The sequence below is a fragment of the Eretmochelys imbricata genome, chromosome 9 (assembly GCF_965152235.1).
Source record: "Eretmochelys imbricata isolate rEreImb1 chromosome 9, rEreImb1.hap1, whole genome shotgun sequence".
In the NCBI taxonomy this organism is placed as follows: Eukaryota; Metazoa; Chordata; order Testudines; family Cheloniidae; genus Eretmochelys; species Eretmochelys imbricata.
Window position 1 is genome coordinate 60,990,114 of NC_135580.1, and position 142,137 is coordinate 61,132,250.

General features: G+C 50.9%; 3 protein-coding genes across 5 annotated transcripts; 2 read left to right on the forward strand and 1 right to left on the reverse strand.

Annotated features, from left to right (window-relative positions):
- The first annotated feature begins 17,837 nt into the window (after positions 1-17,837).
- On the forward strand, positions 17,838-47,702 carry SASH3 (SAM and SH3 domain containing 3). The gene is made up of 8 exons (XM_077825953.1): positions 17,838-17,968; positions 30,346-30,441; positions 31,131-31,280; positions 33,066-33,207; positions 35,177-35,340; positions 37,102-37,308; positions 44,810-44,960; positions 45,600-47,702. The coding sequence occupies exons 1-8, from the start codon at positions 17,912-17,914 to the stop codon at positions 45,776-45,778; spliced, it is 1,146 nt and encodes a 381-aa protein (XP_077682079.1). The 5' UTR covers positions 17,838-17,911; the 3' UTR covers positions 45,779-47,702.
- Positions 47,703-48,264: 562 nt separating this feature from the next.
- Positions 48,265-86,610, reverse strand: ZDHHC9 (zDHHC palmitoyltransferase 9). 3 transcript variants are annotated; one of them, XM_077825950.1, is made up of 10 exons: positions 86,511-86,610; positions 83,282-83,547; positions 59,632-59,792; positions 58,855-59,013; positions 54,203-54,340; positions 53,998-54,046; positions 53,613-53,715; positions 52,924-53,027; positions 52,081-52,279; positions 48,265-50,866 (listed from the first exon to the last, which is right to left on the reverse strand). In XM_077825950.1, exons 2-10 carry the CDS (start codon positions 83,446-83,448, stop codon positions 50,762-50,764), a joined length of 1,185 nt encoding a protein of 394 aa, XP_077682076.1. In that variant the 5' UTR covers positions 83,449-83,547; positions 86,511-86,610; the 3' UTR covers positions 48,265-50,761. The 3 variants fall into 3 exon arrangements, with proteins under 3 accessions (XP_077682076.1, XP_077682078.1, XP_077682077.1); XM_077825952.1 differs by lacking the exon at positions 52,081-52,279; XM_077825951.1 differs by lacking the exons at positions 83,282-83,547; positions 86,511-86,610 and adding an exon at positions 82,951-82,967.
- Positions 86,611-116,142: 29,532 nt separating this feature from the next.
- Positions 116,143-125,786, forward strand: UTP14A (UTP14A small subunit processome component). Its single transcript, XM_077826649.1, has 15 exons — positions 116,143-116,319; positions 116,558-116,769; positions 117,338-117,408; positions 118,673-118,737; positions 118,990-119,132; positions 119,443-119,598; positions 122,220-122,339; positions 122,427-122,521; positions 122,718-122,841; positions 122,933-123,010; positions 123,105-123,459; positions 123,737-124,092; positions 124,346-124,536; positions 124,619-124,718; positions 125,275-125,786. The coding sequence occupies exons 2-15, from the start codon at positions 116,713-116,715 to the stop codon at positions 125,542-125,544; spliced, it is 2,181 nt and encodes a 726-aa protein (XP_077682775.1). The 5' UTR covers positions 116,143-116,319; positions 116,558-116,712; the 3' UTR covers positions 125,545-125,786.
- The last annotated feature ends 16,351 nt before the right edge of the window (positions 125,787-142,137 follow it).

Consider the following 142,137-nt stretch of genomic DNA (forward strand, 5'->3'; position numbering starts at 1 on the left):
CTTATTTTACTGGCCATTAAACAAAAGGAAATCTAACGCATTTTCTAGCTAGATTACTTACTAACTTAACAGGAGTTGGAAGGCTTGCATTTCTGATCTGTTCCTGGCAAAAGCATCGCACAGACAGACAGAACCCTTTGTCCCCTCCACCCCCTCCAGATTTGAAAGTATCTTGTCCCCTCATTGGTCATTTTGGGTCAGGTGGAGGCAAGGTTACCTTAGCTTCTTAACCCTTTACAGGTGAAAGGGTTTTGCCTCTGGCCAGGAGGGATTTTATAGCACTGTATACAGAAAGGTGGTTACCCTTCCCTTTATATTTATGACACCCCCAAACTCCTTCCGAGAGCCTGCACTGCCTCACTCTGCACCCCCTCCCATCCCCAAACTCCCTCCCAGAGGCTGTAGCTCCAGCCCAGATCCTGCACCCCTCACCCCCTCCTGCACCCCCAGCCCCTGCCCCAGCCCAGAGCCTGCACCCAGCACCCAAACTCCATCCCATATCCTGCACCCCAAACCCTCTCCCTCACCCAAATCCCCTCCCAGAGCCCAACCTCTCACCCTTTCTGCACCCAAACTCCCTCCCAGAGCCTGCACCCCTCCTACACCCCAATCCCCTGCCCCAGCCCAGGGCCTGCACCCCAGACCTCCTTCCCGCACCCAAACTCCCTCCCAGAGCCTTAGGCAGGTGGGGGGGTGGAGTTTGTGGGGGGCAGGCTCTGGGCATTCTGGGCACCACCAAAATTTCTACAGACCTGCCACCCCTGGGTGGGTGAGATTCTTTGGCCTGAGACGTGCCCAGGATAATCATGATGGTCCCTTTTGACCTTAAAGTCTGTGAAATTTGTTCACAGGACTGGGAAGTAATTCAACTAGACTGACAATATTCTCAGCTAGCAGATGGAGTTCCTAGGCAAAGGGAGATGCAAACCAGAAAACAGCCCCACCGTACCCCCACCAGAAAACCTTGCCCCTGTGCCTGCCTAACAACAGTGACACATATAGGGAAAGAAAGAGACACATCACAACTTCATTTCATTCAGTCCCACAAGCCCCTCATCTGTCCACTGCATGGGTGTCCATGACACCTATAACACAGGCAGGCAGGCAGGCATATTAGCCTTGTGTCCGACCATCTTCACAGTATTTTACCACAGGGGCCGCCTGAGATTTGTGCCGAAAGCTACGAAGTAACTGATTGTCATGGTTATTGTGAGATGTTTGTATGTGAAACAAGTTAAGAGCTATGTAACATGTAGGATATTCTGTTCCTCATCTATTGGGAGGGAAACCTGAGGAGGGAGAGTTGAGAGCTGACCCAATCAACATAAGAACAATGAACATCCTCAGAGACAACCTAAGTTTACTGTTTGGACTAGATGCAGACTGGAGATTTACAAAGACAAACAAACCCCAGCAGAGTTCTCAGAAGAGGGGGCCCCCTGGGCTAAGAGACAGTCGCTTGTGACTGCATAAGAGGAGAAGAAATAGCCCAAATGGTTATCCATTACAGAGGAGTGACTGCCAGTGGGGGTGTCTCATGAACAGTGGATCCCAGCTCTCTAAACTGGACAAGAGCTGCAAGAACTAACCAGGGGGTGAGAAATGCCTTATTCGACTTGTTAATAAGTACAGGCCATAGAGAACATTTTATGCTTTTCTTTTACCTCTAACCTTAGGTCTCCAAATCCTTTTACTTGAATCTTTATCTCAAGCTCCTGCTGTGTCTACATTGCCACATTCAGTGCTAAAACTTTAGTCATTCAGGGGTGTGAAAAAACACCCCCCAAGCGACAAAAGTTTTAGCACTGAAAAGCACCAATATAGACTACCACCACTCATTCGGGGTGGTTATTTTTTAATCGCTGGGAGAGCTCTCCCCCAGTGACAAAGTGTGACTACATAGCCCACGTCACAGTGCAGCCACGCTATAATGTGGGCAATTCGGTTTTACTATAAACCCACCTAAGGTCATGTCTACACTGGCAGAGTTACAGCACTGGGAGTCACAGCGCCGCTGAGAGGGCGCTGAAGGGAAACACTGTGTGTTCACACTATCAGCTGCCTGCGCAATAGCATGTTCACACTTGTGGCACTTGCAGCTCTATTCGGAGTGTTGCACTCTGGGCAGCTATCCCACCGAGCCCCTCTTTCTCTTCTGCCACTAAGAGTTGTGGGAAGAGGGAGGGAGTCGTGGGACATCCTGGGTCCTGTCCCAATGCCCTGTGATGCATTGCTTCGCATACCAGAAATCCCTGTGCTTCTGTCCGCATTTGGCGCCATCTTTCAATGGTTTGTGTCCTGCGCACCCTGCCTTGCCTCTTCGGGCTGCAGGAACGGATCCCGAGCTGCTGACCAGAATGCTGCTCACTCTGACTAACATCACAGGTGGCAGTGGAGTTATTCCTTAAACTACAAAGGCAAGAGGAGTGAGACATTGATCTTGCCACGCGTACTAGCTATAACACGAGATTGCTTGTGGCATTCACGGAGGTGCTGACCACAGTGGAACACCGCTTTTGGGCTCAGGAAACAAGCACTGAGTGGTGGGATCACATCATGATGCACGTCTGGGATGACAAGAAGTGGCTGCAGAACTTTCGGATGAGGAAAGCCACAATCTTGGAACTGTGTGATGAGCTCGCCCCAGCCCTGCGGCGCAAGGACACGAGAATGAGAGCTGCCCTGCCGTTGGAGAAGCGTGTGGCGATTGCATCATGGAAGCTGGCTACTCCAGACTTCTACAGATCGGTCACTAACCAGTTCGGAGTGGGAAAGTCAGCTGTTGGACTCGCGTTAATGGAAGTCTGTTCTTCCCGGAACAGAAGATTACTATAGGAGAAGTCAAAATGTCTGTCATAAATATAAAGGGAAGGGTAAACCCCTTTGAAATCCCTCCTAGCCAGGGGAAAGCTCCTCTCACCTGTAAAGGGTTAAGAAGCTAAAGGTAACCTCGCTGGCACCTGACCAAAATGACCAATGAGGAGACAAGATACTTTCAAAAGCTGGGAGGAGGGAGAGAAACAAAGGGTCTGTGTGTCTGTCTGTTGCTGGGTCTTGGCCGGGGATAGACCAGGAATGGAGTCTGAGAACTTTTAGTAAGTAATCTAGCTAGGTATGTGTTAGATTATGATTTCTTTAAATGGCTGAGAAAAGAATTGTGCTGAATAGAATAACTATTTCTGTCTGTGTATCTTTTTTGTAACTTAAGGTTTTGCCTAGAGGGGTTCTCTATGTTTTTGAATCTAATTACCCTGTAAGATATCTACCATCCTGATTTTACAGGGGGGATTTCTTCATTTCTATTTACTTCTATTTTTATTAAAAGTCTTCTTGTAAGAAATTGAATGCTTTTTCATTGTTCTCAGATCCAAGGGTTTGGGTCTGTGGTCACCTATGCAAATTGGTGAGGCTTTTTATCCAACATTTCCCAGGAAAGGGGGGGTGCAAGTGTTGGGAGGATTGTTCATTGTTCTTAAGATCCAAGGGTCTGGGTCTGTAGTCACCTAGGCAAATTGGTGAGGCTTTTTACCAAACCTTGTCCAGGAAGTGAGGTGCAAGGTTTTGGGAAGTATTTTGGGGGGAAGGACGCATCCAAACAGCTCTTCCCCAGTAACCAGTATTAGTTTGGTGGTGGTAGCGGCCAGTCCAAGGACAACGAGTGGAATATTTTGTACCTTGGGGAAGTTTTGACCTAAGCTGGTAAAGATAAGCTTAGGAGGTTTTTCATGCAGGTCCCCACATCTGTACCCTAGAGTTCAGAGTGGGGGAGGAACCTTGACAATGTCCATTGTGATCCTGTGATCCGCCTACCCTTTAATGCCGTGGCTTATGAAGCCATACACAGGGCAACTTGACAGCAGCAAGGAGCAGTTCAACAACAGGCTGAACAAGTGCAGAATGACTGTTGCATGTACTTTTGGCCGTTTAAAGGCCCGCTGGTGATGCCTTGATGGGAAGCTGGACCTGGTCGATGACAATATTCCTATGCTTATAGCTGTGTGCTGTACACTCCATAATATTTGTGAAGGGAAGGGTGAAAGCTTCACTCAGGGCTGGACCGCAGAGGCTCAGTGCCTGGAGGCTGAGTTTGAACAACCAGAGACCAGGGCTATTAGAGGGACGTAGCGCGGGGCCATAAGGATCAGGGATGCCTTGAGGCAGGAATTTTAAACTGAAGGCCATGAATATTTGTTGCTATGCTCAGGAGTGCAGTGCTTGTAATGCTAGGAGGTGATTGATGCAGACAGTGCAATATGAATGCTTAACAATTGTCTGTTACTTTTCAGGGCTCTGTTTGCTTTCAATTAATAGAATAAAGATTGCTTTCAAACCAGCACAATTCTTTTATTAAAAAACAACAACCAGAGGAGAGAGTCTGCTTTGCACTCCATAATGTTTAAGAGCCACTCTGGCTTCATTCTGGTGTGCCATGTTCTCCTTTTGGTCCCTCTTCTCGCTGTTCCACTGATAAAGAGGGAGGCTGGGCTCCCAAGGTCTTCTCTGTGAAGTTTAAATGCAACATTTTACAGAAGCAGTATTGTTTGCAACACACAGAACACTGATTCAGTGATTTAAAACACAGCCAGTACTCAGACACCTGTCACTAACTGGCTGAACCCACATGAGCCACAAGCCCCCCAAAATGGTGAGTAGCCACAGAGGCAGGGTAAATCAGTCTTCCCGAACCCTGCTGTACACTGGGCATGTGGCTCTTGGGGAGAGCCAGCACTGTAGGGGGCCTGATAATCATTCCTGTCCCCACACTTTCCACAGGATGTGATCATTATGGAAGATCTCGCTGCTGAGGGTGAGCAGGAATCAAGGGAGGGTCTTCTCCAAGCCTGCAGCTTCCGCCCTGGCTTCTGTGTGGCTCACCTGTGTGCACCAATGATTCCTCCCATGCCTCCGTGATGGCACAGTGGTGCGGGAAAGTTATTGTTAATGGGGCAAGAAACAAAGCTGCTCTGCCAAAGAATCTGCAGCAGTGGATTGCCCAGTATCTCCATGACAGTTTCCTGGAGATCTGAGGCAGATTCCCGTGAAGTGAGGGAGTCAATCAACAGCCTGTTCCGCTGCTCAGACTCGGCATGCGGTGGGACACAAGCCTGCTTTCTGCAACCCTCCTGCCCCCAACAACTTGCTTCAGCAATTCCCCAAATCAAATCCACTTATCGGCGCCTCCTCCCCTGTTTGCACTTTGCCAACATCCGACAGCTGTGACTGGCTAGCCTCCTCCGGGGTAGAAAAGAGGTCCTAGCTGAATGCATCTCTGACCTCCGAGTCATCCTCTGCCTCTGGGTCCCCCTCCCCCTCCACATCCTCGTCCAAGTTTTGCTCCTCCTGGCTCGGTCCACTCTCAACTGGCACGCAAGCCACAAAGTATCCACAGTGGTCTTTGCAGTGGAGGTGGGGTTGCCTCTGAGTATCACGTCCAGCTCTTTGTAGAACCAGCAGCTCATGGGTGCAGCACCGGAGTGGCAATTTGCCTTGTGGTAAGCGTTCCACAGCTCCTTCACTTTGACCCTGCACTGCAATGTGTCCTGGTCATGGCCCCCTTCTGTCATGCATCGTGAAATCTGTCCGTAGATATCATAATTCCTATGGCTGGAGCGCAGCTGGGACTGGACAGCCTCCTCTCCCCAAATGCCGATGAGGTCCAGCAGCTCAGCATTGCTCCAAGCGGGGGATCGCCTGGTGTGTGGAGCAGGCATGGCCACCTGGAAGGATGTGCTGAGACCACTGCATGCATCACTGAGCAAACAAGAAGGGGACTTTCAAAATTCCAAAGGAATGTATGGGGTGGGGATGATGGTTGGTCACCTGAGGGCAGGGCAATAGAGTTCAAGCCAATTACCAGAGAGGCGAGAACAGGCATTGTGGGACACCTCCCGGAGGCCAATCACAGCGCTGTAATCAACCAGGGTGTCTACACTGAGCTGCACACCTCTTGTCAGGGTGATTTTTTTTTTTACAGCGCTGCAACTGCACAGTTTCTGCGCACTAAGTGCCTTGGCAGCGTGTGCAGCTTGGGAGTCACAGCGCAGACAGCGGCTTTACTGTGCAGAAACTTGCCAGTGTAGACAGGGCCTAAGTGTCGTGCTGTCATAAATATAAAGGGAAGGGTAAACACCTTTAAAATCCCTCCTGGCCAGAGGAAAAACCCTTTCACCTGTAAAGGGTTAAGAAGCTAGGATAACCTCGCTGGCATCTGACCACAATGACCAATGAGGAGACAAGAGACTTTCAAAGCTGGAGGAGGGGAGAAACAAAGGGTCTGGGTCTGTCTGTGTGATGCTTTTGCCGGAGACAGAACAGGAATGGAGTCTTAGAACTTAGTAAGTAATCTAGCTAGAAATGTGTTAGATTCTGTTTGTTTAAATGGCTGAGAAAATAAGCTGTGCTGAATGGAATGGATATTCCTGTTTTTGTGTCTTTTTGTAACTTAAGGTTTTTCCTAGAGGGATTCTCTATGTTTTGAATCTAATTACCCTGTAAGGTATTTACCATCCTGATTTTACAGAGGTGATTCTTTTTTACTTTTTCTTCTATTAAAATTCTTCTTTTAAGAAACTGAATGCTTTTTTCATTGTTCTTAAGATCCAAGGGTTTGGGTCTGTGGTCACCTATGCAAATTGATGAGGATTTTTATCAAATCTTCCCCAGAAAAAAGGGGGTAAGATTTGGGGGGGAAAGACGTTTCCAAACAAACTCTTTCCTAATAATAATAATAATACCAGTGTTAGACGTTTGGTGGTGGCAGCGAAAGTCCAAGGGCAAAGGATAAAATAGTTTGTACCTTGGGGAAGTTTTAACCTAAGCTGGTAAAAGTAAGCTTAGGAGGTTTTCATGCAGGTCCCCACATCTGTACCCAAGCGTTCAGAGTGGGGAAGGAACCTTGACACGTGCTATGGAGAGCGTTGGAATGAGGGGAAACCAGTGAATTGATGCAGTGGCTCAGTGGACACAGCAGGTGTCCAGAAGACAGAGGCCTGGGTGCTTGGAGTGTAACCACATGAGGTGTGTACATTGCTAGCCTGCAAAGGCAAACTGTGGTGGCTTGAAGCTGAGCACCTCTGTGGCCAGTAGCTGGTGGCATGGGAGAGTTTCCCCTGCAGGGGCATAGACAGGGCTCTCTTGCTGTAAGCAGCTGGTAATAATTCACTCCAGACACCTCCGGTAACCCCCAAAACAATGTCACAACACTACACTGTGTTTATCCAACTGCCAGACTGGATCCTTTTCCAACCCCCACTTGCCACAGCTTGTGCAACATGGCTCAATGTGGGGGAGAGGCCAGACAGCAGGGAAAGGGACAGTAACAATTTTTTAATCTTCCAAGGGAGAAAGGACAGATGTGACTAACTTTTCCTCAGAACTGAATGTTCCCTTCCCCTTCCCCCCTCCCCTCTTCCTGGACCTAAATTCCTCTTCTCTCCCCCTCCCATCCCTCCTCTCCTCTCAGTAAGATCGCTGGGGTGGGGAGAGGGAAAGAATCACTGAATTGTATAACCTTCCAAGGAACAAGAGACAGCTATTACTAACTTTAGACAAAACTATAAAAAACTTTTCTTCAGCTGTGCCATACCCAGCTGGGGCCTTTCTAAACCCATCCCCTCCCTTCCTCCAGTTTGCGTGGCCATAGGACCATCACTGCCAGCCGGACAACAAATGCAAACAGAGGGGCAGAGATTGCTTGGTGATCTGTTTTATAGCCTCTGCCAGATGCATAATAGTGGCTCATCAGAAATTAATAAAAAACATTGATTTATAGCCATGCCTTGCTCAGAAGCCATTTAAGGGCTGAAATGGAGCAGGGGCTGGCTGAAAACCAGGGATGTGGCACTGGAGGAGTGAGATTGTCAGGTAGGGTGGGGTTTCATTGTAATTTACCATCCTGGAGTTCCGGTTCCTGCTGAGGCTCAGGGTCCTCGGGTTTGTCAAGGAGGCTTCTGCAACCACTGCTCTGGGCAGAGGTGCAGAATTACATGCTTCTCATTCTCTGGGTCTTCTGGGGCATCCTCCACGGTCCCTGCTGCATTCTCACACTGGTCTTCATTGGCCTCCCATTGGACAATCAGGCCAGTCGGGTTGAGGAGGAGGATATGAACCACTCCAGGCTCTGTGCTGGGAGCACTTGGCAGCACCCAATCCAGCTCACCACAGAATGGGCATGTACAACGAGCCCTCCTGGAGCAACTGTTTGAGTCTTTGGCCTTCTTGTGCAGGAGCCTCAAGTGCTTGATGCATTTCCAGCATTGGATTGGAGTCTGCTCCAAGCTTGCCTGCTCCAGCTTCCATGACATTTCCCAATAGAGGTGAATGGTCCTGTGACCCCAGGCAAAGTCCTGTAGAACAGTTTACCCAACCACACACTGATCAGCACCTGGCTGTGGTCAGTGGGCCAAGCAGCTGGCCTGCCTCATCTGGCTCCTGCAGCAGCCTCACATCTTAAACTGGGGGAAATGACCAAAGAGAGCAAATAGATCAGGTTCTGCCCTTCGTAGTGTAACTCCCAAGGAGCTCACCTAGTTCCTGGGGCTTTGTGTGGGTGTAACTCAGGGAGGGGCGCTGTCCCTGGGATGAAGGGGCCAAGGGCAGACTCAGAGTCTGCTGGGCAGCCAAGCTCCCCTCACCCCCCATACCACCTCCACCTCCTCCCCCTCCCCTGAACAGGCCACGTCCCCACTCCTCCACCTACCTCCCAAGCGTATCCCGCCCAGCCGCCGCCAAACAGCTGTTTGGCAGCATTAGCACGCTCTGGGAGGGAATGGGGGAGGAGCGGGAACCTGGCATGCTTGGGGGAGGAAGTGGGGAACAGGCAGGGCCGGGGCAGGGATTTGTTGAAGGAGTTGGAATAGGGTCAGGGAGGGGGTGGAGTTGGGGCAGGGACTTTGGGGAAGGGGTGGAGTGGGGGCGGGGCCGGGGCAGAGGTGGGCGTCAAGCACCCACTGGAAAGAGGGGAAGTCAGCACCTATGCTTAGGACGGAAGAATCCCACGCACTGCTACAGGCTGTGGACCAACTGGCTAAGCGGCAGTTCTGTAGAAAAGCACCTGGGGATTACAGTGGATAAGAAGCTGGATATGAGTCAGCAGTGTGCCCTGGTTGCCAAGAAGGCTAATGGCATATTGGGCTGTATTAGTAGGAGCATTGCCAGCAGATCGAGGGAAGTGATTATTCCCCTCTATTTGGCACTGGTGAGGCCACATCTGGAGTATTGCGTCCAGTTTTGGGCCCCCCACTACAGAAAGGATGTGGACAAATTGGAGAGAGTCCAGTGGAGGGCCACGAAAATTATTAGGGGGCTGGAGCACATGATTTATGAGGAGAGGCGGAGGGAACTGGGCTTATTTAATCTGCAGAAGAGAAGAGTGAGGGGGGATTTGATAGCAGCCTTCAACTACCTGAAGGGGCTTCCAAAGAGGATGGAGCTGAGCTGTTCTCAGTGGTGGCAGATGACAGAACAAGAAGCAATGGTCTCAAGTTGCAGTGGGGGAGGTCTAGCTTGGATATTAGGAAAAACTATTTCACTAGGAGGGTGGTGACGCACTGGAATGGGTTATCTAAGGAGGTGGTGGAATCTCCATCCTTAGAGGTTTTTAAAGCCCTGAGGTATCTTCCAATCCTAATCTTCTATGATCTAGGAGAGACACTGTTCAGAGAATCAGGGTCCCCTTGGCATGGGGAGGATCGCAGGGCACCCGTTCCAGGGAGGGGCAGTGCCTGAGAGAAAGGAGGGGACAGAGTCTAATGACTGACAAGGGAAAGCCTGAGAAGAAGAGCTAGTCTGACCAATAGGGAGTGAGATGCCTGCCTTGGGAGCTCCGGAGAGGGGAGAAGTCAGTCTGGAGGAGCTGGAGCCAGGCCCAGAAAGCGCACGGACAGAGCTGGCTGTGGGGGCTGGTGAGGCCCAGGCTTGCCTGCAGGGTCCCCCTGGGAACCAGCCTCTGGGGCCCGGCAGCAACATCCCTCAGCTTGGACCCTTCCCTCTCCAAGGTGACTCCCAGTTTGTGAAGCTTTGTTGGGAAAACTTCCCCTGCCCACCCCGGCTAGGTTAGCCCTGCAGCTCCCTAGGCGAGACCAGTCACCACATGGCGAGCTCTGCTCTGGCTGCGAGTGTCTGAGCGCTGGGGTAGGAGACTAATGCTAGGATTTTAGTAGAGTTTTGTAACCTGCACCCTGAGCCCTGCACCGCTTTGTGGGGAGGGGAAATCCTGACACCAGAAGCAGCCTGACTCCTGCCAGCAGAGATCAGCCCCTCTGCAGTGACTGAGGAGCCCAGAGCCATCTCTGAACCTGAGGATCGTTCGCTGAGTTGTGACCCACCATCCTTCAGCTAGATAGTCCGAGAGATTGTTCGGGAGACCCCCACACCTTGAACTTTGTCCTCAAGCCAGGGGTGCGGGTTTGGGGATTTTGTTACCTGCTGCTTATTAAACTTGTGGAGGGACTGACCACCTTATCCCCCGTTTGAGTCTATTGTGCTGTACTGAACCCTGTCAGCCATATCGTTAACTGCTGCACATGTAAGGGGACTGTTGGCCCCTTACTAAAACTCAGTGGAGGTGTTTTGTTTGGCTAGCTCCCAGTACCAAAAGAAAGGGGAAGGGTCGATGGGAAACCAGGACCCTGAGACTGACAGTCCCCAGGAACAATGGGGAGAGGCCAATGCTCTGGGTCAGCCTGATTGACAGGGTGGGCAGGCTAATGAGGGAGTCAGGAGGTCGGGGAGGGGGGCGTGTCCCATCCTCGGTAGAAGCTGGAATTGCCTGGGTCAGACAAAGTGGGGCCAAGCTAAGGAGACAGCAGGGGTCTGGAGCTGAGCTGGGGGGCAGGGCCGTGCCAGCCAGAGAGAGCCAGAGAAGCAGCCTAGGGAGCAGGTCAGTGCTGGGAGCAGAGTTAGAGGCAGCCCAGAGAGCAGACCTGTGCTGGGAGCAGAGCTGCAGCAACCAGAGCCAGAGGGGCCAGAGAAGAAGCCCAGGGAGCTGGGGGCAGAGCAGCAGCCATGCTGAGCCAGAATGGAGCTGGAGCTGAGGCACAGTGGCGTGGGCCCAGCACAGGGAGACGGCCCAGCCAAGACGCCTGGCAGGCCAGACATGGAGGGGGATCGTAACCCCGACACAGGGGGCTGATGCTGGGAAGAAGTCACTCCATGCCACCTAGAACCTGAGGGCATGTGGCCACCGCCAGAGCAAGTGTTCAACCCGCAGCATCCCTGCAGCACAGCCAGGGCCTGAGAAGGAGGCCTGGGACTTGTGAGGAACAGACTGAACTTCCCTTACATTCCAGAGACGCTGGTTGTGATGTCCCCATGCTGCAAAGCAGGGTTATGTGTTTTCCTTTAACCTTTCCCATTTTTTCCTTTTTTTAATTGATTGCTGTTTTATATATTGTATTTGCTTTGAATTGTCCGTAATGATCAGTGGGTCAGGGAAGTGTCCAGTGCAGAGAGAGCACCCTGGTGTGGCGACACCCTAGCCCAGCCTCGTTGGGGTTACGAGGACTCTGCCACACAGGAGAGTGGAAGGGGAGCCCTTGAGGTCAGGCGGGCCTCTGGGTAAAGGAAGTGGGAGTGAGGACTCAGATCCTTTCGCTAGCCCATTTCACCAGGGTAGTGTATAAGCCAGAAGAGTTCCCCACAATAGCGGGACCATTCCCCCGCTTACACACAAAAGATTCATGGCCACAGACCATCAAAGGGCCCCCTACAAAGTGAATGTACCAGCAGGACACTAATGGTATGTTTGCTATATCAGGTCATGTGACTGGGGAACTTCACAGGTATTATCAGCGTGGGCACCGGTAACCCTGAGAGTAGTGTTTTACCCAGTTATATTTATCTCCTGTTTAATATAATGACTGTGTTTAATATATTGTGTGTGTCGGTTATTTCTTGGGAGTCTTCAACTATCCAGCAAGTTAAGTGGGGGTTACCCTATGGTCAGAATTTTCCTCCCCAGCTGCCCTGGTGACACTGCCAGGAAGGAGCAAGGGGGGTGGAGGTACCGCCACATAAATTCATATGGGAGGAAAATAAGGAAGATACACCTTGCGGAGAGGGAGGCAGGATCCAGAAGAACCCGTAAGGAGATTGGCGCTAAAGGAGGTAATTCAGTGGATAGCGGGTGCTACAATGGCCATCCAATCCCTCATTCAGGTGTGTCCCTAGGAGCCTCAACACATACAGGAGTCCTACCAAGTGACTCCATTGCTAGGCAACCTCTCCCCTGCTAAGCAAGGGTCCTTTGGGAAGAGACCAGAAGGGACCTTTTTTCTGGAGTGATTACATTCCAGTGGCCAGACACTTAAGCTAACACCCCTCCATCACTAACCCTTTGCCACCCACCTCTGGATTCCAGTCCAACCGGGAGGCACACAGACAATGCAGAAGGCAAAGGGGCTGCACATTTGAAATGGAGGTTGCATCTTAGTAAAGATACATACAGAGAACTCATAATCTCATCCAAGATTCATGGATTGTCCAAGCAGATTCCCCAAGCATTCACATGTGGCCACAAGGAACTGTACAAGGTGCTCTCCTGTGCCCTTCACAAGCCCATGCAGTCTTTGGCCCTGTGGTGTCTTACCCCTTGAGCCCAGCCATCACTAACTATGCAACACAAAAGGACAGTGATATGAAATGCCTGCCTTGCTTTGTGATTGTTCCATCCCAGGTGTCAAGATCCCAACAAGGGCAGTCAGGGCCAAAGGTCAGACTAGGGACAAACCTGATTCTGGGAGTAGCAGAGGAGTTCATAATCAGGCTTGATGCCAAGGTCCAAGTCAGATTTCATGGTCTGGGTCAGGAGGCAAGGTCAAAGCCAGGAGTTCAAGAGCAGGCATAGTCATGGCTGCTACAGGATAGTCACACAGTTGCCCAGACACTTCCTGGAATACTTCTGGGATTTATATAGGGAGGGGAGCCAATCAGGAGCTAGGAGGCTGCTACCTGTAAGACCCCTTGAAGCGGGACTTCCCCTGGTTAGTATCCACAGCAGATCATAAGCAGTGGAGCACAAACAGCTCCTTCTGGATGGCAGCCTGCTGATGTCAGATGTCTAGCAGCTCTGCAGGCCTGGGTTCTAGACCTGCAGGGCCTTACATTACACCCTTCCCCAGGAGTGCCCCCTGCCAGCCTGGGTTTGTTTGGATGGATTGCATAGAAGGCTACCATGAGATTAGGTGCATAGACTTGGGACACAGGCTCCCATGTTTACTCTTCGTAGCCCTCCCAGTCAATGAGGTACAAGAGGGAGTCACATCTGATTTTTGAGTCCAGTATCTCATGGACCTCATACTCATCCTTGGATCCACACCAGAAGAGGCAGTGGTTGAGCCCAGTGAGTGAAGGGGCCATTGATGTAGGGTTTTAGCAAGGGTACGTGAAACACTGGGTGTATTTTGAGAGATCTGGTTAACCAAAGCTTTCTGGTCACTGGGTTGATTACCGAGCTGATGGAATACGGCCAAGGTATAAGTAGTCCAGTTTACAATACGGGCAGTTGGTGTAAAGGTTTTGGGCTGAAAGCCACACTTTTTCCCAGATGGTGAATGCCAGGCCTTCCTGGCACCAGCAGTTGGCACACCATGTGTAGTCCTCCTTATCCTTGTCCAAATGGGGCTTGAGTTCTTCTTGGACTTCGTGGATCTGCTGCTCCCAATTAGCAGCCATGGGATTGGTGGAGATGACAAGTATGGCTGGGTGGAAGCCACAGGTTTCATAGAACAGACTGCCCAGTGAGGATGTGGCCAGTGTTGTTGTAAGCAAACTCTGCTTGGGGTAGGAGGCTCGACCAGTTGTCCTGGTGGAAATTCTTGAAGCAGCACAAGTGCTGTTGTAACACTTGATTTGCTCGTTCTGACCAACCGTCAGTTTGTGGGTGATGTGCGATGGATGTGTAAGTCCGGACCCCAAACAATCATAGGGGTTCATGCCAAAACTGCAACACAAACTGTGGACCCCAATCAGTTGTGACTTGCTGTGGGAGTCCATGGAGATAGGTGACATGAGTCACCAGGAGCTGGGCCGTTTCTTCTGCACAGGGCAGGTGTGCAATGGGGATGAGTTGGGCCATTTTTGTCTACTGGTCAACCACAGTGAGCACTAGAATGTGCCAGTTAGAGATGGGAAGCTTGTCTATGGAGTCTAGGGTAATGGCCATTCAGGGTCTAGATTGGGTTTTGGAATGCATTAGGGTGCTCAGGGGTTTCGAGCACAGTCTATTGGTGTAGGTGCATGTCTTACAGGAATCAGCATCTGAGTGCATGGTCATGCGCATTCGGGGCCACCAGAAGGAGCAGATGGCCAAACAGAAGGTCTTGAGGTGCCCAGATGGCCTGCTAATGGTGAGTCATGACAGAGCTGTAGTATCTCTAACTGTGGGAATCCTGGCAGAACATACAAGGGGCCTTTGACACAGAGCAAGCCATCCTGGACCTCCAGATAGTGGCATCACTCTTTAAAGGCCACTTTGATGGCTAGAAGCTCCTTATTTAGAATTTCATAATTCTGTTCAACTGGAGTGAACGTCTGTGAATAGTAGGCACAAGGGTGGAGGTGCTGTTGAGAACCATGCCTTTGAGAGAGTATGGCCGCAATTGCCACATTGGCAGCATCGGTCTCGACAATGAAAGGTCGTGCTGGGTCAAGATGGACCAGGATTTGGGCATAGGTAAAGGTCATCTTGAGCTGGCTGAATGTTTATTGGGTCTCCGGAGACCAGGTGAAGGTGGCGTTTTTTCAGAGAAGCTCTGTAAATGGGGAGATTTGGCCTGACAACCCTGAGATGAAGTGTCTATAAAAATTAGCAAACCCCAGGAAGCATTGTAGCTCCTTGATGTTTTGGGGGGACACCGAGGTCAGTATCGCTTCCACCTTCTTGGGGTCCATTCAGAGGCCATCGGGGGACAGGATATAGCCCAGGAACATGATGGACACTGGTCAAAGCTGTACTTTTCCAGCTTTGCCTATAGGCCATGTTGACAGAGCCATTCCAAGACCAACTGGACATGCTGAGTATGTTGTTTGGGATCCTCAGAAAAGATGAGGATATTACAGGTAGATTGTACTGGTCTAGGATGCTATGGAAGACCTCATTCGCAAAATGCTGGAATGTTGCAGGTATCATTGTAAGGCCTAATGGCATTACCAGGTATTGGTTGTGACTGTACCAGGTTTGAAAAGCCATCTTCCACTTGTCCCCAGCTCAGATCTGAACCAGATTGTAGGGCCCCTGCATGTCGAGTTTTGTGAATACCTAGGCCAATCATACACAGTCCAGTAGCTCCAGGATTAGTGGAAATGGGTGTTGATTCCTGATGCTAACCTCATTGAGGGCCCAGTAATCCATGCATATAGGCACAAGATTCCATCTTTCTATTTTAATTAACAGAACTGGGGCCCCAGCAGGAGAGGCAGATGGCCGTATGAAACCCTTGGGCAGATTCTCCTGGGATAGGAACGCAGGGCTACCAGCTCTGGTTCTAACTTTGCCAAATATGGCCAAACAACACATATGGCCAAACAACACCCTGGCCCCTTGTTGCAGCTCAGTTGGGCAGTCATAATCATGGTGTGGTGATCGAGTCTCAGCATTCTTCTTTTTAACAATATCACTGTACTCTCTGTACTGGAGGGAGAAGTGCTGGAGTCAAGTCTAGTGACTGCCCACCTGACCCATGGCCAGGACCACGGGGGCATGTCTTGGTTCTCGGGTTCATCAGACAGTGCAGGTAGGCAGACTTGCTGGCAGAACTTGGAGCAGAAGCTAACCTCATGCTCATGCCAAAGGATGTGTGGATCATCAGTCACCAGTCATGAAATGCCAATGATTTTGGGGAAGTGTGGTGAGCAGATCATTCCGAACTGAAGGACCTCCTGATGGTCCTGAACAGCAACTCCCAGAGGAACCATTTCCTGTGTCACTGGCATTGATGACAGGAGAGAGCTATCTACAGTCTCCATTAGTTTGGGGACAATCTTTGGTTGAACCAGAATACCAGGGCTTGGGCAGTATCGGCATCTATGAAGTTGTCCACTGCCCCAGAATCTACCAGTGCCCGCTGTGGGGCAATTCAGCAAGGCTCCCCGGAACATGGAGTCAGACCAGGACCTGAAGGTGCAGGAAGTGCTCATCATACATGGCATGCCTTGGTGAGGATTAGGGGGGCATTATCTTGGGGCTCACCCAGGCCAACCTCCTGTACCAGGCCTGGGCATGGTGATTTCCTGTGCCAGAGCTCCTGTGCTAGAGGTGGCCAGTTGGCAAGAGTATGGCTGGACCCTACACAGTAGAAACACAGCCCATGAGGCCACATGGCGGCAGGCTCTATCTGGCTACATGGGTTTGAGGTCTGGGTTGAAGACAAGTATTGAGGGGCACCGGCCAGGTGGTAACACAGACCCCTTACTTTCCTCGCATTGTTCACTAAGCCTATTGTCAAATGCATATGACAAGGTAGACAAAGGCATCTAGGTTGGTCAGGGCCTCCACACGAGCTTAATCTCCTTGTGTAGTCCCCACTGGAACTGGTAGAGCTGGGCTGCTTCAGTGCACTGTGTCGGAGACTAGTCACTAAAAGTAGGCAGCGTAAGAGGAGATCCACACCACAGATGCCAACTTTCATTTTTCCGGTGGGTGCTCCACCCCTGCTCCACCCTGAGGCCCCGCCTCCACTCCCCCCTCCCCCCCAGAGCCCACCCTTGCTCCGCCTCTTCCCACCCCTACTCCACCCCTTCTCTCCCACACGTTCCGCCCACTGCCAAACAACTGATCCTCAGGGCCCTCCGAACAGCTGATTGGCGGGTGGCTGGTAGGTGCTGAGCACCCACTATTTTATTTCTGTGGGTGCTCCAGCCCCAGAGCACCCATGGAGTGGGCACCTATGAGCCACACAGTTTCCTGGGACACTTTCTGGATTGCCCCTGGGATTTATATAGGGCAGGGAGCCAATCAGGAGCCATGAGGCTGCTGCCTGTCAGACTCCTGGAGGCGGGATTTCCCATGTCTATGTCCACAGCAGTGGAATGCAAATTGGCTACAGCTGCTGCTGAGTGTCTGCTGCCTGGCAGCTCTGCAGGCCTGGGTGCTAGACCTTACACCAGCTGCCCCACTCTTGGCATGGACGAGACCACTGCAGGAGTCCTGAGGGCAGGATGACTGCAAGGCAGGACACGTGCTCTGAATCACTGCCCCTTCCATGCACAGTGGCCCTACAGGAGTGTGTGCAGGAGGCACTCCAACTGTGCAAGGACCAGAGCCGCACACTGGGGATGGCCAAAACGGCACTGTGCAGAACACGGGGGGGATTATCTGCATTCATGTCTATGAATGTTCTATAGCTGTGAGGCAGGTGGCTATTGTTTCACAGGCTGAAAGGTGACTAAGGTTAAACCCTGCAAGAACCCAAGCAATGGTTGTGGACAGAATTCAACTGCCTGGTGCTCATGTGGACAATACCAGGAATCCACTGCGTGAAGGCTACCTCCAGCCCCTCTGGAGAAATGTATAAACCAGTTTGGAGCCAGTGCAGGGGAGGCACCCCCCAGAGGGATCTGTGCAGCCAGTGGTGGGGAATGCACTGGTCGTGAATATCTGTAGCAGTGTCTGCTGAGAGGGCACGCAAAGGATCCTCTGTGTCCAGGCACGTGGGCTGTGCCCTCCCTGGCACACAGGATACCGGGTTCCATGGCAGGGAGACCGTTCCCCAGCTACTTCCTTCTTCCTCCCCCAGCACCAGCTGCCCTGGAGCAGCAATTGCCGTAAGTGCAACTCATGTGACGCCACGGCTTCCTGTGTATTTCCCAGTGTCTACCTCGGCTGCGGGTGCAGTAAGCGACACGCCGGGTGCTGTGCTCCTCGGCTCAGCCTTCCCCTTGCTTGTCGTGTGCCAGCCTTTCTGGAGAGAGCACCATGCTGCGCCGCAAGCCGTCCAATGCCAGCGACAAGGAGCAGGCGCAGAAGAAGAAGGTGAGTGTGAGAAGCGCCCTTGCCCACTCCAGCAAAGGGCGGCCCACAGCTCAGCTGTGACGAGCCCACCAGGTGCAGGCTCTCTCAGTCTCTCCCCTCCCCCAGGTCCCAGCTCTGAGCAGCTCCGTGCTGCCTTCTGGTTCATGGCCCAGACACTAGACGCTGGCAGAGCTGACTGATCCAGCCAGTTCCACAGAAGGATGGTCTCTCATCAGGCCCTGCTAGGGTGGACAGCGCCAGCCTGCGCCCCCCCAGAAGGACTGTGCTGAGAGCAGACCCCCCCATGATGGTGGGTGGGAGGGTGACTAGTCTGGACAGAGACCCTGTGCCATGTCTGGGGCTGGCAGCGTATTGTGGAGCTACAGGAATTAGAAATGGCAAAGTCCTCTTGGCCCTTGGTGCCACTCATCCCACTCCCTGGGCGCTGCAGGAATGTCGCAAGTTTGGTCCAGCCTAGACTGCTTAGTGGTAAGCCATGGCCCCCATCACCTCTCTGGGGGAACAACACTATTCCAATGCCAGCAAAATGTTCCTGATATTCAGCCTACATTTCCTCTGCTTGTGTCTCTCCATTGCATCTACTTAGCTGCTCTCTGCGCATCTCCCTAGATCCCCCTCCCCCACCCTTCCCTTCCCCATCAGGTAGCACTTAGCTGCCCTGTGTGTCTCCTTGGCCACCACTCCCGATTTCCCAACCCCACCTGATCACTGGGGTTGCTCTTCTCTGAGCTCACTTTCATTTTCCAAGACCTGCATGGGACTGAAGAGCTCAGAACTGACAACGGTGCAGGGTGAAAATCCGACGCTTGGCTTCTTGCTCCAGGGGCCAGTGACCTGGCATTGGAATCCCACAGTGACAGTGATGCAGGAGGATGAATCCTGCTGCTGGGGCCCTAGATTGTGGAGTTTGCCTTCCCTTGCTGGTTGGAGGTGGCCACTGGCACCAGATGAGCTGGGAGGGTGAATCGTACGACGAGTTGGAGCTGGGAGTTAGCAGATCCCAGCACTAGTGCATTGTGCTGTAGGCACTGCCACATTTCAAGGCTGGGGGGGGCCCAACTTCAGCTGCCTAATGTCGCTGATGTCCACGGAGATCCCCTGGGTGAGTGAGAGCAGAGTCCAATCCTGGAACGATCCTGGCAAGAGTGCATTGGAATGTGGCTCCGGCCCAGCACTGAGTACAGGGGTGTAAAACCCCCTGCTTGTGCATTTGTGGGTGGGGGTGATGGCACTTGTCATTTCCTTCCTGTGAGGGTGCTGAAAGGCTGGGCTGCGTCTGCAGAGAGCAGTAGCTGCTCCGCTCTCAGGCTGGTGAGAAACTTGTACAGAAACATCACCAGGGTTTTAGCTCATGGATCAAAGCCCTTCAAGGTGTTTGTGGTTCACGCAATTCTAGGCTGAGCTGATCACGTGCTGATAACCACTTCCTCTGGCAGCCTGCAAGGACTGGCTCCAGCGAGCACTCAACACCAGCTACTTGCACTGAGCAACCTTAGGCAAGAGGAGGCTGAAGGAGACCGGACTCCTGGGTCTGGCCATTGATAGGCACCTGGACCCCTCCCCCAACACTTCAGGGTCAAGCAGCAGAGTCCCATGGGATGCAGTAGCCATGCTAGGCCGGTCATGAGGACAGGCCAGGGGGCCTGTTGTGCAGCCAGCACAGGCCTTTCAGATTGGCTCCAGGGCCTGCCTAGAGCACATACACAGCACCAGACCCATCTCCATAAGGGCGGCTACAAGCATCGCCACAAGCCATTAGAGTGATACAAAGGATTTTCCCCAGTACACACCTCCCCAGTGTTGTTCATGACCTACACACAGAGAAGTTAGATAAAGACATTAAATACTCCTGCTGGAAGGGTGCAGTGTAGCACTACTTTTACTCTTAGATGCCAGAAGGATCACACACGGTAATCAAAACCAGAAAGAAAGAAACCAGGATGCTCCCTAAGGCAGGAGGCACTACTTACCCCACCTTGTTCTAAGCTGGCTTTTTCCAGAGTGACTCTGAGCACAGGCTTCCCTAGAGAGCCCGTTAGACTACAAGCAATAGCAAGAAAACCTCCACTCTTAAAGTGATCATTTGAAATTCCAACACAGTCCTCAATACACCACAGCTAACTCCAGGATTAACCTCCCCAGGAACCTGACCCCGATTAACTTCCCCAGGAACCTGTCCCCTACCTAATCTCCCCAGACACACTGCCCCAAACTGCACTTCCCAGGAACCCCAAACCCCGACTAACCTCCCCAGAAACCCTCCCCCAATTAACTTCCCCAGGAACCTGTCCTCTATCTAACCTCCACAGCAGTGGTTCTCAAACTATTGTATTGGTGACCCCTTTCACACAGCAAGCCTCTGAGTGCAACCCCCCCCCCTTATAAATTAAAAACACTTGTTTATATATTTAACAGCATTATAAATACTGGAGGCAAAGCGGGGTTTGGAGTGGAGGCTGACCGCTCGCGACCCCCCATGTAATAACCTCGTAACCCCCTGAGGGGTCCTGACCCCCAGTTTGAGAACCCCTGCTCCACAGGAACCTGGCCCTGATAAACTTCTCCAGGAACCCAGCACATATCTAATTGCCCTAGGCACCCACCCCCTAAGTAACTTCCCCAGGAACCCAACCCGCCAATTAACCTCCCCAGGAACCCCACCTGTATCTAATCTCCCCAGGAACCCTGAGTCCGACTATGCTTCCCAGGAACCCCAAACCCCAACCAACCTCCCCAGGAACTGCACCCCCACCAAGGTGTAATCTCCCTCAGTCTTCCTCCTACTTCCCACACCTCCAATTTCTTAATGCATTCCCCCTTCCTGGCTGCAATCACAGGCTTATTCCTGGCACCTCCATATTTTTATGTCTCCTGTCTGGCCCTCGTTGAGGGTCTACCATTTTCTCTGAGGGCAGCCTGGCTTCAGCTCCATTGGAAACAATGGGGGATAGTGGCCATCTTTACTAGGGGAAGTCCAGGGCTAGCATTAGGCTGGTTCCTGGTACTGCAGTGTGTCCATCTTCCCCAGTCTTCCCTCTTGTTCTTCAGAGTCTCAGCTTTCAATTTAAACAACAGTGCCTCTCTAGCAATTATGGTTGTGACATAAAAATTGACCTGAACATACCCAATGCAGCATGTCTGCCGGAGTCTGCGAAGAGCCTGAGACAGTAGCTCTGAAGTATGATCTGCCCCACTTATTTCAGCGGGTGCTAAGGCAGATGTCAGCGTCAACACTGAACTATTTCAGTGCCCATGCAAGGAGAGCAGCCAGTCCAGTATGGAGACTTGTGCAGCGTGATAGCTCATTCTGGCGCTAGGAGCAGGTGTGGTTCATAGATCATAGAATATCAGGGTTGGAAGGGACCTCAGGAGATCATCTAGTCCAACCCCCTGCTCAAAGCAGAACCAATCCCTAATTTTTGCCCCAGATCCCTAAATGGTCCCCTTAAGGATTGGGCTCACAACCCTGGGTTTAGCAGGCCAATGCTCAAACCACTGAGTTTTCCCTCCCCCACTTGGGTTGGGAGATACCACCACTTCTTGTTTCCTTCTGCCACCAGGGAGCCCAGCACAAGGGTCCCATGGAGTGCAGAGAGCTCACATTATCATCTTTTGGTAGCTTCTGAGAGCAGCGTCTCATTCTGGCATCGTGAGTGGGTGGGGCTTATTGTTTGGGCGGAGCTTGGTAGAATACCCACTACATCCACCTCCTCCCTGTAACCCCTGTAGGAGCCTCTCTGTCATCGGCAAAGACGGTAAGGAAACGGCAGCTATCTTGGCTGAGGGGAGCTTGGCTTCAGTCCCATTGAGAGGAATAGAAGAAGGCGGCCATTTTGGATAAGGGCAACATTTCACAAGTTTGAAGACAACAAATCAGGAGCTAATGAGAACCCAAATCTGTCCTCCCCCAACACTGTGAGAGTGGGCAGCTCTACCAGGGAGAGGATGAGGAAGAGGAAGCCACTAACCGTGGTGACCTCAGCCAGCTGAATGTGGGCATCGCCCCACTTTGGAGGTGATATATTGAGGATATGCGGTGGGCTCAGGGGTGTCTGTGAAGGGCTGAATGAGGGTTTGGTTTCCACATGGCATGGGAGGTTACAAGCCTCGTGCAATCAGCAGCCCTTGGAAATATGTGTCCCCCCACTGCTGTCCTGGCCCAGGAATGGCAACCCACCCCTGCATGTGCTAGACTCCCCTGCTACCTCTGGGGCGCTCTGTTCCTCCAGTCTGATGCAGCAGGCCCTTGCAACAGTTCTGCACAGAGTGAATGAGACATTGGGAAGTACCACATCCTTCCTCCTCTCACCATGGAAACAGGCCGTCTCTGAGGAAGGCAGGGCAGGCCAAGGCAGCATTATAGCAGCAGACATCGTTGGGCATCCCCTCCCTTCTCACTGCCCCACCCTCCACTCTCACTTCCCCTCCTCTCTGGGGCCTGGGCTCTTAGTCCTCCGGCCCTACTTTCCTTCTCTAGCTCTTGACACCCTGCGTTCCACCACCCCCGCCCAGCCTCTCACTGACGCTAGTCAGTCACTTTCCATTTCCCCATTGCTACTGGCATTGAAACTCCTGCCTGACCTGTCTTTACTTCCAGTGAGCACCAACCCCTGCCAAGGCTTTCTCCCGCTGCTCTTCCGGGCACTTGATATTTCCAGCACCCGCCCCCACACCTCACTCACGGACGGGTAGCCTAGTGCCAGCACCATGTGTCCCCTCCAACTCACTAACAGACTCATTGACCGACGGGTCACCTAGTGCCGGCTCCACACGCGTCGCCTCCGACTCAGCGATAGATGGGTTGCCTACCACTGCCCCTGTGCTTGTCCTCTCTGACTCACCAACGGATGGGCTGCCTAACTACTGGTCTACACGTGTCTGCTCTGCCTCACTGACAGACACCATCTCCTAGCGCTGTCCTCCTATGTGTCTCCTCCAACTCATTGACAGACACCACCCTTTAGTGCCAGCCCTGCACGCATCCCCTCCAATTCAACAATGGCCCCCTAGTGCCACCCCAGGCACGTCCCATCTGACTCCCTGACAGATGCTGACCCCTAGCGCCGACCCCGTGCGTGTCCTCTTTGACTTGCTGACAGGTATGTCACCTGGTGCTGGCCCCACATAGTGCCCAGCTTATAGGGAGCTGCTCAGCCCAGGAGGCTAGACCTTAAACTCTTGTCACCATAATCAAACTGTGGCCTGACCCAACCCTACTCACTCACCACATCCCACAAACAAAGCCAGATGAGGCTGCAGGGCCATGAATTCCCAGGAAGTGCTGGTTGCTGGAGGAAGTGCATTCAAAGGAAAATACAGCTACTCACTACGCTGGTTTTCACTTTCTAAGGCTCAGGTTGTTTAGTCCAGTGTGTAAAATGCCTCCAGTGCTCTCGGCACACACAGACTCCTTCCAGCAATGATGGAGCGGCACATTAGCTTGATACTTTTGCTAAAAAGAGGGCTGTAAAATAGCCAATGTGATTGAAATTGTTATCTTCTAGCCTCAGTATTAAAACCCCATTGAGATGAATGGGGCGATTCCCTCCTCTCAGAGCTCTCATTTAAGACTATCCACAAACTCCAGGAGGCAGCTGTGTGTTAGGGTAACACAGGGATGGTTTTTTTGCAAGCAGATAAACTGGAAATGCTATTTGCTGGTCCCCCCCATCACCCATTAGATGCTTAAATTCTACAGAAATGATGGGCTTGCTCCTGGGCTGCAGGGTGGGCCCGACCACCATGCACCACCACTGTCCCCTTCCCTTTTTTTGGGGGGCGCCGGTGTTAAAAGCAAGTCTCTAGCCTTTATGGTTGCGCTGATCGGGCATGTACCCCACACTGCCCCTGAAAGGGTTAATGAAGGCATGCTAGGCCAGTTATCTGGCTGCACCTGGAGCTGGCCTAGGCTCACACAGGCAGGAAGGTGAGAGTGGAAAGGGGCTGGGGCAGTAGAGAGTGAGGAACTCTGCAGTCATTCCATGGGGCCAGTGGGGTGACCTTGGGCTCCTCCCCTGAGGGGGTGAAGCCTGGCAGGAGGCCAGAAGAGAGAGAAAGCAGCCCCAGCAGCAGGATTTGGACAACTAGGGAGAGAGCCCTGGGAGGTGCCCAGTGGAGGAATGGCGCAGCAGAGAGGGAGACAAGGCCCAGGAGGGCTGAAATTGGTTTGTGTCTGTATGCTTAGTTTGGGATTTTCATTAGGCGACCCAGAGGAGAGCCTGGGGAGTCCTGAGAAGGGATAAACCGTGGCGAAGGTTGTGAGCACCACGCAACCCAGAGTAAGCCAAAGACCCTTCGGTGAGGACATTAGACTGTTGGACTTTCTGTTACTCTAGGAGAGGACTGATTGTGACCTGGCCGAAGAGCTGCGTGGCAGGAAGAGGCAGAGTATCAGAGGACCAGGGCAGCTGTCTGCAGGGGGGCGTTAGGTAGGGAGAGAACTGCTACACAATGCCCTGCCATGAAGAGGCACTGTAGTGGTGAGAGATCTGAAACCCATGGCCTCCAGGCTGTCTTCACTACCTCCCTGCAGGAGCAAAGTTCAGCGAGAACTGCTGGGTATGCTCAATGGGCTGAGCAAACCCAGGGGTTACAGCATAGCTGTCACCCAGGAGGCTCACTATACAGCCAGGATCGTCACTCCAGGCTCACCTCCAGCCCCTCATACATGCTGGCAAAGTCTTGTTTTCCAGTACATACACATTACAGAAGGGAACAAGGACCTTTGCTCACACCTGCCGGGGACCGAAGCCCTTTATTGCCAGCTGCCAGGATTGTGGGCTTTTTGATCGCAGCAGCCAGCCATTGGAGGGGACAGCCCAGCAGATTGGCTTTCCCAGGTGCTCCCAAACAGGCAGGATCTCGGAACATCAGGACAGATCAGGCAGCTTTGGGCATTGTAGATCACCAATGCAGATATTGTCCAAGGGGTGAGACCAGTAAGTGCGGGCTTACAGCAACCAACTGACTGACTGCGCTGGCATCACACGAACCTGTGGTTTGTGAAGGCAACCACCCTGCGGCCAGGATTTCCACGGGGTCCCCTCAATGCCTGCGGAAGTGACAGCAAGTGGGACGGGCCTAAGGCAGCAGCTGTTGCACCAGCCTCTTTGGAAGTGCTTGCGTTTGTGACCAGCCCTTTCCCTGTGCTGAATCTGAACAAAATCACTGTGTTCCCCGGCGGACAGCCTTCCATACTCTGTTGTCGTGCAGAGACGTGGCCTGACACCTGAGTCAGCCCAGCCCTCCCTTTCTCCCCATGGATGTGCCTTCCCCTGCCATTCCCACAGTCTGTTCTGCCAGGTGGGTTCAGTACAGTGCGGGGCTCGCATACAATGCGCTAGAGAACAAGAACTCCCTTGGCAATCCAGTGTCACTTTGCAGGTATAGCCGCTGCAGTGCTGCCAACCCCACGCATTCCAAATCAGGGAGCAAGACCCCAAAATCATGAGACAGGCTTAAAAATTCTGACACTTTTAAAAAATTATGACGTGTATGTCTGTGGTTTTCCCTTTCTGGTTTTTGGGCCTTTGGGAATCATGTTTTCAAGCTTTTCTCTATAACCAAGAAGGCTAATGGAGCATATGGGAATAGGGTCATACCCCTTTAAATAGTTTTTGCTCTCTACTGTTGCTGTCTATGTTCTTGAAACTGCCAGTCACCAGCCAGAGCTGCGAGGTGTGTGTAGGGAGGCCTGGCATGGTGTGGCCATTTGGAGCCCACCATGCCCAGCTGGCTCGTTCTTATGACCGATGTTGTATAAGGAGCACAACTCGCAATGACTGGTGGTGAGGATGGGACCCTAATCCAGGAACACAGGGCACTAGGGGCTGAGTGACAGTGAAATTGCAGCTACTGTGACTGTGAGTGACCGGCTCATTTAGGGGTTAAAGGCTATTTGGGGAAAATTGACTTGTTTGGGAGCTCAGCAAAGTCCTGGTCCACCTATAATGAGAGATTGGAACAGCCTAGCATAGCTCATGGGATAACTGATGAAACAAGGTGGGGGTTTCACTGAGTGCAATGGGGCCAAAACATATCACATGCTGCATAGCCTAAGAGCTCCGCTTAAGCCTGCAGCCAAAGCAGTGGTTGAGATTCTACAAGATCCCCCTTTCCCCAAAGCCACTGGGCATTGCAGAGTGTCTCTGCTTTTATTAACAGAATCAAAAGGGGAAGGAAATGATTCCAGATTCCATGGCTGAATAAAGGCTATTAACAGCATTGCTGCTTTGGAGCGAGTTTCAGTGATGCATTAAGGGGCTGGCTAGTGTGTGGGATGCACAATGAAGCAATCTGAGAACAGCTATTGACGGAGACTGAATTGATCCTAAAACCTGCAGTAAAAGTTACTGTATGAATGGGCACAGCTACAAGGATTTGATGATTTAACTGGGAATTGGTCCTGCTTTGAGCAGGGGGTTGGACTAGATGACCTTCAGGGGTCCCTTCCAACCCTGATATTCTATGATTCTATGATTCTAAGGATGCCAAGGAGCTGCGACAGCCTCATATCATCTATGCAGCAACTAAAGTGGGGGACAAGGAGGAAGTACAACCTGAAGAGCACCCAGACCCATTATTTCTTTGTGTGAAAGAGTCTTTCAGTGACTGTTGGGTCAAGAACAAATCTTGCAAAAACTGCAACAAATTGGGCTCCTCAGAGAAAATATGCAGGTCAACACAACAGCCCCCTCCTGAGGGCAATGCCAGAGATTTGAACATTCATCAGTTTGCAAATGACAGCCTGGAGTCCAGTGAGGACGCTATAGCATCACTACAACTGTTAAATGTGGAAGACCATAAAGGATGGATTCCTTTACAAGTGGAAGGAATAGGACTCGAAATGGAGCTTGGTACAGGGGTCCGCGGTGTCTAATTTTAGAGCAGGATTATTAGTGACAATTTAAAGAGGTGAAGTTGTAGGAAATCTCGGTGCTACTAAAAACACACAGGGGGAAATCCTCATTTCTTGGATGTTATTAAAGTGAAGGTAACAGCTTACTGTAAACAGCATCCGCGAAACTGCCGAGTTTAGGAGGAGGTCCTGCGCTGTATGCCTGACAGAGCAACAACCCCTAAGTGCACTCTGACACAATGGACAGAGAAGGTGCTGGTCCCCAGACTGCCCCACAGCTTTTGATGAGGCCATAAAGCTTTTAGTATCCAAAGGGCCCTTCCATAGTGGTGTGCATCGTTGCCTGTAAAATCAGCTGGTGACGCTTCCCTACGCGAAAGAGGAGAAGGGATTTCTCATTTGAGAGAAGATCAGAGGGGGCGGAGCAGGGGCGGGAAGAAGCAGAGCGAGGGCAGGGCCTCAGTGGAGGGGGCGGAGCGGGGTCTCGGGTTGGCGAGGGGGCGCAGCATCCACTGGTGAAAAAAAACTCAGCGACTGTGGTTCACACTGGCCATTGGAAGTTGCAGGTAGGGATAACGAACTGAACCAGACAGTTGGTATGTTCTATTAAACATACCAAAAGTGAAACCTTGCCTGCGACAAATGCCAGGGTACAGCAGGAAAGTGTCTGACATTACAATGGGTAGATGGACTCATGCACAGAAACATCTGTGTCCAACTTTCTTTGCTTGCAGGGAACAGTTACGGGTATCTCAAGGTTGCCTAATGTGTGGCACCAGAGTGTTATTCCTACAAAGCTCAGGGCCTGTGTATTCCAAGAATTACACGAGGCCATTTAGGACTGTAAAGGAGAGTCTTGGCCAGGAGTGTGTGGTGGCTGGGGACTGATGCACAGAAAGAGGAAATGGCAACACGGCGAGATGTCTAAACATGCCCCACTGCATCCTTGGAAGTCGTCAGCTACGCCATGGCAGTGATTCCATGTTGACTATGCTGGATCACTTATAGGGCATACGTCTGTGATTGCAGTAAATCATGTCATCTTCTAACCTTAGTTCTTTCTATATGGGGTCAGTTATTTGATCCTTCTTCTCTATTTCAGCCTGCCTTGAAGCAGTTCCTCGGAAACTCCACTGTTAATCAAATCATTTTGTAGAATGTTCATCCATCTAGTCTTGGGTCTTTCAATCCTTCTCCAACCTCCAGTTCTCAGTTTAATACCCTGTTTCCTGTATTTTCTTCTATTCTTCTTGTCACATGCCCAAACCACCTAAGTCTGGATTCCCTCAGCTTTTCTATAACTGGGATCACCTTCACACTTCCCCTAATTACATAAGAACAGCCATACTGTGTCAGACCAAAGGACTATCTAGTCCAGTATCCTGTCTTCTGACAATGGCCAATGCCAAGTGCCCCAGAGGGAATGAACTGAACAGGTAATCATCAAGTGATCACCCCTGTCACCCATTCCCAGCTTCTGGTAAACAGGCTAAGGACACCATCTCTGCCCATCCTGGCTAATAGCCATTGATAGACCTATCTTCCATGAATTTATCTAGTTCTTTTTTGAACCCTGTTATAGTCTTGGCCTTCACAATATTCACTGGCAATGAGTTCCAGAGGTTGACAGTGTGTTGCGTGAAAAAATACTTCCTTTTGTTTGTTTTAAACCTGCTGCCTATTAATTTCATTTGGTGACCCCTAATTCTTGTATTATAAGGAGTAAATAACACTTCCTTATTTACTTTCTCCACACCACTCATGATTTTATAGACCTCTATCATATCCCCCCTTAGTCATCTTTTTTCAAGCTAAAAAGTCCCAGTCTTATTAATCTCTCCTCATATGGCAGATGCTCCATACCCCTAAATATTTTGTTGCTCTTTTCCAATTCCAATATATCTTTTTTGAGATAGGGCGACCACATCTGCACACAGTATTCAAGGTGTGGGCGTACCATGGATTTATATAGAGGCAATATGATATTTTCTGTCTTATTATCTATCCCTTTCTTAATGATTCCCAACATTATGTTCGCCTTTTTGACTGCCACTGCACATTGAGTGCAGTAATTAGTTTATTCCAAACACACCATCCTTGTAAATTCCAAGCATCCATCTTAACATTTTCATTCCCACTGTCTCAAGATCCTTTTGCAGTGATTGCAGTAAAGATGCCCATCCTAAATGGCCAGACATATCCTGTATGAATCCAAGTAGTTCAGCACAGATGGTGGACGTGTTAAAACTCTTGTTTTCAGTTACAGGAGTTCCAAGCAGTTTGTAACTGACAACAGAACTCAGTTCATAGCCAAAGAGTTTGGGTTTTTTCCCCCAAAGAAATGGTATCAGACTTGTCACATCAATTCATCACCATCCTGCCATAAACGGGTTAGTGGGAAGGTTTATCCAGACACTCAAATAACTGCGTCATGCTATGCCCCTGTATAAAGGTCGCTGACAAAACAAAGATTATGAATTTCCTGTTGTCCTGTAGGAACGCAGCTGATGCTATTAAAATCAGACATCAGCAATGTTGTTTATGGGGCATAATTTATGCCCTAGCCTGGACTTCTTAAAGTCCAATCTACAGACAAACATTCCTAAGGAATAGGGTGATCAAATGGGCACACATAGTCACACCCTACTGCTCAGTTTTCACATGGGAGAAAAAAGTCTCCATAAAGAAACACCTATAATAATTGATGGAGACTTGAAGTTACACATCACAGATTGATCCTCTGCCTTGTCTGGTAGATGTGACTCAGAGCAATCCCTGGAGTTGACATGTAAACCAGCTCTTGAGCACACATTCTGCAGGACATACTACACCAGTGACACCTGTTGAAAACACAGAGCTACAACACAGCTCCAGTAACTTGTGACTGCCCCAGTGTGTAAGGGACCAGGTATAAGCAGTCTGGCCTAGCGGTCACAGCTGGGAAGCAGTGATCAGCCAGGGGAGGGAGGCTGAGGCTGGAGGGACAGCAGAATTGACATTAACTGTATTGTACTGCGCAGCCACGAGGTGGCACCATGGCACATGCCGTATCTGAGCACACTACCACTGCACCTGGCCGCGCCTTGCGGGCTGGCCTGGAAGACCGTGCCTCTGCCCTCCGATAAAGGGAGCGCTGAGGCCAGGTTGTATCTGGTACCAGTCAGACCAGCCAATTATGGCCCTGCTACCCCCATGTCTGAGCAGTTCCTGCGGGAAGGGAAAGCCCTCCAGCCAGGGTGGGGCCAGGAAGGGGAGGGACGACATGCCAGAGGTGGGAAAGGGCCTTGCATGATGGGGACAGATCTGCTGAGCTCTGGTCTGTTCCCGCTCTGTGCTGGGGGCCAGGCTCCAGAGAAAGGGCAGAGTGTAAAGGAGGGGGAGGCCCCTGCCGAGTGTCATGCCAGGGCAGGCGGGCCCTGGCCACCAGGCGGCGCTCAGCGGGAGGGGGCAGGCCCTAGCCAGCAGGCGGCTCTCAGCGGGATGGGGCTTGCTGGCTCATGCTGTCCCTGCTTCCCCACAGCTCTCCCTGCAGCGCTCCAGCAGCTTTAAGGATTTCGCCAAGTCCAAGCCCAGCTCCCCCGTGGTGAGCGAGAAGGAGTTTAACCTGGAGGAGAACGTGAGTATCTGCACACTGCACCGCAGGGAGCAACTGACTGCACTCACAGGCTGCCGCTCCCACCCTAGCCATACGGCGTGCCCGCTCCCCGCCCTCAGGGAAACCCCTCTAGCCCCACTCACACAGGGAGACTAGCTCCTGCCCAGTCCCAGCTCCACACCAGTCTGTGCCTGACCCAGGCCCATATAGCCCCAGCCCGGCCTCACCCCACCTACAACCCACTCGCCCCTTGGGCTCCTACAGCCCCAGCTCCACCCACCGCTCCACACTCAGATGTGTATGGTCCATACACTGCACCCCTGTTCTAGGTAGACAGCTTCTCAGAAGAGTCGGAGGTGCCCACGACACTGACTGCTCTCTGCATGGCACTGTTCCCCAGGCTGGCACTCACCTGCCGGCGCACCCCCATCATCTCTCAGCTCAACACAGGGACAGTGTGTGGCACAGGTGGACTCCTGGTGCTCACCGAAGACATGCCTCTTCCCCACAATCAAGTGCTTGGGCTCGCCCGTGTGGGGCACTGCGGTTTCCCTGTAGAGAGTTCTGCTCAGGGCATCCTCCCTACCCCCATGCGGCAGCCCAGCTGGCTCGTCCTCCCTTGGTTTGAGGGGCAGAGAGAAGTGCAGGGCACTTGCTTCTCTGGCTCTGTCCCCCCCTACACTTCCAACTGGCTGTGACTGTCCCTGCAGATTCCTGAGGATGACCCAGCCAATGCACCTCCCGATGACACTGGGAAGAGCAGTGGCATGAAGCTGGGCAAGAAGTGGAGAGCCGTCATCTCCCGCACCATGAACAGGAAGATGGGCAAGATGGTGGTGAAGGCGCTGGCCGAGGGGAAGGTAAGGAGCAGGGTTCCAAGTCTCTGTGCTCAGATCCCAGGGTGTCAGCACAGGACAAAGGCCTGGAACTCAGAGAATCCACAGAACAGAAAGGACCAGTGCCCAGAGCGAGCTAAGATGGAGCTGGTGCCAGCTTGGCTGCCAGCCCAGCTCTTCCCTGGTGGCTCCTGTACAATCGAGGTTTTCATTTCCCAAAGCAGAGTTCCCAGCCCTTCTGATTGCAAAGAAAATCTTGTGAACATGACCTGATGCGCTAGGGCCTGCCTGAGCCTGCAGGGGGCAGCCCACCCAGCAACTCCCTCCCCAAGGGTACTTAAATCTGGTGCCTACCGATGACAGTGTGATGGCAACACTTTCTCTGCTGCTCCTTTTAGGAATTGTGGGATCCTGAGCGAGACTTGGGTATGAACATTCTTGCCTGTCTGACCTCTAAACCCCTGCGGGTGGGGTTCCTCTCTTAGTTATGCCTCTAGTGCAGGCATGTGGAAATAAACGCCTGCCCTGCCCTGGTGCATGAGAACAGATAGCACCCGCATGCAGGTGGTGGTGGGCGGGGGACTCCCCGCTGGCTCAGGCTACATAGTTATCCTGTAGTTGGGGCAGAGGGTGCTCCAGCCAGCCTGTATCTCACCATTCCTGAACCAGTGTCCCATTCATTCACCCCACCAGCTCCTCTGAGGCAGGGCACGGGCTGGTGGCTGCATGGCAACAGGGTAGCTGTTCCCGGGGTCTGACTCTCCCCTTCCAGAGAGAGTGCAACAGTTTATTTGATCACTCAGGTTCTGCTGCTTGCCACCCTTCACTGGACAAGCACCCGTCAGATGAGCTGGCTTTCCCCCCTCCCCTCCTCGGGCTCGCCTGACTGGCTTAGGGTTAGCAGGTTCCCCATGTGGGGTCAGAACCTCTGCCCTCACCTCTGGAGCTTGTTTCATGCCAGCCCCTTTTCACCTTTGTCCTCTGCCCTGGGCTGGCTTCCTGCAGCTCTGTGCCTAGCTTTCGATCAGGTTGGGGTTCCGCTCGCTAAGCCATTCTTCCAACTCTGAGAGCAGTCTCTACATCCTGGAGTGTGCACTCCCCATACCAGCCATCCCCTCCCTGAGATACTCGCCCGGCTCATTGCAACTTTAGACTAGTTCTTATCAGGCCTTCTCTGAGCCCCTCGCTGTCCCTTTCCATAAGCAACAAGGGTGAGCTCAAACTTCTGTAGCAAAGTGATTTTAAACTTACCCCAGCACTCTTCATCTCCCGCATGACTAGCCCGTGTCCACTGAAGGCTGGGTGGACAGTGTGAAGCAGCCAGGCCACAGCAATCCAAACAAAGGCAGAGGAAATGGAATGACTAGACGAGAAGGCGGGGAAGGGGGGCTGACAGCTCTAGGTGGACACTTCCCATCCACTGACCTAGACCCCCCCCCTCCAAGCAACTGAAACAGGAAAGTGAGCCCCTGGCTCCTCTTTACTCCACCACTCAGCATCACTTGCTGCCAGGAGAACCCCCCTCTGATATACCTGGACCCAGTTTTCAGACCCAGGAGTCCCAGGTCTGTGGATTCCAGATGGTGATCATTCTCGGAGCTCTCCCATTGCTCCTTTCTGTAGCAGCTAGCCCATGTGCTCAAGGCGGCACCCAGCATCTGTGCCCGCTGGACACAGAGAGCCAAGCTCGGGCCCTTGTTACATTGCTTTTGTGACGGTCTGAGTACCAGCCCCTCTGACACAGCCATGCTGCAGCCTTGCAGCCCCTCTGCCCCAGCCTACACTAATTGCCTTGGCCTCTGCCTGCAGGGAGAAGTGGGGGAGGAGGGGTCGATGTCCCCCATGTTTCTGGACAGCAGCCTGGAGGAGCCAAGCCTCGAGAAGATGCCCTTGTCGTACATGGAGCTGGAAGAGGACGTGCACACGCCGCTCAGCCGCCAGACATCCAGTGGTGAGCGCAGGGGCCGTGCTGCTCAGTGGGAGCGGGCGGGGAGGGGCATTTTCACATGCCACCATCCTCCCAGCTCCCCTCCCAGGGCCAGCTCTCTCCAAGCACCTCTGGAGACAGGAGAGGGCCCACCCCCAGCAGGAAGGGCAGAGGCTGGAGCAGTCTCAGCCTAGCCCACATGGACACAGCACCCTGTCGCCCTCTGGCATTGCCACTTGACTGTGCTCCCAACCCAGGAGGGGTGAATCCTCTTGACCGTTCTTCCCCCCTTTCCCTGCCAGCTCAGAGGGCAGCCCCAGGCCCCTGCTGCTAGGATGACCAGATGTCCTGATTTTATAGGGACAGTCCCGATTTTTGGGTCTTTTTCTTATATAGGCTCCTATTACCCCTCACCCTCTGTCCCGATTTTTCACATTTTGCTGTCTGGTCACGCTACATGCTGCCTGCCCCAGGGACAGTGCGGCACAAGGGCCGACAGGGCTTCAGTGATTGCCAGCACCTCTGCCACACTTTGGCCTCAGCCTCCTTGCGGCAGAGCCCTAGGCGAAGGTGGGAGAAGCCACCTTCACACTACCATGGCTGCAGGGGCTCGGGGCTGGCTCAGTTCATCTGGACAGAGTGCATCTCCCATGCGTTTAACCTGCTGTAACCAGGCTCAGGCTCGCATTTAGACCTTGCGGCTCCCTCACTACCCCCAGACTGCAGCGCCCTGGCTGCAGCCGGCACCCGTCCATGCACACAGGTGGCCTTAGAGCTGTGTGCAGAGCCGGGCTCAGACTTGGTGGCAAGGGTTTGTAAATGCAGCGCGCGTACATGCCCTTTGGGTTGCCAGGTGTCTGGTTTCAACCAGAACGCCTGGTTGAAAAGGGACTCTTGTGGCTCCAGTTGGAGCTGTGGGGGATGGCGCCTGCAGGAGCGAAGGCAAAGCTGTCTGGCTGCCCATGCGCCTAGAGGCTGCAGGGACCTGGTGAGCATTTCCTCGGAGCCGCAGTAAGCGCTGCCGGGATCCCGCATCCCTTCCTGTACCCCAACCCCCTGCCCCAGCCCAGAGTCCCCTCCCACACTCCAAACCCCTCATCCCCCACCCCACCCCACCCCAGAGCCCACATCCCCAGCTGGAGCCCTCACCCTCCTCTGCATTCCAAACCCCTGGCCCAGCATGGAGCCCGGAGCCCCCTCCCGCACCCCAAACCCCTCATCCCCGGCCCCACCTCCAGGCAAAGCCCTCACCCCCACCCCAACCCCCTGCCCCAGCCTGAAGCCCCCTCCCCCACCCCAAACCCTTCATCCCTAGCCCCACCCCAGAGCCCACCCCCCAGCTCAAAGCCCTTACCCCATCCTGCACCTCAACCCCCTACCCCAGCCTGGTGAAAGTGAGTGAGGGTGGGGAAGATCGAGCAACCGAAGGAGGGGGATGGAGCTAGCGGGGGGTGGGGCCTCAGAGAAGGGGCGGGGCTTCAGAGAAGGGGCAGGGTGTTCGGTTTTGTGTGATTAGAAAGTTGGCAACCCTACGTGCCCTACACACTGTTCATGGGGTTGTGGGGGTGATGTCGGGCAGCAGAACCTCACCTCAGGCCCTCAGCAGCCTCGTCCTGCCTCCTGACCCGGTGTGGCGAGAAGTAGCTGCGCGTTCCTTCACAGTGCAGAGAAGAGGCAGCAGCAGTGCCCCGGCGGTGACGGTCCCTTGCGGAGCAGGGGGAACCAGCTCTGCCCACCGTGTGGGAGGGGCACCCCTGAGCCTGTGTTAGGTGCGGATCTCACACGTGTCACTGGGGCTCTTGCTCGTTGGCAGCTGGAGGGTTGTGGCAGGCGCAGCGGAAACAAACTCCTCAGCCCAGTGCAAAGGACAGAGGCACAGTCACTTACCTAGTCACAGGCTGCCCTTGGGTGGGGCCAGCTCTCAGGAAAGGGAAGCAAAACCCCTGGCCTGGCCGGCACAGCGGGAGAGGCTGACATCTTGCCCCTGCTGCAGGAAGTGAATTGGGCTGCACCAGCCCCTGCACCACAGGCAGCAACCGCGACAGCATGAGGCTGGAGGAGCCCAGCCTGCCCTACAGTGGCCCTTTCTGCGGGAGAGCCCGGGTCCATACCGACTTCACACCCAGCCCCTACGACAGGGACTCGTTGAAGCTGCGGGTGAGTAAGGCCCGACCGGCTGGGGCAGGAGGAAGGCGGGTGCAGAGAGAACGATCTATTACTGAACACACACCACCGGGTCCACACGCGCTTGGCCTCAGCTCTCCCCCCGCTCTCCCTGGCTCAGCTGGATGAGCTGCTGGCTTTGCTGGCAGCTCAGCTGAGTGGGTGGGGGCTGGGCCTTTACCATAGCTGCCCATTCTCCTGGTGCGAATGGAAACAGAGTACAGGAAGGGCCCAAGTGCCCACTTTGGCAGTGCCAAGGGCCCAAGTGCCCACTTTGGCAGTGCTTCGTGTGTCATTCCCGCGAGACATGACTCCCATGCTGCACAGGTGTAGGTCATGCCACAAGGCACCAGGCGGCGTGAACTGGGACTAACACCCCCTTCCCGGCACAGCTGCTCTCCGGGGCCTGGCCCAGTGCATAGACACCCCATGGCTCAGGGGCTGGACAGGCCCAGCTGCTAGGAGAGCCCTCTCCAGCCTCACCGGGGCCTGCATTGCAGCAAGCAGGATCACCCCCCAGGCCCACTGTAGCCATCACAAAGGCACAAGCCCAGGCTGTGCCCCGTGGCAGGCCCCTCCTGGCAGCTCCCTGGGCAGAGCAGAACTCCACTGCTGGGAGGCTGGCTCTGGTGCTGGCTCTGCTGCCCCCACCAGCCCAGAGCCCCACCAGCCACCCCCACTGGCTAACAGGCTATAGAAAGCTCAGCCTTGTAGACTGGGCCAGCAGCCCCAGCACCCAGCCCTGTGCCCTGCAGCCAGGCCCCGCTATATCAATCCTGCAGCACAACGGAGTCAGAGAACAGCTGGCTCCCCAGGCACAAAGAGCTGCTGAAATTACCCTAGCCTCTCCCCGTCCTCCCAGTGCCCAGAATAAGGGGGGAGGGGCTGGGTCAGGGGCACACCTTACTCTGCCCCCCTTCATCACAGCACCTGAGCATCATGGGTTTAGGCCTCATGGGTTTCTCCTCCCACCCTCCAGGCAGCAGGGCCATAGCCCCAGTGTACATGGGGGGATCAAAGCCCAGAGAGGCTAATGGGCCTGTCCAAGGTCACACAGGGCCTCTATGGCAGATCAGGGAATTGAACCAGGGGCTCCCAGTTCCTAGGCCAGTCTAGTCCAGGGTGCTGCATGGACTCTTGGGAACACTGCAGCCTTGGCATCAGGGCAAGCAGCCCCAAACCAGTCTCTCACTCCCAAAGGCAGAGAGGAGGCTTAGAGCCACCTCCCACCCACAGATACCGGGCCTCAGCAAGGCTCTTCTGCTTCAGTCTCTGCTGTGTGCTCCCACTGGCTTAGCTCCTCAGGTCTCCCCTGGCGCTTCCACCCCCCTGAGCAGCTGGCTGGTAGGGTACTAAAACGCCAGCACCTGGCTGAGCCCCATCCGGCACTAGAGGAGCTGACCCAGCAGGTGCCAGTAGGGAAAATGTGGGGCAAAAAAGCTTGGCAAAGGCAGCCCCAGCCCTCACCTTCCTCACTGCAGGGGTACGAGAGAGGATGACACCCACCCCCAACCGTGGGAATGGCTACAGACGGGCTCCAGGGAACAAATGCCAGTGCCTTTGCCTGGCTGTCCCCTGCAGCACATCAGCTGTCCTGTGGGGGGCCAGGCCCCACCCGGTTCCTACCAGTGCCACTGCTAGGGGAGCCCGTGGGCACAGACCCAGCAACAACAGCACAGGTGGGACAAGCGCAGCCCTGTCCCACCTGCCAGGGGTAGAGGTTCTCAAAGGGATTCCTCTTTGTGTCTGGCCCAGAAAGGGGACATCATCGGGATCATAGAGAAGCCCCCCGTGGGTACCTGGACGGGGGTGCTAAACAACAGAGTGGGCTCCTTCAAGTTCATCTACGTGGACATCATCCCCGAAGAGCCAATGCCAGCTCGCAAAAGCCGGGGGCAGAGCAAGAGCAAGCGGCCCAAGCCCAAGACCTTACACGAGCTGCTGGAGCGCATAAACCTGGAGGTGAGAGCCTGGCCACGGGCTCTGGGGAAGGGGAGGACAGGCGACCTGCACAGACAGACACCAGCGGTAGGGTGACCATACTCATAGACAGACTCATAGATATTAAGGTCAGAAGGAACCGTTATGATCATCTAGTCTGACCTCCTGCATAATGCAGGCCAGAAAGTCTCACCCACCCATTCCTGCAATAAACCTCTCACCTATGTCTGAGCTATTGAAGTCCTCAAATCATGGTTTAAAGACTTCAAGGTGCAGAGAATCCTCCAGCAAGTGACCCATGCCCCATGCTACAGAGGAAGGCGAAAAACCCCCAGGGCCTCTTCCAATCTGCCCTGGAGGAAAATTCCTTCCTGACCCCAAATATGGCGATCAGCTGAACCCTGAGCATGTGGGCAAAATTCACCAGCCAGATACCCAGGAAAGAATTCTCTGTAGTAACTCAGATCCCACCCCATCTAACATCCCATCACAGGCCATTGGGCCTATTTACCATGAATAGTTAAAGATCAATTAATTGCCAAAATCATGTTATTCCATCATACCATCTCCTCCATAAACCTATAAAGTTTAATCTTGAAGCCAGATAGGTCTTTTTTTTCCCCACTGCTTCCCTTGGAAGGCTATTCCAGAACTTCACTCCTCTGATGGTTAGAAACCTTCGTCTAATTTCAAGTCTAAACTTCCTGATGGCCGGTTTATATCCATTTGTTCCTGTGTCCACATTGGTACGGAGCTTAAATAATTCCTCTCCTCTGGTATTTATCCCCCTGATATATTTATAGAGAGCAATCATATCTCCCCTGAGCCTTCTTTGGTTAGGCTAAACAAGCCAAGATCCTTGAGTCTCCTTTCATAAGACAAGTTTTCCATTCCTCGGATCATCCTAGTAGCCCTTCTCTGTACCTGTTCCAGTTTGAATTCATCCTTCTTAAACATGGGAGACCAGAACTGCACACAGTATTCCAGGTGAGGTCTCACCAGTGCCTTGTATAACGGTACTAACACCTCTTTATCTCTACTGGAAATACCTTGCCTGATGCATCCCAAGACCGCATTAGCTTTTTTCACGGCCATATCATATTGGCGGCTCATAGTCATCCTGTGGTCAACCAATACTCCAAGGTCCTTCTCCTCCTCCATTACTTCTAATTGATGCGTCCCCAGCTTAGAACTAAAATTCTTGTTATTAATCCCTAAATGCATAACCTTACACTTCTCACTATTAAATTTCATCCTATTACTATTACTCCAGTTTACAAGGTCATCCAGATCCTTTTGTAGGATATCCCGGTCCTTCTCTAAATTGGCAATACTCCCAGCTTTGTATCATCCGCAAACTTTATTAGCATGCTCCCACTTTTTTTATTAGCATGCTCCCACTGCTGAGGTCAGTAATAAAAAGATTAAATAAGATTGGTCCCAAAACCGATCCCTGAGGAACTCCACTGGTAACCTCCCTCCCGCCTGACAGTTCATCTTTCAGTATGACCCGCTGTAGTCTCCCCTTTAACCAATTCCTTATCCACCTTTCAATTTTCATATTGATCCCCATCTTTTCCAATTTAACTAATTCCCCATGTGGCACCATATCAAACGCCTTACTGAAATCTAGGTAAGTTAGATCCACTGCCTTTCCTTTGTTTAAAAATTCTGTTACCTTCTCAAAGAAGGAGATCAGGTTGGTTTGGCACAATATCTACCTTTTGTAAAACCATGTTGTATTTTGTCCCATTTACCATTGACCTCAATGTCCTTAACTACTTTTTCCTTCAAATTTTTTTCCAAGACCTTGCATACTACAGATGTCAAACTAACAGGCCTGTAGTTACCCGGATCACTTTTTTCCCCCTTTCTTAAAAATAGGAACTATGTTAGCAATTCTCTAGTCATACAGTACAACCCCTGAGTTTACAGTTTCATTACAAATTCTTGCTAATGGACTTGCAATTTCATGTGCCAATTCCTTTATATTCTTGGATGAAGATTATCTGGGCCCCCCGATTTAGTCCCATTAAGCTGTTAGAGTTTCGCTTCTACCTCAGATATGGTAATATCTACCTCCATATCCTCATTCCTATTTGTCATGCTACCATTATCCCTAAGATCCTCATTAAAGACTGAGGCAAAATATTTGTTTAGATATTGGGCCATGCTGAGATTATCCTTAACCTCCACTCCATCCTCAGTGTTTAGCGGTCCCACTTCTTCTTTCTTTGTTTTCTTCTTATTTATATGGCTGTAGAACCTTTTACTATTGGTTTTAATTCCCTTTGCAAGGTCCAATTCTACTTGACTTTTAGCCTTTCTCACTTTACCCCTGCATGTTCTGACCTCAATAAGGTAGCTTTCCTTGCTGATTCCTCCCATCTTCCACTCCCTGTAGGCTTTCTGCTTTTTCTTAATCACCTCTCTGAGATGCTTGCTCAGCCAGCTTGGTCTACAACTCCTGCTTATGAGATTTTTCCCCTTTCTTGGGATGCAGGCTTCCGATAGCTTCTGCAGCTTTGACTTGAAGTAATCCCAGGCCTCCTCTGCCTTTAGATCCATAAGTTCTTCGGTCCAATCCACTTCCCTAATTAATTTCCTTACTTTTTGAAAGTCAGCCCTTTTGAAATCAAAAACTCTAGTCGCCAATTTATTTTTGTTAATCCTTCCGTTCAGTTTGAACTGAATTAGCTCATGATCACTTGAACCAAGGTTGTCACCTACAACCATTTCTTCTATGAGGTCCTCACTATTCACCAAAACCAAATCTCAAATGGCATCCTCTCTAGTCGGTTCAGCAACTACTTGATGAAGGAATCCATCAGCTATCGCATCTAGGAAAATCTGAGCCCTATTATTATTACTAGCACTTGTCCTCCAGTCTATATCTGGGAAGTTAAAGTCTCCCATGATCACGCAGTTCCCATTAGTATTTACTTCATTAAACACATTAAAGAGGGCTCTATCCATATCCAAATTAGATCCCGGCGGTCTACAGCACACCCCAAGCACTATCCCAGGGGAGGCTCTAGTAGTTTTCTTCCCCATTGTGATTTTTGCCCAGACGGACTCGGTCTTATCCATTCCATCGCCTCTTATTTCTTTACATTCTACCTCATCATTGATATACAATGCTACTCCACCACCTTTGCCTTTATTTCTGTCTTTCCTAAACAGCACATACCCTTCAATACCTGTAGTCCAGTCATGACAACTATTCCACCATGGTTCTGTTATCCCTATAATATCTGGTTTCACTTCCTGCACCAGTAGCTCTAGTTCCTCCATTTTGTTACCGAAGCTCCTCGCACTGGGGTACAAACATCTTAATTTTTGCTGTTTGGCCTCGCTCACATTCTTTACCCAATTAGGCACGGACATTCTACAGCCAGTATGACCTATTAGACTGGTATCCACACTGCCCTTCCTCCTTATGTCCATTCTCCTACCCACGGCTGTATCCTTTCTTACTTTGTTTTCTTCCCTCTCAGTGCTAAAATCCAGCATGGAGATTACGTCCTGTTTTGGCTGGGACAGTCTCTTTTTTTAAGCCCTGTCCCGGCCACCCTGACTTTTTTTGGCAGAAGCGGGGTGCGCAGGAACAGGGCGGGCAAGCGGGTATGCCAGCCCCGCCCAGGGAGGGAGGCAGGGCTCAAGCAGCGGTACTGACACCAGCCCCAGCCTCGTTCATCTCTCATACCAGTGACAGCTCTGCCAACCTGCTCCATAGGATCCCTGCACCATTCAGTGCAGCCACACCAAACACGGGGAATGAAGCTGCAGTGCAAGGCGTCAGAATGCTGCAGTTCTTATCTATAGACCACAACACAAACTATGGCACGTCTGCTTAATCATTTGTTCCTCATTATTATCATCACACACACCCCATTACTAAACCCTCCCCAGTGGATATTGCCAGCTCCAGGGGGCAGAGTTAAGGTGGCCTGGGGTGGGGGGCGGTGTACCTTTAACTTTGTATTTCCTGATTTTCAGAGGTTTAAGTTTGTGTTACCTTAACTCTTCATTTGCTGGTTTATAGAGGTTTCAATTTAACCATTCTTGATATACTGCGGGGGACACTAGGCAGCCTCATCTCTGCATTAACTGATTAAGTAGTTTACTTAGTTTTTAGATTAAATTCAGTTTTCACCTGCCCCCACATTTTCAGCTCTAAAGCTGCCACCAGCAATTAGATTGATAGTGAGTAACAATGCAGTAGAAACTGCTAGGAGGTAGCTGGAGGTTTGGGTAGCCAGGCAGAGACAGCTGGAAATTCTGGCACCTGAGAAAGAATGGGAGGCAGTTGGGATTGTGGAATAAACACATCAGCTTGATCTATAATGTATAACTAATGGAAGAAAGGGGAAGTTGATAGAAATGAATTTAAATAAGAAGTTACGCGTTGTAGAAAACTGATAAGGGAAGCAAAGGGACACAAGGTGAACTCAATTGCCTTCAGAATTAAGGACAATAAGGAATTTTTCAAATACATTAGGAACAAAAAGAATCCCGATAATAGTATTGGTCCATACTAGATGGAAATGGTAGAATTATCAATAATAATGTATAAAAGGCAAAAGGTTTCATTATCTAAGGAAAAATAATGATATAGTCTCATCATATTATGACAATAGCACTCTTTCCATTTCAGTAGTATCTCTGGAGGATATTAAATAGAAGCTATTAAAGTCAGACATTTTTAAATCAGCACGTACAGATAACTTGCATCCAAGAGTTTTAAAATAACTGGCTGCGGAGCTCACTGGATGTTAATGTTGATTGTAATAAGTCTTAGAGCACTGGGGAAATTCTAGAAGACTGGAAGAAAGCTAATGTTCCAATTTTTAAAAAGGGAAAATGGAATGACCTGGGTAATTATAGGCCTATCAGCCTGACATCGATCCCACCAAGATAATGGAGTGGCTGATACAGGACTTGATTAATAGAAATTTAAAGTAGGGTAATGCAAATCAACATGGCTTTTATGGAAAATAGATCCTGTCAAACTAACTTGATATCTTTTTTTGATGAGATTATTATCTTGATCAACAAACTTGTAGTGTTGATGTAATAGACTTCTGTAAGGGATTTGACTTGGTACCACACATTTTTATTTAAAAAAAGCCCTAGAATATCATCAAATTAACATGGCACACATTAAATGGATTAAAAATTGTCTAACTGATAGGCCTCAAAATGTAACTGTAAACAGGGAATCGTCATTGAGCAGGTGTGTTTCCTATCTGACCTTTTTATCAATGACATGGAAAAAAGTATAAAAATCACTGAAAAAGTTTACAGATGACACAAAAATAGGGGTAGTAGTAAATAATGAAGAGGAAGGGTCACTGATTCAGAGTGACCTGAATTGCTTGGTAAACTGCGCACAAGCAAACAATACATGTTATATTCATCTGGGAACAGAGTGTGTTGGCCATATTTACCGGATGGGGGACTCTGGCCTGGGAAGCATGGATTCTGAAGGAGATTTGGAGTTGTGGCAGCTAATCAGCTAAACACAAGCTCCCATGATGATGCTGTGGCCAAAGGAGCGAATGTGATCTTGGGATGTATGAACAGGGAATCTCAAGTAGGAGCAGAGAGGTGATTTTTCCTCTGTATTTGGCACTAGTGCGACCGCTGCTAGAATCCTGTGTGCAGTTTTAGTGTCCACAGTTCAGGAAGGCTGTTGGAAAACTGGAGAAGGTTTAGAGAAGAGCCACAAGAATGACTAAGGATATAGCTACACTGCGCTAAAAGACCCATGGCACCACGTCTCAGAGCCCCGCCAATTGACTGGAGCTGTGGGGCTAAAAAGAGGAATGTAGATGCCTCTCCACCTCCCAAGTCTACTCTGCTATTTTTAGCCCTGTGCACCCGAATCAATTGAGCCAGGCTCTGGGATTCAGTGCCATGGGGTATTTTACTGCAGTGTAGACATACCCTAAAAGCTTAGAAAACTTGCCTTAGAGTCACAGATTCAGAGAGCTCCATCTGTTTAGCTTAACAAAGAGACGGTTAAGGAGTAACTTGATCCCAGTCTGAGTATCTACATGGGGAACAAATCTTTAATAATGGGCTCTTCAGTCTTACAGAGAAAGGTCTAACATGATCCAATGGCTAGAAGTTGAAGCTAAACAAATTCAAGCTAGAAATAAGTTGTAAATTTTAACTGTGAGAGTAATTAACCACTGGAACAATGTAGCAAGGGTCATGGTGGATTCTCCATCATTGACCATTTTTAAATCAAGACTGGATGTTTTTCTAAAAGATCTGCCCTAGGAATTATTCTGGGGCAGTTCTCTGGTCTGTGCTGTACAGGAAGACAGACTAGATGATCACTGTCAGGGTTCCCTCCCCACTCTGAACTCTGGGGTACAGACGTGGGGACCCGCATGAAAGACCCCCAAGCTTAATTCTACCAGCTTAGGTTAAAAACTTCCCCAAGGCACAAATCCTTTCCTTGTCCGTGGACGGTATTGCTGCCACCACCAAGTGATTTAGACAAAGATTCAGGAAAAGGGCCACTTGGAGTTCCTATTTCCCCAAAATATCCCCCCAAGCCCCTTCACCCCCTTTCCTGGGGAGGCTTGAGAATAATATACCAACCAATAGGTTAACAAAGTGAGCACAGACCAGACCCTTGGGTTTTTAGGACACTAAAAACCAATCAGGTTCTTAAAAGAAGAACTTTATTATAAAGAAAAAAGTAAAAGAAGCACCTCTGTAAAATCAGGATGGAAAGTAATTTTACAGGATGATAAAAAGATTTAAAATACAGAGGATTCCCCTCTAGGCTCAACTTCAAAGTTACAAGAACAGGAATAAACCTCCCTCTTAGCATAGGAAAAATTCACAAGCTAAAACAAAAGATAATCTAACGCATTTCCTTGCTATTACTTACAATTTCTGTAATTTTAGATGTATCATTTCAGTAGGAGCTGGGTTACCTGCTTGGTCTCTCTCTTTGTCCCGAGGGGGAACAACAAAGAGAGCACAAACAAAACCTCGCCCCCCCCCAGATTTGAAAGTATCTTCTTTTCTTATTGGTCCTTTTGGTCAGGTGCCAACCAGGTGATTTGAGCTTCTTACCCCCTTTCAGGTAAAGGAGGGATTTTATGCTACCCTTAGCTGTATGTTTATGACAATCACAGTGGGCCCCTCTGGCCTTGGAACCTACATCTGTTCCTGTTAATCAAATTGGCAACAAAATAGTTAATACTGACAAGGGTTAAAGGCCATGATAAGACTAGCATCGGCCCTTGGAGTAAGAGGGCCATTCAACACCCAGCTGGCAGATCTCACTGCAGTGGTCACACTGTTCCTCTTTGCACGGGGATTTTTGCAACCTCATGTGCTAGGAACAGGGTTTTTAAATGAAAGTTGAGATTCTGGAGTCCAAGTCTGCCCAGGGTGAAGCTCTCAGCTGAGGGATACAAAGGCTAGATGAGTGTCTCCAAGGATATACGCTCTACAGGCTTAGCTGTTGTGTGAGGTTGATTGTCTCTGTCCCCAGGAGCACATCTCCACCTTGCTACTGAATGGCTACCAGACCCTGGATGACTTCAAGGAGCTGCGGGAGACCCACCTGAATGAGCTAAACATCATGGACCCCCAGCATCGTGCCAAGTTGCTCACAGCTGCTGACCTGCTGCTGGACTATGACGGTAAGAGGCAAACACCCGCTCTGCTACCTTCCTGCACCCAGAGACCTCTCCCTTCTGGGCAGTTACTCTATAACAGCCAGTAAGCTCCAGGCCAGGTCTGGCCCTTCCCTGGAATCCACCTGCTGCTATGGGCACAGACATCCACCGTTCAAGGACATGGGAAGCAGAGGAGTCTGCAGGCGGGCTGTATCCACTGACTCTTAGCCACTAGGACAGACTTCCCCTACAGGGCCCCAGCTGGCAGCCAGAGCCAGGAGTGCCCTGCATTTTACCACAGCCAGTGTTCAAATTACATCCTACATGGCAACTGCTCTGCCAAGGAGCCACCCCAGTGCCAAGCAAGGGCGAGCCACCAGGAGACATCCTAGCTGCAAGCTGCTCTGTGCACCTGGGGGAGAAGCAGCACAAGTGACAGAATAAGCCAGGGGGCCTCACCCAGTGCAGCTGGCTAGATTTAGAGCAAGTCATATCTCATTACCCAGAATGCCTCTGCACAGCCCCTAAGCATGCGGGGAGCAGCCTCACCCTCCCACCCCCAGCTTGGCCCAGCCAAGGGCAGGCTGGGCCCTGCTCAGAGCTCCCTGGGAAGCAGCCCATGCCCTTTAGCCTCTAACGCTTTGGCTTCTCTCCCCCCTGCAGCGGCCAGTGAGGCTGAGGAAGGAGAGAGCTCGGAGCCGCAACCTTCAACCTCAGACCCCAAAGGGGACATTCCCCGCGACTCGGGCTGCTTCGAAGGATCTGAGACACTGGAGAGTGGCCGGGATGAGATGGAGCTGAACAGCACAGAGGAGCAACTTCAGACCCTCTCTCTAGAATAGTCCTCCTGAGCCTGCCCCCTCCCTGCCCCAGCACTGTCCTCCCAGCACTACACCACATCAGGGACTGAGCCTGCAGAGCAGGGAGGACAGGACATGACACCCCAGGGGCACACTCTACCCTGACCAACATCTGGGGAGATTCCTGGACCACAGATGACCACCCCCATGCTGGGAACACTCATGTGAGCCCTGCAGGGGAAGACACTGGGGCTGTTTTATGGTTCCATGGGGCAGCTGCCTAGGTCCCCACCCCAGGATACATCTCCCCTTTGGGAGCTGCACGGGACCCCTCTCTGCGCTCCTATCAAAGACAAAGGACCTGCTTCTGCAAATAGCTCAGCCTCCAGCCTCAGAGCCTGTGCATTAGCCATGAACAGGTGTTTTCCTGCCCCTCTGCCTGGCACCCACTGTGGTCTGCTCACACCCTCTGCCTGGCCTTACCAAATGGCCGAGGCCTCAGGTCAGCAGGACACCCTTCGAATGGGAAGGATCCAGGAAGCTCCTGGGCAATGCAAACCCACACAGTTTATCCAAGAGGGTGTCTGAGGCTATGCAATGGGAGATGCCCACTTGCAGCTGAAGCTCCCTGGCATCAAAGGCTCTTTGTAAGGGAGGCTACAGGTAACTTAGGAGCTGGTGCTAACAGGGTGAGGGACCCGGGAACTGAACAAGAAGTGAGACCATTGTGTTTCTAATGCAACTCTCAGGGTGGTGGAGGGGGACAGACAGCAGAGCAGGGCGATGGGTGCCACACAGGATCCTCGCCATCAAGACTCAGCAAGCGCTGGGAGCCGAAGTCTGTAACCTCCCAAGCTGGCATTCCTCAGAAAGGGGCGAGTCCCTTGCAAGGCAGAGCCTAGCCATGTGGCGACCAGCTTGGCCAGAAAGCAGAGGGTTTGGCTCCAGGGGCTTTGCCATTCCTCGTCACAGGACATTGAGTTATTAGAAATACGGCCAGGCTGCAGCAGCTCCCCCAGCCAAAGGCGCGGGCCAGCTCACTACAGCAACAGACCAGGCCATCACTCCAGCCTGCCACACATGCCCACTGAGGCCAACCTGGCTCAGGCCAGCAGAGACTTGTTTGGGAAGCTGGTAGGAAAGACAGCACCTTGTGTTGGAAAGGCCCTGCATTGTGCTCGCAACATTCCCCAGTGTGTGGCCATTCTGCCTTCGTGTGGGCAGAGTCCTCGCTTTGCAGCGGGCGCTGTGCGTCGGAACAGCTGCCTTGGGAAGGCACACACTGCGTGTGCACCGAGGAAGCCGATACTGACTTGGTTTGTTTGAAGTGATCCTTGGTGCTCAGTCCCCGGGCCCACAACTGCTCAAGAGCCCCCTGTGCAACAGAGAATGGGGGCACCCCCAATGTGAATTCATGTGTTCCCTACAGAGCTCACACCCCTGTTCAGGGCTGTCCCTGACAGACTAATACTGCAGCGTTGGGGCACGTCGATTACGGATGCAGCTGATGGATGCAAGAGGGTGCTGCATTAAGAGCAGCAAGAGCCCACCTAGCTTTAGACAGCAAGCAGGTTGGGTTCTATTGGGGCTTGTCCCAGGGCAAAAGGGCTGGACCAGCTTTGGCACAATGTGGCTGCACCAAGAGTTCTTCGGTTAGCTTATGTTAAAAGGGCAGGAAATAGTCTTGCACTGGAGCTGCACCCATATGCTGTTACCACAGAATATGCTGAGTGACTGGGTAATGGGCCAATTCCAGTCCTGGAGTAAAAGGCTACAACACCCACTAATGCTGATGGGAGATACATCTGCTTACAGCAGAGTCACCTTTGGCACCATGTCTGTAGCAAGCTTAGCCCTGAATTCCAGGACTCCTGTGCCCATAAAATCTCTGCCTTTCTGTTGCAGTAATGTAGGTTTGGGTGTTGAATTCACTCCCTTGTGCTTGACCCCAATAAAACATGCTCTAACCTGCAACTCTGTGTGTTGGCCTCCTGCCTGCACCACAGGCTTAGTGAAAGGGCTTGGGACCCTTGGGATCTCCCCTCTCTCAGGGGGAAGTTAGTACAAGGCCATTTTTCCTTGTGCTTCAGCCAGTTGGAAGACAGACCCCAGGTGGAGAGGATGCTGCCTCCCTCCTATCCCCCAGCATGCAAGATTTTCTTGGCAAAAGGGCTCCCCACTTCTACAGCAGGTCCAGGAGCCTTTGTTCTTCCTCTCTTCAGAACAGGTTTTTTTTTTTAAACCTGCTCCATTTTCTCCCCCACAATCCCACCGTGTGCAGCTAGCACAAGATCATTCTCAATCCCCACCCCACAAGCTCACCCAACCAGTCGACTTTCCCTTCAGCCACGTATTGCCAAGAGCTCCCCACAAGGGTGCGGAGCTGCCCCAGTGACATTAAAACATACTGAGTAAAATCTGAAAATATGGTTCTTTACAAACAGGGCCCAGTCCCTCTGGCTCTCCGGAGTAAGGGATGCCTCAGGAAAGAGAGTTGACAGACATACACAGGAAGAGACCACAGCTCAGAGGCTTTCGAACTGATTAGGATTCCTTCATTTGTTTAAAAAATCCAAAAAACAAAAAAAACTTCCTTCATTGAGAAACTTAACGGATCAGACAAGGAGCCACCGTGCAAGAGGTACCAGAGGGCCCCTCCAGTAGGCAGAGTTTGACACAGTACATCAGAAAATAGATTAGTAAAAACAAAAATACATTTTTTGCAACAAGTTTGAGATTTGGTCGGTAGCATGTTGGGGGCAGGTGGAAAAGTTTGGCTGTAGCCTCCAACACAGTCCCCAGCAGGCAGGGGGCACTAGCATGGGCAGGGAGTGGAGCACCACTGGAGTGGCAGAGTGCTGAGCCTATGCAGCCGGGACAAGTCCCACCCACAGGACTAAGGCTTCCGTGGGGAGGGATGTGGAGAGCCCAGAACCTGGCACAGGGTGGGTGAACTCAGAGGGGCCAGCCAGACTCAAGGCTCCTCCTCTGTGCTCTCCCAGCAGGGGAAGAGGGGACAGTTCTCGAGGGGACAACACACTCCAGCTGGAGCTAAGGGAGGCAGCAATTTTGAACTGTGCTCAACTATAGAGATGGGGGGGTAAGTGGGAATGCCTCTGTGCCTTCTACCCTGGCCATCCCACTTGCATCAAGCCAGCATAGAGTGGGAGCTTTAAGGCTGAATGGGACAAGAAGCCAGGCCACACAGCCAAGGGAGGAACAGGAAGGATCCTGCCCCCAGATCTCAACAGTGCTGCCCTCAAGCCAGAGAGGTAGGGCAGCTCCAACCTCCCCTCTACTCTGCAGAGCACTGCCCTTCAGGACTCTCAGCACACACCTGCTGTACGGGGAGTGCTGGGAGACAGGGCACAGTGCAGGTCTCTCATGCTAGGATCACCTCCAATGCCAGCTGAGACAGACCGTTCTGAGAACTAGTTAATAACAGGCCAGTAAATGTGGGTCAAGATGGGGGGGCTCCTGCCTCAAGCTTGGGGGGAAGCAGGTCAGACGCCTCAGTGACCCCAATTCCTCCCTCCCTCCACGCCAGGGTCTCACCCTAGGACATACCACAAGTGGCGCGGAATAAGAGAATAAGAGTGCCCTCTTGAGCAGAATCAGGCATTTCCCCTAAGCAGAGACTGGGAATTACAACAGACAGACGGGAAGGGGACACCCCTCCCCCAGGGGCGCACGGGGGGTGCCACAGAAGGGCTCCTCCTTTTAGCCACACGCAACATCTCTTGGTGGCAGACGGGAGGGAAGATGGCACAAAGGAGATGGCTAAGCTGCCTCACAGCAGCCCTCGAGCTGAGACTGGGAGCCCCCAGGAGCCTCGCTCATGCAGACAGGAGGAGAAAGGAGTCAGACTCCATAGAGTTCCTTCTCCCAAGGCAACAGCCCCCGTGAAAGGCCCGCCTGTCCCCTGCCCCAGCTGGCGGAACCCTCTGCAACCAGAGCTGCTCCAGGTGGAAAAGCACGTGGGGGCCCTGGAGTGCTGCAGTGAGGCCTAGGCTCCTCCTGACAAAGGGAGTTCAGAGCCAACCGGGGCAGAGAGAGGGAAAGAGCTTTTCACCATTTACTTCAATGGGGGCACAGCCTCCCCAGCCAAGGGGTGGAAGCCCCACTGCCTGGGGCAGCAAACACAAGAGTTGACAAGGCACTAGGGAACAAATCCTGCCCTGGCCCCAGGAACAGAGTGCAAATGACCCAAGAGGGCTCTTCCCTCGTGATTCCCTGGTGCAACTGCTCTGCAGCTGGTGCAGGGTCCAGAGAGTAGCGAGCTCTGCCCCGGCATTGCTCTCCCCTGACACTCCTGCAGTGAAAGGTGCACTCCCCAAAGGGCAAAGGAGGCTGCCCACTCCATGATTGTTCAAGGACCTCTAATGCCTGCTAGTCACTAATGGGGAAGTTTGGGAAGGAAGCTACAGAAAACCATCTCCAGGTGGATTGCCTGCCCAGGTGTTTCTGGCCCTGTTGGCACCAAGACAGTATTTCCTGGCCACCCCACCACCTTACACAATAAAATAATGCCAGAGACGGAGGGAGAAGGGGGAGGGAGAGAGACGAACACTGCCATGGTCACAGTCACCTTCCCATCATGATTCCTCAATCCTGCCACTCCACTGCAGGGCAGCTGCCGACGTCAGAGATGACTGCTGGGGCAGAAAGAGAGGGCCATGGCCAGGCTAGCATTTAGCACTAAGGACCAACTGCAGAGTGAGAAGTCCTACTTCAGCCTGTTCCGAGACCAGCTTCAAGGGTAAAGGTCTGTACCAATGACTGACATGCTCTGCTCACTCTTTGAATCCATTGGCAATGACCTGGGCCAGGCGCACTCCTGTCCACAATCAAGGTGAATAAAGACTAAAGCAAAATGGCCATGAGGAATTGCCTGCCAGCCAGCCCATCTGCTCCCCTCAGTGAGGGGTGGTCTGCTTGCCTGCCAGCCAGCCGGCCTTCTCTGCCTGGCAATCACTTCTGGCATTGATTGGACAGAACAAACAATGTTCTCCTGTTGAGCAGAGGTTAGTGCTCAGTTGGCCCATCGTCCCGGGTCTGTGCTGGGAGCTCCACAGCAGAAGGTTGAGTCTCCTCTGGCATCCCAGTGGGGCTCAGCGGCAGCATGGGGACCTGGGAAGAGGAGAGAGTAATGGGATGGAGCAGACACTCCCAAACCCACAGTGTGTCTTTCCCTCCAAAACCACAGGCAACAGCAGTCTGCCTTCGACAACCCCGCCCATTGAGGTCAAGCAGGGATGGGAACAGGGGACGGGAAGGGCCCTCCTGCATCACTCAGTTCAGTCCCAGCTATTGCAGGCCATCCTGTCATGTAATCCTATTTATCAGGCTAGGTTGTTTGCCCCACTGCTCCTACTGAGAGACTGTTGCAGAGCCTCCTTCCTCTGCTTGTTAAACTCAGTTTGTTCGAGGACAATTTATCCCTATTTGTTCCTGCCCCAACATTGTCCTATAGCTTCAACACCTCTTCTCTCTCCCTGCTGCTTCCGCCATGGCCAGCAATGGCTTCAGGCTCCTGCTTGCCTTTCTTCACCTGCAGGCCAAGGTTAGAGGGGCCGAGTGAAGAGTGGAAGAGGGAACTCTCTATTTGCCCCTGCCTACCCCCCTCCTTCCAACGAGCCCAGCAGCCCCCTCAGCCACTGTTCTCTCTCATGAGGTTACACTCCCAGTTCAGGTTTGGCACCACCGAGTGCTGCTGTAGGGCGAGTGGAGGAGCCAGATCAGAGAGGGGGAAAGGGGCCCAGGGAACTGGGAACAAGTGGATTATTCAGGCTTCCAAGAGATAGAGCTGCCCTGCAGAAACAGGTGCTGCCATAACACCCTCACCCAGAGATGGAAACATGGGGAGGAAAAAGGGCTCCACAGCGAGTGATAAATCAGGCCGGGGCCCAGGCTTCTGGGCCCCCTGCTCACTCACCACGGCTTCCTCCTACTGCAGTGAGTGCCCAGACCTGGGCCAGCTACTGCCAACACTGGCAGGCGGTGATTCCCAGGATAATAGCCCCCAGCTGACCACACCTGCCTTCAGGGTGCCACAAGAGAGTGCAAAGGAGCCCAAACTGCTTGGAAGATGCTTTGCAGCTGCCCTGCTCTCCCCCACTCACGGACACCCCCTTGCCAGCATCATCTCTGCAGCAAGACTCCTTCCAGGAGATCCTTCAGCTAAGGACCTAGCATTACTCCAAGGACAACTGCCTCACTCTCCCTATTGCAGGTTGTTCTCAGCCCCTGTCTGTCCTCCTGACTAGAGCTGGAGCTTATGGCTACCATCACCAGCCGGAGCGGAGTACAGGGCATCTGGCTGCATGGGGAAGAGGGTCACTTACTGCACTTTGACGCGTGGGGCTGCTGCTGCCCTCCCGAGTGCTGCCCACTGCCTGCGTACTGAGCACCTGAGCAGCACCGGGCTCCTGAGTGCTGCTCTTCTCCAGTGCGCCGGGCTCCTGAGTGCTGGGCCCCCGCGTGCTGCTGTCCCCCTGCGCACCGCTCTCCTCCTGCTGCAAGATGCCCCGTCTGTCCAGCACACTGCAAGGAACAGAGTGGGGAGGCTGAGGGCACAGCCCTCCCTCACCCGAGGCAGGCCTGGGGAGGGGGTGGCGGGGGAGGGCCTGAGAGCACAGCCCGGCCTCGCCCAAGGCAATCCCTGCTGCGAGGACAGGAACAAGGCGACTGCCGGGGAGGGGCACTAATGTGGCAAACGCCACAGGCACGTGTCTGTTCTGGCTGCATGGCTCACAGAAACAGAAGCTCCTCTGCTCTCCGGTCAGCACCAGAGCCCCATGTGAGACAGTGCACCGAACTCCTGAGCAAAGGCCTGAAACCTCGAGGTAAGGCTGGGAGGCCAGGAGCAAAGGCCAGTTCCCCGGGACAAAGTCTCTTGCCAGGCCGAAGCCCCTAGGGAGAGGAGCTGCCCCTTGGCTAAGGAAGGATGAAGGGCAGCACAAGCTTGCCTCGCTACAAGCGCATACAGAAGGCCCCCTCTCCCTCAGGTTTTGAGTACAGACACCACTCCCCTTTCCCCTAGAGGAAGCCATGCATGGCTGAACAGCCCCCCACTGTGTAATGGGCTGGCAAGGCAAGGGCTTATGCCACAGACACCTGCATCTGTGACCCAGTGCCCCTCCAGCCCCAAGTGGCATGCAAGCCTGCAATTGCTCCCCAGCTCTTACCTGGGGGGCAGTGGCCCACACAGCACTTCACAGCAGTTCTTCACAATGTTCCCATGGCTATAGGGATTCTGCACCCGGTTCTTCCCAGTCCACGCCCCCTTAATCTGCAAGCAGAGAATACCCCAAAGACACTGGGTATGAGCTCCCTGCCAGATCACGGCTCTCGAGCATTCAGCTCCGCTGACTGATGCACTGGGGCACTGCACAGGTGCCCCTCATCACGGTTACACACCGCATGGGCTCTGGCTGCCTCTCAGAGCAGGGCTTGGACCCTGTTATTTCCATTGCTGACACATGGAGACCATCAGTCCTAGCACGAACCTAGCCCCCTGGGGACTGAAAGTGGGGTCCCAGACTCCTTGTGCATCCACTGGCTGGGCAGTGGCTGAAGAGATGGGATTTGGGCCCTCCCCATTCTTGAGCAGCAGGCCTAAGGAGGCCTCAGAATAAGCTTGGGTTGACCTAAATTGCATTTCTGGGGCCTGTGGCAGCATTGAACCCGTGTGCTGCCCTGGATGTATGCCCTCCCTCCACCCCAGCCTGTGCCTGGGGTTTGGCCTTGCTGTGTGTGAGGGGAATTCACGCAGTGATGAACTGATGAGAAGTGGGGGGCGGGGAGGAGATGGCTCTGAAGAGGAGCTGGGGAGGGGCAAGCACACAGATAGGAGAGAGTGGGGAACATCACTCACGTCTTCGTTGGTCGTCTGGTTCAGAGCCACCAAGAAGGTGTGGAATCCGGTTAACCCCACCACTGACCAGAGGGTGAAGAAACAGATAAGCACCTCCAGGACCGTGAGCAGCTGGTTAAGGATTCAGAACCCCATGGCACAGCACCTATCTTCCACTGACCCTGCTTCATGACACACTGTGTCGCTCCCCTCTGCTCCCCCTAAACACATGGACCGTCTCCTCTCCCATCGCCCCACAGCCTATAGCCACTCCCACCCCCCAATTAAAAAGAAAGCCTCCAGAAAGCCTGTGGGGAGACGCTACACACAAGTCACACACCTCCCTCCCCCACCAGGGCAGAGGGGTCGGAAAGGCAGGTATGCTCCATGCGGCGGGGAAAGATATGTTCCAGGGGTCTCTTTCAACGTGTTCAGGAAGCCAATCTTCAGGGACTCTGGGCAACACAAATGAGAGAGGTTAATGTACAGCGCTGTCCAAGAAGACAGGTCTCGTGCCTCCTCCAATCTATTGATTTCTGTGCTGATCTTGACCCAACCCCCACCCCGACAGCACAGCTCCCCACGCTGTTCCCCCCACCGGCAGGACTCACTGAGCGCCACGTAGACGATGTTGAAGGTGAATATGTAGATGGTGAGGAGTGAGAGCGAGAGGATGAAGAGGTAGAAGTAGCGGTAGTTCCTCTTCCCCACGCAGTTCCCAACCCAGGGGCAGTGATGGTCAAAGCGCTCTGGGGGAGCAAGAGAAGGATGTCAGCACACCTGCAGTGTGGGGCGAGGCGGGGCACCCAAGCCCTGCCAACACATCCCACCAGCACAGCTGGGGAAGCCCAAGCCCAAGCCCAAGGCAAGGGGCTTCCATTTCCTGTGCCTCCATCAGCAGAAAGCGCTCCCAGATTGTACCAGGCTAAGTCTCCAGGGGGAAGGATCTTGTGGGAAGAACACTTCCTACCCTGCTCCTCTGCACAGGAAACACTCCACCATGCTGCAGCCCTGGAATAGGAAGGCCTCTAGCGTGGAGATACCTGGCCTTTTCCAGACCAACACCCCATGCCACAACTGAAGAGTTTGAGGACCCCCTCCATCTACCACAAAGACAGAGAGCGTGGTTGATACGTGGGCCTGAGCGTGTCCCCAGGTAGAGACCCCATCCTCCTACAGAACCAGGCAAAGGGGCTAGCAAAGCTCCTCCATTGAGCAGAGTGCTCCTGAAGCACTGAGGTCACTTCTAGTGGGGTATTCAGCTCTATGGGAAGTATACTGAGCACTGCTGTTCCTGCTCCCAGAGTGCACTGCTATTTGTTTCTGGTATTAGATATAACCCACTCAGCCCCATTAACCGAATGTCTATTTCAGTTACAAAAATCAGCAACTGCTCCCCTTCATCCTGTTAGCTTCCCACAGTGTGCAGCTCACAGCTGTTGCAGATAAAGGTGGAGGATATATTTATTAATTACACACACACACAACTTTAGAAGAATGTTATTAAGGTTGCAAAGTCAAACACTCAAAAGATAGGAAATGCCAGAATTAAGCTTTCCCATGCAACCTTAATTTGCCTCCTGTATGCCACATATTATGACAGTCTTTAATTCCATGATCACATACTATTTCTTCCCCCAAGAGAACATCCGCTTCATTTTAAAGAGTCGTTATTAAGGGCACAAGAGCAAACCATCTCAATGCATAGGAAAGATGGGAAATATGTAGGGGATGACTTTGGCTTAACCAGGAGATCTTCGAACCCAAAAAACAGTGATACAAGTAGAAACTAAGTCAAATTATTAAATTATTATGAATATTAAAAAAAGCATGTCAGGTCAAAATTAGAAAGGCCAAGACAAAAAACAAGATAAAACTAGGTAGGGACACAAAAGGTAACAAGAAAACATTTTACAAATATGTGAGAAGCAAGAGGAAGACCAAAGACAGGGTAGGTCCATTACTCAATGAGGAAAGAAAGACAGTAATGGCTTAAGCATTAAATGCCTTTTTTGTTTCAATTTTCACCAAAAAAGTTAACAGTGACTGGATAACAAACAGTGAACATCAGTGTAAATGGGGTAGGATCTGAGGCAGATCAAATCCACCTGGATTTCAGTAAGGCATTTGATACAGTTCCACATGGAAATAATTAGTTAAATTGGAGAAGATGGGGATTAATATGAGAATTTAAATGTGGACAAGGAATTGGTTAGTGGGGAGACTGCATACTGAAAGGTGAACTGTCAGGCCAGAGGGAGGTTACTACTGGAGTTCCTCAGGGACTGGTCTTCAAATCGATTGTATTTAACATTTTTATTAATGGCCTTCACACAAAAAGTGGGTGTGTGCTAATAAAATTTGCAGATGACACAAAGTTGAGAGGTGTTGCTAATAGAGAGGAGGACCAGAATACCACACAAGAAGATTTGGACGACCTTGAAAACTGGAGTAATAGAAATGGGATGGAATTTAATAGTACAAGGGCATGCACTTAGGGACTAAGAACAAGATTCTTTGCTACAAACTGGGGACTTATCAATTGGAAGGGACAGAGGAGGAGAAGAAAGAAATGGTGCACTGATTGATCACAGAATGACTATGAGTTGCCAGCGTGACGTGGCCATGAAAAAGGCTAATGCAGTCCTAGGATGCATCAGCTGAGGTATTTCCAGTGAAGACAAGGAGGTGTTAGTAACGTTATACAAGGCACTGGTGAGACCTCATCTGGAACAGTGTGTGCAGTGCTGGTATCCTATGATTAAGAAAGATTAATTCAAACTGGAACAAGTTCAGAAAAGGGCTATCAAGATGATCTGAGGAATAGAGAACCTACCTTATGAGAGGAGACAAAGAGCTTGGCTTGTTTAGCCTAACCGAAAGAAGGCCAAGGGGCGATATGATTGCTCTCTACAAATATATCAAAGGAATAAATACCATGGAGGGAGAGAAGTTAAGTGCCAATATGGACACAAGAACAAATGGATATAAACTGGTCATCAACAAGTTTAGGCTTGAAATAAGACCAAGGTTTCTAACCATCAGAGGACTGAAGTTCTGCGACAGCCTTCCAAGGGGAGCAGTGGGGAATAAAAAAAACCTAACTGGCTTCAGGACTGAGCATAAGTGTATGGAGGCAATGGTCGCACTACACTACCTACAGTGGCATGTAGCCCATCTGCGGCTGCCAGCAGCAAATATCTCCAACAGCCAGTGATGGACACTACAAGGGGAGGGCTCTGTGTTACTACAGAGAATTCTTTCCCAGGTGTCTGGCTGGTGGGTCTTGCCCACATGCTCAGGGTCTAACTGATTTCCATATTTGGGGTTGGGAAGGAATTCCCCCTGGGTCAGCTTGGCAGAGATCCCAGGGGCTTTTCATCTTCCTCTGCAGCATGGGTCAGGGGTCACTTGCAGCTTTAAACTAGTGTAAATGGTGGATTCTCTGTAACTTGAAGTCTTTAAATAAAGGTTTGAGGACTTCAGTACCTCAGCCAGAGGTTCTGGGTCTGTTACAGGAGTGGGTGGGTGAGGTTCTGTGGCCTGTGATGTGCACAAGGTCAGACTAGATGAGCATGATGGTCCCTTTCAGCCTTCAAGTCTATGAATCTATGAGACTTTATGTATAATCTTTGTAAATAAACAAGATTTTCCCTCCTAGTGGGAAAAACCCACAGGGCCCCAAAGTTTGACTAGCCACTCTGGTCAAAAGGAGGTAACAATAAAAAGTGCAGTGCTAAATACTTGGCAAAAATCAGGCCCTAGATGTCTCAGATTGGGTACCCAAAATTAGCCGACACCTTTGACCTTAATCTTTCTGTGCCTCAGCCACATCTGTAAAATGAGGATAATCCCACCCCTTCACTTCATGGGGTGTGGGGAAGTCAAACCAGTGCTTGCAAAACACTCCGATACTGTAGTGATGAGTGCAACAGAAAAGCCCCCACAAAAATTAGTAATTCTGTCTCCAAAGCAGAGTTTGAATAGCATCCAGTAAAAAAGACAGGGGACACTCACTAAGCAATGAGAAAAACTACTGAATAGCTGCCTATGAAGCGAGCATACATCCATCCTGTGCACTGAATGAGGCAGGGAACCTGCACCCAAAATAGTATTAAAAACTACCATAATGCATACACACAGGTGACCTAAATTGTGGCATTTCCTATCTTTCAACTGCTTGACTTTGCAACCTTAATGTTCTTTTAACACAGTTGTGTGTATAATTTCCTAGGTTTTTTTAAAAAGCAATCTGAAAATAAGTTCCATCACATTGACACCTACATGGGTTTTCAGCAGGGTTGGAAGCTTTAAATCCATTCCCAGACCTTTGCTGCTTGAGCTAATGGAGTAACTGATAGCAATAGTAGGTTGTTATCCTCTATTTGGCCCACCACTAGATGGGGAAGAAAACAAATATGCACTTTGCCAGTGAGTTTCACAGATATTTGCTGACAGCAGCAGAATGGTGAGACTCAGGAATGTTGGGTTCTACTCCAGAAACAGGAGGAGAGCGCACTCTAGTGGGCACAAAGTCTTCTGCCCACTCCTCACAAGCTTCCCGCCTTCTGCCCTGTCCTCCGCAACCTGTCTCTGTCACAGTCCTGTCTCTTCCCCATCCCTGGCACCTTGTTCCAGTCCCATTCTCCACTCCTCAGGCTTCTCAGCCGAGTCCCAGTCTCCTTGCCCAGCCACCAGTCCCATTTCCCCTTCCCGCACTGCATCCGATCTGTTTCCCCCCGCCCCCGACACACACACACACAAAATAGCTCCCAGTCCTAGCCTCCGTCACTGGGCTCCACATCCAATCTCAAATTCAAAACTGATGGAAGGAAATACTTTGTGCAACACAAACTGTGGAACTCATTGCCACAAAAAGTTGTTGGCTAAGAATTTACCAAGACTCAAAGAAGGACTGAGCAATTACATGAATAACAAGAATATCCAGAGCTAAAATAGTAATGCTTAAAAAAATGTATTGGAAGAGAGATAAAGCCTCCAGCTTCAGATTTTAAACCATTCTCTGACTATTTAGGATTAGAATGAGGCCTTCATAGGGGACAGATTATCCCCCATCTGCTGTTGTGGGGTTTTCCTTCAAAGCAGCTGGGATTGGCCACTGGTGGAGACAGGATACAGGACTAAATGTATGCTCGATCCGATCCCATCTCGCAGTTCCTATGTCCCAAATGCTACCGTGTGAGGCATGAGTGCTAGATTGAGGTCTCCCCCATGGCAAGGGCATCGTGCTGTCTTAACTCACCCACACAATTGTCGCAGATGCTGCAGTGCGAGGCACGGGGGGGCCGGAAGATCTTGCACGTATAACAGTACTTCAGCTTCACTATCTGGTTGTTGATCTGGAAGTTTTTGATACGTGGAGGCGGGCGCTGACCCTGAGGCACAGTTCCATTGGTGGCCTCTGAAAGCAATAGCCAATGAGACACCAGAATTGTTAATCCAAGTCCACTCCATTTCAGCAATAACTGCTTGTTCCATCTCACTAACACCAAGACCAGGAGAGCCTGCAATGCTCAGAGCCATCGGCAGCAGCTCTGTTCACAGCTCTAAGAACTTGGGACCAGGTGAAGAGACGCCAAGAACTCTGCTGAGTGAAGGAACAGGGGCAAACCATTGCTAGGATGTACCTGCGCCCGACATCACCTGCCAGAAAGGGAGAGAACGACCCAGACTACTCCCATTCCCAATCATGGTCTTGTGTGGGAGTGAGTGGGGTGTTGTGGAGGGAGAGGGGAATTCCCTGGGTAAACCCAGCACTGCAGGAGGAGAAAGAACTCATGTGAGCTAATGGATGGGTACTTTGGGGAGGCGGGGCACCTTCCAGAACTGAGGGACATGCAGGGCACCACCGCCACTCTCCAGGCACACTCACTCCTCTCACAGAGTCAGTAGGGAAGATATGCTCCCCAGCAAACTCCCCACACCAACCCAGGCTCTAGCGCACACTCACACTCCTTCACAAAGGCCTCAGGGAAGGTACTCTGGCACAGATTCTGTTGACAAGAGCCTCTTCACTCACCAATCTCCATTTCAATGAAGGCTGCCTCATCAGGCAGGGCTCTGGGGATCACACCAGGATCACTGAAACTTGTCCGCAGAAGCATGGCCATCGCGAATAGGAAAAGAACTACTGCAAAGACAGGGATGGCTGGAGACAGCTGAACTGCCAGGTAGCGACACCTACAGAGGGAGAGAAGCAAGGAGGTGCTGAATCAAACCAAACAATGGCCTGGGCAAAACTCTCTCTTCAAAGCCTGGCAAGGTCTCAGAGCCCAGACGCAGCCATGCCGGAGTTCTCCAATGGATCACATCTGGAGAGACTGTCTGATGTTCATCTCCCATCCCAATCACCAGGGCATAACACTTTTGGGGCAGCTACAGCAAGTGTTAACATGGAAAGTATAACCAGGGAAGCGTGATAATGTATTCTTAGTCAGTTTTAATGCAGTAAATACTTCCATCTCTTCTCTCAGCTGGAACCAAAGACAACCAGAACCCTGTGACCAGCCAGCTCCTTACCAATCAGCCTGGGAATTTCTCCAGTGAAGGAGTGCAATGCAATCAGAAGGCACTGGCTGTCCAGAAAGAGTATGACTAAAATGAGAGAAATATTAAAGAGAACGCTTCCTGGGGCCCTGTCCCTTTAAGAGGCGAGTGAAACAGTGGAGCCCAAAAGTTTCAGGACAGAATGGGCAAGGTTAGAGGTGACTGGCTTCACTGAACTCTCCTGCTTACCACCCAGAGAGTTTATTCCAAACCTTGAAAAGTAACTGCAATAATATTCCCAAGCCCTGCACTCGTTATTGGAAGAGTCACTTACAAAGGAATTTGTTAGGGCTGTTGCTGCACAACAGGGCCTTCTGCTCCCCCGTACCTTTTTGAGACACGGGACATCAGGCTTCACACTCAAACAAGAGAAAAGCAGGAAAGACTCTGTTCACATCTCCTTACAATCCCCCCGCCCCCAAAGATTGCAATTTCTTGTCAAACACACAAGCCACAAGCTTACGAAAACCAGGAGTGGCACAATTAAGGTTGTGAAGTATGTGGAGTAACACTTTAACTCTCCCCTTGTTGGGATGCCACCACCTGCTACTGGATTTTGGAGTAGGCAGTGTCTGCCTAAGCTGCAGGAAACTAAGGCTTTGTCTACATGAAAATTGGCACCAGAGTCATGCCATCAGTTTAGTTACACCAGTGCAAGCTCCCCATGTAGACAGGCTATACTGAAATGCAGCAGGATTTAGGCAAGTGAAGCTGCTCAGTAATGATGCAGTTACTCAGCTGCAAGTTCTCTCAATGTAGACATGGCCTAATTGTAGGACACCCCCCGCCACACACGTTAGCCTCTGTATTTAGGATCATGCAGCTAGAAACCAAGGAGATGGTGCTCACTGAATCCAGGGTCATATCTGGTAGCTGGCTGCAAGTACTTCCCGTATCAATGCTGCTGCACAGGCCACACTGAAGACCCAGCTGGACCCTGTGAATAGGAGTCTGGTTTGTCATTGCGTTGGGTACAGCGGAAATAACATTTGTTTCTGGTTAGAGTGGGATAAGGTACAATGATGCCTCCAGTTCCTATTGCCATCTCTAGGGGGTGCCAAGAAAGACTAGTGTTCACCCAAAGCATCAAAATGGCCTAAGTCTCATGGAGAGTTGGCTCTTTTTAGCCTCCTAAGGCTCAGAAGGGCTGGTGAGTCCCCAATGAGTGCAAGGCTGGAGGGTTGGGGTGGCCCCCAATTGTTCACAAAAGGGGCGAATGATCTAACTAGGAACTTATATGGCCTCCCTCAGCACAGTATTGGACTGCTTCACAGATATTAGTGAACTGACACCACTTGTGAGGTGGAATGTATGATCCACTTTTACAGATGGGGAAACTGAGGCACCGAACAAATAAGGAAAAATTAGCGGCCACCTCCATGTGTTCTAGTGTCAGTGACCTGGCACGATAGGAAGCATAGGAAGCCTGTGGCAGGAGTCGGTACAGAACCTAGCTTTGAGTGCTAGCCCAATGTCTTGACCATCCTTTTTCTTCCTGCAGTTCCCGTCTTTCCCTACACACACGTCATCACATGCAACTCTTTGTTAGACAGTCTCACCTGTGTGTCTCAGAGTGCTTTGCAGACGCAGGAGTAGCCCATTTGTACAGTTTAGCTGAACACACACATTTGGCCTAAGCAATGCTGCCTCTCCGAAAGCTAAGCGGACAATAGTTTGTTCTGATATGAGGGACCTGAACTCTATTTGTAGCTCTGCCTGAAGTGATACTCTGGCACCTGTGTCAAGCCCCTGACCTATCAATGTTAAGGTTGATCTGACTTTTGGGGGAAGACTTTAAAAAGAAGTTTCACTGCAACTTTAACTGAACTGGAAAGACAGAAATTATCTGATATGGAACCACAACGTTCCCAACATGGTTTGACAGCACGATTTGACACGGAACGTTCAGCTCTACACCACAGACTCTCTTACCACTTGGGCTAAATGTACTCTACAAGTGCATTACATAACCATTTGCTAGATCGCAGTAGAAGGTTGAGATTCCAGACCCCTACACCTGACTTTGGAAGAAAAGGGTGGTCTGCTGGTTAGACAGACAGACTAGCCAAGCACAGATTTGGCACATTCAGTCCAAAAGGCAGTGTTGTTGAGACATCAGTCTGCCGCACTAGACCTGGGTCCTTGCGCTAAACTGATTACACTGACCATGCCCGGACAGAGAAGCCATCAGGGTTTGTAGTCGTGAAAGTTTCACACAACTGGATGGGTCAAGGGGATAAGCAGCAGTGCTTCGAACCTGACCCACACAGCCAGTGTCAATTCAAGCCCCAAGTTGGGCAAAAGGTTCAAGGACATATTACTAAAAACTCTCTGGCAAGGTTTTTGTTTGTTTGGGGGCGGGGGGCACGTAATCAAAGTGTTTTTGTGAAAAAAATTAAATGTGAATGCTTGCTAGGAGGGGAGTGACTTTAGGGGCCAGAGGAGTGGAAGGGAATGGGGTAAGAGGCATATGGGGCTGAAATGAGGGGAATAAATAAGGATAGGTGGTAAGGGAGGTAAAGAGGGGTTGGGGAGGGACATGGGAAGGGGACAAGGGAGTAAGTGGCAGGGGAACTGGGGGAGAATAGGGGCAAGGGCTGCTTCAGCCCCACATTCTCTACAGTGTGCAAGCCAAAATCTGGGGGTCCGAAGTCTTTGTGTATACGCCAGGATCTGGGGTGGCCCTGCCATCTTTGGGTTCTGACCCACCCCCATGGCCGCCCTTCATGTGCACCGGTTCTGGAGGGGCTTGCCTTTTTGGACTGGACTGGTCTGAACTCTCTCCATACCCCCATGTGAGCTGGGATCTGGGGAAGCCCTACCCTGCTGGGGGGGGAGCTGAGGTCAGGCATATTTGGAACATGCACAAGCACAGGGTTTCTCAACCTGTGGGTTGGGACCCATAGTTGGGTCACCAGAATGTTTTAAAGGGTGGCATGGCAGCTACTGTCCCATGGACCTGGCTGGGCTCGCCTCCCTGCTCCAGACACTGCAACCTTTCGGGTCCCAGCACCACTCAGGTTTGGCCCTGCCACCATGATGATGGGAGTCCAGGTAGGCTGGATTTGAGTGAGTGGCCCTGCAATCTCATGGGCCAGGTCACAACTCCACTCACACAAATTTGGTCCAGTCGGGGAGGGGCGGAACCTAGCGATGCAGCAACCCTAGAGGTTGCAACTCCCGGAGCAGAGACATAAGCCCAGCCAGGAGCTGCCAACGTTGGGTGAGTGCCGGGCAGGACCCAACCCCGCCAGTGGGGCAGGACCCAAGCGAAACCACTCTAGGGCCTCCAACCCCAGACTATTTACTGGGTCAAGACAGGCCGTAAACATTTACAAATGGGTCCTGACCCCTACAAGTCTGAGAATCACTGCTGGGGTGAGGAGCTAAGAATGGAGCAGTTCACACATCTCAGAGCTACTGTTTCAGGCTATAGGGAGTGTTCTCATTCAGCTGAGACCATCACATTTAGGTGAATGGGCTATGTCACATCTCTGAGACTCCCATGCTTTCAGGATTATCCTGGGCTGGGGCTTTGACTATAGCAAAGCAGTTGCTGATTAATTTCATAAATATTATAGCAGAACAACCTCTCTGCTTCAGTTAAGGTGGCGGGATCTTTCTGTTTAAAGGAATTTTTTCTAAGTGTTCTAAAATCTGTATGCTTACCTGGCTAGTCTTGAAATTTGCTGTGCTTCGTAGTGGTGCAGGGTAGGCTTAGTGATCCAAATCAGAGGTCATTTGAGCAACAGGTACCTATGATACAGCCCCCCACAACCCTCACTACCCCCAAACAGCTTTTCTTGAAGTTCATAGATTCCACCAACTTTTTTGTACACATAGCTTCTAAAATGCTAATGGCTTAATGGGCTGGGAAGGAGAGGCTGAACTGGACAACAGAGAGAGAGTCTTCTCTCACATGCTTAAAAGTTACTGTAACCACCAGTAATGAAACTGTCAAGTTCTTGGGACACACACACCATGCCTGAGATTTCCCACAGACTCGGCTATCAACTACACACTCCAAAAGCACAACCACTATCCCCATCCCACTACAACTAGGGCTTGATATCTACAATTAAAAGCTAGGCTGAGATAGCTACATTGGGGAGGGGTGGGACACAACACACCCCTGGCACTGACACACAGTCTATGCCACAGGCTAGATCCGCATAGCTGCTTACATCGACCTAGATAACTTCATTCAACACTGTTGGAAAAACCCCTTCCAGCGGTATAGGCTGCATCTATGCTAAGGGGTTAGGGCAGGATAGCAATGCCAGTATAGTCTCCATAGTGTAGCCATACACCTGGGAGATTAGGGGGCACTTAAGAATCACATAGCAGCAGTGTGACTTAGTGGAGAGAACATTGGACTGGGACTCCTAAAACCTGGGCTCTATTCCCAGGTTTGACACTGGCTGTCAGGAAGCAGGGCCTGCAGCAGCGCCAGTCACCAGGCAACCCAAGGAGGGCAGCTGGCCTGCAGTAGGCTGCCCGACTGGTGGGAAGAGTCAGTAGACCAGTTCTTAAGCCCAGCAGCAGCAGCAATTTGGCGGGTGCTCAAAGCATTCCTCCACAACTGCAAAAGCTCCTGTGCCAGCTTGTTCCCAGTCCAGCTCCTGCCTAGTTCCAGCCCTGTTCCTGCCCCACACCAGGTAACCTGGCTCTGATATCTGGCATCCACTGGTGATCAGGCACAGTATACTTTGATTCCCCGTCTTGCTGATAATCCTGTTTGCCAAGAGCCAAGCCGGGACCAGCAACCCTTTGCAGTTTACACAATCCTCCAAAGAATTCAGAGACACAAAGACAATATAAAGGGGACCCCAGCAAACCTGTTAAATATCAACATTATGTTGACAGGTTTGACAATAAAAAAAATCTGACACACTACCACCCCACTGCAGCTACATCTACCCCATTGACCTCTAGCCAGGAGCAGAGGTTCCCTGGGGCGCATTCACTCCCTCTCCAAACTCAAACTTACTGTCACTCGTGGTGCGATCTGCAGGAAAACTTGCAAAAGGGATCCATTCACTCTTCCACAACCCCAGGAGGGGCCTCAAACTTCTTTGTGGTGAAGACACCTCCCTCCAGCTTTGTGTGGGTTACAGAGCTCTGAACAAGATTACAATCCCAAAACCAATACTCCTGACCACTTATTAATGAACTGTTCTAAAGACTCTGTTCTTCACAAAGATGAACCTCTGTGGAGCTTATAACCTGGTAAAGGAGAAGATGATGAATGGATCAGGTATGACCACCTGGAATATTCAGTTATGCCGTTTGGATTGTGTAATGCCCTGGCGACCTTCCATCATTTCCTAAATGACATCTTTTGGGACATGCTGGATCAATTTGTTAAAAGAAAAGGAGTACTTGTGGCACCTTAGAGACTAACCAATTTATTTGAGCATAAGCTTTCGTGAGCTACAGCTCACTTCATCAGATGCATAAAGTGGAAAGTATAGAAGATCTTTTATACACACAAAGCATGAAAAAATGGGTGTTTACCACTACAAAAGGTTTTCTCTCCCCCCACCCCACTCTCCTGCTGGTAATAGCTTATCTAAAGTGATCACTCTCCTTACAATGTGTATGATAATCAAGGTGGGCCATTTCCAGCACAAATCCAGGGTTTAACAAGAACGTCTGAGGAGGGGGGGGGTGGGTAGGAAAAAACAAGGGGTAATAGGTTACCTTGCATAATAACTTAGCCACTCCCAGTCTCTATTCAAGCCTAAGTTAATTGTATCCAATTGTAAATGAATTCCAATTCAACAGTCTCTCGCTGGAGTCTGGTTTTGAAGTTTTTTTGTTGTAATATCGCAACTTTCATGTCTGTAATCGCGTGACCAGAGAGACTGAAGTGTTCTCCGACTACTTTATGAATGTTATAATTCTTGACATCTGATTTGTGTCCATTTATTCTTTTATGTAGAGACTGTCCAGTTTCACCAATGTACATGGCAGAGGGGCATTGCTGGCACATGATGGCATATATCACATTGGTGGATGTGCAGGTGAACGAGCCTCTGATAGTGTGGCTGATGTTATTAGGCCCTGTGATGGTGTCTCCTGAATAGATATGTGGGCACAGTTGGGAACGGGCTTTGTTGCAAGGATAGGTTCCTGGGTTAGTGGTTCTGTTGTGTGGTATGTGGTTGCTGGTGAGTATTTGCTTCAGGTTGGGGTGCTGTCTGTAGGCAAGGACTGGCCTGTCTCCCAAGATTTGTCACAAATCTGAAAACCTGGATTTGTGCTGGAAATGGCCCACCTTGATTATCATACACATTGTAAGGAGAGTGATCACTTTAGATAAGCTATTACCAGCAGGAGAGTGGGATGGGGGGAGAGAAAACCTTTTGTAGTGGTAAACACCAATTTTTTCATGCTTTGTGTGTAAAAAAGATCTTCTATACTTTCCACAGTATGCATCCGATGAAGTGAGCTGTAGCTCACGAAAGCTTATGCTCAAATAAATTGGTTAGTCGCTAAGGTGCCACAAGTACTCCTTTTCTTTTTGCGAATACAGACTAACACGGCTGTTACTCTGAAACCGATCAATTTGTTGTCATTTAGCTGGATGATGTCCCCATTTTCTCTGCATCTCCACAATCATCATGTTTGCACGGTCTTGGAGAGACTTTGCCAAAACCATACCTATGTGAAGCTTAAGAAATACAAGTCTGATAAGGACACAGTGGAATGCATGGGTTATCTTCATCATGCCTGAGGGACTCACCATGGACCCGCATAAGGTGGCTGCAATATCCGACTGGGCCTCATCCAAGAATGTACATGGGGTGCAGCAATTCCTGGGATTTGCCAATTTCTACAGGTGAGTCTCTAACCTGGTTGCACCCATAATGACACCCCTGCAAAAGGGGGACCAGTTCACCCGGTGCACAGTAGCTCAGTCACCTATGACTGGCTGAAGACGATGTTCACCTCAGCATCAATCCTGATTCACCCAGATCCAACTAAACCATTTAGGATCGAAGCAGAAGCCTCAAATTTTGCCATTGGTGCAGTTTTATCTATCATGAGGGCCCCCACAACCAACTCCACCCCTGAGACTTTTATTCTTGGAAGCTAACCCCACGAGGAAAAAAAATTATGACATTTGGGACCAAGAGCTATTGGCTATCAAGGTGACTTTCAAGGAATGGAGTTACCTACTACAAGGAGCCCAATTCCCAGTCCAAACTCCTGACAGCTCACAAGAACCTGGAATGCCTACTAAACACCTTCACCAACACCAGACTTGCTCGCTTTGACTTTGCGGTAACCTTTCGCCCAGGAACAAGAAACAGGATGGCAGATGCTCTATCCCACAAAGAGAAAGATCTCAAACCTAGTGAAGAGCCCTCTTCCACTATGCTCAAGGTGTCCAACTTTGTCAATTGGATGATCAACAGCACTCTGACATCCTCCTTCCATTCCTTGATGACCCATTCGCAACCCAGATCCACCAGACCCTGAATTATGCAGGTACCAGACCTAATGCCAAGTTCCAACAACAGAACAGCCCCCTCTGTTGCAACTGTTGTATTTATGTTCTGGAGGGACAACCTATGCTTCAGGTAGGGAAGCCATGCTATGATTTGCCACTTGTGAGCCATTTTGGCCAATTCTAGACCTGGAATCTGATCTCAAGTTGCTTCTAGTGGCCAAGCCAATGATCTTACATGAAGGATTATATAAAAAGTCCTGCAGCCTCTGTGCCTGTACCAAGACTGCACCATCAAAACCCCCTGGTCCCCATGGACTTCACTGTAGAACTGCCACACTCCCAGGCACACACAGTAATCCTGGTTGCCACTGACCTCCTACTAAAGATGGCACACTTTCATTCCATACCATTACTGTTCCTACCACACAGGAGACGGCTTGGCTCCTCCTGGAAAATGTCTTCTGCAACCACAGGTTACCAGCAGATATTGTATAGGACTGGGAAGCCCAGTTCATTTCCTGATTCTTGGCAGAATTCTGACTCTTTGGCATTGAATCTCTTGCCCCATCCACTTATCACCCACAGACTCATGGGCAAACAGAGAGAGTCAAATCTTGGCACAGTATCCTTGCTGCTTTCTGAGTTACCACCAGGACAACTGGTTCCCCCTACCGTGCTACACCAAATTTGCTTGTTAACAATGAAATCCACACCTCAGTCCAACATAGCCCATTCTTTGCAAACTATGGCTTTCACCCCTGCTTCCACTCAGACTTAATGGTAAGTTCCCCAGTACCAACTGCTGTGAACTAGCCTCCAACCTATACCAAGTGACCTATACCAGGAGATCAAGGAATACTTTCAGTCCACCAATGAAGCCTATAAACACCAGGCAGACCAAAACTGTTAGGTTGGCCCCAATCTGGCCATAGGGGACAAGATATGGTTCTCTGCCCATCTGCCAAACTAGACTACCAATACCTGGACCCTTTAAAATATTAAAGAATGGGTAAACCCAAAAGCCTTCAGGTTACAGCTGCCAGAGTCCTTGAAAATCTACCCATCTTTCACATCTTACCTGTTAAAGCTCTAAAATGGGATCCTATACCCAAACTGATTAACTCACCCCACACAGATCTGCAGACAGCAGGAGTACTTGGTCCACCAAATCCTTGAATCCTGGCGAGTTAGGGGAAGCCTCCACTAACTGGTGGCCTGGGGAGACTATGGTCCAGGCAAGCAGTCTTGGGAACTGGGAGGGAATATCCATGCCCTGGACATATTTGAGAATTCCACTAGCAGTACCCCGAGAAACGGGGTCACGAGGCCCCTAGGAGGCACCCTTCGGTGGGGGGAGTACTGTCAGGAATCAGGTCCTGCAGCACAGCCAGTCTCTGGGCAACCTAACAAGTGCAACTAGCCTGTAGTAGGCTGCCTGACTGTCTACACTGCCTGACTGGGTGGAAGTCAGCAAACGAGCTCTCAAGCTCAGAAGCAGTTTGGCAGGTGCCACAAGGACTCCTTGTTGTTTTCACCCATGGCTATGACAGTTCCTGTGCCTGCTTGTTCCCAGCCTTGCTCCCACCTTGTTCCAGCCCTCTTCCTGCGCCCGACACAGCCCTGTCCCCAGCCTTGCCTCACTCCGGGTTACCGGCTCTAACCCTGGGCTCAGATTCCTGACTTCATCCCTGACTCTTGGCTCTGACCCCAGCTGCGATCCTGGGCTCTGATTCCTGGCTACCAACTCCTGATCCAACCCCTAGGCACAACCACCCAAGTCCCAGTCTCAGACACTGGCCTGCTGGATGACTTTGGCCAAGTCATTTCCTCTCTCTGTGTCTCAGTTCATACATTTCTATAATGAAAATAATGATGTTTCCCTCCTTAATGCTACTAGCCCTAAGTAAGATCTAGGTATTATCATCACCTGGCCACAGAAACATCTGGGCTGCACTCCTACATGATAACTACAGCTGCCTACATGACCACTACCTCCACCCAACCCTTCTCTTTGTTAAAAAAAATTAGGAAATTAAATGGCAAAATAATCTGTTAATGCAGAGCGAATGTTGCCCAGTGATAGCTCATGCCCTTCCAGAATATCTAGGTCAGTAAAACTCAAACTTATGAAAACCAGGAAGTACAGAGTCAAGGTGCAACCCTTAACTCTACCCTCTTTGAACAATGTCTCAATAAGCCCAGAACACACACACTCACACTCTGCCTTTGCCCTGTACTGAACAGGAGCTTCCTACACTCATACACTTAGTAGATGCGGGGGTCTTTTCATGGAGTAGCCTAAATTATACAACTCCTTCAAATCCTTTACCCTTATGCACATACCAACACACTGAACTTTCACTTGCTATCATTAAACCCACGGGCCACATATGTTCCCACTAACTGCTGACACCCCCATGGCAAGAAGGCCCGTGCCCTGCTACTGACACAGTGCTGATATGAGACATCCTGGATCTCTCATGGTACAGATGCACCTCTTTCCTTCTGTCACACACACACAGGGGGTCAAGGAGAGGGGCTCAAATATACCCACATAGGGCCACAGACATCCAGATCACCTCATATCACAATCACACCTCTTCCAATCTGCTCCAACTAATTTCTCTACCATTCAATGCAGCTACACGTGAATGCAGCAGGAGATCATGCAGCTAGTGGCTATCGCCAATTCCAGGAGGGCAGAGTTGCATGGACCTTTACCTTGACTCTGTATTTCCTTGTTTTCACAATGCTTTTTTCATCTTTGAATAACCAGTCACTGAACTGAACTAGTTGAATAAACTGAAATGAAGGAAGTGTTCTCTGCACCTGCAGAAGAGACTACTCCTGTCAAAAGCTGGTTTAGCACTTCAGCAAACTCTAGTTTTCAGGTGCTCAGCCAGTAACTTCCACTAATTCAGTGCTTTGACTTTCTCTAAAACTTCAGCAGTAAACATGTACTGCTTGATTTATTAAAATTTCATTTAAGTGATTTTAGTAAATTATAGTAAGCTTGACTTAACATAGGATATAACTTTTTAAAATGTATGTAAATTTAAAAATATGGTTTAAATAAAAACATTTTTTTAAAAACAAGGATATCCACCCTCTTCTATAAACATCCAGTCCCTCTCTGAATCTTACTAAGCTCTTGGCCTCAGTGACCTCCTGTAGCAGTGAGTGCCCAGTCTAATCACACAGCATGGGACTAAGTCTTTCCTTTTATCAGTTTTGAGCTTGTCACCTTTCAGTTATTTAACATCCCTTTACTCTTGTGCTATGAGACAGGGAGAGCAAACTTTCAGATATCTCTTCTCATGAGTTTTTCCAGACCCCATCTCATTCTCATCACTCCTCTCTGAACCCCGTCTAGTTCTGCAGTCTCCTTGTTGAGATGGGGTGACCAGCGCTGCTTATAGTAATCCAGATGAGGGTCCACCATTAATTTATAACCACTCTATAATACTCTGTATTACTTTTCATCCCATCCCTCGTGCCTCCTAACAGCTTGTTTATTGTTTTGACCACAGCTGCACATTCAGCAGAAGTCTTCACAGTGATGGCCAGATCCCTTTCCCAAGCCGATACAGTTAATTTAGAACCATGTAAGATGTGAGAGTTCAAAACCACCAAGCAGAGTTTTGAACTTGAAAAGGGAGAGGTGCTAGAGATTCCATGAAGTCCTCTAGGAACTTTGCTTCTGATTTTACATGGAAGGGGCTCAGATACTACAGTGACGCAAGGAAGTATAAAACAGACATTCTTCCCTCCCATATGCATTACTTTGCACTTATCAATCATTAATTCACTTGCCATCATGTTGCTCTTTCCCCTACCTTGGTTAGGTCCCTCTGAAGTTCCTCATAGTCCTCTCTGGACTTGACTAACCTGAGTAACTTTAGAGTGGTAGCTGTGTTAGTCTGTATCAGCAAAAAGAATGAGGAGTACTTGTAGCACTTTAGAGACTAACAAATTTATTTGAGCATAAGCTTTTGTGGGCTAAAACCCACTTCATCGGATGTATGCAGTGGAAAACATAGAAGGAAGATATATAAAATATATACACACACACACACACAGAGAACATGAAAAAATGGGTATTGCCATACCCACTAGAACGAGAGTGATCAGTTAAGCTGAGCTGCTATCAGCAGGAGAAAAAAAAACCTTTTGTAGTGATCATCAGGATGGCCCATTTCCAACAGTTGACAAGAAGGTATGAGTAACAGTAGGGGGGAAAAATAAGCATGGGGAAATAGTTTTACTGTGGGTAATGACCCATCCACTCCCAGTCTTTATTCAAGCCTGATGTAATGGTGTCCAGTTTGCAAATTAATTCCAATTCAGCAGCGTCTCGTTGGAGTCTGTTTTTGAAGTTTTTGTTGTTGTTGTATTGTGACTTTTAGGTCTGTAATCGAGTGACCAGGGAGATCAAAGTGTTCTCCGGCTGGTTTTTGAATGTTATAATTCTTGACGTCTGATTTGTGTCCATTTATCCTTTTATGTAGAGGCTGTCCAGTTTGGCCATGGCATGTATATTGGCCAAACTGGACAGCCTCTATGTAAAAGGATAAATGGACACAAATCAGACATCAAGAATTATAACATTCAAAAACCAGCCGGAGAACACTTTGATCTCCCTGGTCACTCGATTACAGACCTAAAAGTCACAATACAACAACAACAAAAACTTCAAAAACAGACTCCAACGAGACGCTGCTGAATTGGAATTAATTTGCAAACTGGACACCATTACATCAGGCTTGAATAAAGACTGGGAGTGGATGGGTCATTACCCACAGTAAAACTATTTCCCCATGCTTATTTTTCCCCCCTACTGTTACTCATACCTTCTTGTCAACTGTTGGAAATGGGCCATCCTGATGATCACTACAAAAGGTTTTTTTTTCTCCTGCTGATAGCAGCTCAGCTTAACTGATCACTCTCGTTCTAGTGGGTATGGCAATACCCATTTTTTCATGGTGTGTGTGTGTGTGTGTCTTCCTTCTATATTTTCCACTGCATACATCCGATGAAGTGGGTTTTAGCCCACAAAAGCTTATGCTCAAATAAATTTGTTAGTCTCTAAAGTGCTACAAGTACTGCTCGTTCTTTTTGCTGAGTAACTTTGTGTCATCTGCAAATTTTGCTACCTCATCGCTCACCCACTGCTTTCCAGATCGTAAATATATTAAACATAGGCTGTAGTATGGAAACTCAAAGCCCCGCTTCTAACCCTTTGCCCTGATGAAAACTGACCATTTATTCCTACTCTTTACTTCCTGTCTCCCAGATAGTTTTTGACCCATAACAATAGGTGATGTGTCTGCCAGAGTGACCTGTGCTTCTACCATAGCTACCAGCTCCAAATAGCCTACACTGTTGCCATCTAGTGGTTTATTGCTTGAACTGTTTTCCCGAATAAGAGGAAAGGTAGAGAAGGCCTTTAGTATTTGTATGTTACTATCTGTCCCTACTGTCTAAGAGTCCCTTAGAAAGCACTGGAGGGATTCTTAGCTGGTCTGCAATTTGTTTAGACACCTGTTTACTGGCTAGTTGCTGGATTTATATTTTCTCTATTTAGTCAAGCCACCATCTTATTCGGGATTCCCAAAAAGTGACAGCTTGCACAGATGATAGGCTGGTTTCTGCGTAATGAAACCATATCAAGGTTTCTATTGAGAATATGGTTCTCATCCCTTGTTGATGCGTGAGCTCTAGAATCGCTAATTCCCCTGCATGATTTCAGTATAGGAATCATGGGTATGTCTAAAGTGCAATCAAGGTGTGATTGGCAGCATGGGTAGACATACCCAAACTAGCTTTAGTCTGTCTAGCTCGGGGTACTGGTAGGTTTGGAGCTGTAGCAGCATAGACTTCAGCACAGACTAGCCACTCAAGTAAGCGCCGTGGGTCCCAAGCTGGCTTGTGCAGCTCACATTAAAGCCCGTGCTGCTGCAGCATCACTGTTACTGGTACTTTGCTGAGCGGAAATGCAGTCAGAGCAACACCTGATAGATAAACCACCACAGAAAGGAGATATGATGGAAGAAGCCAAAAGGTAACTACGACATGTGGGACAGAGGTGATTTGGAGCATGCCCTTCAAAGGCTCCAAAACACCACCTACATAAAAATGCCAAATGAAAGCATTCAGGCACATGGAGAAGTGACGTGCAGAAAGACAGCTACCTTTGGAAACAGCTTATTTTAGACCAGATTTTTGTTTGTTGCTTTATAATACTGGTATGATTTCACTTATAACTCATTGATGGGGGTAAGGGAGAATGGAAACAAGTTATATAGACTTCACCTCAGCAGAATTCACTTTGAAATATACCTTATCCACTCAGCTACGCAATCTAATTATTTCACTGGGGAAATTCAGAGGGATTATTTTGGCCACAGGAGGAAGCCCATAGGTTCCTCCCCCCTCACAATAATGCATGACACATGGAGAATGAAACCAAAACCTCAGTAGAAGGGCCAACAAGCTGAAAGTATGATCCCTAAAGTGATCCATATGCAAACTCCACTTATTGTGGCCTGATTCTGCTACAAAAGTGAGAAGCATTTCATCACATTTTGGTTCACCACAAGCCAAGATCCTATCTATATGCACTTTGAGCCTGAAGCAAAACTCCCCACTGGAGATAGGCCTGTGTATCTGCTCTGGGTGTATGGTTAGATGGGTGCAGGAAGAGTGAGAGTGTTTGGTAATGTCAGGGCCATTCCCCCCTCAGGTTTAAAGCAGTACAGCGAGCAATGGGAGAGCTCATCCTCTCATGCAGCCCAGTCACCGTTGCTTCTAATTACACAGGGCAGAGAGTGCAAGATTCAGAGTATCAGCAAGCAAGAGTTCACTCAGCGTTTCCTTTTAACACAGAGCAGACAGAGACACTCTCAGCCAGGTCACCTGGGGAGCAATGAAGGGAGTATGTGTAATGAAGGGCACCAATACCCACATTACCAATCTCCCACCCCCCTCCCCCCCGGAGTGACAGACAACATGAACTAGCCTTGTTAGGGTTCAGGTCCTTCAACAGCACCCCCTTGGAGTATTGATGGGGGTGGTATAGTTGCTCAAGTGGGGGTGCCCAGTAGCACCCTAAAAGGGAAGCAGCCTCAGCCCTCTAGCCTCTTCCCTCTGGATGCTCAGAAAGCAACTGAGGAGTAGGAAAACAAACAAAAACATGCAACCAGTTCAAGCTGGGCTGCCGGCTTCTCTTCCTTCAGAGGGGACATGGATTGGCTGCACACTGGTTCAAAGCCCGCTGTGTTAGCAACAGAGGAATATGGTACAACTTCCTTCATCTCAGAGGTCTTGGGCCTCCTCTTAGGCAGGGGGTAGGCTCTGTCCTCTGCCAGGCTTCTCCCTGAAAGCAGGGAGGCCCAGCACTCTGCCCTGCTCTCAGGCTGCATTTACATTACGAGATAGGGGCGTGTATGCATATACATTAGCACATACATTTAGCAAGAGTATAAATAGCAGTGTAGCCATGGTAGCACAAGCAGCGGAAAGCACAGGTCAGCTGTGCTGAGTACAGCCCAGCCTGAAACGGGTGGGTAAGTACTCAGCATGGCTCAGCCATGCCTTTGCTGCTGCTACACGTGCTACCGTGGCTACACTACTGTTTATACTCAGGCTAGTTCAAGCAGCATTAATGTATGAGTACACAAGCAAAGGAGTCACATCCCTAGCTCACAGCTTAGACCTACACTCAGAGCTGCTCACTTGAGCTTCCCCACTCTTGAACTCCTCCATTTTTGACATAACTTGCAGATGCAGTGGGGTGGGGCCAGTCCAGAACAAGGGGGGTGCGGGGGGAGGGGGGAAGAGTGTTGAAGTAGGGCCAAGGTGCTGCTAGCTGGTGTTTAGATCTCCATCACATAAAAAAAATTCAGCATTTCGATTCACCTCGCCAGTCCAGTGGACTATTTGGAAGCTATAGGATTGTAGGGACAAGTACCAACACTTTATCCTTGGACTGGTGTTTTTCATGGTGTTCAACCACCTAAATGGTCTACAGTCAGAGAAAAAGGTTCCCCAGCAGACAATACCTCGGGATCCATGGCCCACTTCACTGCCAAGGCCTTTTTCTCAATGACAGAATAGGTTCTCTCTAGGGTACAGCTTTCGACATATGTAGAGCATACGTGTTCTCCCTCAACTTCTTGACAAAGAGCTGCCCTTAGCCCTACCTCTGAGGCCTGTGTTTGTAGTATAAAACTCTTTTTGAGAAGTCTAGATTATAAAGAACTGGTTCCTGAGCCATACAATTCTTTAGTGTCTTAAAGACTTTGTCGCAGGCCTCAGACCACTGAACCTTTTTTGAATATCCATACTTTACAACATGCATGAGTGGAGCTACAGCAGTGACAAACACCGCTGATACCATGCCAGTCCCAAGAAGCACCATACTTGTTTATTTGTTGTGGGACTGGGACAGGCTGCCAAAGCTTGCACCTTGTTGACCCGTGGTTGTATTCGGCCTTCTCCAATAGTATAGCCTAGATATGTGGCGTTGCGGTTCCCCACTTTATATTTTGCTGGGTTTGCCATCACACCTGCATCTGTGAGGGACAAAAGGACTGCTGAGACTGGCCTTACATGGCTAACCCAGTCTTGGCTGTAAAATCATCCTAGTGTGTATTGTCTGTATGGCTGCAGAATGTGGTCCATTGGCCTCTGGAAAGTTATTGCTACCCCATGAAGGTCAAAAGGCAGGGATCTTAACTGATATAAACCAAAGGGCATGGAAAAAGAAGGTCCCTTCCACCCCCCTCCAGGATCCTGGTGTCCAGGGTATTTGCTAATATCCTTTTGTGAAATCTAAGGCAATTATATATCTGGCAGATCCCAGACTTTCCAACAGCTCATCTATCCTTGGCATTGTATGCGTGCCGAATTTTGATACTGCACTGATCTTTCAAAAAAATCGATACAGAAACATATTGTGCCTTCTGGCTTTGGCACAAGCACAGTGGGGCTTCTCCATGCACTGTGTGACTCTTCGCAGGGTAAGCATAGCCTATGGTTCATCCCAAACTGTGTCCCACATTTTACAGGGGTGCATCCAGGGAGTCTCCCGGGCACATTGTCACGGTGCCATCTTGATATGGTTGTATGCCAAGTTGGCTGGTCCTGGTAAGGATGAGAACACAGTGGGGAATGAGTCAACTAGCTGCTGTACCTCAGCTTTTTATCTGGGTTGAAGTCGCTCTCCCATCTGTGCAGGTTTAACTGTTTGGGTCAAGGGTGCCTGGGGTCCTAATTCAGGATCCAAAAGATAACGGGCTATGAAGCCCCCTGAAGACTTTCCAGGCTTTTAAAAAGATTCTGGTGGTATATCTGTGGGTTTTTGTTTTTTTCCTGTCTTTTCTTTGGCTGCTGGACCTTGGGGCCAACCTGTCCACCTCAAATGACCACTGCCATAGGCCCGTAATTTAGATTCTGAGCTAGGCAGCTATAATAGTACCCAATCATTTGGTTTGAACACCACAATCAGGCCCCTCAGTTGTAGGCTTTTTTGGGCCTGCTGGGCATTTAGCAGGTTTTCGCTGGGCAAAAGCAGTGGTGGGCAACCTGCAGGCCATCAGGGTAACCTGCTGGCGGGCTCCAGCCTGCGTGCCACAGGTTGCACACCACTTCCCTAAAGTCTTAAATTTCTCCTAGCTGGTGAACATACTGTACTATGTTCATTGTCTGTGGTCCTTGCTCTTCCCTCAGCCTTGCTCTTCCTTTACAGCCAGCTGTATAGGAGCTTGAAAGATTGGGGTTGGGGAGGGGAAATCAGTGGAGGCTTGGGGCACCTCCTGTATGGCAAACAGAAGTGAGGAAGCAGCTGGTTCCAGAGACTATGACCAGAGGCTATGAATTTCTTCATCTCCTTCAGCATTTGATGAAATTATTTACCAGCTCATCTGTCCGGGGGCGGTATATTAATTTCCTTGTTGACTTGACCTTTAGTAGATTTCACAGCTCTTTCATCAGATTGCACATGAAGTTAGTTCCCTGACTGGTCAGGATCTCCTGTGGAATTGCTATCTGGACAAAGAGCTACATGAGTTCCACCATGATGGTAGTGGCATTTGTAGAGTGCAAGGGGGTGGCTTTGGGATACTAGGTCACGTAGTCGAAGATGACCAGAATGTGCCGATACCCCCACAGCATTCTTCTTCAGGGGTCCCATGAAGCCCATCCCTATTATCTCAAAAGGGTCCTCAACTATTGGGAGCACGACAAGGGGTGCTTTGTGAGAATGGCTAATTGGCATGAGGAACAGTAGTCAGACATCTCTGCATACACTGAGCTTGTAGACCTGGACCACTACCCAACTGATGTTTTTTCCCCCCCTCCCCAAGTGTCCTGCAAAGGGAATTGAATGGGCTACTTGTAAGACTTCTTGTCTTTAACTCCCAGGGGCTAGGAGTTGAGTTCTTACCTCCCATCTGCCCATTTCATTCAAGGCTGTAAATCCATTCATCCCTGACCTCAAAGTGCAGTCACTGCCTTAGCCACTGGGGATGTACCACCAACTCCATTCATCACAGCCCAGCTTAGCATCTGATTAGCTCACTGCTCTTGAACAAAACTGGTGTTTTGGGCCAGAATGTCAGCCTCCAGCAGGAGAGAGTCCCCAAGCTCCTGACGCTTGGGGAGTTGAAGGTTCCCTGATTTGGCTGGAAGTCCCCTCCCTCCCCTATCACCACCAGTTTTGATGGTTCCAAAAGTGCTTCTGTCTGTGAAAGTGAGCTGTTCCATCAGGTAGCCAGCCAGCCACCCCATTCTTTCAGGATGTCGCCAAACCAACTAATTGGTCCTTCACTAGGATCTGGCTATACCCCAAGTCCACCAGCCCAATGACTGCCTTCCCATCAATCCATACTGGTTCAAACAGGTTGGCAGGGGCCCTTTTCTGCATCTGGATTTCTGCCCTCCAGACTTGACTATAGCTACAGTTGATAAAGAGGCAATCTCGGTGTAGTTGTCCTGGTTGTGCACATGAAAAGCAGACCCTAGGGACTAGACAAGAGGTATACCCCAAGTTGTGGGTGAGGCTTTTCCCAGTGGGGTGGCCCCTTTTTGATGTCCAGGTGCCCCCAATCTTGATCTGCCCATACAGGTTTGGCCCCAAGTTACCCTAGCTTCTTGGGCACCTCCATCCAAGACTTCACTCCTTTACCTATACCCTTCACAGCCCTTGAGGTTAGCTTGGAGTGCCATACTGGAGGGTTATTGCACCTGGGCTGTCCTTCAGTTCAGACTGCACTGGACCTCTGTATTCTGGCTGGTTACCTGCCTGCATCCCTGGAGGGCTATCAGCAGACATATAGTTCTTAATTGTGTTAGCTAACACGGTAATTAATGAGGTAAAAATCCCAGTGAAGATAAGTCAATTTATAGTTTGATTTTACCTCGAGTTAGTTAACTCCTTTTTTCCCTAATGAAGACAATGTTTCCCTAGGCTTTGGCCTCCCTGTGTAACCACAGGAATTGCCAGACTAGAGAGTAATCTAAGCCAGTATCCCACCTCTGAGAAAGGCCATCCTCCAGAGGTAGCTTCAAGGAACCTACACATGCAATTAAAAAAAAAAAGAAAAAAAAAGAAAAAGGATGGTCAACTCCAATGGTTGTAAAGAAAAAGAATTCAGCACTCAGAGCATGTGAGACCAAAACCAACAATGGAGCGTTCAACAGAAACCGTCAACGGCTACAGACTGTCCCTCTGAAAGAACAATCAACAGAGCAAACTCTACAGAACAAGAAGTCTCAAGGACTCGAAACCTACCACTGCCAGTTGTTCCAACTAATGGATAGTCCAATGACAAAGTTGTTATGCATTCAGGTAATGTAATTAGAAAACCAGTACAATTTAGAGACACTTAAACTAATCCTTACTGAACTTCAAAGATAGTGTAATAGTGAAAATTTTGTAAATGGTAGGAATGTAGAACTTAATAGGGGAGATGTGATGGAATGTTAAGACTGATTATATTATTCAGACAGAAGGTGGTCCTGTGTGTAACACCTTATTAAGCTAGCCTCAGCCATACCTAGCAGAACATTAAAGGACCTTATAGTGAATGCCCTTTGTATCTCTCTCTGGGAAGGAAGCTCTGTGGCCAGTCCATAGCTGGTACAGAAGCCTGACCTCCTAGTAGCAGCGTTGCAACCTACCGTGTACAAGAAATACATGACAATCATCAAGACCAGCCTCTGCAGCAGGAGAGTTTGCATTCCTTACACATTTTCACCTAATATAACTCTGAATATTCTCAATCTATAGGACAGCAAAATTAACAGAAGAATTTGACTAAATGCTTGGCCTCAATGAGTTCCACAGGTTAACAATGTATTGTGTAAAAATCTACATCCTTAACAGTTTTTAAATTACTGCCTATCAATTATGTGGGATGTCCTTTTATTTCTATTTATGAAAAAGGATAAATAAAAGTGCACAATTTACCTTCTCTATCCTATTCATGAGTTTGTATACATCTCATTTCCCCTTTTATTTCTCTATCTTCTTTATTAAACCGCTCTTTGTTCAGAAGGATTCCCATGCCACCCATCTCTGGACCCCAATTTCTGAATATATTACAATGCCATATCGCTCAAAGGGATGGCCTCCAATACTGTTTTCAGGATCTCAGTCTATCCCTTTCAGCCTAACATTGCTTTTTTCGCCGTCCCTACATGGTGAATGGAGATTTTCACAAAGCTGTCTGCAATGACAATCAGGTCATTGCCTGAGGAGTTACAGTGAACACTTACATTGCTTCAGCACAATTTCAAAAGGACACTTTGGGTAGCCCAAATGCCAGTCTCCTATGTCATTCCAGAGAGAACACTCAGGTCCTCAGAGTGGAAGAATGCAAAAAATTTTTGAAAACGGGGGTGATGTGTCCCCAAGTCATCTGACCAGAGAGACAGCAGCATTTGGGATTTAACCAATCCTAAACTGGGGGTCAGGAGGAAAACAAAGACCCTAAAACAGGGAAGTGTTGAAAACATTAACCCAGAAGTCAGAGGCATTAATCAGAGCCAAGCTGACGGGTTCAGGTTCTGCCCAGGGACAGCCTGTGCAGGACAAAGTTCACTAGGCACTGCTGGCTCAAAAACTGCATCTGACATTTCCCCATTCCAGGGATTCCAAAGGTTTGTTTACCTCCCAGCTAAGATGTGACCAAACAAATGCTTCAGCTGAATGAAACAAACATTCAAAACATACACACCCCTCATTAGAGTGGGTCTGGTCAGGAGATACTAGAAAAGCCACTTCCGCCCATGACATTCATCCCCGCTCTTCAAAAACAATCAGTTGTAACAGATGGAATTTCCTTCAGAAGCTATGGCATTAAGAGAGAAACTCCAAACTACTGCAGAAAAAGAAAAATGCCCCCAGCATCTCTCCAGAGCACAGGAAAGGTTAACGCTGCTAGACTGCCCTGAGCCTCTCACACAAGAGAAAAGGAGTACTAGTGGCACCTTAGAGACTAACCAATTTATTTGAGCATAAGCTTTCGTGAGCTACAGATCACTTCATCACTTGCATCCGATGAAGTGAGCTGCAGCTCATGAAAGCTTATGCTCAAATAAATTGGTTAGTCTCTAAGGTGCCACTAGTACTCCTTTTCTTTTTGTGAATACAGACTAACACGGGTGCTACTCTGAAACCTCACACAAGAGAGATTATATCTATAGATAGAGAGAGATTTCTCTCTCTTCCCCCCTTGAGAGGTGTGTCTCATGGATTCTCTTGACAGGGAGGGATTGAAGGGAGCCCTCCAGAGGCCTTTGCTCACCTGAGTGCATGGAGGGGAGGTAATCACACATCTTACACATTTAAAAGTCAAATGCAAGCTTGGTTCAATCGGCCTCAATACACCATCAACAATCATAATGACTGCCTGCAGACTGTGTGAGGCAGAGTGACATGGCTTGCTCTTCCACTGCTGGCCAGACTCTGTAGGGATCCATCATAATAAGCACTTACACAACAGCAGCACTTTATACACATTCATTCATCCTCACAACACCTTGCGAGGCAGGAAGTCTTAGCCCATTTTACAGGGGAGGAAATGAATAAAGAGAGGTAAGTATCGTTGCCTAGGGACACAGACTGAGTCAGCGACAGAGCCAATATTAGTACTCAGAAGTCCCGATTCCCAATGTCATGCTTACACTACACCCCTTATACAGAAACAGACAGTGTCAATGAAGCAGAGAAGCCAGTTTCACATAGGGTGACTAGATACCAAGTGTGAGAAATCGGAACAGAGGTGGGGGGGTAATAGGTGCCTATATAAGACAAAGCTCCGAATATCAGAACTATCCCTACAAAATTGGGACATCTGGTCACCCTAGTTTCACAGGTCCAAGCTTGTCTATGATCTGACAGTCCCTTCATTGCTACTGCTAAGACACATGAGATCTGGCAAATCTCTCTATAGGATGTTCCAGAAAGGCCATTCAACACTGAAGGGGTTTCAGCCATATCCTTTATCTAGACAAGCAAGCCAGGTTCAGATAAAATTTTGAGGAAGACGTCAAGAAGATACCTAACTGGGGTGACATTTCTAGAAGGCCAGTGAATGAGCAAGCCATAAATGCCTGGGTTACCAGAGTGGCAATTTTGTTTGCCAAACACCATACATCATCTGCAGCAAACAAGCAGGTTTTAGAAGTGGCAACAGTTGGTTTAGTTTGCAGAAAATGGTCTCAAGAGAGGTCCCCTTCCTCTGCTTTCTAATGCATGTACTGGCCCATCAGCTCAGAGATATCTGGAAAGCCCATCATGTTACCCAGAGTATCATTCAGGACAATCAGATACCTGCCAGCATCACAAATGCCCTGAAGGAGGCAAGGCTCAGCAGAGCTGGTCCCCCAGAAAGCAGCTGTAAATAAGCCTTCAAGAGATGGCAGAGTTGTAACAATCTTGAGACAGTCACAGGCCATTCACAAACTGAGTCCTGTTTCATTAAGTCTCCTTCCCCTGAAGCAGGCCACATAAGATCAACTAACTTTCACTCCATTCACAGTAACCGTGACACAGTACACCACACTGGCCAAAGAGGTGGCACCTCCAGCAACCTTCTTCACACCAGACCAGAGTGCCAGTCCACTCCCAACTTGGGAGAGGAGGGAGAAATGCAATGACAACAAATCAAGGCCATGTCTACACTTGAAAGTTACACTGGTTTAACCAAGAGACATTTTTAAACCAGCAAAACTTTTGTGCCTATACTAATCATAAGAGTAGCACAGTAATATGGTGTCATGCACGACCAAAGACACAACCCTGATGAGCCCAAAACCTCACATACTTACTGGTTCTATCTCTCCAATGAATGGTCTCATGTCACAGGTTGAGACTCCCTAAGAGATTTCTAGCTTCCAGAAAGGATTGAGCTGAACCCAGCAGGTTCCCTGCAAAAACTGGATTTTAATCTGGTGAGCTACACCAAAGATCCCAATATACTAGCTAGCCCTAATAAGAACCTGAGGCTGGCAGGAAATTCCTTCTTTCCTTAACCCAAATCCCAACCCACATGCCCCCAGGATGGGGGGCAAATTCCTTCTCTCACCCTCAAGTTATGGCAATTAGTTCAGCCCCATAAACCCCTCCAAAAGCAGTGATCTCAGCCCACCACAAACTCACTCAAAAGCAAAGAAGAGGGCACAGGTGCCAAGAATTAAGAAGAGTGTCAGGTAGAAGATGCCCTTCTGGCGGGCCATCATGATCCGACCATCGCAACAGAAGGTGTTCCTGCCTGGCAGCTTCTCCCATTTCCGCATCGCCTTCTTCCTCACCACCATCACCGACATGACTGCTCCTTCAGAGGGCGTAGGGCAACCAAGTGAAGTCCAGCTTCTGCTCCACCCTCATTGAAAAACACGGCATCATCAAGAGTCCAGCCACGGCCACTAAAGAGATCAGAGACAAGGACATTACCATGGGCTTGGATGCTATGCAGCAGTGCCCTCCAACAGCACATGGATCAAGGGAGCTGTCCAATTTACAATTAGAGGCACAACATTCTTCCCACCACCTCAAATCCAGCTCCTCCACACACAACCAGCTCTCACAGCTTAAGTCATTCTATGCAGGATATCTGCAGCTAACAGGAGTTGTCAGCCTTGCCTAATGGGGAGAGGACAGCCTTTGTAGCTCTGGAGTTCCGCCTTTATATCCACCCTCATGAAGTCATGGCACACAGCATATCTTTGTAGAGAAATCTTAATATCTTGCACTTTGTCTGGGTACTTATATTGCCCCATCACTAGAATACATGTGTCACACAAACATTAGTGAAGTTATATCCAACATCCCTGGGAGGTAGGGATGTATTATCCCCATTTTGCACAGACTAATTAAGTGACTTGCCCATGGCCATCCAGGAAACTTGTGACAGAGCCAGGAATAGAAACCAGGTCTCCTGAGTCCAAGTCCCATGCCCCTAAACATCAAACCATCCCTTCTCTCTCTTCCCTCTTTCAGCCATGGAACTCACATTACTTAACAAAAGTCACACATATAGTTAGGCTTTTGCAGATGCAGGATTAGAACCCAGGCCTCCTGACTCCCACCTTCTGGACCCTTGACAGCAGACCACAGTACTTACACTTTACAGTCTGGGATGGGGTTTCCTGGTAACATGGGTCCATTATGGCCCCTCTAAGATGACTCAGACCCTGTATCCCCATGCAACATGTTAGACCTAAATTATGTGTTAGAAACCCTAGATTCATGCAGCAAAGACCCTCCCCAAGTTCTCTTCCCATCACAACTATCCTCCTCAACTGCTAAAGATGCAGAGTGCATAGAGGGAATAAAGACAAGCATGCGCCCCATAGCTAAAGCTACTTTAGTCACAAAGATTTACACAGTGAACTCATAAGGGGTGGAACTGTGGGATTTTCTTTGGTCTATCCATTCTTCCCTCATCTACTGCTTTTCTAATTCTCTGCCAACTACAGCACCCCTGCCACTGTAGACCTCCTGAAGTTTGCAGGAGAGGAGCCTCACATCCAACCACCTTAGAAACACGGCCCCTTGGTTTGCAGGGCAGACTGGCGTTGCACCCTGGACACTCTGGGGCAGATTCATACAAATGTACAACTGAGGTTTCTAGTTAATTCAATATGAAAATACAATCAGTATAGCATCCTCCTCCTGTTTCTTAAAAATATATTACTATTTTACATCACCACCAAGTTTTTAGTTTGCAGCATTATTTTGATATTACCAATAAAAACTGCTTTGTAAAACGTGTTTGGGGATGCCTCTAGCATGTGGGAGGAGATGCAGCCCTTCATTCCCTGCCTCTTGTGAGAAAGGTCTGAAAGGAGTAACTCTGAGGGGTTGCAACTTCTAGTTTCTCATCTCAATAATAAGCAGTTTCTGCACTAGACTCCTCCCTACCCAAATATCTTTCACTGCAGCAGACAATCTCTCTAAGTACATTAAGTGGCAGAGAAACAGTTAACAATGTTTACATTTAAGCTGCCATCACTAGGTTTCAGGTCCATCCCCCACCCAGATAAGGGAAGGGAACACTTCACACCTCTCCTATAGCATCAGAATAACTGTGGGCTGAGGCAGATGTCACTCGCTCATCTTGGGTGGAGAATTTGTTTTTAAATGAAAGCTAAAGATAGAGCACAATTATGTAGCTACATTACACATGGACTCGGACATGTGCAAATCCAGGATCTGCACAAAGCCCCTTCAGCAAAGAAAAACAGAGAAAGGGAACAAACAAAAACAGCAAAACAAAAACCACAGATTTGGTGGGTGAGACAACAGAGATAGGAGCTCATGAACAGAGGAGAAGAATGTTATCACCCGCTCACAAGGAGAGACAACCCACCATCCCACAGGGATCTCTGGACTTTTCCTCTGCACAGCCAGACAGGGTAGTACAGAGGCATCTATAGATACCGCATGCCAGGCAAGCTAGATCCAAAGGAGAGCAGGGAGAGTGGCAGCACATACCTCAGCTCCGGCAGAGCCCTTCACCTGAGAAAAGGAGCACAATGGGTGGGGAGCGGAGAGTGGGGGTGGGAGCTAAATACCTTCTCCACTGGAACGGGGAACTCTAGGCCTCACACTAATGGCCTCTAAGCCCTGAGCCAAGGAGTCCGGGGACTGGGGCTCTACTGCACCCCGGGCCAGGCTGCTCCGTCTAAGGAGCCAAATCGGAACTCCCAGACCCAGCCACACCCAAATGGGTACACTTGGCTATGACCCCCCCCCACCCCACGCCTCTCCCCTCCCCCCCGAGCCAAGACCCCCCCCACGCCTCTCCCCTCCCCCCCGAGCCGTGATCCCCGACTCTGTTTCTCCCCGAGCCGTGACCCCCACCACATCTTTCCCCTCCCCCCCGACCCAAGACCCCCCCCACGCCTCTCCCCTCCTCCCCCGAGCAGTGATCCCCCGACTCTGCTTCCCCCCGAGCCGTGACCCCCCCACACCTTTCCCCTCCCCCCCAACCCCTCCCCCGCCTCTCCCCTCCCCCCCAAGCCGTGACTCCCCCACACACACCGCTTCCCCCCGAGCCGTGACCCCCCCCACAGCTTTCCCCTCCGCCCGACCCAAGACCCCTCCCACGCCTCTCTCCTCCCCCCAGAGCCGTGATCCCCCGACTCTGCTTCCTCCCAGACTTGACCCCCCAACTTCTCCCCCGCGAGCCGTGACCCGCCCCACGCCTCTCCCCTCCCCCCAGAGCTGTGACCCCCCCCCCGCGACTCCGCTTCTCCCCCGAGCCATGACGCCCCCCGCCTCCCTCTACTCCGCTCCCCGCGAGCCGTGACACCTCCTCAGGCACCAGGAGCCGCCCCACCCCGCTGCCGTCCTTCCGGCCCGCTCGGCCCCAGGGTCCCCTCACCTGGCGGCCGGTCACGCTACCGGCTCCGCAAGCCAGGCCAGGCCGACCCGAGCCGGGCCGGGCCGCTCACTCCCTCCGGCGTCCGGACTCGGGAGAGGCCACCTCGGTGAGGTGGGGCACGACAGCGGCTACCATTGGCCCGACTCGACATGTCGCTCCGCCCCCAACCACTGAAACGCATTCCTATTGGCTGAGACGTGTGTCACTCTCACCTCCGACCCGCTCCTACATTACTGGGTCCTAGAGAGAGAAATGCCTAGAGACGGGGGTGCGGCCCAGGGACTAGGGAGCCTGTGTACGCGGCCTAAGGGATGGGGGAGCCCAGGACACGGGTCCGGGGGTGCGACCTAGGGACTAGGAAATCGGGGGCACGGGCCCAGGGCCTGCACCCCAGGTGGTACAGCACAGGGATGGGGCCACGGGCCCAGGGGTTCAGAGATGGGGGGCACGGGGCTAGGGAGCACAGGGTCAGGGAGGCACAGCCTAGGGGATGGGGGGTGGCACAGGACTGGGCAGTGCAGCATAGGGCCTGGCAGTATGGGCCTGGTAGGGTAACCAGATGTCCTGATTTTATAGGGACAGTCCCAATACTTGAGGCTTTGTCTTATATAGGCACCTATTATCCCCCACGCCCATCCCGATTTTTCATACTTGCTGTCTGGTCACCCTAGGCCTGGGTATAGGGGCAAGTGGATGGGGGGCAGGAGTCTGGGGGTGGGGCATGGGGTCTAAGGACAGGGGGCAGGCCTGGGGGCAGAGATTTTGGTCTGCATCTTCAAGGTGCCCAAAAGCCTGGGCCCAAGTTACCTAGCAAGCCCCCAAAGCTCTGGGCTGAGCACCATGCCATGCCTCAGGCCCCATGCAGTTCAGAGCCATCAACTCCGGGGCCTGCAGGGAACCCCTGTCTGATAGGCTACCTTTCCCCATTGCCCTGCCTTATGAAAACAGACAGCCAATCAGAGCTGTTGCCCAGGCTGATGGACAGTCCATTCCCCCAGCAGTTGTAGCAGGCTGAGCTCCCAGCCTTTTCTGGTTCCTCCTGCTTTCCCCATCTCCATGTGTGAGGGGTGGAGATGTTGCCATTCTGTCCCTTCACCAGAGTGCTCAGGGCCTGGCCACTGAGGCTCCTACACAACCCAGCTCCCCTGGGATGGCTGATGTCCCCATTCTCCCATGTGCCCCTGCCTGATGTACTGCCCCCTTTCCCACCTCCCTTCCTTTAGGTGTTGCTGCCACCCTGCCCTTCATCAAACCCCCTGATTCCAGCTCTGTCTTACCCTATGAATCTTCTGGTGGAGCCAGTGGGCTCCTTTCTCCCATCCCCCTGTCTTCAGCACACAGTGAGATTGGAAAGGCTAAGATATGGGATCCCTGCCCACTGTGGAAAGGACCAAACACCAAGACCACCCTCCTGTATAAGACTGGCATGGGGGCAAGGATTCTACTACCCAGCTGAAGTCATACCCTGGCACCTGTGAAAACTCAGCCATAGGGCCTGAAGCTTGGTGACCGTTACAAAAAGGTTGCTGCCAAGCAGTCCTCCCCCAGCACATTCAGGACATCCATCAGTAAGCCTGAGTGACACAAACAAAAAAAGAAAGCCCATTTTCCCCTTTCTGCTTCAGAATTGTCCCCAGTGCCACAGAGAATTTAATAGATCTGAGCTAGCTTATCCACAGAGCAGACGGAAATAAAACCTCACTCTGAGCTGTGCTCACTCAACTGCTCACCACTTGGTATAGGTCACTGGTCCAGATTTTTCAGGAAATGAAGTAACCTTTGTTCTCTGCAAGATGAAATATTGCAGTTTATTCTGCTTACAGCTTCCTTGGGAGAAAATTCAGAAGCTGCAACTAGTGCCAAATGTCCACGTAGGGTTAAAATGAGTGCGGTGGCCATGAGCGCACAACTCCTGGGCTCTTTCCTCTGGTTTCCCATCTAGTTCCAGGTGTAGTTCCAGGAGCTGATAATTATCTAGAAAGCCCAAAATGGCTTTTTGGGACCTGGCTACCTCGGAGACTGCCTCACTCTCCGTGCATTAATTCCACTCAGCTTATAGACTTTAAGGCCAGAAGGAACCATCATGATCATGGAGTCTGACCTCCTGCACAGAACGTCACCCAGCCACTCTCATAATAAACCCCTAACCCCTGGCTGAGTTACTCTGAAGTCCTCAAATCATGATTTAAAGACTTCAAGTTACAGAGAATCCACCATTTACTCTAGTTCAAACCAGCAAGTGATCCCTGCCCATGTTGCAGAGGAAGACACAAACCCCAGGGTCTCTGCCAATCTGACCTGGGAGAAAATTCCTTCATGACCCCAAATATAGCAATCAGTTAGACGCTGAGCATGTGGGCAAGACCCTGCAGTCAGCCTCCTGGGAAAGAATTATCTGTAGTAACTCAGAGCCCTCTCCATCTAGTATCCCATCAGCAGCTGTTGGAGATCTTTGCCGCTAGCTGTTGCAGATCGGCTACACACCATTGTAGGCAGTCTAGTCATACCAATCCCTCCATAAACTTATCACGCTCAGTCCTGAAGCCAATTAAGGTTTTTGTCCCCACTGCTCCCCAGCTGCAGTGCTCTTGACGTCTGTGCCCCAGCTAGATGTTATGGGGTGGGCAGCAGAGCATTCTTTGTGGCAGCTCCTCAAGCGTGGGATTCATTTGCCTTTCTGATCTGCAAGGATCCTCTTTGGCAGATTTTTCAAATGTGAGGAGAAGTATTTGTTCCCTCTGACATTGTCATAAATTCAGTCTGTACCCACAATGTCCCTACCTTCGGGCTAGGGGGAGGTTTAGCACTGAGGTTAGCTTCAGGGTGGGGGGAATGGTAAGCTTTGGGGTAGGGTTAGCAATAGCTGGTAGGGGATATGGTTGAGAGCTAGTTTAGGAAATTAGAGTCAGGTTAAGGAGTATGGTGAAGGGGAGTGATGGGGTTACTGTCAGGGTTAGAGTTATGGGATAGAGTTAGATTAAATTTAGGGTTAGATTTAAGCCTAGGGCAAGGTGTAATGACAGGATGAGAGTTAGGCTACAGTTTAGAGTTAGCATCAAGGGTATAGTGAGGATTAGAATTAGCATCAATATTTAGGGTTAGGGCAATTTGCGAGGCAAGAGGCAACAGGTGGGCCATGGGCTGCTGTACAGAGCTTCCGGACTAGGTCAGGAGAGAGCAGCTGGGCTCAGGACTAACCCAAATTAACTTTGCTGTAACTTCCTGCTTTCTGTGCTAACAAAGAATTTTCTACACTGTGTTCCAAACAACTCATAAACCCTTTTGTTTTTACAATGCTGGCTGAGAGTTGCTGCTGACTGAGGAAGGGGGGGGTGCATTGCTCCCCTTTGGGGTTGTGCAAGGCTTTCCCAGGTATCCTATTCAGATGGACTCACTGCAGGGAGCTCCCAGCGTGACAGGGTGAAACGGGTGCTAAAGGCTCTGAGGTTGTTCCCAGGAGGTGTTGAAGTCAAGGAGACTTGTCCCACTGAGAGTGAACCTGAGGGAGTTTCAGAGTAACAGCCATGTTAGTCTGTATTCACAAAAAGAAAAGGAATACTTGTGACACCTTAGAGACTAACCAATTTATTTGAGCATGAGCTTTAGTGAGCTACAGCTCACTTCATCGGATGCGAGGTTCCTGCCAGGGATTACCTCTATGCCAGCTTCACTGTTGGCTATGCTGTCAATGATGTATTGTGATCAGTGGAACTGCTGTTGGAGGGCTAGGATTCCCTGGAAGGACTGTTATCAAGGGGCACCCCTGGAACAGGGAGAGTTAGGCTGGGAGCAGCTCAGCCACATGGACAGATCGGTGCATTGGCACTTATCTCTTGTGTACTTCCCCATTAGCCTTAGAAGCAAAGTGATCCTGGAATGACTTCCTGTTCCTTGTCCTTTTCTGTCACTTTCAATCCAATTGCTGCTTAAATCGCTGAAACTTACACTGTTTGTTACACATTGTAACTTCTGCTCACTGTTTGCCATTCCTTATACTTGTCCATATTGTAACTCAAACTCCATTTTAAAATGCTCATTCCATTTTGTAAACCCTGCTGCAGCCTTCATTTTGCAAAACCCTGATGTAATCTTATTAGTATAGTTTAGATGTGTGAATGAGGTATGTATAGATGATGGAATCAACCTCCAGCCCCAGCCTGTCCTGATGAAATAAAGTGTAAACACCAACAGCTGAAGATGCAGACAACAGCCCTGACAAAGTAAGAGGAGTCCACCCTCAAAAGAAAAGGACAAAAGTACAATTGAAGAAACATCAAAGCCGGGTCCTAGGCTGAAAGTCATGTCTGCAATTGATAGGTGATCAATCACACTGAACGCAGAGGCAGCGTGACAAAGCAAGACCTATAGACTCTGGATTCAAACTAAAGCCTACGAAAAGGATGGATGAGATGGAAGACTTTGGAGGGTAACATTCTGCTGCCAGCATGGAAGGGCATTGGTGCATGCCCAACAGAGACCCAGCTCTTCCTTGTGCCTGGCTTTCTTGGACAGTTAGCTGCAACAAGCTACGAACCCAAGCCACGAACTCAAGCTACATTCAGGACTGGTAACTATCTAGCTGCTGCAGAACATTGGATGTGTGTGTATATACATTGGTATTAGATATTAGTTATTGGTCATAAATTAAATTGTGTTATAATAAATGTGACATCTTGTCTTGTGCCCTGAAACGATCCTGTGTGGCTTTGTCTGCATAACAATTGCTGGCATATGATGGCATATATCACATTAGTAGATGTGCAGGTGAATGAGTCCCTGATGGTGTGGCTGATGTGGTTGGGTCCTATGATGGTGTCGCTAGAGTAGATATGGGGACAGAGTAGGCAACGAGGTTTGTTACAGGGGTTGGTTTCTGAGTTAGTGTTTCTGTGGTGTGGTGTGTAGTTGTTGGTGAATATTTGCTTCAGGTTTGGGGGTGTCTGTAAGCGAGGACTGGCCTGCCTCCCAAGGACTGTGAGAGTGAGGGATCGTTTTCCAAGATAGGTTGTAGATCATTGATGATGTACTGGAGAGGTTTTAGCTGGGGGCTGTACGTGATGGCCAGTGGTGTTCTGTTATTTTCCTTGTTGGGCCTGTCCTGTAGTAGGTGACTTCTGGGTACCCGTCTCACTCTCTCAATCTGTTTCCTCACTTCCCCAGGTGCCTATTGTTGTTTTAAGAATGCTTGATAAAGATCCTGTAGGTGTTTATCTCTGTCTGAGGGATTGGAGCAAATGCAGTTGTATCTCAGGGCTTGGCTGTAGACAATGGATCATGTGAAGTGTCCTGGATGGAAGCTGGAGGCATGTAGGTAAGTATAGAAGTCAGTAGACTTCCGGTATAGGGTGGTGTTTATGTGACCATCACTTATTTGCACTGTCGTGTCCAGAAAGTGGATCTCTTGTGTGGACTGGTCCAGGCTGAGGTTGATGGTGGGGTGGAAATTGTTGAAATCCAGGTGGAATTCTTCAAGGGCCTCCTTCCCGTGGGTCCATATAATGAAGATGTCATCAATGTAGTGCAAGTAGAGAAGGGGTGCTAGGGGACGAGAGCTGAGGAAGCGTTGTTCTAAGTTAGTCATAAAAATGTTGGCATACTGTGGGGCCATGTGGGTACCCACAGAAGTGCCACTGACTTGAAGGTATAAGTTGTCCCCAAATCTGAAATGGTTGTGGGTGTGGACAAAGTCACAAAGCTCAGCCACCAGGTGTGCTGTTGCCTCATCAGGGATACTGTTCTTGACAGCTTGTCAAGATTGTGTGGTATCCAGTGCAAAGTTTGTCATGTTGGGTGTCTTCGGAAGGCTCATGATGCACTGAACATGGTTGTTATAGTGATGTTATAGTAATTGTTACGGTAATGTTACAGTAAGGTTATAATTTCATGTATATAGTTATGAGGCTGAAAATGTATCCTCATGGCTTAAAGCAAGCCCATGCAAAAACTCTCCAAAAACAGAGGCAGTTCACACCTCATCAGGGCATGAATGGGACAAACCCAGCTCAGCCTCACAGGAACAATGGACACTGGCTTAGGCAGCAGCAAAAGAATCTGTTAGACCCTCGAGGGAGTAACCCCCTTCCTTTGGGGAGTTTGGGACTGTGATGAGGTAATGCTCACCTGATTCTGAAGCGGGGGGCAAAGCCAAGAGGAAAGAGAGGACATGATAAAAGGGAGAGACATTTTGCCATGCTCTCTCTCTTGCACCTACATCTACAGACATCACCACCACCAAGCGACTGAAACGCTGATCAAAGGGGAGACCCTGACTGAAAAGTAACCAGCCAGCCTCTGGTGAGAAGCATCTAAGTTTGTAAGGGCACTGAACATGTTAAGATCAGTTTAGAATGCATTTTGCTTTTATTTCATTTGACCAAATCTGACTTCTTGTGCTTTGACTTATAATCACTTATATCTACCTTTATAGTTAATGAATCTGTTTGTTTATTCTACGTGAAGCAGTGCGTTTGGTTTGCAGTGTGTCAGAGGGTCCCCTTGGGAGAACAAGCCTGGTACAGATCAATTTCTTTGTTAAATTGATGAACTTATAGAAGCTTGCAGGGTCCAGCGGGCACAACCGGACACTGCAAGACGGAGGTTCCTAGGGTTGTTTCTGGGCCCGGAGATATTGGCTAGTGTCATTCGCTTGCAGGTAGCTGGGAGCAGCTTACATGCCAGAGGTTGTGCGTGAACAGCCCAGGAGTGGGGGCTCTCACAGCAGAGCAGGGTAAGGCTGGCTCCCAAAGTCAAGGATTGGAGAAGCCTAGCAGACCACGGGTCCAGATAACACCAGAGGGGAATGTCACAACCTCGGCTTGATGACTTTAAGTGGTCTCAAGAATACTTAAGAAGGTCTCAGACTCTTTGCAGATTTCTGGGGAAGAGTCCAGGAACGCACCCCAGGCATCTAATTTACACACATCCTATATCACCCTTGCTAGTAGTGACAGCTGCTAATGAAAAGTTGCAGCAATACAATAAGACCATACCAATGGAAGAGAAGCCTCAAATGTTGGATTTATTTGGCCATAAATCATGCTCATCAGCTAAATTTGTCATGCTAAAATTGCAAGTTGTCAGGCTCCCTTGGCCAGGTATGATTTTGAGAGCTCTGAAAAAAATCAGTGTTTGCGGATAAGGTGCCTCCAGTCCGTGATGAGCTGCCATAAACCTTAACAACCGATTCCCTCCTCACCCCACGAGGGGGTCGTGGCCCACCCCTTCCCCCGGAGACTCCTGCCCCATCCAACCCCCCGCGTTCCTTGATGCCCTCCCTCCCGGAACCCCTGCCCTGTCCACCCCCCTCTGCTGACTGCCCCCAGAACCGGGCAGGAGGGTCTCGTGGGCCACCGTAGTGGGTGCCCACCCCACCCCTAAGAGCCAGAGGCACCTGCCGGGGGGCGAGGTGGGGAGTCCCAGAGGTGCTTACCTGGGACGGCTCCCGGGAAGCATCCGGCAGGTCCCTCTGGCTCCTAGGGGTGGGGGAGCATAGCTGGGGGGGAGCAGGGGGAGCGGCCACTCCCCCCACTGATCACATCAAAAGTGGCGCCTAAGGCACCGATTGGACCCCCCACGGGGAAAATTTAGTGGGTACAGAGCACCCACCAGCAGCTCTCCGCCCTGCACCCAGCCCCAGCTCACCTCCGCACCGCCTCCGGGGAGGGCTGAGGCCCAGGGAGGCAGAGGCGAGCTGGGGTGGGGAGCGGTTCCCCTGCGCACCCCCTGGGTTACCTGCTGCGGTACGGGCGGCCCTCCTCGCACCCTCCTGCCCGCCCCAGTTCACCTCCGCTCCGCCTCTGCCTCCCTGGGCCTTAGCGTGAAGCCACCACCTTGCTTCTCAGCCCCGCCAGCTTCCCGCGCAAATAGCTGATTCATGGGAAGGCGGGGGTGGGGGGGCGGAGAAGCAGAGCGGGGTGGCACGTTCGGGGTGGGGACGGAGCAGAGGTGAGGTGAGCTGGGGCCAGGCGGGGAGCAGCCACTGGGTGCTCTGCACCCACCAAATTTTCCCCGGGGTGCTCCAGCCCCGGAGCACCCACGGAGTTGGCACCTAAGGCACCACTTTTGGCCGGTTGTTAAATTTAGAAGCCCTTTTAGAACTGGCTGCAAGGGACAACTGGTTCTAAAAGGGCTTCTAAATTTAACAACCGGTTCCAACAAACCGGTGCAAATTGGCTCCAGCTCACCACTGCCTCCAGTGAGGGAAGAGTTTTGTTCACCGGTGGCTGAAGGATAGATGGTCACCAAGACCAGCCTACAAGCCGCTCTAAATGTGGCAGACACCTCTTCAAGATCAGTGGCTACAGCAGTAGTGAGAAGGGCCTTGTGGCTTCAGGGATCTGGTTTCACATGGTCGAGGACTTGCCCTTTGAAAGGTCAGAATTATTCAGCTCTCAGACAGATTAGAATCCTTCAACATATGAAAGGTTTAGCTCCACACTTTCTCCATCCGAGGTCAACCTGTCCAGCTAATGACTGACAATACAACCTTTGACCCCCGGTGCCTAGGGTAGCCCACACTGAAAATGCCAAGGTCAGGACAGGCTGCAAAAAGGAGAGCAGATTCTCCCCAAATGGGTAGTTAACTCTGTAGTTAGATTCACCAAACAGTCACAAACTGTGCTTCTGATCCCCCACACTGGTAATCAAGAAGCTGAAAAAAAGAAAGCACACAGCCCCCTTTATTGGGAGCCAGAGACTGGAATGCAATCAGCAAATAGGTCCAGTAAAGTGAGAAGTTATTTAAAAACTCTGCTCACTGTACAAAATCTTCTTCTGATCCCCAAAAGGCCAGCCACATTACCAGATCAATACTAGTTTGGATCTTACCCAAAATACCATGCTGCCAGCCAATCCTTTAGTATCTAAATTTCGTGGGGTGTTTGCCCCACACTGGCCCATAAGGGGTTAATAGAGCTCTAGGGAGGCTGTGCAGGAGGCAGCCAATTAGAGATGGGCTGCAAGGAGCAGCCAATCAGGGCTGGGCTTGCCCATATAAGAAGGGATGCAGAGCAGCTTTGGTAGTTCCTTGGAGCTCAAGGAGAGAGAACTGACTGCCTTGCAGGAGGAAAAATGCTAGCGGAGAAGGCGCTGGGAAGTGGCCCAGGGAAGTAGACTGAGGGGTTGGAGGGGACACAGCATGTGGCTACTGTCTACAGGGTCCCTGGGCTGGAATGCTGAGTAGTGGGTAGGCCTGGATCCCTCCATCCCCACACGCCACTGAGGAAGTGGCTGAACCGTGGACTGCTGTTCCTGCAGAAGGGGGGAGCACAGACGGTAGCACAGCCAGAGGGCTGTGTCCTGAAGAGGTTGCCATGGTCCTTAGGGTGACATGCGTCTAGGAGCAGAGATGATGGTGGGTGAGACATGCCAAGAAGAGGGTGTAGAGTTAATTTCCAAGAGAGCCAGCAGGAGATGCCACAGTGGTGAGTTGCACCCCGTCACACCAATTAAAAGGCTTATTAGAAAAGAATAGAATAAGATTAGTTCAATGGCCAAAGCAATCAGATACATACATATGACTTTAGAGTCCATATATCAGGTTCTTAATAGCATTGGAGAGTTTGCTGGCTTGGAAAGTCCCTCTAGAACACATCTAAAGCTTGGATGGGTCTAAGTCCTTTCTTCAAAGCTTCAGTTTGCAGAGAAGTTCCTCCAGAGGTGAGAAGCAGGATTGAAGACAAAATGGAGAAGATGCAGCTGCCTTTTTATATCCTTTGCCCCACACACAAGCTCACAGCACAGCGGCATGGAAAAACTCTTGGAGTCCCCTGTCCACAGGCATGTCCTGGCATAGCCTGCTGACTCCTAGGCATAGCCCTTGGCTTCTCTCAATGAGTTCATTGTACAGCTAATTGGCATCAGCACTGTCTAGCCTGTTTGATGGCCCATCAAGGGCAATCTGTCTTGGGGTGCCACCTAGAAACACAGCACAGATGTGATAAATGGAGGGGTAGCTCCCTTTTATGTACACCCAGTCAGTTAGCTATAAAATCCCTCTTGGTAGCTGTTCTCTACTTGCTTTATCTGTAAGGGTTAACAAGTCCACTACTCACCCTCCATCCCCTCTACCTCAGAGTCCTTTACCACCAGGTTTCTGGAGTGGAAACTGTGGCAGTTGGCCCTGTAAGATGTACAGACATGAAAATATTCCTTGAAATTATGTTGTTGACAACGTCTTTCTCTACCTGTAACCAAATCTACTCACTGCTAGGTGCCCCCTCATGGCTGGGCATGGCCTCACAGATCTCTTGCTGGGCTAGCGCCCCCAACCAACAGTCACTCCAGCAGTGTCTGCCTGGGAATTCAGCCCTCTAGCTAGGTCACTATCTTTAGTCCACCCCTGCTGGGCTCCCAACTGTCCCAAATTAAGAGTCCAAAAATATCATCAACAGAAACAAAAATCCTTCCACCCTCTCTGGGGCTCTTCCTCAACCAACCTTCACCTCCACCTGCTGCCCCCTTGCTGGACTCAATAATGCTTGTGCACCCCCTTCCTGGGGACAGCAGGGGACCCCAGTACCACCCTGGACTCCATATTTTGCCCCAGGGCCCTGCACTGCATAACTAAGGTTGTATTGGCCTCATTAGCACTACAAAAGTAACTGTTGAGAATAGGCCACCTTAATTGAATTAGCCTTGTTAGCACTGACCCCCCACTTGGTAAGGCAACTCCCATTTTTTCATGTGCTGTATATATCTACATTGCTTACTGTATTCTTCACTCCATGCATCTGATGAAGTGGCTTCTGCCCAAATAAAGTTGTTAGTCTCTAAGGTGCCACAAGGACTCCTCATTGTTTTTCCTTTACCCATATAACCCTGAAGCCAGGTGGAAGCTAATACAGACCCTGCTTATACCTCTATTGCAGTTTTCCCTGGGCCACTTCCTATCTCACCTTTCCTTCCCTGTGGGTCTCCCAGGCTCTTCCCCATTTTATCAGGGCTTCTCCCAGTCCTCCCTGCCTGGAGAGCTTTCCTTTTTCACTCTCTTCCCTGTCAGCTTCCTGTCCTGCTCTGAGCTTCTCCCTGTAGACTCAGGACCCTGCAGAAGCCTTCTTGCTCCCTGCCTAGTGTGACGAGTTTGGTCACAGGGACCCCCTGGGACTCTCACCTAATGTGCTGAGATTACCTCTGAGCCCGTATTCTTTGATGGCTTGGGACTCCAGAACCCTGCCTTGTTAAGCCAGACAGGCTAGCCTGCTGTAACACAGACCCAGGGTCTGAACCGTACCCCCAAAGCTGCAGACTAAACTGAAAACAGGTCAGCAAGTATTCCTGTCTCCAGGACACAGCTCCCAATGGGATCCAAACCCCAAATAAATCCATTTTACTCTGTATAAAGCTTATACAGGGTAAACTCATAAACTGTCCACCCTCTTATAACACTGATAGAGAGATATGCACAGCTGTTTGCTCCCCCAGGTATTAATCACTTACTCTGGGTTAATTAATAAGCAAAAGTGACTTTATTAAGTGTAAAAAGTAGGATTTAAGTGGTTTCAAGTAATAACAGACAGACCAAAGTAAGTTACCAAGCAAAATAAAACAAAACAGGCAAGTCTAAGCCTAATACATTTAAGAAACTGAATACAGGTAAATCTCACCCTCAGAGATGTTCCAATAAGCTTCTTTCACAGACTAGACCCCTTCTTAGTCTGGGCCCAATCCTTTCCCCTGGTACAGTTCTTCTTAGTTCCAGCTTAGGTGGTAACTAGGGGATTTCTCATGACTGGCAGCCCCCTTTGTTCTGTTCTACCCCCTTTTATAGCTTTGTCACAAGGCGGGAATCTTTTGTCTCTCTGAATCCCCAGCCCTCCTTCTAAATGGAAAAGCACCAGGTTTAAGATGGATTCCAGTTCAGGTGACATGATCACATGTCACTGTAAGACCTTCTTCTTCATTACTAGTAGCTGGAAGACACGTACACAGGAAGGCCTGCAGGTAAACAAGCCCATTCACAGTTCATTGATTCTGAAGCACCCTTAATCGCTTCCACTTAACATGTTTACATCAGTAACACAAGTTTGTATGGGAGTAACAGCCATGTTAATCTGTATTTGCAAAAAGAAAAGGAGTACTTGTGGCACCTTAGAGACTAACCAATTTATTTGAGCATAAGCTTTCGTGAGCTACAGCTCACTTCATCCGATGCATCCGATGAAGTGAGCTGTAGCTCACGAAAGCTTATGCTCAAATAAATTGGTTAGTCTCTAAGGTGCCACAAGTACTCCTTTTCTTTTTACAAGTTTGTATCTTATTCTCCTAACTCCAGACATAGAAATAATACATGCAAACAAATGGGGAGAACACACTCAGTAGATCATAAGCTTTGTAATAATACCTTACAAGAGACCTTTTGCATAAAGCAGATTTCAGTTACATTATATTCACACTCATAAGCATATTTCCATAAAGCATTATGGAGTGCAGCATCACTCCTAGCTCTCTCCCCGGCTGGGCAGTGGGCCTTACCAGCACTTGACTTAAACCTGGCTCCTTGTATACAGGAATCACCTGCTTCCTCTCAGGTGGGACTTATCCTGTCATCAGGATACACAAGTTTGTATCGGAGTAACAGCCATGTTAGTCTGTATTTGCAAAAAGAAAAGGAGTACTTGTGGCACCTTAGAGACTAACCAATTTATTTGAGCATAAGCTTTCGTGAGCTACAGCTCACTTCATCGAATGCATATGCATCCGATGAAGTGAGCTGTAGCTCACGAAAGCTCATGCTCAAATAAATTGGTTAGTCTCTAAAGTGCCACAAGTACTCCTTTTCTTTTTGCAACATTTTTATGGCTGACTTAGAACAATGCTTCCTCAGCTCTTCCCCTAGCACCCCTCCTCTACTTGTGCTACATTGATGATATCTTCATCATATGGACCTATGGGAAGAAGAATAATTCCACCTGGATTTCAACAATTTCCACCCCACCATCAACCTCAGACTGGACCAGTCCACACAAGAGATCCACGTCCTGGACACTACGGTGTGAATAAGTGATGGTCACATAAACACCACCCTATACGGAAAACCTACTGACCGCTATACTTACCTCAAGTTTCCATTCAGGACACATCACGTGATCCATTGTCTACAGCCAAGCCCTAAGATACAACTGCATTTGCTCCAATCCCTCAGACAGAGACAAACATCTACAAGTTCTTTATCAAGCATTCTTAAAACTACAATACACACCTGGAGAAGTGAAGAAACAGATTGACAGAGCGAGATGGGTACCAGAAGTCACCTACTACAGGACAGGCCCAACAAGTTAAATAACAGAACACCACCAGCCATCACGTACAGCCCCCAGCTAAAACCTCTCCAGCACATCATCAACGATCTACAACCGATCCTGGAAAATGATTCCTCACTCTCACAGACCTTGGGAGGCAAGGCCTTGCTTACAGACAGCCACCCACACCTAAAGCAAATACTCATCAGCAACTAGACACCACACCACAGAAACACTAACCCAGGAACCAATCTCTGTAATAAACCCCATTGCCCACTCTGTCCCCATAGCTACTCTAGTGACACCATCATAGGACCCAACCACATCAGCCACACCATCAGGGGCTCATTCACCTGCACATCTACTAATGCGATATATGCCATCATGTGCCAGCAATGCCCCTCTGCCATGTACATTCGCCAAACTCGACAGTCTCCACTTAAAAGGATAAATGGACACAAATCAGATCTCAGGAATGGTGACATACAAAAGCCAGTAGGAGAACACTTCAATCCCCCTGGACATACAATAGCAGATTTAAAAGTAGCCATCCTTCAACAAAAAAAAACTTCAAAAATGACTTCAAAGAGAAACTGCAGAATAAACCTGCAGAACTACAGTTCATTTGCAAACTTAACACCATTAATTTGGGTTATAATAGGGACTGAGAGTGGCTGGCTCACTTCAAAAGCAATTTTCCCTCTCTTGGTATTGACACCTCCTCATGAGTTATTGGGAGTGGACAACATCCACCCTGACTGAATTGGCCTTGTCATCACTGGTTCTCCACTTGTAAGGTAACTCCCTTCTCTTCATGTGCCAGTATATTTATGCCTGTATTTGTAATTTTCACTCCATGCATCTGAAGAAGTGGGTTTTTTTACCCATGAAAGCTTATGCCCAAATAAATCTGTTAGTCTTTAAGGTGCCACCGGACTCCTCATTGTTTTTGTGGATACAGACTAACATGGCTACCCCTCTGATACTTGTATTTTATATGTTAATTAAGAATAAGAAGAGAGGAAAACAAAATGTAGGTTTAAACAGCTTGGTTGGTGCCCCAAAAACCGGAACGTTCCAGAGGTCCTCCTGCTACCACAAGAAGAATATATATTATTCACCCCGACTTAGAAATTGTGCATTTGTTTGTGTTATGAACCAGATATACATCTCTTTATGTAAATAATCCATCTTGTTCCTAATGTAATGTCTCATATCCTATGATAAGCCTTGAAAGGTGTGATGAAGCGGGACTGTTCTTAATGTTTTCTCTGAATATTGTGGGGGTGCCTCAGTTTCCCCTATGCAGTTCTTAAGTATCTAGGTGGTGGGATAAGGGTGTATGATCATTGCAGAGCCCTAGAGGGCAGGTGTGTGCAGGGGTCTGGACACAGAGAATTGCCAACACCCTGTTTCCTGGCAAGTGATGGCCTGGCCCTTCCCCCCTGCAAGGTGAGAGCTAAAGGGTTGGAGAACAAAGGAATCAGGTGCCCTCCTGGCCCGGGAAAGGGACAAAGCCCTGAGGAGGAGGGGCTGGAGAGAGTTTCAGCTGGGGGCTGGGTGGGGACATGGAGTGAAGCGCAGATGTGGTTGTCTGGCTCACTGTCCCCCAAAATGGACCCAGCTGAGGGGTCCTGTTCTCTGCACCTACAAGCTCTGTGTTTGACCATGTTCCTGTCATCTAATAAACCTTCTGTTTTATTGGCTGGCTGAGAGTCATGTCTGACTGCAAAGTTGGGGTGCAGGACCCTCTGGCTTCCCCAGGAGCCCGCCTGGGTGGACTCGCTGTGGGAAGCGCACGGAGGGGCAAAGGATGCTGAATGCTCCGAGGTCAGACCCAGGAAGGTGGAAGTTGTGTGAGCTGTTTGTCTTGCAGACAGTCTGCTCACAGAAAGGAGACTTCCCCAGAGTCCTGACTGGCTTCGTAGGGAGCAGTTCCAGAGCATTGCCCGGGAACTCCGTGACAAAAGGTATGAAATGAAAATTATTAGATATAATCAAAGAGGTGTGGGTCGTGTCCACTAGATTTAGAAGACTTTAAGGGAGTTTGTTTTCTTGGGAAATGGTGTTGTATTCTAGAAGTTAGATATTGTATATTGTATTCTTAGAAGGAATGTTAAAAGATATAATCATCTAACTACAGGATTGTGACGGAGTGGGAATTTTCTGCAATATTTTGTATGAATACTGTGTGTGCCTCATTTTCTCCTATATGCTGTGTTGTTAATTTGGTGGTTGGGAAAAGCTGTTTATTCTCAGGCAGGCTCTGACACAGGTGTGAATGGCATCTCCCTGTCTCGGTCTGGCCCCAATGTAAATGGAGAATCCATTCAGACAATGGCAAATCCAATCACTGGGACTTTGGTACCTAGCAACCAAGGACCATGGATGGCCCACCCCTCCCCAGGAAGCCAGCTGTGTTGGATCAGCTGGATAGGGTGACCAGACAACAATGTAAAACATTGGGACGGGGGTGAGGGGTAATAGGAGCCAATATAAGGAAAAGACCCCAAAATTGGGACTGTCCCTATAAAATCGGGACATCTGGTCACCCTACAGCTGGACAACATGGGCCTGAGGAGGGGCCAGGTGGGACTGGCCCCTGGACCTTGAACAAAGAGGACACAGAGGGACAGAGTAGGAGCCAAGGGGGGCACAGTGCTTGGCTAAGGCTCTGGACTAACCAGAATGGACCATGCTGTAACTTTCTTTTCTCCCTGCTAAGCAAGGACTTTCTATGCTGTGCTAATAAACCCGACTGTCTTTACAATGCTGGCTGAGAGTTGCTATGAATGCTGAAGTAGGAGGAGCTTCCCCCTAGAGGTGTACATGTCTCTTTCAGGTCTTCATCCCAGTAGGACTCACTGAACAGAGCTCACGGCGGGAAGCAGGGGTGCTGAAGGTTCCGAGGTTCAGTCCAAGGAGGCAGTGAAGCCGAGTGGCTTACCCTGGAGGAAGAGCAAGACCCCTAGGGGGTCTGGCACACTAAAGGGGTTCTCCCAGAGACTGTTCCAAGGCTGGGGTACAAGCACTAGTCCTGTGGCTCTGTGACTGGTATGAGTTTGGAATAATAAATGAAATTACTTTAAAAGGGAATCCCAAATTAATAGAGCAAATTATTAAATACAGTCCATTAAACAAATTAAACCCTCCGACTAAAGGAAGCGCTGAAGAAATTTCTTACACGCTGACGTCATCTACTGGATATCGATGGAAGCAGCAGAAACACAGAGATGGCTGAAAGCAATTTGGCAAATGGCCACAAGAAATCAGAGGGTTAATCTCTCCAACAAGCCCTGAAATATATAAACCTGAAGTCACCATGTGGGACCCCAGAGTTGACTCAACCCATAAAGAAGCTGCAGAATTCTCCGTGCACAGGTGCCTGGAGCAGCCCTGTAGAAAGGGCTTTCCTCCATTCCAGGGTTAAGAGGATAAGATTTCATCTCAAAGATCATATTTCCCCTTCTTTCTTTAACATCAACAAATGAACGTTCTCTTGAGTAAGTCGACACTCTCTACTGAGTCCTTTCGGGGCTACCCCAGTGGTACAGGGGGAATCATTACCACCTATTTACAGTGCAAGGGAGCCTTGTCTGTGTCCACTGGGGAAACTTGCCCAAAACTACTGGTTGCTGGCACAACAAGTGCCCCGCTCCGGGCTCTGCAAGCCGCACTCCTTCCCTCTGCAGGCTGCCAATTTGCACACCTCAGCCCTGAGTGAGTCCTTGGGGCAGAGCAGAGAGAACCTGTGGCTAAATCTATGGAGATAGTTACCGCCAGAGTTCTGCTCTGAATTGAGCACAGGTCCCTCCCAGCTGCTTGTATACCCCACTTCGTTACACACAAGCACCTGGTCTCATGACTTCTAGGCACCCACAATGCACACAGATTGCTGCCTCCATGGAAGCAGTGTCCTGCCCCCCAGCTCACTAGCTTCCCTTCAGCACTCTCCTCAACACATAGCACTGAGTTGTGTCTATAGTAAAACCAAATCCCTGTTTATTTGACAAAGCTCGCAGTAAAGATTCAAAGAGAAGCCAGTAAAAGGATTCAACACATGACTACTGATAAAAGAAAAATATAAAATGCAATCTAAAGCCTGCACCTATTAACAAGGCCCTTTCCCGTCTAATAAGGTATTTCTTACCCAATGGCCAGTCCATACAGCACTTGTCCAGCCAAGAGAGCTGGGATCCACTTTTCATGAGACACTCCCACTGGCAGAGCATTGCCTCTGTAATGGACACCATTTTGTCCCCTCCTTTCTCCTATTATATTGTTCCAGACCTTTTGTCTGTTTGCATAACTAGGGTATTTTGTTAACTTCTGCTTGTCCCTGATGGTCTCCTTATTCAAGCTCTTTTTTTGAACTCTTTTGTAATTTGTAGAGGACCAAGCCTGCTGTGACAGTGACATGCCCAAGCAGGTATATTACACCTGTGTCTGATGATCTTCTTAATATTTCACTGAAGGGGGCCATTTGTGGTCTGTGCCAAAAGCTAAGATCTAGCTGATTGTCCTGGTTGTTGCAAGATGTTTGTGCAGAAAACAAATGTAGAGCCATGTAACGTGTAGGATATCATGTTCCAAAACTGTTGGAAGTGAATCTTGTCACCTGAGGCAGTGGAGTCTCGGGGCATGTGTACACAAAATACTTAAGTCTACCTATGTTAGGATGATTTACAGCTATTGCAGTAATTCCTGCGGTGGTTCATGTCCAGACTGCCCTTCTGTCGGTGGTTGGGCTTCCACAAACTTAAGAGCAGCAGTGTGGGTGGCTGGGAGCATGGGCACCAGAACAGGGGGAACTTTCTGAAAGTGGACAGGCCTGACCCATCCACTTTTCTCTAGGGGCCATGCCCTCTGCCTCTCCTCTTCCCCTGAGGCCCGGGCCTCCAGCCAGGCCGGCAGCTGGAGGCTCTGGAGTCCAGCCGTGGACCTTGGGCAGTTGTGGGGAGCTGCGGACCCTCCACCTCCCCGGCGGGGGGAGGGGCCAAGAGCAGCCCCTGGCTCATATCCCGCCATTCAGGCAGATGGAGGGTCCACTGCTCCCCATAGCTTCCCAGGCTCCCTGTCCGGGATCCAGCTGCTGGCCGGGCTGTGGGGTGTTGACATAACGCTAGTGTAGACCAGGGCTCAGAGATGACTCAATCAACACTGAAAACAATCAACATCCATGGAGCAGCCAGCCCTGTGTTTACTGTCTGAATCAGGTGCAGGTATAAACATTTACAAAGACAAAGGATCCCAAGAAAAGTCTCTGATTAGGGGAAGCCCTGGGCTAAGAGACAATAGTCTGTAACTAGATGAAGGAAGAAGAAAGGGTACAAGATGTTATCCATTACAGAAGAAAGACTCTGCCAGCTGGAATGTCTCAGGAAAAGTGGATCCCAGCTCTCTGGAGTGGACAAGAGCTGTAGGAACTGACCATTGGGTGAAAAATACTTGATTAGACAGGCAAGTAACTTGTTAATAAGTATAGGCTACACATTGCATTTCGTTTTCTTTTACCTGTAACCTTGCGTTTCAAATCCTTATACTGGCTTTTATTTTTAACCTTTATCTCAAGCTCTGTTAAATGCATTTCAGTTTGATTTGGACATGTTTAAGTGCCTTGTGCTAGGATGGGTGTTGAACTGAGATGAAACCCATAAGCTGGGGTGCACTGCTTCTATGAGGGACAGTGGATCAGTGCACTCTCCTGGCATCCAGAAACAAGGAGCTGGGCACTCAAGTGTAAAACAAAGTGGGGTTTGTAAATTGCTAACCTGCAGAGAGGAAGAATGGGGCTAGCAGAGCCCAGAGCAGAGTTGGGATTTCCCCTGGTGGTCACAGACAAGGTTCTCTTGTGCTGTAAGCAGTTGGTAGTAAATCACCCTTGACACCTCGGATAACCCCAAAAAGTGTCACACCCACACCTGGCCTAGATTGTAAACCCTTGTCTGGGCTGGGTCAGATGTCAATTGTTCTCATTCTCAGTTAGCTCTGAGAAACACCCACCCCCGGTAACCAATTCCATCTCTAGCATCTTCGGAACACAATATTCTATGTATCACAGAACTCTTAAAGTATGTTCCATGCATAGATCCCACAATATCCATGACAACCAGCGAGTTCTTAGCTTTCCGCAGACACCAGGCATGGCCCCTTTGGTGAAGTATTGTGAAGACCCCGATCACAGGGTAAACATGCCCATCTGGGCATGTCTAGGCAAGTCCTTGGGTATAGATTGCAACTGTGTACCCTCACCTACTGCCAATACAGTGTGCTCGGTTCACACCCTCCTTTATAAGTTTAAACAAATTGGCTTAAGAGAGACCTGAACCATAACTTTAAGCAATTGCTTTTGATATACTAAACTACTCCATTTTGAACCAATCTTTTCTAATATTTGAATATGGGCTATAACACTAATCTCATTGGCAAATCTAGTTTGTTAGACTTCAGCTGTAAATTTAACTGGGAACTCTGCAAATCTGTATAATTAACCCCCTTTCATGCTTACAGCCAGCTCTACCCTTGTACGCGCTTGGTGGAGGGCATGAGGACACTCAGGGCATATGTGTGGCCACAGTGGACACTGCTGGGAAAAAAGACCCTGGACTCAGGTGCCTAGTGGAATGTGCATATGGACAACACATGCTGAAGAACTCCAGTCACTGTCCAGGTAAGGAATTTTCCTTTCTGAAAACCAAGAAATACAGAGTTAAGGTAAATGCCCATGTAACCTTAACTTTTCCCCCTGGAGCTGGCAATAGTGACTGGGAATTATCTGCCTGCACTCCAGCTGCATTCACAGTGTTACGTGTAGCTGTACTGAATGTGGGAGGGATTAGTTTGGAGCATTTTGTCAGAGCTGTGATTATGATCTGAGGTGATCTTTGAGGGGCTGTGCCCGTCTGGGGGGAGGAGGGGTGACAGAAGGAAAGAGGTGCACATGTACCTTGGGAGATCCAGGATGCCTCATGTCAGCGCTGAGTTGTGTAGGCTGTGTCAGTAGCAGGGCACTGGGGATGGTCCCCAGTTAGGTGGGAGATGAGTGTGGACTGTGGGTTTAATGATAGGTTAATGAATGTACAGTGTTTGGCATCATGTGCATAAGGGTGAAGGGGCTGTAAAATTTAGCAGATGTGGTGTTTTTTCTGTGGAGGGTGCTAAGTGTTTGAGAGCAAGGCAGGAGTAGATTGTTTCTGTTTAGTACAATACAAAGGCAGAGTGTGAGAATGTGGGATGGGTGTATTGAGGCATCACCCAAAGGGGACAGAGTTATGGTTGTGTGGGCATGTACCTTAAGTCTATTTTTCCTGGTGTTCATAAGTCTGAGATTTACTGAACTTGAATTCTGGAAGGGCACGAGATACAACCAGACAGACAGCTGTCACTCTGGTTAATGAATTTTTTTCCATTGAATTTCCTAGTTTTTTTTTTTTTTTAATGAAAGAGGAATGTTGTTTGTAGGAGTTAGCATTTAGGCAGTTGTAATTATCAGGTAGGCTTGCAGTTCAGGCATTACTATGGCTATGTGTGAGGATCCCTGGGGGCTGGAGTCTGGGTCTGCTGGTCCCTGATAGACTGCTGCATCCATGACACCACCCAATACCTCTGGCACCACAGTGATCTGCAGGCTGTGAACCTTATGTGGCCAAGCACCATAGGATGTGCCACCTACAGAGGACCTGATTGGTGGTGCTCCCAGGATCCCTAATTGGTCCAGGTGTACTATTTAAGCCTGGCAGGGACACCAGGAAGCTGTCTGTGCAACCAGGTGGATTCCCAACCATGACAATAAAGGTTCCTTACCTATAACCAAGGCTCTTTGAGATCGATGCTGAGTATGCACGCTCATGGGATGCTCTGAATGGTAGAATTCTGATTAGCAGTAGCCACTGGAGCACTCACCCAGCTCCCTGGCCCCCCTCTTCAGTGAATGTTAAACATTCCCCAGTGAGGGTCTAAAAGAGGCGTGGAGCTCCAGCTTTCTAAGGTCCTTTCCCAGTGAGGAGGATGCTAAGGTTATGGGGAGAGGCAGACTGGGAGTCTAATTATGCAGAGTCCATCTCGAAGAGCCTCGGTTACAGATAAATAACCTTCATTTCTCCTTTGAGTGTCCTCTGCACACACCCACTCATGGGATAGATTAATAAGGAGCATTCTGGCCCAGGATGGTGGGACCACAGAGTCCTAATTAAACAAGGACTGCCTTGTCAAATTTTGCATCAGATCTAGCTTCCAAATCTAAGGAGTAATGTTTAGAAAGGTGTGAACAGAACTCCATGGTGCTATTCTACACGTCTCTACCAGAAGAACGTGTCTATAGAAAGTCATAAAGACTGACTTTAATCTAGTCGAATGCATTCTCATCCCTTGAGGAATGGGTACCGTACCTCCTTTGATTTATAAACTTCATAAACAGATAATCTAACCCATTGACAAAATGTTTGTACAAAAATAGCTTTCCCCTTGTCCTTCGTTCCATAAGCTATAAACAATTCTGGGGACTGCCTAAATTGTTTAGTCCTGTCTAAATAAAAGGATAGAGTTCTTCTCACATCTAGCATGTGTAATTTAGTCTCCCTATCATGAGTACGAGGTTTGGGAAAGAAAACCAATAAAATTATAGACTGATTTATATGAAAATTGGAAACCACTTTTCCAATTGGAAACCACTTTTGGTAAAAACTTAGGGTGAGTAAGGGACCAGGGCGTCGGCAGTCTAGCCTAGTGGGATGGCATGAGGCAGTAGTAAGTAAGCAGGGATTGGAGTAATTACCAGAACTGGGCTTGATAAGCAAGAGTCAGGGTCAGAGTCAGGCTGGGTCAGAGACCAGAGATAGCACCAGGCTGGAACCAAACACTGGAGATCAGAAAGCAAGGTGTGGTCTGGAGTCGCAGCAGGCCAGAAATCTGTGTGGTTGCCCAGACAACTTCCTGGGGAACCCTCCAGGGTTAAATAGTGGACAAGGTCAATCAGAGGACTGCAAGGTGCTGTCACTCTAGACCTTTTGGATGGTATTTCCTGTAGTGCCTAATCTCCCCAGTGCTCATTGGAAGTGCCTCTGCATGCTGCCATAATGGTGATGTGGGAACATCTGCTGTGCTGGCCCCTCTGCAGAGCTGGGTTCTGGTCCCATAGATCCTTAAAACCCATATGTCTTTATGAAAAACAGTGAATGGTGAATAGCCATTCATGTCTGTAATTCACTTATACCCCTTGCAGACATGATCACTATCAAAAATACTCTTTTGAGAGACAGATGGAATAAAGAACAGCCCCCCAAAGGTACAAAAGGAGGATTCATTAAATGGGACAGAACTAATTCAGATCCCAAGAGGGCAAAGAGTTTCTTATGGGGTGGGGGAGTATGAGTTATTAAAGCTTTTAAAAAATGTCTTAACTGTATCATTAGTAAAAATTGATTTACTCTCCACAGGTACATGGCATGCTGATATGTCTGAGAGAATAACCTTAACTGAAGATAAAGAAAGACATGCATTCTCAGGATACAACAAATACTCTACAATTAAGTGGTGCTGTAAATGGATCTTGATCACATGTAGAAATCCACAGCAAAACCCTTTTCCATTTATGAGTATAGCGTTTATTTGTGGACTCTTTTCCAGAATGTAACAGTACATTCTGCACCTTTAATGAACAACTTTTCTCTAGCCCTCCCACAGTTCTATTTCCCACACAGTTAAATGAAGGGACTGAGGATCTGGACAATAGACCGTCCCAGTCTGTTGTGACAAGTGCGGTAGCAGTGGCAGAGGCTCCATTAATCCTTTTGGCAGATGAATCAAGTCCAGATACCATAGTTTTCTCAGACATGCTGGCACTATTAAAAGCACTCTGGCCTTATCCTGTTGTTTGTTTATCACTCTCTGTATGAGGGGAAATGGTTACATTAAGCCCTGACACCCGTGTGTCAGCAACTCATCCAATGTTGATTCCTTGTCTCTGCCTGCTCTGGAGCAAAATTGTTGACGTTTCCTGTTGCTGCTGGAGGCAAACAGATATATTATCAGATTCCCCCATAAACTGGAGAGGTGTGTTATTACTTCTTCCTTCACAGACCATTTGTGCCTTTGACATGTTAATCTGCAAGCATGTTTTGTTCCCCCATGTGACAGGGTATAAAACCCTTCATTGGACAGCAGAGGATTAAAGAGCAACTCTGGGCACAGGAGGCTCCACCCCTCCGCCCTTGCCAAGCATGCTCCAACTGGAGGTGGGGTTGAAAAGGAAGCCAACCAGCCACTGGCTCCGTTGGGCCAGATAGGGTAGGGAGAAGGACGTGGTCTGGGAGCTCTGGACCAGGATGTAGCCAGTCCCAGGCTAGGAGAAGGAATGTTGTTGAGCAGCAGCTCCTATGGGTTGGAGACGGGTAGGCAGCCTGCAAACTGGTGCTTATGTGAACACCTTGCAGCCCCCAGTGCAGGAAAAGGGGAGGTAAGAAGTAACCCCGAGAGGCTGATTTGAGGCCCCTCAGGGTGCGAGGCACCAGACAAGTCTCACAGGGCCCTGGGTCGGAACCTAGTGGAGCAGGAGGGTCCAGGTTCCCCTACCTCCCCTTTGGCTGCAACCGCTGGACGGAGCAACTGCCAGAGACTGTGACCACTACAGAGCGAACCACAAACCCATTCACATACCCCTACACCAATTTATCCTGGGTGAATGTCATGCTCTGTACACCATTTCCAAAGCCTCTTTGCCTCTAGGCATAATTTTATAGAATAAGTTCCCCCTCGCTTGTTCAGATAACATAGCACCATTGCATTGTCTGTTACTACCTGAAGTACTTTGTATTTGACTTGAGATAGGAAGGACTTTAGAGCTAGTCTTGTGGCTCTCAGTTCTACAATACTGATATGTACTTTTTTTTTTTTTTTTTTGGGTAACCAGTGAGCCCTGACTAACATTGTTTTTCAGATGAGCTCCTCAACCTAGTGTAGCTGCATCTGAGGTTTGTATCAGAGGGGTAGCCATGTTAGTCTGTATCCACAAAAACAATGAGGAGTCCGGTGGCACCTTAAAGACTAACATGTGCCAGTACATTTATGCCTGTGGTCTATAATTTTCACTCCATGTATCTGAAGAAGTGGGGGTTTTTACCCACAAAAGCTTATGCTCAAATAAACCTGTTAGTCCTTAAGGTGCCACCAGACTCCTTGTTGTTTTTCTGAGGTTTGTGTTACTGATGGTGGAGGAAAATTGAAAAGTGTACATTTCATTGCATTTTTGAGTCTGTCCCCCCGCTCCCCCCATGAGTGACATTAACACCTGCTGTGGAATTACTATTTGTGATGCATGCTACGCAAACCTGGTCTGTAATTTGTTCCTAACCAGTGCTGAAGATATCTCAGCTGAAGATGAGCATATGGTGGCACTGCTGTGTTTGACAGACCCAGCAACTGAAGAAAATGGGGAACTGACTGCTATAGAAACTGGAGGATATATAAATATTTTTATATACCTCTCCTCTGGGAGAAAAGCTCTTCCCGAAGTAGAATCTACTATGGCCCCAAAAAGTGGCTCCTCTGAGTAGGGTTTAAACACAATTTTTTCCATTTTATTTCTAATCCCAGACTGGCAAAGAGAGAACATATTTGATTTACATATATTAAAATGTCTTCCCTGATGATGCTTTTATTACCCAGTCATCTAGGAATGGGTACACATACATCCCCTGCCTTTTTAGGTACACTGCCACTACCAACAGGCATTCTGTAAACACCTGAGGAGCTATGGATAAACAAAAAAGGAGGACCTTGTACTGAAAATGAACCTCTCATACCATGAAAAGCGGGTATTTCAGATGACACTGTTTTATGGAAACATTCATCTTTTAAATCCAGAGCAACAACCCCATCCTCAAGATAAAGTGAAAGAATTACAGAAGTTATCTCTAACATGCAGAAACAAAATTTCTTTATATAAGTATTTCATTTCCTTAAATCCAAAATAGGGCAAAAGCCCCATATTTTTTTAAATTAGAAAACACCAGTAAAAACCCTCCCTCTGTGATCTTGCAGAACTGTCTCTATGGCTCCTAACTGCAGCAGTGATTGAACCTAGTTCTTTAAAAAAATGAAATGACTTTGATCTCTGCCCAGAGATGAAATGGGTGAGATGTTGTAGGCAAGGATCTTGATTTGAATTGTGTAACCACATGCAATAACTTCCAGGATCCACCTGTCTAGTATTAACTCCCAGTGATAAAAACAGGGCAAACAATCCCCAAATATCTGTATCCTTTGGATCAGACAACTGAATGTCCTCCTGGTATGGAATTGGTGAAGGTCTAGTCCCATGCATAGATCCTTCTTGATAAGGTGCAAAAGATGGCCACTGGGATTATCTAACCCTGTGAGGGTAACATGCCGTTCAGGCCAAAAAAAAAACAGTGATGGATTTGGTTGGAAATACTTCTGTGCATCTGGATCCAGTGGGTATGAATGAAACTGTCCAAACTTTTTCTTGGAATCCACTCTCCGATCTGCATCTCTCGTCCACTCCCAACCCTTACATGGTTCAGATGGAACTGGAGACAATAACCCCTTTCAAAAAGAAAGTTGAGAGAAGTTCTTCTCTGGAGATCCAGAAGGGATCTTAGGTGAAGGAAGTAGCAGAGAAATCCTGATCTCTTCTTCCTTCCATCTTCTGCAACAAACGAAGCAGAGGTCCTACAGACAATAGCCTCCTTCACTACACAACTCCACTAAGTGTGTCCGTCAGACAAACCAAAGAAATGTCAAACAGTGGTCATTTTTCAGAGTAACAGCCGTGTTAGTCTGTATTCGCAAAAAGAAAAGGAGTACTTGTGGCACCTTAGAGACTAACCAATTTATTTGAGCATGAGCTTTCGTGAGCTACAGCTCACTTCATCAGATGCATACCGTGGAAACTGCAGCAGACTTTATATATACACAGAGAATATGAAACAATACCTCCTCCCACCCCACTGTCCTGCTGGTAATAGCTTATCTAAAGTAATCGTCAGGTTAGGCCATTTCCAGCACAAATCCAGGTTTTCTCACCCTCCACCCCCCCACACAAATTCACTCTCCTGCTGGTGATAGCCCATCCAAAGTGACAACTCTTTACACAATGTGCATGATAATGAAGTTAGGCCATTTCCTGCACAAATCCAGGTTCTCTCACTCCCTCACCCCCCTCCAAAAACCCACCCCCATACACACACAGACTCACTCTCCTGCTGGTAATAGCTCATCCAAACTGACCACTCTCCAAGTTTAAATCCAAGTTAAACCAGAACATCTGGGGGGGGGGGGTAGGAAAAAACAAGAGGAAATAGGCTACCTTGCATAATGACTTAGCCACTCCCAGTCTCTATTTAAGCCTAAATTAATAGTATCCAATTTGCAAATGAATTCCAATTCAGCAGTTTCTCGCTGGAGTCTGGATTTGAAGTTTTTTTGTTTTAAGATAGCGACCTTCATGTCTGTGATTGCGTGACCAGAGAGATTGAAGTGTTCTCCGACTGGTTTATGAATGTTATAATTCTTGACATCTGATTTGTGTCCATTTATTCTTTTACGTAGAGACTGTCCAGTTTGACCAATGTACATGGCAGAGGGGCATTGCTGGCACATGATGGCATAAATCACATTGGTGGATGTGCAGGTGAAAGAGCCTCTGATAGTGTGGCTGATGTTATTAGGCCCTGTGATGGTGTCCCCTGAATAGATATGTGGGCACAATTGGCAACGGGCTTTGTTGCAAGGATAAGTTCCTTGGTTAGTGGTTCTGTTGTGTGGTATGTGGTTGTTGGTGAGTATTTGCTTCAGGTTGCGGGGCTGTCTGTAGGCAAGGACTGGCCTGTCTCCCAAGATTTGTGAGAGTGTTGGGTCATCCTTTAGGATAGGTTGTAGATCCTTAATAATGCGTTGGAGGGGTTTTAGTTGGGGGCTGAAGGTGACGGCTAGTGGCGTTCTGTTATTTTCTTTGTTAGACCTGTCCTGTAGTAGGTAACTTCTGGGAACTCTTCTGGCTCTATCAATCTGTTTCTTTACTTCCGCAGGTGGGTATTGTAGTTGTAAGAAAGCTTGACAGAGATCTTGTAGGTGTTTGTCTCTGTCTGAGGGGTTGGAGCAAATGCGGTTGTATCGCAGAGCTTGGCTGTAGACGATGGATCGTGTGGTGTGGTCAGGGTGAAAACTGGAGGCATGCAGGTAGGAATAGCGGTCAGTAGGTTTCCGGTATAGGGTGGTGTTTATGTGACCATTGTTTATTAGCACTGTAGTGTCCAGGAAGTGGATCTCTTGTGTGGACTGGACCAGGCTGAGGTTGATGGTGGGATGGAAATTGTTGAAATCATGGTGGAATTCCTCAAGGGCTTCTTTTCCATGGGTCCAGATGATGAAGATGTCATCAATATAGCGCAAGTAGAGTAGGGGCTTTAGGGGACGAGAGCTGAGGAAGCGTTGTTCTAAATCAGCCATAAAAATGTTGGCATACTGTGGGGCCATGCGGGTACCCATAGCAGTGCCGCTGATCTGAAGGTATACATTGTCCCCAAATGTGAAATAGTTATGGGTAAGGACAAAGTCACAAAGTTCAGCCACCAGGTTAGCCGTGACATTATCGGGGATAGTGTTCCTGACGGCTTGTAGTCCATCTTTGTGTGGAATGTTGGTGTAGAGGGCTTCTACATCCATAGTGGCCAGGATGGTGTTATCAAGAAGATCACCGATGGATTGAAGTTTCCTCAGGAAGTCAGTGGTGTCTCGAAGGTAGCTGGGAGTGCTGGTAGCGTAGGGCCTGAGGAGGGAGTCTACATAGCCAGACAATCCCGCTGTCAGGGTGCCAATGCCTGAAATGATGGGGCGCCCAGGAGTTCCAGGTTTATGGATCTTGGGTAGTAGATAGAATATCCCAGGTCGGGGTTCCAGGGGTGTGTCTGTGCGGATTTGATCTTGTGTTTTTTCAGGAAGTTTCTTGAGCATATGCTGTAGTTTATTTTGTTTTGGTAACTCTCAGTGGGATCATAGGGTAATGGCTTGTGGAAACTCGTGTTGGAGGGCTGCCGAGCAACCTCTTGTTCATATTCCGACCTATTCATGATGACAACAGCACCTCCTTTGTCAGCCTTTTTGATTATGATGTCAGAGTTGTTTCTGAGGCTGTGGATGGCATTGCGTTCCGCATGGCTGAGGTTATGGGGCAAGTGATGCTGCTTTTCCACAATTTCAGCTCTTTATTCTTTTCAATGTATCAACCCATTTTCCATGAAAAATTTAAATAGTACCCAAAGCTTACAAACCATGTTTGTTCATTGACATGTATGAGGTTTTTACAAAAGAAAGGTTTGACTAGGGTGACCAGACAGCAAGTGTGAAAAATCAGGACAGAGGGTGGGGCAGTAATAGGTGTCTGTATAAGACAAAGCCCCAGATATTGGGATTGTCCCTATAAAATGGGGACATCTGGTCACCCTAGGTTTGGCACCCTGTTAAAGTGACCCCCCTCTGCTACAGCCCTACCCAGGCTGGTTGCTATGTGCACCCCATGAAAGCAGAAATCTCATCTCAGCAGGAGAGGCTCGCAGAGCATTGATTTAGGTCACTGGAAATTCAGTTGACACAATTTGGATTCCATTAGCATCTTGCTTTTAGCCAGTTCTCCAAGCCGGACGGGGCCTTCTGGCCCCCAGTGTTTTCTCCGAGATGGGTGCAGCCTGAACGAGATGCCTGGGCCCCAAGAAATACAAAATAAGGTGGTTTCAGAGTAACAGCCGTGTTAGTCTGCATTCGCAAAAAGAAAAGGAGGACTTGTGGCACCTTAGAGACTAACCAATTTATTTGAGCATGAGCTTTCGTGAGCTACAGCTCACTTCATCAGATGCATACCGTGGAAACTGCAGCAGAGTAGCAGCCCTGTTAGTCTGTATCCGCAAAAAGAACAGGAGGGCTTGTGGCACCTTAGAGACTAACAAATATATTAGGGCATAAGCTTTCGCGAGCTACAGCTAACTTCTGCCTGGGCCCAGAGAGGTCCCCCCAGTAGGGGCAGTTCAGCCGAGCGACCGATGCAGAGACGGTTTGCCCTTGTCCATAGGGTGCGCTGGTCCCGGGCTTCCTGGTCGGGGCTTCCAGGTCAGCGCTCCCCGGCCACAGCAGCAGCAGCGCCGCCGCCAGCTCGGCCAGCACCAGGCCCACCGCCAGCAGCCCGTCCCGGCCACACGGGGCGCAGCGCGGGCAGCCGGCCGAGTCCAGGGGCGGCGGGGCTGGGAGAGGAGGGGTCACCCCGGGCGGGGGCCGCGCGCCGGCTCCCCGGGGCCTGGTCCGAGCAGCCACCGCCGGCCAGCGGAAGAGCCCGCCCAGCCGGGCCTCCCGCGACCCCACTGCCATGGCAACAGCCAGAGCCCGCCTGCGCAGCACGGGGCGGAAGTGCCCCGGCTCGCGGCGACGGCCGGCTCCGTGAGGGGCGGAAGTGCCGCGCTTTACGACCTGCGCGCTGGTGCAGGGCCGGCTCGCGGAGCTGCCAGTACTTGTTCCTACCCACGCGTGCTGGCCGGGCGGGGAGCCGGGCTGGGCGCGCGGCGGAGGTGAGCGGCCTGGGGGGGATGGGCCCTAGTTCCCCCCCCGACTTGCGCGCGGTGTCTGGGGCCAGCCTGTCCCCCCCGGGCTCTGCCGGCTCCGCCCTGCCGCGGGGAGGATGGGGAAGCCGGACTACCGGGGCCCGCCTTTGGGGGGCGGAGGGGGGAAGCCAGGCGCCCCGGGCCCTGCCTTGGGGTGGGGGGAGCCGGGGCCTAGTCCCAGCTCTGACGGAAGCATCCTTGGCAGGCCTGTGCTGTCTGTTCGGTGCCGGTTTCCCAGGTAGCGCGTCCCGCAGGACCTGGCTGTGCGATCTACACCCGTAGCCTGTGCGGCCCTGTGCCAAGGAGCCCAAGCCTGAGCCCGGCTCGTGTCTCCCCAGCAGCAGCTTCCGGGCGCTGCCGATGGCCGAGGAGGATTTGTTCCGGAGCGACCACCCTGTGAGCGCCAGCGAGGATGAGGTAGGAGAGGCTCTTGCGGCCCCAGCACTGGGGCAGTGACCTCGAGGCATGGCTGCGTTTGGGTCGCTTACCCCGAGCCAGTGCCAGGCTGCTGCTGACAGGAGGGCTCAGGCTCCCCAGGCCTCCCACGGGGGGTGTTGTCCTGCCCTGAGGGGTAAATGCAGCGAGCTTTATTGTCTTCTAGTGTTGTAGTAAAATTAGTGAGGTGGAATAGGGGCAGGAAGTGAGACGGCCTTGCGGGGCAGGTCACGGTGGGTATATGAAGGTGGCCGTGCAGTGCAATGGAAGAGGGTCCTGGGGGGACTTGAGAGGCAGTGGGGGCAAGGCATATGGTGGTGGTGGGGCCTCAGGCTGAGCTGAAATTTGTATTTGGTGATGTGGGCACTGCACTGCAGGGGTCAGGCCTGTAACTGAAGGGCAGCTCTGAAGGTGCCCAGCCCGCTGCCCCCCTTGCAGCTGCTGTAGGGGCAGGGCAGAGCTCCTCTGGTGATTGAAGGGACTCCTTGTGTCCAGATGCTGAAGGCCTGTGCCTCTGCCAGCTGCATTAATTTTGTCTCCTGTGTGCCAGGGGGATGACAATGAGGAGAGGCGGCATTGTCAGCTCTTGGAGGCGGTCAGCTCCCTCGCTGGAAAGAAGCGGTGAGTGTTGGGATCACACTTACCCATCACCCAGGGGCTCAGTTGTTTTGTGGGGGCGCTTAGACACTCGTGTCCAGGCTGCCATGGTTCCCACACTGTGCTCAGGGCAACTGAAGCAGCAGTGAAGGCCCCTCGGCTCCTGAGGTGTCTGGGAGGTAGCTAGCCCCACGTGCCCCCATCGCAACCATAGACCAAGAGGGTCAGAAGGGACCGCAAGGGTCATCAAGTCTAACCCCCTGCCAAGATGCAGAAATGGGCTCCTCTCAGTGGCGCAGGAACCGGGGGGATGTGGAGCCAGGCCAGGGAGTCCAGGCAGTTGAAGGGAGCTGTGATGGTCCTTCCACCTGCCCGGAGTGTGGGGGGATCTGCCAGCAGCCCCCGGCCCGTGTCCCCACCTGGCCCAGGGCAGGTGGAGGGTCCACATCTCGGCGCCGACTCCCCACAGCTGCCTGCGTTGCTCTCGTGGACCCAGCTCGCTGGGGGCCTCGGAGCCGCAGCCGGCCATGGTAAGAGCTGGGTGAGCAACTGTGAGGAGTCGCGGGCTGAGCGGGGACACAGGCTGGGGACTGCTCGGGCTCCACACACTGCAGGGCAGGTGGAGGGTCCACTGCAGCTCCCCACAGCTGCCTGCCCAGCTCTTATCATGGGCAGGCTGTGGCTCTGAGGTAGGACCCCTGGCCGGAGGGCAGTCTGGGTCCGTCCGCCTGCCCTGGGCAGGGAGCCCAGGACACAGACAGGGGGCTTCTTTTGCCTCTTACTCCCCCAGGCAGTGGGAGGGGGCTTCTGGCTTGGCCGGGGTGGAGCCTCAGGGGGGCCCCCTAGGCTAATTTCCCTCTAAGCTGCACAGCTGTGCAGCAGACTATCAAGGGCCACACCAGGGAAAGAGGCACCCATCCCCCGGCTGCTGTGGCAAGAGAGGACTGTGGGGGGAGTCCTCTCTCCCCTGGGCAGCCTGTACCCCAAACCCCTCATCCTCAGCCCCACCCTAGAGCCCGCACCCTCAGCCAGAGCCCTCACCTCCCCAGCCCTCAGCCCCAGCCCTGAGCCCCCTCCAACACTCCGAACCCCTCAGCCCCTCCCCCGCCACACATCACCTCCATATTGGTACACCTAACAAAATTAATTCTGCACATCGATTTAAAATTAATTCTGCACATGGAACATTGCCCACACGCACACGCTTTTGGGAGAGGCATTGCATGGGCAGGGGTGCTGGTGGACTGCACTCAAGGGGTCCCTAAACATTCTGCCTCCTCTCTTCTAGGCGGAAGCTGGCTGAACGCACAGAGGCGAGCGTGCAGGTGTCCGAGTTCAACCTCAGCTGTGAAGGTAAGCTCCTTCTCGGGAGGGGAGGAGAGGGGATGGGATGAGCCTTTCTCCAAGCTGTTTCTGCAGCTCCCAGACAGGGGCTCCCCCTGCATAACTGGGTCACTTCATCCCTACTCCAGGGTGGTAGTGTGGGAAGCTGCAATGGGCTGTGTGGGGGGAGGGTGTAGGAACCCAGCAGGTGGTTCCCTGTTGGCGCCCTCTGCTGGGAGCTCCGTGACATCCTACCTGCATTGACTGCACTGGTTCCTGCAGGCATCGGGGAGAAGCTGGTCCTGCCTGAGCTGCTGGGGTCCATCCGGGCCTCGTCCTCCCTGGGCATCGTGAAGAAGCAATTGAATAGAGTCAAGCAGAAAAAGTCCCTGGAGCTGCCACTCAGCAAAGAGGAGTCAGAGCGGGTAAGACTCTGTCTGTCCGTCCATCCATCAGGGCTCGTGGGAGGTCACTGATGGACCTGAGCTGGGAGTGCCTGAGGTGATGGGGGTAGGTCAAGGGCAGAGCAGGGTGGGAGCGAGTTGGGAGTGGAGCAGGGAGCAGCCATGGAGATAAGCACTGATGTTTGGTCTCAGTCCTGTGTGACTGAGCTGTGAGTGCCTCTCCCTACCTGGGTTACTTGCTGGGTTTCCTTGCTATCCAGACCTTGGGGTCTGGTGTCTTTGTAGACCTGGGGCCTATTGTGTCCTCACAGACTGTCTCTTGGGACTGCAGGTTGTGAGGGAAGCTGCCTACAATAAGACCTCGAAGGCTGTTGCCAAGTGGGAGCAGGTGGTTCAGCAGAACCGACGAGCGGAACAGTTGGTTTTCCCCCTGAAGCAGGAGCAGATGGGGGTTGCACCCATCGAGGAGGTGTTGACCGGCTGGAAGGTGGGTGCTTTTGCATGGCGTGTATGGGAGGGGCGGAGGGGGGTGCAGCATTGGCACAGGTGTCTAGGCCCCTTTGGGGGTGGTTTGTGCCTGATCCCAACCCGAGGACGCTGGTGGAGCAGGAGTGCATCAGGCTTCTGAGCACGGGGCGAGCCCAGGCCCAGCCTTGCTGTGGCAGGCGGGGCTGAGCTTCACACCAGTTAGCTGAGAGCCACGGTGAGAATGAGGGGCAGTACCTGCTCCGGCACGCAGGGGGTGTGTGTCTGTGCTCTCACGTTAGCTCGGCGGGGCCATGGCAAGCCATGCAGCTTCCGGGGGAAGGTTCAGCGTGAGGCTGGGCGCACACAGAGCCGGGCTACTTGGAGCTGACCTCCCTGTGTCCTGCCCTGCATTCCACACTGGTAGCCAATGCACAGCACTTTGCGGTGAGGACAGACACGCATGGTGAAGGGTGCGGGGGAGTGGTGTGTGGCCATCCCGAGCTCTGCTGGCTTGCTCTTTGCCCCCAGATCTGAGTAGTCTCCTTCCTCTCAACCTTCCCAGGGCCAAACAGATTCCAAACTGTCCAGGGGCCTCGCTCAGGAAGGAGGGAGCAGGTCAGAGCTGTCCTTTCCCCCTGCAGCTCCCTTCTCTCCTTGCTAAGTTCCTGACCTCAACCCAGGGTCCTGACACCAGAGTCTCAGCTGAATACTGCACAGCTGCTCTCGGCGCCTGCTGGGATGCAACAGGAAAGTGGGAGGGGGCTGCCTTGTTAAAGTCCCCAGCCCCCCAGCTCTGCCTTCTTCCCACCCAGAGAGACCCCCTCCCTAGCAAGATTTCTGCTCTTTCCCTCAAGATCTGCAGTGCTGGAGCTCTCCAGTGATGAGGGACCCTTCCACTGGGGCAGGGTCCTCTCTCCCCACAAACAGCGGGACCATTACAGCCCTTCCACAAACATTCCCCCTGTGCAGAGTGCAAGTTGGGACAGCACTGGCCCCCAGTGAGGCAGGAGGTTGCTCCAGCAGTCCCAGTCCCAGTCCCTAGTGAGGTAAATGCATGGGGAACCCAGAGCTGTCTCTGTGTAGGGCTCAGCACTGGGGCCTAACAGTCCCCAGTCCAGAGGGAAGCACGTGCTGTGACTGCCCTGCCAGCAGCGCAAGGGCTGGAGGGGTTCTCTGGGCCTGGCCTTGCCGACCAGTCCAAGGGAAATGCAAAGGCTTCGCTGACCACTGCAAGCTTGCTCGTAAAATTTTTCCCCCAAAGAAGGGAGCTTAGGGCTGTAAAAGTGAGAGCTGAGAAATGGGTCTGCAGTGTGCATGGAGAGTCTGGCTCTCTGGGGGCACCCACAGCAGGAGGCCCAGGTAGGTCCCAGTGATGTGATGGGCTCTGAGGAGCCTCTTTCAGATGAGGTGGGAAATCAGCCCTTTGCTCCCCCCAGTAGGTCCTAGGGCTTTCTCTCAGGGGGGTCACCCGGGAGTCCTCTCTAGACTCTGCCACAGGGAATCCCTCCCATTCAGTCCCCACATTTCCCTTGTGGTTTTGGTTGGTTTTGGCCACTTCTTGTCCTGAGCAGCTGTGCATGTTGCTGTGCACGTTAGCAGTGGCTGCGTAGTGCCACAGAGATGGCTGTGTTCGGGTGCTGGCTGTTGGCCGAGATGAAAGGTGTCCTGTGAATTCTGAGCACACGTGCCTGGGTGGCTGACAAAGGCTGTCAGATGGGCATTCTGCATCCCGTCTTCCCCCCGTGTTCCCTGGGCCGTAGGGGTTTCCTCTGGGCCACTGGCTGGGGAGTGCTGGGTTGGAGGGGTTGGACTGGGGACTGAGCCAGGGTTGCTGGGGTTTTTGTAAGTCACCTCTACCTCTCTGAGTATGGCCAAGTCTAGCCTTTCTCTAGTCTTCAGGGCACTGCTGGGTAGTGCCCTGTGGTGGTAGAGGAGGCTTTCTAGCTGTGCCTGGTATTCTGGGGGTGCCCACCCCATGTGCTGGCTGGGGGTGGCTGGTCCGCGCATCAGGCCTGGCTTGATCTCAGCCCCTGGCTGATGTTGAATTTTCACCAAAAGCCTTGTAAAAGTGACAGGTTCTTGCTGTTGTGCCCCCTTTGCCCGAGCAGACTGGCCTCAGGAAGTTCCCAGACCCAGTCCCCACCCACCTAACCCCCATCACCTGGGGGTCCCGATCCTGCACCCTGAAATCCCCACAACAGTGGGGACCAGGTGGGGCAGAAGGATTGGGAGCAATTAATGGGGATGTCTCCCTTACCCTTCTGTGAAAATTGCCCAGTGACCCATAGTACACTCGTCTGGGTGCCCCCTGCTGCCGGAGCCATGTGCTCGATTGGTCCCCCCTCTGGGAGCTATGGTGAAATGGCCCCCACTCCTTTGGATTATTTTGAGGGTGAGGAACTGGCTGAGGCTGGGGGCTCCCACGTGACTAGCAGCCCTCACTGAGATGGGGCTACTAAGACTGGCTGGTGGCTCCCCTTGCTAACCTCGGGGCCCGCAGGAAGAGGGGAATCCTTCCCTCCCTCTGGGCCTGCTAGGGGGAGTGGGTGGGATGGCCAGAGCCCATGGCCAGGGAGATCCCAATGAGGTTGCCCCCGCACGCCTAGCATGTGCTCACTTGCTGCCCTCCTTGTCCCAAAGGCCCGAACACCGCTGGAGCAGGAGATCTTCAGTCTTCTCCATAAGACGCAGCAGCCAGTGATGGACCCGCTGCTGACGCCTCTGGAAGAGGCCTCGCTGCGGGCAATGAGCCTGGAGGAGGTGAGTGGGTAGTGCCCTCCCTGTCCATGCCCCCCTGGGTGCAGGCCCCCCTTGGAGCTGGCCGTCACCCCGTGCTGTGTGTTTCAGGCTCAGCTGCGTCGGGCAGAGCTGCAGAAGGCCCGTGCTCTGCAGTCCTACTATGAGGCCAAGGCCCGTCGAGAGAAGAAGATCAAGAGCAAGAAGTAAGGAGCCGTCCACACAGGTGTTAGTGTGTGGGGAGGTTGGGGGACCTGCGAGGAGCCCTGGGTTCAACTTGCCCTGGAGCCCAGGTGCAGGGCGGGTTAGCAATAAGCTGGGGTGAGCTGTCTCACTTCCTGCTGTGGGAGGGCAGCTCAGCTGGCGCCTGCACCTTCTGACTGCTCTGCTCTCACTGCACAGGTACCACCGAGTGCTGCAGAAGGGCAGGAGTCGCAAGGCCCTGAAGGAGTTTGAGGTGCTGCGGAAGCTAGACCCCGAGGCTGCCCTGACAAAGCTGGAGGAGATGGAGAGAAGCAGGATTGAGGTGATGCCTCAGGGACCCTCTGCACCCTGAGATCCCCCAGCTGCCCAGAGAAGCCCTTGCTGATGCCTCTCTCTGCTTCCTCCCTCCCCAGGAGAGGATGAGCCTCAAGCACCAGAACAAGGGGAAATGGGCCCGCTCCAGGGCCATTATGGCCAAGTACAACTTGGAGGTGAGAAGCTGTTGGGGGAAGGGTGGCTCTGTGTTGAGGGCAGTGTGGGTGCTCTGCTGGGCCTGGCTGTGAACGTGTTTCCATCTCCCCACAGGCCCGCAAGGCCATGCAGGAGCAGCTGTCCAGAAACAAGGAGCTGACCCAGAAAGTGCCTATGGAGCCAGAGGGCGAAGAGGAGGGCGACATGGCTGGGGAAGACCTCCTCCCGGACTCCATCAATGAAGTGCAGCCCAGCACGGACGGAGCCAACCCTTGGATGTTGGGGAAACCCAGCAGTGAAGCAAAGGACTCTGGGATGCAGGAGGACCCCAAGGACCCTAGAGAGTCTGCTGCCCCAGAGGATGCTGGGAACGAGGGAGAGGAGATGTCAGAGGATGAGATTTTGTTACAAGACTTTGAGCAAAGACGATGCACACGGCAACAACAGACAGGGAGCCCAGAGCCTGAGGGTGAGCAGGCTGGGGCCAGATGTCATGGGCCTGGAGCACCATTGTGGGCACTCTGGGGCCTGGTGTGGTGGGAAGACAGGAGTCAGGTTTGGAGCCTCCTGCCACCATCTGTCAGGAGCTGGTTGGGCTGGAAGTGAGGCTGTGTGAACCCCTTGCTACCCTGCTGCTCTGAGGGGAGCAGCATCTCACCCATCAGTCCGATGGTCCCCCCTCACCCTCCTTCGTGCCTGTTATATCCACGGTGGGTAGCAGTGCCTTCACCCAGTGCTCTCTGCAGGTGCTGGCGAAGCGGAGGAGGCACGCTTGTTTGCTGAGCTGCTGTCGAATGTGCAGACGGGTCCTGGAGTGGAACAACCTGCCCAGGGGCCAGAGGGGCCGCTGCTGTCGGAGCAGCTGGGCAGGCGGCGCACGCTGGAGGAGATAGATGCTTTGGGCCAGGAGGAGGGGGCGGAAGAGCAGGAGCGGCCCTGGCCCACCGGGACACTGCAGGAGTCAGAGGAAGAGGGCAGTGCTGGGGGTGGCTGCACGGCCAGGAAGGCACCTAAGCAGAAGATGATCAACCTGCAGGCTGTTCTGGCTGGGGAGTCCCACGTGATCCAGTGTCCTGCCCAGCCAATCTCTGTGCAGGACGAGGTGAGCTGCGCTCCGTGCTGCCTACTGCCATAAGGAGTGGGGATGGGGCAGGCAGGTGCCATGGGTGTGATCTCTGTCTTGGAGAGGGAGGCAGGCGGGTGCCATGGGTGCTAATCTGTCTCAGGGAGGGGGCAGGTGGGTGCCCTGGGTCTGAGCCGTCTCAGGCATGGGGAGGGGGGTAGGCGGGTGCCACGGGTGCTAATCTCTGTCTTGGGAAGGGGGGTAAGCGGGTCCTTATCTCTGTCTCTGGCAGGAGGAGGAGGCTGCAGACCAGAGGCTGGTGATCAAGGAGGCGTTTGCGGGGGATGACGTCATTGCTGACTTCCTGCGGGAGAAGCACAAGGTGGAGCAGGCAGGGAAGCCGCAGGCTGTGGACCTGGTCCTACCCGGATGGGGCGAGTGGGGCGGCACGGGGCTGCGGCCTAGCGCCAGGAAGAGGAAGCGGTATGTGCAGGCAAGGCCAGGGCATGGGGTGTCTCACCCCTCACCGGAGCCTTGCGGCCTAATCTGTCTCGTTGTCTCTCAGGTTCCTCATCAAGCCCGTGCCAGGGCCACCCAGGAGAGATCGGCACCTGCCCCATGTCATCATCAGCCAGCAGCGCAATGTCTTGGCTGCAGCACACCAGGTGAGGGGAGCCCCACCCGCCCTGGTGGCAGGTCCCGCGCCTTGGGGCCCCACCCATTCAGAGGCCAGCTTCCCTCCCATCCCCCAATGAGTCCCTGAATAGGAAGTCGTTGTTCAGCCCTCAGACAGACCAAAGGGCACTGTGGGGACAAAGAGAACCACAGTGGCTCCAGTGCACAGGCTTAGAGTAGGTCGGGCAGGCGCTTTGGCCAGCAAGGAGGTTGTTTCAGGAATCACTTCCCTCCCAGGACCAACCTCCATGGGCCCTGGCCTCGGCTGACTGCGTAGGGGGTGCCAGGGTTCCAGCTGCAGCAGGCAGGCGCAGCACTGACACCATGGCTTCCGTGCAGCAACCAGCATCACAGCTGGGCTCTCCTCTGCCTCGGCTTGGGGCTGGATCCCCACCAGCCCTGAATGCTGGGGTAGTGGGGGCCTGGAGTGAGGATCCAGCCTATGCGGATCTCTAGCAACCCCATTAGTGTGCCCTAGCGGGACCAGCCACCCCCAGTCTGGTGCCAGGACAGGGTGCTGACCCTGTCTGTATCCTCCTCTGGCAGGTCAACGAGGTCCCTTTCCCCTTCGACCGCCGCCAGCAGTTTGAGCGGAGCATCCGGGCGCCGGTGGGGCCCACGTGGAACACACAGCAAGCTTTCCAGAAGCTGACAGCCCCCCGCATCCTCACCCAGCCAGGCCACATCATCCAGCCCATATCTGCTGAGGATGCCAGCCCCCAGAGCACTGTGCCCACCCGCGGAGGCAGCACTGCCCTGCCGCCCACGCCCCCGCGTTCCAGGCACCACCAGCACCCCCACAAGAAGGCTCGCTAGGCCAGAGGGGCCATGCTGCTTGTGGCAGCACAGAGACTGAGGGTGGCTGTGAAGTGCGTGGCCAGGCCCTGATAGGGCTAGGAACTGCTCGGTGAGCAGGTGGGCCGGGCTGGCCCTAAGTGATGGCAGAGGATACCATGCCATGTTCCTGCCCTAGAGGCAGGGGCACTTTCCTGCACCCACACAGTGTGCTGCATTCATCTGGAACCAGAGCTCCTTCCCCAATAAATGCTCTGGCGGAAGGCTTCTCTGTGCTGTCTCTGCGCCTCACCCCAACCCCTGGGCCCTTCCAGGCAGGCTGCAGGGGGGTGGGAGTTGAACTAGTCTGTTGTAGGAAAGCAGTGCTTGGCTGCTAGCAGCAAGGGTGTCTCACCCAATGCTGCTCCCTCCTTTCCCAAGCGAGGGCTGGGTTTGGCTGGGCTCAGCTGCTCTAGCTGATGCTGTGTTACACCCCCTCCTGCAGACAGGACAGTTGGATTTTCTGGTGGGAGCAGAGCAGGAGTACTAGGGAAAGGGTGGGCAGTCCCTCCTGGCATGGAGGCAGGCTAGGATTTGGGAATGGAGACAGAGTGCTCTGGCTCACTTGGTAACCTGGGTGCAAGCAAACAATATGCATGAGAATACAGCTAAATGTAAATGCGCACAGCTGGGAACAGAGAGTGTCAGCCTTGTGTACAGGGTGGGCCACTCTGTCCTGGGAAGCAGAGACTCTGAAAAAGGTTTGGGAGTCGTGTTGGATAATCAGCTGAACACAAGCTCCCCACATGTGGCCAAAAAAGCAAATGCGATCCTGGGATGCATGAACTGGGAATCTCGAGTGGGAGCAGAGAGGTTATTTTACCTCTGTCTTTGGCACTGGTGTGACGGCTACTGGAATCCTGTGTCCCGTTCTGATGCCCACAACTCCAGCAGGACGGTGATCAATTGGAGAGGGGTCAAAGAGCCATGAGAACGATTAAAGGATTAGAAAACCTGCTGTGGAGTGACAGGCTCCAAGAGCTCAGTCTGTTCAGCTTCACACAGAGAAGGTGAAGGTGCGACTTGGTCATAGGTGATAAGTACCTACACAGGGAACAAATCTTTGATAGTGGGATCTCCAGGTTAGCACACCAGTGTAGCACAATGCAGTGGCTGGAAGCTGAAGTTAGGTCAATTCTGCCTTGAAATAAGTTGTACATTTTTACTGGTGAGAGTAATTAACCCTTGGAACAATTTACCCAGGGCTGTGGTGGATCCTCCCTCAGTGACCATTTTTAAATCTAGACTAGCTGTGTTTCTAACAGATCTGTTCTGGGAATTATCTGGGGGCAGTTCTCTGGATGATCACACTGGTCCTTTCTGGCCTTAGATTGTGTGAATCGGGGGGAGGGAGCGCAGACCTCCCCTCTATGCAGCCCAGTCTCCCTGCTCTAACCTGCCATGCTTGCAGCTCCTGCTCAGCCTTGCACTGTCCCACCCCATTTTTTCTTATCACAGCACTGCATGTGCCCTGGCTTGCCCCTAAACAGCCAGTGCGCAGGGACTTGGGAGGCAGCTGTCCTGCATTCCTTGCTGGGGGACTGGAGTGGGAGAAGTGCAGAGCAGGGAGCGTTCACACCCCCCCATCCCTTCTTCTCCATCAGAGCTCTGGGCTTTTCTCCACACATAAGTATTCTGTGAGCTAAAATAGCTTCGTAGAATCATAGAAGAGACCTGAGAAGGTCATCTAGTCCAACACCCTGCTCAAAGCAGGACCAACACCAACTAAATCATCCCAGCCAGGGCTTTGTCAAGCCGGGCCTTAAAAACCTCTAAGGATGGAGATTCCACCATCTCTCTGCGTAACCCTTTCCAGTGCTTCACCATCCTAGTGAAAAGGTGTTTCCTAATATTGAACCTCAACCTCCCGCACTGCAACTTGAGACCATTGCTGCTTGTTTTGTCATCTGCCACCACTGAGAACAGCTGAGCTCCATCCTCTTTGGAACCCCCCTTCAGGTAGTTGAAGGCTGCTATCAAATCCCCCTTCACTCTTCTCTTCTGCCAACTAAAGAACCCCAGTTCCCTCAGCCTATCTGCGTAAGTCATGTGCCCCTGCCTTCACCATGGCCACTGGCTGGGGCAGCACAGTCCTGTGGGGTCAGAGCCTCGTGCCCCACTGTCCCCCATGACTGGGTAGCCTTTGTTTCTAGCAAACCTTTTCAACATGAGGCGAGACCCTTGGTGTGAGGAGCAGGCCAAGTGCACTCCATGGGATCCTCCCCTCCCCAGGGGCCAGAAGGATGCTCCTCTCTGGCCTCCTTGACTGGGTGTGGTCCCTTGTGCTCTCCCCCTGTCCTTGCCTTGTGGCTCTTCCCCAGCTGGGGCGGTGGGCATCCAGTGACTCTCTTGGTGCTGCTGGTGGGAAAATATTGATCAGAGCAACCTTCCAAAGGCCTTGGACCCATATGTCCTGGCTGGGGGGGGGAGCTGGCTCTGAGGGGGGCTGGGCTGGGCTGGGCCAGTCATGCATGCCACATGGGCAGCTGTGGAGAAAGTTTCTTACCCTGTTCCTCTCTGCTGCTGGCAGAGGAAATCTGGCTCTACAGCATGGGGGACCCACCCCCCAGCATCAAACCACTGGGAGCATCCCTCTGTTTAAAAAGTATTGGAATGGCAGGGGAGGTGGTGGTGCCCAGCAGCAGTTGGGGGGAGGCAGTCCTGGGTTGCATGCGTGTTACACTTTGTCCCCCACATGCAGCGCAGAGGGGTAGTCATGGTTCTTAAGGATAGGGTCACTAGGAGCCCTTGCTTGAGCGTAGGGGTTAGGAAATGCATGGAAATATGAACAGCCATCAGTGTGGAGGATGCAAGCTTAGAGCCCTTGATTGCCCGGCTTCCAGCCCAAGCTTGTTTCCTGAAGCCAAAAGGGAGTTGTGCAAGCATCTGTCTGTGGAATATGGCCCATTGTGGTAATGCTGTGGGATAGGGAAGCTAAACCATCCCGAGTGTGGGGTGTAGCACAGGGGCTGGGGTGTTGGAGAAGGGCACCTCTAGCAGCAGCACTCATCTCTTTTGCCTGGCTTCGCTTGTTAGTACAAATGTACCAGAGGAACAGCCACCTTAGGGCAATCAGAGCCCAGCTCTGCAGATACTGTGCCAAGGTCTGCACTGCCTGGAGCCTTCTTCCAGTGTCTCAAGAGACACCTCAGGCTGATCCCACCTGCCCCTTGTCTGTGCTCAGCCACAGGATGAGATACCACTGGTAGCACCCTCAGGCCCAGCTTCAGGGCAGCAGCCAGGGAGAGCGCTGCCACCATGCAGCCAGGGGCCCTCGGCACAGCCTCCTCAGGGGGCATTGAGGGCAGACTCTGCTGATTGCCAGCCTTGTCCTGGGGGCTTTGCAGTGTGTGCTCCCTGCCTGCACCCCTCAGCCCATCCGCTGCAGTAGGAGCCAGGCCCTGGCCATCCCTGCACACTGGCTGCATGCCTTGTCTGGTGCAGAGTGCTAGCCCACTGCCATGCACAAGTGGGGCCTTTCACATGCTAGCTCTTACCCCTGCGCTGCTGAAGTCGAAGGCTTAGCTGCAACTTTAAGGGTGGGGCTAGGAGGGAAGGTCATTTTATCCAGTGCCATGCAGCAAGGTGACCTGACCTCCCAGACGCCACTATACCCCTCTCCCAGGGTGGGTCTGCCCTGCTCATGCCAGGGACCCCTCCTCAGTGCCCTAACCTTGCCGGGCTATTGTCCACTCATTCTGCTGCCTCCTCTAGCACAGGCAAGTGCTGCACCCTCCACAGTGGGGTCTACAGCCATTTCAGACCCCCCACTGCACACCCACACTCACCAACACACAGTGTGCCTCTCTGACACAGACACCCCCCAGACCACCACACACACACAGAGCGCCTCTCTCTGTCTCACACACACACAGTGTGCCTCTCCCCCCCACACACACACACAGCGTGGCTCTCTGATGGACACCCCGCAGACCTACACACACACAGCTTCCGCAGCGCACCCCTCCACACACAGCGTGCCTCTCTCACACACACACACACAGAGCAAACCCAACCCCACCCCGCGTGCCTCTCTCTCTCTCACACACACACAGCGCACCTCTTCTCCCCCCCACACACACGCAGCGTGCCTCTTTGACAGACACCCCACAGAGCAACACACACAGTTTCCGCAGCGCACCCCCCCACACAGCGTGCCTCTCTCTCTCTCTCTCACACACACACACAGAGCAAACCCACCCCCACCCCGCGTGCCTCTCTCTCTCACACACACACAGCGCACCTCTTCCCCCCCCCACACACAGCGTGCCTCTCTGACAGACACCCCACAGAGCAACACACACAGTTTCCGCAGCGCACCCCCCCACACACACAGCGTGCCTCTCTCACACACACGCAGAGCAAACCCACCCCCACCCCGCGTGCCTCTCTCTCACACACACACACAGCGCACCTCTTCTCCCCCCCACACACAGCGTGCCTCTCTGACAGACACCCCACAGAGCAACACACACAGCATCCACAGCACCCCCCACACACAGCGTGCCTCTCTCTCACACACACACACACAGAGCGCACCTCTTCCCCCAGCGCCCCTCTCTCCCCCCCACACACGCAGCGTGCCTCTCTGACAGACACCCCACAGAGCAACACACACAGTTTCCGCAGCGCACCCCCCCCCCCCACACAGCGTGCCTCTCTCACACACACACAGAGCAAACCCACCCCCACCCCGCGTGCCTCTCTCTCTCTCTCACACACACACACACACGCAGCCCCGCCTTCCTCTCTGCTTCCCCGCCCCTTCCTTCCGAGCCCCGCGCGGCTGCTGCTGCGCTCGGTGCCTGCTGGGCTGCGCCGGCGGAGCTTCGTGGGCTGGTCTCTCACTTTCTGCTCTTCCTGGTACGTCCCTTAGCTGGCCCCAGCCCTGCAAAGCCTCGCTCGCCTGGAGCCAGAGGCTGCTGCCCCTGGAATGGGCCGCTGGCTCCCTTCCTCCTCGCTCAGCTCTCCGCGGCAGGCCTGCCTGGCTCTGATGCCTCCTCCTTGCCCAGCTCCTGCCCTTAGCGGTAGGCACAGGCTGTGTGAGGAGTGTCGCACGTACTATACCGGGAGGGCAAGCAGCCACCACTGCACTCCCCAGAACCAAACCTTGTTCCCATCAGACGAGCGCCTCGGGGCTCTATTGTGCCAGGTGCTACAGAGACCTGGGCAGTGCCCACCCCAGCCGAGATCAGAGTCCTGTTCTGCCAAGCACGGCCCAGACACAGGGAGAGACTGCCCCTGCCCCAGCCGAGATCAGAGCCCTCTTGTGCCAGCGACTACAGGGGCAATCACAAGAGCTCACCATCTACAGACTAGGCAGAGGGGAAACTTGACCAAGGTCACACAGCAGGTCACCAGCAGAACCACAAACAGAACTCAGGAGTCCTGACTGCAAACCCGATGCCCATCCCACTGGACCACACTGCCTTCTGGCACCAGGGGGTGGGAACGCTCCTACTTCACAGCACAAGCTGGTGGCTAGCTGAGGGGGTCAGGAAGAAACGTCCCAGGGGGCAGATTATCCTATAACCACTCGCATCAGGGCATTTTGCACCTTCCTCACAAGCAACTGGCCCTGGCCACTGTTGGAAACAGACTGGGCTGGGAAGAGCCTGCTCTGCTCCCGCTCAGCAACCCCCATCTTTCTAACAGAGGGTACCATTAATTCCCTGCCCTGGGAAATTGGCAGGGGAGGAACCCTGCTGCGATTACCTGCCCCCTGCCCAACCCCCCCCAAGCACTATGCAGGGACGAGGTGCTGGGGCATGTGTCCTGATCAGGTGCATACTTTGGTGGGGGAAGGGTTCACTAGCAGGGAGCCTGGGCTCTGGCCGAGGTAGGGATGTGAGAGAAGAGTCTGACTGCTCAGCTTGTCACCACAGAGCTGTGTGGTGACACATGGCACTGCGTGTAGCACAGCACCATTAGCAATAAGCTTCATGCTAGCTTTGGTGGAGTTCAGGGGGCTGGAGGGTTGGTGGCATTGGCTGGACTGGCCCTGGCAAGCAGCTCCATGGCCCACTGGCTGCACCCTTCAAACGCTTCCCCTAGTTCACCAGCTGCATTTGCCCATGATTAAGGGAGGCCCATTGGCTCCTGGCTTTACCTGTGCAACCAGCCTGCCTGCCTCCCTGACACAACGCCCCATCCCAGATTTAGAGTGATCATCTCTCCCCAATTCCCATGGTAACATTTCTCTGGCTCAGTGAGCTCCAGGTGTCCTCTGCCACCACAGCACGGCCCTTCTCCCACCATCAGGCTGCTCACCTCCTCTGAAGCTTTTCTGGCTCTTTTGTAAACCAAGGTTTCCTGAGCAGCCTCCCCACAACATGCAACACGCCCCTCTATCCCCTGAGTCTGGCCCGGCCCAGCCCAGAACAGGCTTTCCTCACAGCAGCCTCACCCCTTCATCTTAGGCCCTCTTTCTGCCACTGACACACCTGCCTTAGCTGGGCTGTCTGTAAAGACTCAGCCTTTGAAGGAGACACTAACCCGAGTCTGGGGGTGTGTCCAGAGAGGCAACAATTCCAGAGCAATTGTTAAGACTGGGGAGGTGAGAGCCCTGGTATCCCGGCCCCAGTATTCCCTGCCAGGAAAATAAGAGCTTCTTCTCTGAATGTTATGTATGTGAACCCCACTGATGGGGTGTGCACCTCATACAAGACCTTCCGGCCAGCAGTGTCTGTGGGGGAGCAACCCCAGCGAGTAAGAATCCAGTGTTGCCTGCCCCCTTCCAGGAACAGACCCTTCTGTCGGAAGTACTTCTGGCTTGTTTACCAAGCATACCACACAGCTTGGCAGCTGGTCTGCCCTCTTGGCAACGCACACTCACTTTAGCCATGTACCAACTGCAGGGTGCTGAGGATCCTCTTTTTCACCTCCTGGCTGAGCACAGGACCTCAGGCGCCAAGCCCTGCTCTGCATATGAGGGCCTCACACTGGCTACCAACAGATGCTCCAGATGCCTCTTCTGCTTGGGAACAGGCCATATCCCACAGAGCTGCTACGTCTGCTGAGTCGTCTCTAGCACACGCTAGCAGGCAATCAGCAATGGGTTGTTGGACTCAGGGCACAAGGAGGCCCCCAAGCAAGACTCCCCCTCAGCTGGAGTGCACCAGTCCCTTTGTGTGCTGGAGAGACAGGGCTCTAGCCCACATGCTGAGCCTCTGGTCTCCTGCAGGCAGGAAGCCTGACACTATCTGAAGGCTGATCAATGTCCCGGGGACCTAGCGCTGCAGCCTCATTGCTGACTGCACCCCCTCAGTGCTGACTTCCCACAACCAGCAGGAACCTTGCTCCCAGCACAACCCCTGGCACCAGCTTTCCCCTCAGAGCCAGGCAGGAAGAATAGAAAGGAGCCATGAGGCCCACACCTCCCCTTGCTGCTGAGGCCCCAGCAGGGCAGTAGCCACCCCTGTTCAGGAGCTTCTGGATGCACTAATGCTCACCACCTCAGTGTGGTTGCCTTTGGCATAAGAATGTAACATAAGAACGGCCATACTGGGTCAGACCAGTATCCTGTCCTCTGACAGTGGCCAATGGCAGGTGCCGCAAAGGGAATGAACAGACAGGTTATCATCAAATGATCCATGCCCTGTCACCCAATCCCAGCTCAGCTTCTGGCAAACAGAGGCTAGGGACACCATTCCTGCCCATCCTGGCTAATAGCCATTGATGGACCTATCTTCCATGAATTTATCGAGCTCCCTTTTGAACCCCGTTATAGTATTGGCCTTCACAACACCCTCTGGCAAGGAGTTCCAGAGGTTGACAGTGTGTTGCGTGAAAAAATACTTTCTTGTGTTTGTTTTAAACCTGCTACCTATTAATTTAATTTGGTGGCCCCTTGTTCTTGTATTATGAGAAGGAGTAAATAGCACTTATTTACTCTCTCTATACCACTCATGATTTTATAGACCTCTATCATATCCCCCCTTAGTCACCTCTTTTCCAAGCTGAAAAGTCCCAGTCTTATTAATCTCTCCTCATACAGAAGCCGTTCCATATCCCTAATAATTTTTGTTGCCCTTTTCTGAACCTTTCCCAATTCCAATATATCCTTTTTGAGATGGGGAGACCACATCTGCGTGCAGTATTCAAGGTGTGGGCGTACCATGGATTTATATAGAGGCAATCTGATATTTTCTGTCTTATTATCTATCCCTTTCTTGATGATTCCCAACATTCTGTTTGCTTTTTTGACTGCCGCTGCACGTTGCGTGGATGATTTCACAGAACTATCCACAATGACTCCAAGATCTCTTTCTTGAGTGGTAACAGCTAATTTAGACCCCATCATTGTATAAGTATAGTTAGGATTATGTTTTCCAATGTGCATTACTTTGCATTTATCAACATTAAATTTCATCTGCCATTTTGTTGCCCAGTCACCCAGTTTTGTGAGATCCCTTTGTAGCTTTTCGCAGTCGGCCTGGGACTTAACTATCTTGAGTAGTTTTGTATCATCTGCAACTTTTGCCACCTCCCTGTTTACCCCTTTTTCCAGATCATTTATGAATATGTTAAATAGGACTGGGCCCAGTACAGATCCCACTATTTCCCTTTCTCCATTGTGAAAACTGATCATTCATTCCCACCCTTTGTTTCCTATCTTTTAACCAGTTACCAATCCATGAGAAAACCTCTCTTATCCCATGACTGTTTATTTTCTTAAAGGCCTTTGGTGATGGACCTTGTCAAAGGCTTTCCGAAAATCTAAAAACACTATATCCACTGGATCTCCTTTGTCCGCATGCTTGTTGACCCCCTCAAAGAATTCTAGTAGATTGGTGAGGCATGATTTCCCTTTACAATAACCATGTTGACTATTTCCCAACAAATTATGTTCATCTATCTATCTGTCTGACAATTCTGTTCTTTATGATAGTTTTAACCAATTTGCCCGTTACTGAAGTGAGGCTTCAACATCACAGGCCCAAGCCCTTAGCAAGGGCTCCAATGTCACAGCCCCAGGATGGGAGGCTGATGGCCTCCAGAGCTGCCTGTGGCAGTGTTCCTAGCATGGCTGATGTGCCCCACTTCCTGTCATCAAGTGCCAGGCCCTGTCTGGTGCCATGGGATCAGTACCTGCTAAAGTCCCTGCGACACTCAGGAGAAAGTTAATTCTACCATGGGATCTACCTTACTGTCTGCGGACATCTCAGAGCTGAGCCAGGGACCCTCCCCAGCACCACCCAGCAACTCCCCTGCCATGACTACAGAGGCCTATGATCCTGCCCTCTCCCATCCACCTTCCACATCCCTCTGCAGCAGCCCTTCTCATGAGACACTGCTGAGGGCAGAGGTAGCCGCCGTCCTCCAGCCAAGAGATATCAAAGAGGTAATGCAGGAATCTAGGGGCAAGGGTTCATGTTGTTTCCTCATCCCAAAGGGAAGGAGGGCTGTGCCCTTAATGGACTTGAGGTTTCTACACAGACCCATCCAATGCCTGTAATTCAGGACAGTGATGCCCCTCCATCATCCCTTTCCTAGCCTCCGTGATTGGGTCCAGCTGTTGGCCTCCAGGCCAGAACATAAGCAGCCAAGTCTAGTGGTTGGAGCTGAAGTCAGAGAGTCAAGCTAAGGGTCAGAGTCCAGAGGCAAGGACCAGGAACAAGACAGGAGCCAGGTCCCAAGAGAGAAGCCAAGGAGAGTCCAGTTGTGCAGATAACTTTCTGTGCTGCTCTTTGGGTTTAAATAGGAAGCCCTGACCAATCAGCAGTCCCAGTGTTCCTCCAATTAGGGCACAGGAAAGACTTCCCTGAGGTAGCTTCAGGTTTCATGTCTCCCCCCTCAGTCAGTTAGCAGCAAGCTGGTTGGTGGGAGCAGGGTGGTGCTAGCAAACATCAATCCCTGTGGACCCCCAGGTTTTGAGATGTGGGGCCATGACACTGGGATCCTGTTTTCACATAGGCTCTCATCCAGCTCCTACAAAGTGCCTACACCAACAGTGCCAACACAGAGCATGGCCCTTTGGTTTCCATTATGTCTTCAGAGCCTCTAGCACTGCCTGGCAGTGGTGGCAGCTTGCTTCAGACTTCTGGGGGTGCACAGCTAACCATTCCCAGAGGACTGATTCTGTCAGGGGAGATCCCTTCTGGATGCCTAATCAGCTTTAATCACCCTGAGCTGTTTCAGACTCTAGGCCTGCACATCAATGACAAGAAATCCACCCTGGTTCTTTCCAGAACTCTTGGGGTCATAGTGCCCATCCTTGAGTCCAGACAAGAATTTACCATGATGGGGCATCCACTGTACACTGGCAGAGAAGGGGTTAAAAGCAGCCAATAGGAGAGGGGCTGGGAAGAGCAGCCAGTCGGGCCCAGTAGGCCCACATAAGAAGAGCCTCAAGGCAGAGCAGTGTCAATAGCTGTCTGGAACTTGAGGAGGGAGTACTGTGTCTGGAGAAGGTGGTAACCCTGTTGCACCTTGGACAGAGCAGTGTAGACAGGAGCTTGGGGAAAAGAGAAGGAGCTCTAGAAGGGCTGCAGGCATGGGCAAGTGGCCCAGGGAAATGCAGTGATAGTAGAGGCAAAGGGGCACAGTAAGTGACTGCTGTTCAGTGTGTCCCTGGGCTGGGACCCAGAGTAGGAGGTGGGCCTGGGTTCCCCTCCCGCCCACCATTTGCCATGGGGGAAGTGGCAGGATAATTGACTACAGTTGTTACTGGGGAACTAAATTCCCTCTAAGTTATGTGGCTGCTCAGCAGCCTATTAAGTGCTGTGCAGGCACTCAGGGCTGTGGCAGGGAGAGGTTCCCCTCCCCACGGCCCTGACCCTAGAGCTGCCATGGTGGGGAAAGGTACCCCTCCCCCACAGCCCAGGGGGAGTCCTCTCTCTCTGTTGTAGCCCAAGGGCAGTCTGTACCCCAAATCCCTCATCCCTGGCCCCACCCCAGAGCCTGCACTGCCAGCTGGAGCCCTCAGCCCCCTGCACCCCAACCTTCTGCCCCAGCTCTGAGCCCCTCATCCCTAGCCCCACCCCAGAGCAGACCTCTCACCCCCCTGGCACCCCAACCCTCTCCCACACTCCAAACCCCTTCGCCCCTCCCCTGCTACATCTCTTCCATATTGGTGCACATAACAAAATTCATTCTGCACGTGGGTGGGAAAAATTAGAGGGAACGCTGCTGGGGAAGCATCAGGACTACGAGTTAAACACGGCCAGTGGCTGGAGGGCTGAGCCGCGATGAGGACACTGCAGTTCCTGACGCTGTGAGGGGGATGCAGGCAGACTGCGGAGAAGGTGTGATAAGGTGCAGTAGTGTCAGCCTTGAGCCACTCCCCGGAATGACCAGGAGGCGGCACCAGTCTGGTAGTAAGTGATGTGCTCTGTGACACTTGCCTCTCCCAAGACAGGGTCCAGACACCTGTCATCCCCAGAGGTCTCAAGAAGGGCAGACAAGACACAGCCATAGTGTTGTGCAGTCCCTTCTGGGGTGAGGCTGTTCTGGTTCACAGACCTGTTATAGCTGTCTGTACAGTCTCCTGTTCCACTCCTCAGTATCCTGGCCCAGTATCTTGCAGATCCTTCACCCTGACCCCAGCTCCCTGCCCCTGGCAGCATGAATACTAGCCGGCAATCATAAATGTGTCCAATTCTGTTATGAACTGGCATGTCGGTCCCTTCCCCAGGGACCAGGACCCCCTCTACTAGGGCCAAAGCAGCTTCACTGATGTGCCCAGTGGTGTTCCTCTGACTGAAATCTGCAGAGCTGCAACATGGAGCTCAGTCCACACCTTCACCCAGCACTACTCTCTGGATGTGGCCTCTAGGTGAGACCACAATTCAGGGCAGCTGTTCTACAGTCTCTCTTTGGCTAGGACTCTTTGGCCCCTCCTCCTCCTCCTGGTCTGGGAACTGCTAGCTAAGCACCAGGAGTGGAGTTAACATAGACAGTATGTGCCAAAAAGTGAGTGGTAACTTACCTACACTAATGATGGCTTTCTGAGATGTTTGGATCCTACATATTGCCTTCCTCTTCTGCTCCTTCAGAGTTCAGCTCTTTCTCTCTTGGCTTTTGCATACGTGAGCAAATAGAGTGGTCACTGGTGCTTAGAGCTTCTTTCCCTTTGTCTCCTGCAGCAGGTGTGTGAGGACAGGCAGGCGCATGGACAGCCCAGAAGAGACTGCTGGCCAAAATGTTCCAAACCGATGTGCACAAGTGGGATGTACCTGGGCAAACATCATGAGGACTCAGTGACTGTGGGTCAGGACCTGCTGTTACTACCCCAAGGGGACTTGTGAGTCCTGTGCAGCTGGTGTGCCTGTGAGGACATGACAAGGCCTTTATCTGCACATTTGTAGGAGACTGCAGAGAATCCTGCCCTTCAGTCTCCACTCCAGGGAGCTCCCCTACCCTAGCTGAGCTAAACCAAAGCAAAGGACAGCAGAGATGCTGTTTTGGATCAGAAACTTGTCAGACTCCAAAGAAAGTCTGCAGCTGCAGGTCAGGAAGAACCTCCAGCCAGTATTGCACAGGCCCCCCAAATGGCAGCTTGTGACAGTTTGTTCTTCGGACCCCTTCAGCAATTGCAAGTGTACAAAACTAAAGTCACTCAGACAAGGGAAAGCTCAGAATTCCCACCCGGAGAGTGGCAGCCTTCAGAGAAATGAGAACCCTCCTCCATAGTACCCCCGCTTAGCAAACCAGGTTCCACTTCCCTTCTCAGAGCCTTGGCCTCCTGGCAGACAGGAAGATGAAAACTAGTTTGCTCTAGAATGGCATTGCAGCCTCTGTGGAGCAGTGCTGGCTGGGATTCCCTCTTGGAATCTGGCATGGGTAGAGCCCAGCTAGTATCCCAGCACCAGGATGGAGACCCTCTCCATAGACATGCCAGCAAGCTCTGTTCCAAACCAAGTCAGGATGTGGGTGGAGACATAGGTTCTAGAATATCCCACCATTTCCCTGACCTGAATGCCAGTTCTAGATCATGTTATATTGCCTTGGCAGAGAGCTGAGAAGTTCATCTGCATTTGGGAAGGCTCCTCAGTCCACGTGGATCCAAGCCCCTTCCACCACCCTACAGAAACCCTCCAGCATTCCTGGAGTTTTGCTCATTTACACCAGTAAGTGTACTGGCCACTGAAAGAGACTTGACCTGTGAATTTGCCTTCTGGCTTATTTAAGAGTCCTGAGCAAGCGGTGCCCCTCCTCACTGAGACAGCCAACTCCTCATTCAGGAGAGGAAGAGACTCTTTCCCCACCCCCACCTCCACCCCCTTCAAACACGCAATTGCCTGACCAATGCTGAAGAACCCCAGCTCCTGGATGCATCAGGGTCCAGGGGAATGCACTGAACTGGTGTGAGACCTTTCTGCAAGGATACACTGAAAGGGCAGTGATGCAGAAATTGCACCTCTGCACCCAGACTGCTCACTGGGGGAGTCCTACAAGGGTCAGTTCTCTTTCCAGGCCTATTTAGCATTTACAGGCAGCTCCATCTGTACTTCACCATCTATGGCAGTAAATATTGCCCAGCAGTCATGCAGCCCCCCAGGATGCAGGCTGCTTCCTCTTTTAACCTATTTTTGTCATCGTTGGAGGAACTGGCAGCAGTGTCGTCTCCTCTGGCTAAAGGTGTATACCCACCACTGTATCACGTCCATCCTCACTTTAGGAGTGCTCTAGATTCCTCACTTATGCGAAGTGCTCATCTACCAGTGTCTGCAAGTAACATCCTGCCATCTCTGGCTAGCAAAGTGCTCCTGTCCCAGCCTAGTGGATGGGGATCTGGCCTCAGTAATGCCTTTGCTACCTCCTGGCTGGCTGTAGCAATGTGATACACCTGGACATGAAGCCACAAGCTGTCAGGAAACTCCAGCTTGTATAGAATGCTGCAATGTGTCTCCTCAGCAACACAGGTTTCTGCAAGCGCATCAGACCTGCCCTTTGCTCTCTCCACTGGCCTGCCATCGGGTATCTTGTCAAAATCAAGATATCGGTCCCCCTTCTCAAGGTGTTCCAAAGCCTGTGGCCAGGTTACTTTACGGATCCCCTAAAGCTCCAGGCAGAGCACCATGGTTGCAGCACCACTCCTCAGCTCCCACCTCCGCAAGGCAAGACTTGTCTGAGCAGGGGACAGAGCTTTCTCTGGGACTGGTCACACACTGGAATGAATTCCCCCTGCAAACCTCATCACCTTCCATTGCAAGTGCAAGTCACACTCCTTCCACCTGCCTTCTATAATTGCATCACAAAGGACAGGGATTAATACTTGTTTAATAATATTAATAAAAAATCCACAGGTAACTTTCCCCTGCAGAGAGAAAATAAGGAGAGAACCACATCTGATGACTGTTTAGTTGCATCCCTTAATGCACAGTTGGAAGGTGCTCAGATACCATGGTGATGGGCATGATATAAGAACCTGTTTAGACTAGAAGCTGTACACACCTCCTTGGGAGGAAATCTGCCAGGTCAGCACTATTGTGACAGGGAGTCTTCTGTGCAAGAACATACTTTCTCTGCTGGAAACTGGATGTCCTAACACCTCACTAGTTTCCCACTGGGTAAACACCTGTTTTAGATCACCAAGCTGTCCTCTCAGCAGGGAATTCCCTGCTCTAGAGCACTGTCCTTACTGTGGCACGGTCAGGCCTTGTTCATCTCTTGTGCCAGCCAGTGCTGACATGCTCTCCCTGCCAGGCTGCTGGCTGCAAAGGAGATTGCAGCAGCAATGTTGGGTGCTGTATGATAAGTCAGATTATTTCTGTTGTGAAATTTGGAGGGTAAAGGAGCTTCTGTAATTAGAGAGCAAACGAAAAGCAACCCTTTGCACCATTACATAAGTCTCCTCTTGCATGTGGTAACCCCCAGAGAGAAGCGGATCTATTAATGCACATGCCTTCCTCTAGATGCACAAGCACAGAGCGTCCCCTGAGAGAACTGCAGTCGGCTGCAGTTCGCTCTTACTGGCCTACTTTCCAGGCTACGTCAAAACCAGGTTTACAGAGCAGAGGAGCCTCCGTGAAAGAGGCTAGTACTTCCCATACCAGCAAGGAGCATGTGCTAATGGCAGGCATGGTGGTGCACACACAGCCAGGCACTGAGTCCTGGCCAGCCTGCAGACCAGGTGAAGGATGAAGAGGCTAGTGAAGTTTGGCTGCTGTGAAGTGAGTGGGAGAATCACAATGGCGGGTCTGTTGCATCTGACTGATCTCAAGTGACCATGAGCTCAGGGGAGGACTCAGTTTGGTCTGAGCAGGATATTGGCCAGGCAGCCAGTGGAGGAACCTGTGCTTAGAGAGAGGACTGGTGTGTACAGGGGAACGTCCTGCAGGAAGAGCCTCTGAAATTCTCCAGGAATAAAGAAGCTACTGCAGCTCGAGTGGTTCTTCTGTGCTACAGGGCTGGGAGCAGGTGTTTTCCTCTGACTTTGGCTGGGGAGAGAAACTGGGACAACCGATTTAGCAATGGAATTCCCTCCCAGCACTGCAGCTGTGTACCTGCACCTCTGGTTGGTGACAGATTTCAGCTTGATGTAGAAATTGCAGGGTAGAATCTCTGGCTTGCATCAGAGTAGATGGCCCCTCCAGACCTTCAGACCTTGGAATCTGTGAACCTCTGAGTCAAAGTTCAGACACAGGAAGCAAAAGTGGTGAGGCATCAGGAGGGTATGGTCATGACAGGACCAGGCCCCTGCGTATGAAGATAAAAACTAGAATTACTTCATCTGTGAGAGAGCACTGCAGAGACCTGTGCAATAAAGGAGAGTCCAGAGAAGGCCTATTTGACCTGTCTCAAAAGACAAAGCTTTGGATGAAATGAAAAAGCAGCACATTTAAAACTGACAAAAGGAAATCTGTGGTTTTTTTGTGTTTTATTTTTTGCATGGACTATAAATAACTTGTAGACTATGCTGCCATGGGGTGTTACTGAGGCAAACATCTCAGTAAGAGTGAGAAGAAGCGCAAGGATTTATGTGAATTCCCAAACAATAGCAGGGCAAGTCTATGAGAGGGATGCTGTTTGGGGCAGTGGCTCTCTCCATGTTCCACCCAGGGGAAGCAGGTGGGGATTTCAGTATTTAAGGTTACTATGTAGGGAAAAGAATCAGCCTTGCATAGTCCCCCTTCTATGCCTGCCCTGGTCTCCTATGCCCCCAACCAGCCTACCCTCATCCCCTGGACAAGCTTGCACATTAGGGCTGCCCATGGGTCACCTACTTGACCTTAATCCTGTCCCTTCATAACCTGGCAGTCTCCTTCCTCCCCAGAGCCTCCCTCTTCTAGGTTTTCCTCCCCTCATTGTGGCCCATTAATTTTTTTAAATTATGTTTTTGCTTGTCAGGCAGTGGTAGGGGCCCTCTGCTGGGAGTTTCTAAATTGCTTCACAATATTCCTTGGGACCCTCTCCTCAGCAGGGCCACCACCCCAGACCCCTCTGGTCCCCTAGGTCCCTCTCCTCAGCAAGGCCGCCCCCGGCTCCCCTCCCCCAATGCTCTTCTCAGCAGAGCGACCACCCTGTCCTTTTCATTATTTACCACTTCTCCAAATTTTCTCATTTGCAAACTTTATCAGTGATGATTTTGCTTTTGTTCCATGTCACTGATGAAAATGTTACATCGCATTG

Coding starts and splice junctions, on each gene's coding strand:
- SASH3 (XM_077825953.1), top strand. CDS start 17,912: ATGCTGCGCCGCAAGCCGTCCAATGCCAGCGACAAGGAGCAGGCGCAG. Junction 17,969..30,345: donor AGCAGGCGCAGAAGAAGAAG/GTGAGTGTGAGA, acceptor GCTTCCCCACAG/CTCTCCCTGCAGCGCTCCAG. Junction 37,309..44,809: donor TGGAGCGCATAAACCTGGAG/GTGAGAGCCTGG, acceptor CTCTGTCCCCAG/GAGCACATCTCCACCTTGCT.
- UTP14A (XM_077826649.1), top strand. CDS start 116,713: ATGGCCGAGGAGGATTTGTTCCGGAGCGACCACCCTGTGAGCGCCAGC. Junction 122,340..122,426: donor GGGCAATGAGCCTGGAGGAG/GTGAGTGGGTAG, acceptor TGTGTGTTTCAG/GCTCAGCTGCGTCGGGCAGA. Junction 123,460..123,736: donor AGGGAGCCCAGAGCCTGAGG/GTGAGCAGGCTG, acceptor TGCTCTCTGCAG/GTGCTGGCGAAGCGGAGGAG.
- ZDHHC9 (XM_077825950.1), bottom strand. CDS start 83,448: ATGTCGGTGATGGTGGTGAGGAAGAAGGCGATGCGGAAATGGGAGAAG. Junction 59,793..83,281: donor GCCCTCTTCTTTGCTTTTGA/GTGAGTTTGTGG, acceptor CTCCCTCTGTAG/GTGTCGCTACCTGGCAGTTC. Junction 53,716..53,997: donor TTGAAAGAGACCCCTGGAAC/ATATCTTTCCCC, acceptor CCAGCTGCTCAC/GGTCCTGGAGGTGCTTATCT.